General features: G+C 30.8%; 2 protein-coding genes and 2 long non-coding RNA genes across 4 annotated transcripts; 2 read left to right on the top strand and 2 right to left on the bottom strand.

Annotated features, from left to right (window-relative positions):
* Window positions 1-23,560: 23,560 nt before the first annotated feature.
* On the bottom strand, window positions 23,561-31,291 carry LOC126743077 (uncharacterized). The gene is made up of 3 exons (XR_007662776.1): window positions 31,170-31,291; window positions 25,414-25,510; window positions 23,561-23,687 (listed from the first exon to the last, which is right to left on the bottom strand). It is a non-coding gene; the product is annotated as an uncharacterized LOC126743077 (long non-coding RNA).
* A 48,036-nt stretch (window positions 31,292-79,327) lies between these two features.
* LOC126743238 (uncharacterized) lies at window positions 79,328-109,645 on the bottom strand. The gene is made up of 3 exons (XR_007662822.1): window positions 109,576-109,645; window positions 92,088-92,249; window positions 79,328-79,588 (listed from the first exon to the last, which is right to left on the bottom strand). It is a non-coding gene; the product is annotated as an uncharacterized LOC126743238 (long non-coding RNA).
* A 392-nt stretch (window positions 109,646-110,037) lies between these two features.
* LOC126742631 (uncharacterized) lies at window positions 110,038-110,888 on the top strand. The gene is made up of 3 exons (XM_050449362.1): window positions 110,038-110,096; window positions 110,176-110,287; window positions 110,458-110,888. The coding sequence occupies exons 1-3, from the start codon at window positions 110,068-110,070 to the stop codon at window positions 110,620-110,622; spliced, it is 306 nt and encodes a 101-aa protein (XP_050305319.1). The 5' UTR covers window positions 110,038-110,067; the 3' UTR covers window positions 110,623-110,888.
* Window positions 110,889-117,541: 6,653 nt separating this feature from the next.
* On the top strand, window positions 117,542-142,097 carry LOC126742849 (uncharacterized). The gene is made up of 6 exons (XM_050449656.1): window positions 117,542-118,054; window positions 118,648-118,804; window positions 118,840-119,028; window positions 121,509-121,704; window positions 123,858-124,074; window positions 141,963-142,097. Exons 1-6 carry the CDS (start codon window positions 117,542-117,544, stop codon window positions 142,095-142,097), a joined length of 1,407 nt encoding a protein of 468 aa, XP_050305613.1.
* The last annotated feature ends 2,082 nt before the right edge of the window (window positions 142,098-144,179 follow it).

The following is a 144,179-nucleotide window of genomic DNA, read 5'->3' as shown; positions in this document are numbered from 1 at the left end:
AAAATTATATAAAAAATCATATAAACTATAACAATTTTTCACTAAAGTAGTGACTTTTAGATCAACATGTTTAGTCATTGGGGAATGCCATTGATAAAGTTGTAAATATATAAAAAACCAATAAAAAATAATAATAATATAAAATATAAAAAACCAATAAAATATAATAAAATATTATGGATAACAGAACATTGGAAAACTAGTGACAAACTGAATTATTAGCTATAGAAGATTACATATTGGGTGATGCCTTTTATAGGGGACATGTGAACATGGGGAAAGTGCTGTGTATGTACATTACTCAGTGAAGTTTAACCAAAAAGAAATCTCAACCAAGTATCAGTCAAAAATGTTTTTGAATGCTCGTCTATAAAATTTGAAATTGATAATAAACAATTTAAAGTGCCTTAAATTTCCAGACCACCAATGGGTAATAAACACCAACATGGATAGACAAAAAATAAATCAACTTACACAGAGGTCTTTCAGTAAACTAAAGCAATTTTGGGACATCTAGAGAAAAACAATGTTGTGTTAGGCATATGGATTGACTTATCAAAAGGCCTATCATTGCATCGATAGGGAAATTCTCTTTCAAAAATTAGAACTATATGGGGTTACAGGCCATTTCATAAAATTGTTTCAGCCTTGTAATAATGCAGGGCTGATAAAATGTATGTCAATAAGCTCTATTATGTAACAAATCAGGAATCAGTGAAGATTTCATATTATACTGATGACACAAACTTATTAGTTGGGGAGCACAATATAAGTGAAATAACATAAAATGGAAGCACACAGATACAAGAACATGTTGTTTGGATTGTTTAATGTTAACGATCCTGCACATTGACTGACTCACTGAGAAAGAACCATATTGCATGTGTGTAAAACTCTTTAACAAATAGCATAAAAACTGTAACATATTAAAAGATAATAAAAAATAAAGTAAAAGACCTTTTCATTTATTTAGAGCCATAAACGATTGATGATTATTTTTCTGTAGAAAATGGCACATGATCAGTCATATGTATATTAGTGTATATTGTAACAATTCTTTTCTTCAGTTAAGTTTGTAGTTTTTAACTACAACTCACTATCTTATCCTTTGTGCAAGTTCATTTGTAAGTGTTTTGTAATACAATTTGGAAATACAGCTGATTATTATAAATTTGTTGATGAGGTTTTGCCATAAGCCGTGCAAAAAAAGACAAAAACTAAACTAATACAAATTATATAAAACTGAATAAGGAACATGATCTTAATATTCACACAGACGTTGACTGAGAGTTCAGAAACTCTAGTGGAGACAAATTACATTAGAAATTGCTAAAAGATAATTAATGTTTTGATATCAATAGTCTACTGAAATCCAATAGAATGCAATATTAGGGTTTACAAAATAATAATCCCTTCAAGCAGATTTTCAGAATATAGGCTGTTGTATATGTCAGGACTTATTTTCTTGTAGGACTGATGGTATAACTAACCATTTAAATGATAAAATTGGTATTTGAGGTTATTGGAAACTCCAGGAAGTTGTAAACTGACACCTACAATCTGGATCATTGCCTAATGAATCTGAATATCAACAAAAATTGCTATAGAGAAAGTGAATCGAACTAATAAATATGAAGAACTTTAAGAAGACCAATTAACCAACCTGGTGCATGTACAAAAACTTTAAGAAACTATGGTTATTCAACAATTTGGTAAAGATGTCCAGAAAAATAAACTTCTTCCAGACAAAGTTGGTTTTCAATGCAAACATTTATGTTAAAATAGTATATAGACAGACAGCAAAAATATAAGCATTGTTATAGAGGTTTCCAAGATCATCCATTATAGAGCATTAAAATTCAAGAATACAAAAATCCAACGAGTATGAGCACAACCAGAATCAGTTTTTTACTTTTTTTGTGTATAATTAAATCCATATTTCTTCAACAAAGACAACAGTATGTTTAAATGTTAAGTAAAATGTGACATATGCAATTAAAAATAATAGTGCAGGAATGCACATATACTCAATGGTTTCAAAAATACCCATGAACCTGACATTCAAGATTGTCAAGTTAAGAAGACTGAATCTGGCCATCGAAATTCTATATCAAGCAAAACAAGGACCAGAATAATGTTAGCAACGGTACTTGCCTATCCACGAGGACGCGCGCACTGAGTAGCAGTGCTTATGAATGATATTTTACTCAACACATGAAAAAATTTATGTGCATTACAAATACCATTAGATGAATATTCTTTCAGACAAAAACAATTTTTTTCGTTTTTTTCTTTCTTTAATTGTTTTCCTTAATAAATAGAAGGTAGAACACACCATTAATGCAGTTGCAATGCAAATCATGTGAGCAACCCAACAGATTCAAGGAACTTCTTCTGATAAAAGAACAAACTAATTTCGAAACGTTCGATATTTAGACGGACGACATATTGTGAAATATTGTGTAGGTGAAAATATAATTTTTTTTAGGGATTGTAACTCTGTATCTACCCTTATATATTGTATAAGTCCTTAGAGTAAGCCGACGTAATTTAAAAAAGCTAGAATTATGTTGTTCATAAAACAAGAAACTAAATGTAGATACATACTACATTTAGAGGGTAAAAAGTCACAATTAATGTGGGTAAAAATTGATTAACTCAATACCTACTCTTACATATTGCATGAGACGTTAGTTATCCGACGTATTTTGAAAACTAGAATGAATAACAAAAATCTAATAACAACAACAAATTTCGATACATTTGACATAGGTTAGAAAACCATTGCAAAATTTAGGATTTTTTCAGGTATGATAATTCACTATTTCCCTTACTGATACAAGTCGTTGCCTGCTTCTCCAAAGAAGGATAAGTTTAAAAGCGATTCAATTTCAGAACAATTTATACAATGCAGCTCTTAATTGTCCCCTCCCCTCTTATCTTTTGAATGTGTTTATATAAAAATTTGGCACACATCATTAGCAACCTCAATACTACTTTTTGGTCCCTAGATCATCTTACAAAACTTCGAGTAAAATTAAATAGCAAGGGAAATCATGCAATACATCATGAATGAGACTTAATGTCCTAGAAAATTAATTTCTTCTATCTATTGCAAAATAGCAGCCTTTCAAAATCTTATTTTTTTGAATTTTTATGTTCTTTACTACATCTATTCAGATGTAATTTGTTCAAAGGTGTGTTGTTGTTGTTTGTAGAGTTTGTCTTTTATGTCAACGTCAAAAAACAAAAAAAAAATTAAAAAAATGTCATCTGAACAGTGTGGTGTAGTAAAGAAAAAAAAAATGTGAAAAATAAGATTTTGAAAGATTGCCATTTTGCTATGGGTAAAAGTATTGACTTCTTATTCTAGGACCATAAAGCATATAGTGGGAGCTGTGATAATGAGAGGTTTAATTATATTTTATTAAAACAACTTGTGGCTCTTATGTCTAAAATAAGTCTATATTTTAATTTAGTACAAAGAATTCAAAATTGTTAAGCTAAACTATTACACATAAAACAATTATTAATAAACATATTTTTGCATTATTTGACATACTTCTGCATATGAACTGGCATGAACCCTGACTAAGCTATTGACTAATATATGTAACATAAAATATGTAGGTACCTACTATATGCTAAAATATAAAAAAACCTGATTCACTTAATTTTAAATTTAACTTAAAGCCTGTATTATTATTCTACAAAGCTTTCAAATGATGTATTACATGACCCGCCTTTCTATCTAGTTTTATTTTTCAAAATGAGCTAGGGATCAAAAAGGAGTATTTAGGTTGCTAATAATCTGTGCCAAATTTGAAATGTTTATATAAATGCATTCAAAAGATAAGAGGGGGGGGAGGGGCAATTAAGAGCCATACTGTATAATCATAAAGGAATATTCAACTTAAATCCATTTCTCAACATTTTTGGATGATCCTGTTTTATCCTGTTCTTATGGACAGCATAAAATAAATGGCTGCCAAATGCAAGATGCATATTCTAAAACTAATCTTACTAGGACACAGTAAACATTCAAATACTGCTAAGTTCGTAAAATGAAACCTAAAAATCGTATTGCTCTCTCTATCAATGACATGTATCCAATATGCTAAGAAAATGTAAGTTCAGAATCTCACATCCTCAACAAGACACTGATATTCAAGCTAAAAACTATTCAACTGGTAATTGAAAGTAAATAGATTTTTATGACTGAATTATATTACTTTACATTCACTGGTATCCAAAATTAATCTATTTTTATTGCACCACAGCAAAAGGCCATTAAGATTGTTTTGCAGCAACTTAGAATTCGAATGTGACTTTATAACCCTAAACAGTTTTCCATCATTTGCAAAAATCAGAAAGACAGATTCAATATCATTAATAAAATAACCAAAAAGGAATGAAAAAGAGATCCTGAGTCAATCCTTAAGGAAGTCACCAAACTAGCTCAATGTTGAAAGTTTCCTACCAAGCAAGTCAAGGTAAACCTTGCAAAAGGTTTTAAAGAAATCAGTATCAACTGAATCAATCTGATATCCAAAGCCTGTTCAGAACACAAAAGCTTGGTAATGGTGCATCAATTAAAAAATTAATATGCCTAAACAAAGAATGGAGCAACTCTAATAGCCACCCACCAGCCTTAAACAGTTCAAATCAAAGATCAAGGGAGATAAATTTCAACATTGATCTACAACCATCTTTGAAAAAGTTTTTTTTTTCCAAAAAATTATCTCTATTTAATGATAGATGAAAACTGCAAGAAAACCACAGAAATGCCACTGCAATGAACTGAAGTGGTAAATGATTTAAATTCAAATAGGAAATGTTTGGTTATATTTCAAGATCTTGCAAAGGCCTTTGATACCATGCCTCAATACATTTCTTAATATATTGGAAAGATATGGATTCAAGATATGACTTTCAAGACATTTTTGAGCTATTTATCAGGGAGGCTACAAATGGTTGCTGTGTTGACAAACAGGAAGCTAGGATTGTTATTTCACAAGGAATAGTTTTGAATTAAATATATACAATAAATTTGACACGCAATTTTTTGAATACTTTTAAGGCAAAAAGTTCAAAGAAAATTGTTTTCACAAGGGCTTTGGTTATGAGATACAGGGTGATAAACATAAAAAAAAGGTTTTTCTTGAATATCCTAAATATCTGTTATCCAATTTATTTTATTATATGTAATTTGGTGCTGTAATTTATACTAGTAAGATGTTAATATAGTCCTAGTTTAATTAAACTTTTGAAAAATGCTGTTCACTGATTTTTATGGATATTTAAAATTCATTTTATAAACCAGTGAAAAATACAGTTTTTCGTTTTTTTTTTCAATTCTTTTTTTAAATCTTACCTTAGATTTCAAGAAAAAATTAACTGCATATCTCTAGACCACACCATGGACGACACATTGAAAAAAGTGTCTTTTAGAAAATGGCAATTATAATTTTTTAATTAAAAATCATGAAACAGGAAACATAGATTTTTATAAACACAAAATCAAATTGCATTAGTTTATGTTTTATTTTAGTGCTTATTTATCGTTGTTATAATTATTAATAAAAAAATTATAAACAAAAATATTTAAAAAAAAAAGTTTTTTGTGTGATCTAGGGATGTGAAATTAAGCAAATTTAATTTTTTTCTAAAAAACCAAGCAAGGTACAAACCTGCAGAAGTCAGTTGCATGAATTTTGATAGTCAAACATATTGGTTTACATATCACTTGGGATGCCACTATAGTAAGATTTTAATACCATATACTGAACAGAAAATTACACAAGCAAATTACAGCAAAATTACATAAAAGTCATCTAAGAATGCGCTGAGATATTCATGAAGAATAATTTTTTTAAATTTAAGTTTGTAACCCTTTATCTCATAAACTAAGCTTTTGTGGATACTGTTTATTTAAATATTTTGCCTTAAAATTACTCAAACATTTACCTGTCAAATTGATTGTATACACAGTTAGTATCCTGCATATCATTACTCACTATTAAAGAAGGATGGTATATTAGTATCTTATGTAAAAGCAGCCATTGTGTCATTTAATTGCTGTAAAAAACTGACTTCAAACCTTTATATTATCATTAAACTTAGCTATTTCATTTACTAATGCAAATATGCCACAATATGGTTCTATTCTAGTAGACTATCACTGTATTAAAGAAACTTCATCTAGAAAATACCTTGGAAACACAACCAATAAGATAAGATATCAGAATGTTACTTATTGAGGAAATGTTTAAATACCAATACTTTAATAAAGATGTATAAAGCATTTATGGAACCAATTATAATATAGGATGTATTGGTGTGGGGAAAGACCTTATAACAGCCCGAACAAATTAAATATAAATAATTAAATATAATTTTTAAAATTATTTTACATTGTCCAACAGGAAACTCATAATAAGATTTACGAAATTATTTAATTTTATTAATTTTAATACGAATTACTTTCAGTAATTATAGTTGACATATAATGTTATAAATTCAGTAATTCAAGAAATAAGATCAAAGTTACTAACTGGTACAATATAAAAGTAATAGTAGGTTCTGCATTAAATACCTAAATAACTAACAATCTAATTCTATCTGAAAGAACAGATTTCCAATTATTCAAAGTCATACCAAACAGATCATTATCAAACCATAACTGAAGATCATTGAACCAGTTGCATGATCTATATGGCCTCTTTTTTGGCAAAGTTGGTGTCAAAGGCAAAGTCTTAAGATAAAATAGATGTCATCTTGTCTGGATGCAGGGAACAGCAAAACTGCAAGCTGATCTGAAGCATCAATTTGATTGTTGTATATTTTAAATAGAAACACTAAATTTAGAAAAGGATCAACTCTTGTATTTCTGTGATTCATGCTTTAAAAAATTACATAAGGATGGCTCAAAATTATCTGCATCCGAGAGTTGATGTGTGCTCTGCAGAAATGCCATACATTGTGCAGTTGCTTATCAAATTGAAAGGGATATCTGAGTTAATAAAAAAAGACCGAACGTTCGACGATCAACTTAAGGGAATCAACCCCATTCAGCCAAAACCTATGCAGTTATATTAGTAGGTACACTTTTAAAAACAGTAACAGACTCCAAGAACAAACTGTAATAATAGAAGCAAGAAATAAGGAAGACATCAACAAAATAGAGAAGTCATTACCAACATAAAACCCATCTGAACTAAATATAAATGTCAAAAAACCAGCAATATAATAGTTCAATGCCCAAGTTATGAGAGATTCTAAAAACTGTGAAAAGATGCTCAAAACAACTATCCAATGAATGTTCTGTTGAAAGCATTAAGAAGAGACCTACAAACTATAAGAATCTGATGAAATTCTAAATACCTACGAAAACAACATTTAGGTCAAAGTCAAAATATACTTTATTTGCTAAGTTTACAAACTTGTGCTAAAAGCTTCCTAATCCTAGAATTTATACTACTAGTATTTATTTGGTTATACAGGATACAGGACAAAAACAGAATACAGAATCGATTTTGATTGTACATAGAAGGATATTTTGTACAATCAAAGAAAAAACCAAAAAAGAAGAAAAGAAAAGGCGAGAACCAACATAAAACAAGAATAATAATTTAAAAAAATAAATAAATAAAATTATAAAAAATATATAAAACATTCAAAAAAATTACAAGCCATCAAAAAAATAAACAGCTCAAATTTGTTAATGATGAGACAGAATTTGCAAGGCAATGATAAACTTCTGCAAGAAGTATTACATAAATGTCAGAGCAAATATTAAAAAAAACTCCTTAATACCATGTACACCATATCAACTAGGTAATAGTTTGACTGCTATATTTCTGAAGCCTGTGTCTGACGCTGAGATCATTACTTATATATCTTCCTCAGATATCAATATCTTCCAGGAAAAGATGGTACATCATTAATTTAATACCTAAAAGTGATTTAGATTAATTTTAGGCTTTCAGTTATCATGCCAATACATAAATTGGGGCAGACAAAATTCAAAATTACTGCTTTATAAACTTGATAGTTAATATACCAGGGTCTTGAAAAAATACTAAAATAAAGGCTTGTTAAATTTGTCTGTAAAAGGACATTGTGTCAAAAAATCAATATGCTCTCTTGGAGGGCAGTACCACCAGTATGTGTTTAATGGATTTAGCCAAGGTGATCAACAAAGTGCCTCAAAAAAGATCTGGATAACTTGAGACATTACAGAATTAAAGGGATTCTGTGGCACATTCTTCATAGTTATTTGTTAGTCCGAACAAAGCTCCAAAATAAAGAATGTCATTAGAACCCAGAAAGCATAAATGTTGGCATACCACAAGGAACTATTCTTGGACCTATACTCTTTATAACATATAATAATGCCATGCTTAATATAAATTTTGAGGGCGAATTTACCACAGTAAAATAGCATGGTCACTTTAAACTATCCCTGAATCTCCAAGACTCAGTATGTCCCGAAAAAATAAATGGAATTGTATATGGGTTAATAACACAGATTCAATACAATCCCATGACCATGATCCATCAAATTGTATGTAGACACCCCATATCAATAGCATAAAAATTTGTAATTTAGTGCATACATTCTATATACTTAAAGGAATTCTACATACAAGTTTAGCAATTATGATTTATAAATCATTAATGGAATCTCTATCGGCAACTTTTATTCTAAAGAACAAACAAGTAAAGACAAAAAGTCACAAGCATCAGACAAGAAAAAATGTAAATAGAACTTTAAAAAAAATGTTTAAACCTTAAAATTTTGTGTATTTGGTGCCAAAGTTGTAAAAACTTTATTCACTACACCAAAAACTTTTAACAACTAGGACAGGTCATGCTGCCAAGGACATGGGTTGTTCCACCTAACCACAGATAGTCATACCACCTAAACCACTTAAGAAATAAAATTGATTATGGATAAAACATTAGGGAAATCTCTATTGGCAACTTGTATTCTAAAGCACAAACAAGTAAAGACAAAAAGTCCCAAGCATCAGACAAGGAAAAATGTAAATTGACACTGAATTTTTACAAAACAGCTTTAAAACCTTAAAATTTTGAGTATTTGTCGCCAAAGTTCTATGTATAATACAACTACCAATAAGAAACATTAATAGAATATAAAAAATTTAGTGTAATATGTTCGTAGTTAAGAATGTACAAATATTTGAATGAGCACTTCAATGATATTGAATGGGTAGAGATGGAAAATAATAACCAGTCAGACTCAATTTATTGTGAAAGCACAAATTCTGCTGACCGAGGGTATACATAATATTCATCGCAAAACTAACATTTGTAGAATTTGCATTTATATTAGCATTTAAATAGCTGAACTGTTTTGAAGCTGTTGATATGCACTGCATAATTAGGAAACCATAAGAAAGGTACATTTACTAGGCATCATTTTCTAGGGAGTGAAACAAAATTGTTCTGCGTCAAGTACTAGAAAATAGTTCTGTTGTTATATATCTTATAATGAAGTCTAGGGTCTTTAAAGATCTTATGATGGTATCTATATGAGCATTTAAGTAAGCTTTTTATCAACACAGATCCCCAGGTCACAAACAAGAGAGTCCCAAATTGGAAGTGTGGAATTATTTATTACATAAAAAAAGACCATCTCATAATTAACATAAAAAATCTTACAATTCTGAAAGTGAGAGTATGTTAGCTTCAATCCATTTGTAAACCTTATCAATATCTGCTTGCAGCTTTGTAGGCGTGATTATTCTTAATAACACTCCACAAATTGCAGTCTATCTGTAGTAAGTAGCATATAAATAATTCTAAGATCTGTATGAAAGCCCATTTTATAAGGTGTATTGAAAAGAATTCCATGGCCCAACCTATCAGAGGACTTAACAAAATCTGTGTAGATTACCTCAAACTCTACAAGAGATTATTTATACAGAAATGTCTTTATAATATATAATTTTTATAAAAATAAATAAATAACAAAGTAAAACCATTTAAAATACCATCTACATTTGGATTATTTAAAACTAACTTGAATTAAAACTTGCAAGTAAAGTAATTGATATTCTAATAAGATTGTAATATGAAATTCTAATAATAGTAGTCACTGAATGCTGATGCAAATTGTTTAATTAGATAAAAATTTAAATTTTTATTATTAATAAATCAGGTCAGGAGTTGCCATTTGAAACCGAGTTCGTAAACGCGTATTTGTTTTTGCTCCTGATGAAGACCAAAATATTTAGTGTTTTTGTGCACTGAGAATTGTAATTTTTGGTACAGTTGAGTGTTGTGTACTATTCTATAGAACTTTGAAAAAATTAAATCACTAAATCTAATATAACTGATTTAAAACGACATAAATATCTAAACAATAGCAGAGACAATAGGTAAAATTCCGAAATTCCATTCTATCGACGCCGGCAAGTGAGTTTTTTTTTTCTGTGTGTTTGTTTTTATTGTGAGGAATGTCACAGTGAAATAAATAAATACTCCGGTATGGCAGAAGCCGAGGATAACCTTATGGAGGAAAATTGCATAAAATGCAAACAGAAATGTTCAGAAGAATATTATAAATGTGATTCGTGTTTAAATCGAATCCATAAAAAATGCGTAAATATTACACCATCGGAAGTAAAATGCATGCCCCTCCAAAAAAGAGTTTTACTACTAATATGTGATGATTGTAGGGTATTTATTGCCAGAATGCCTTTTATGATTAAAACAACAGAGGAAATGAGAAAAGACATAGAAACAATAAAATCGCAAATAGAATCACCCAAAGCAGAATCATATGCAGCAATTTTACAACACAAGCCCATAGTTAAAAGCAGCAGTAGAGCAGGTTTACCTGCAATTGTTATGAAGCCCAAAAAAAAACCAAAGTTCGGAACAAAGCCGGAAGGACATTCAAACTTTAATAGACCCTTCAAAGTTAAGGGTTGGTATAAGAAACATTAAAGAGGCCAAACACGGAAATATTGTGGTAAAATGCGACACAGAGAATGACATTGAACGTTTTAAAAACGAGATGGAAGAAAAGCTCAAGGAACAATTTACTGTTGAGCTTCCAAAAAAAATTTCACCCAGGATAAATATTGTGGAATACACTGGTGGACAAGTACTGGACCAAGTGGAAGCCAAAATTCGGAAGCAAAATAAATGGATAGACGCAAACGACCATTTAAAAGTAACATACATCAGGCAGAACAACAATCAAGAAAAGGATAGTGTAATTTATGCGGAAATGCTCAGGGGGATTGTTGGACAAAATGATACATTATGGGAAAATATTCATGGATTGGCAGCGTCTGCCAGTATATGAAGATCTGACCGTTTCACGTTGCTACAGGTGCCAGGGTTTTCAGCATAAAAGCACCAAATGCACCACAAACGAAGTGTGTGGAAAATGTGCTGGAAACCATAGCACACGGGAATGTAACCAACAGTTAAAACTATGTATAAATTGTACGGTTGCTAACCAGAAATACAAGCTTAAACTCAAAACGGATCACTCAGCTCTCGACCAGGAATGCCTAACTTTGAAATATCAAATAGGAATTTTGAGAAGTAAAATTGACTATTCATAAATAAATGGTACTTAACAACCAAGATGCTATTTTAGAGGAACTAAGTATGGAAAGTGACATTCAAGGGGAAATGGTGGACGAAAAGAGGTTAGAATGTCTTAAAAATAAAAAATGTTTAATAAGTTTAATTCAGTTTAATATTAGAAGCCTATATAAGAATATTGACAACCTAATTACTTTTTTAGAAACTTATAAATTGCAAAATATAGATGTCATTGTACTAACTGAAACCTATCAAATCGCAACAGTAGACCATTGTAACATTCCGGGGTATGTTTTTTATAATGAAGCAAACTACAATAAAAATGATGGTGTGGTTATACTTGTCAAAGAACATTTCAATGTGGAGTTTTCTTTTACTCTATTGCCGAATTCTATGGCAACAGTAAGCCGAATAAATTTTGAAATAAATGGTTATTCTATTGGCCTAACAGCAACATATAAACCACCTATTCCTAATATCTATTCCTAAGTCTAATTTTATAAGTGATTTACACTGTTTTCTGGAAACAATAAAATTTTTGAACATAGAGATTTTTGTGGGAGACATTAATATAAATTTATTAGAAAAAGATGATAACCAAGTAGCAAGTAATCATGCTATGATGAATGCTCTTGGTTTTCAGTCATACATTAATTCAGTAACAAGAAATATTTCAAAAAGTTGCCTTGATCATTTGTTTATAAATCAAAAATTAAAGTCCAATATATATTATGTTTTGAATCTTATATTATAGAAGAGGACATCTCAGATCATAGCCCAATAATGCTTCATATAAGCCAAAAAGAACCAAAGGAAAATTTAACATCAACACAGAAAAAAAGAAGTAAAATTGATATCTCTAAATTTAAACAGCTTCTACAGAATTTTGCTTGGTCAATTGTATTAAATGAAAATAACTCTGAAATTGCTACAAACATTTTTTTAGAAAAATACCAACAGTTGTTAGCAGATGCAACAAAAACTTACATTCTAAAAAATCCAAAATACAAAAAAATTAAAGCATGGATTACTAATGGTATAATTACCTCAATCAGAACAAGGGATAAAATTAAGAAAAAATTATCAAAAAATTATTGTCCCATTCTAGAAAAAACATATAAAGACTACAGAAATAATTTAAACAAACTTATACATAAACAAAAAAATCAATATTACAAAAATCAAATAGAAATTAACAAAAATAACATGAAAAAACTTTACGAAATAATCAAAGATGCCACTTATGAAAATTGTAATAACAAAGACACTTTTCTAAATATAATGAATAAAAATAATGCAAATTTCAGTAGTCCACTTGAGGCATCTAATTATTGTAATGAGTACTACATTAATATAGGGGTTGACATGGAAAAAGCAATTCCACCACCACAATATGTTCAACAATTGGAGCCTCCAATAACAAACTCCGTTTACCTAATCCCAATAACAAAAAATGAACTAATAAAATACATCTCAGAACTAAAAACGAATAGCTCCCCTGGACATGATGGTATAAGGGCCGATCTTATAAAAAAGACCCATTTAGAAATTATAAACCCACTTTTACATATACTAAATTTAATTTTAGAAACAGGTGAAATACCCTCGCAATTTAAAATTACAATTGTAACTCCCATTCACAAAAAAGGTACCAAAACCTTAATAAATAATTATCGACCTGTCAGCCTCATTAGTAACTTTTCAAAAATTTGTGAAAAATGCATAAAACATAGAATAATAAACTTTTTTAAACTAAACAATGTTTTATCCACAAACCAATTTGGATTTGTTGAGGCATGTAGTACAGAAGATGCAATGCATAGGTTAATAACTGAGGTTGTAAATAATTTAAACTCAAATAAAAGGTGTTTAGCGGTATTTTTGGATCTTGCCAAGGCATTTGATACCGTCCCTCATAGGGATCTTCTCAATGTACTTGAAAGATATGGAATAAGGGGAAGAGCCCTTCAGCTCTTCTCTAGTTATCTGTCGAAGCGGTATCAGATGGTAAGGCTAAATAATGTGTTGAGTGAAAAACGAAAAATAAAAATTGGCATTCCTCAAGGAACGGTCCTAGGCCCGATATTATTTATAACATATTTAAACTCCCTTTTAAAATTACAGATTGATGGGTTAACAGTATCTTATGCTGATGACACGGCAATTGTTGTTTCGGGAGATTCTTGGGAAGGCATAAGGGACAAATCCATGAACATATTGGTAGAAATAAAAAACTGGCTAGAAACTTCTAAACTAACTTTGAATTTAACAAAAACTAATTACATAGCTTTTTCTTTGACTAGTGTAAATAGACCTGAGTATACCTCGATTTTATTTAATGATGATTGCATTAAGGAGACCTCATCTACAAAATATCTCGGTATTATAATCGACAAAAATTTAAAGTGGAAAACACATATTGATCATGTCTCCAACAAAGTCCGAAAACTTGTTCATAAATTTTACTTGCTAAGAGAATTTTTGAATAAAAAAACACTCACTATCATTTATAAAGCATTTGTAGAGTCAATTTTAAAATACGGAATACTGGTGTGGGAAGGACTTTATAATAACAGCTTATATAAGTTAAATATAATACAGAAGTACATTTTAAAAATAATTCTTAAGAAAAACCGTTTATATCCTTCTCATTTGCTTTTTAATAAAGATATTCTAGATATTAGATCGTTATATATACTTACAACATGTTCCTATATACACACTCAACCTAACTTAAAGATTTTGATAGATCATTCCTATGAAACAAGAGCTAGATATCACGAGCACATAAAAATTCCGACAAGTTTAAATAATCTTAATCTGAGGTATATAAACTACTTTGGCCCAAAACTTTATAACTTATTACCAAGAGAGGTAAAAATATGTTCTAGAATGAAAAGATTTAAATTACTAACAAAGAATGTAATCTTTGAAAATCACCATCAATTTGTAAGGATTTTTAACTAGTTTTGTGATTTTATGTCTATTTGGGTAGATTTAGGAGATCTATGATGTTAACATTACTAATCTTTTGATTGTATATGCAAATTGTTATAGTAGAATTGTTTTTGTTTTGGTTTTCACGGTGTAGAATAATATTACAAATAAATGTAACAAATTATTAGAAAACTTTACTACGCACATACAGATGTTTTTACATCTAGGTGTTGAGTAATAAGACTTGTATTAGATATAGCTATAGTTTAATTTTTGAAATAATTAAATATCATTCTATTGTAATAACTGATATATTGTGAAAATAAATATATTTTCTAGAAACAGTTTCTTCTAGGAAACAAAATAAAAAAAAATAAAATAAAAAAGGTCCAACAGTTCAAAGAAATTTAAGTCAATATATTATATCTCAAGAAATTTAAACATGCTACATAATTTAAAAGGCACTTACCCCCTATTGCACAATATGCACCCATCTAGTCATAGTGCTATGGTTGGAACCTTTGGTGTGACACTTTAATTACAAGACAGTTTTATCACTAACCAAAGATCTTTATTTTTACTCTTGATATGTGCTCGATAATGATATTAGCATCATCATGAGGCAATTAAAACTAAACTTATGAAAGACTTACAACAACTACTTACAGATGGCCTTATATACTAATGATGTAACTAATAGAGCGAAAAATGCAATGAAGCAACAAATGTTAACCACTAACTAAACTACATAATTAAGTCTAAGGGATTGGACCTTGGACTATCCCTGTTAAGAATGTGTCTTTCATTTTTGAATATTGCTAAACTTTCATGTGCATCTAAATTTCTATTGTTATTTATGGGTTTAAGTAATTTAAAGTTGTCTATCCCTATAAAGTGACCAGTATTTAAAATATGTTCAGCTAAACTTGACTTTTCAACCCTTCCATGTGAAAACATCCCTGTGAAAACATGAGTTACATGTTCTTTAAACCTGACATTAATTGATCTTCTGGTTTATCCTATTTACTTTTTATCCTAATCTTTGCAATTAATCTCATAGATCTCAGACTTTTCATAGTCTTTATTTTATCTTTTGGGTTTCCTAAAAGATTTCATAACTTGGCCGAACATCAATAGACAATTGTTAGATCTAAGTCTTGGAAAACACTATTCAAGCCTCTCATGAAAATAGGATCATATGGTGTTGCAATAAAAGTTTGCTTATTTTCCTCTTTTAGAAATGTGCTAGAGTTTTTTAGATTAACTTTAAACTTAGGTCGTCTAATCAGCTTGTCAATAATTTTATCGTCATAACCGTTGACCATAGCAATTGTTTTACTTTTTGCATTTTCTACATTAAATCTGTTATTACTTTGAGGAAGGATCTACCAAGAAATGCATGCTAGCCATATTATGAAAACAATGTTTAGAGTCACTATTTAAATATCTAGAATTTTTTGTTTTTTTTTTTCTATAAATATCAAGTATCGAAGAATAGAAGTTGGTTATTTGTTTCTTGTGCGAAGGTAAATCTAATAGATGGAAAACTGTTATTGAGTTGGTCTATGAAATTATCAATATTGGATTTACTTGTGTTGCACTTGGCAAACACATCATCAACATATCTTAACCAAACTCGTGGAAAGTATTGGAATGTATTTTATTCATTTAACTTAAAACAGTTCATGAAGAGCTCTGCTAGGAAGGGAGAAAGGCAATTACCCACCCATGGATGTACCTTCCAGTTGTTCATAATATGAGTTGTTATAGTGAAAAGTATTTTGTGACATGCAAAGTTTTGTTAATTTAATTATTTCGTGGATATTATTGAAACCATGACTTTCCAGAAGTTCAATCAGATATTCCAAAGTTTCTGGTATAGGAATGCTTGGGAACAAATACAAAATATGAAAGATATGAATTTCATTTTTATCTTTTTTTTATTTTAAAAATAATTTATTGACATTTGAAATGAACTATTGGCTGTTTTTGACTGAAAAACATTAATAAGGTAGTTTTAATGTCTCACATTACTTTACTAAAAACTTTGAAGTGTTGTAAGTTGGAGATCCTATAGTTGGAGCCAATTGATCTAATTTTATTGCCAGGATTTTTGGTAAACAATATAATTTTGAAATTGTTGGGTTTGAAAGTTGTAACTTGAATTTTTCTGAAGAAGAAACATTTAATTGCAATCATTTAATGCTGTTTTAACCTGTGATCATTTTTGATAGAGTTTTTAAAATATCTATTTACATGGGCCGTTTTTAAACGAGTTGATGATCTTATTGAAATGGATGATCATATAAAAAGATTTCTAAAAACCCTTTATCAAAAATGATCGCGCAGGTAAAGACAGCATTAAACGATAGTAAACACCTTGTTTCTTCTTCAGAAAAATGCAAGTTACAACTTTTGAATCCTACAATTCCAAAATTATATTGTTTACCAAAAAACCTATAAACCTGGCAATAAAATGAAACCAATTGACTGTACAACAGGATCTCCAATTTACCTTTCAAAATTTTTAGTAAATAAATTTGAGATATTAAAATTACCTTATGAATGTTTTTCAGTCAAAGACAGTCAACATTTTATTTCAAAAGTCAATAATTTAATTCTAAGTGAAACTGGAATTCTAGTTTCTTATACCAGAAACTTTGTAATAACTGTTTGAACTTCTGGAAAGTAATGGTTTCAATATTATCCAAGAAATAATTAAATTAGCAAAACTGCATGTCACAAAATATTTTTCAATATAACAACTCATACTATGAACAACTGGAATGGGTAATTGCCTCTCTCGCTTCCTAGCAAAACTCTTCACTCTGTTTTGAGTTAAATGGAAAAAATACATTCCAATACTTTCCATGAGTTTGGTTAAGATATGTTGATGACAAAAGCAACTGCAATATTGATAATTTTGTAGACCAACTTAATAACTGTTTTCCATCTTTTAAATTTACCTTCCAACAAGAAACAAATAACCAACTTCCATTATTAGATACTTTTGTCATATTTATAGAAAAGAAACAAATACTTTTAGATACATAATTAGTCTAACCATTGTTTTAAACATAACATGCATTTCTTGGTAGATCATTTTGGTCTAATTCTCTCTAAGTAAATAACAAATTTAATAAAGGAAAATCAACAATTAAAGCAATTCCTAGGGTCAATGATTATGACAATAAGATTATTAATAAACTGATTATAAGACATAGGTTTAAAGTTAATCTTAAAAACTCTACCACATTTCAAAAAGATGAAAATAAGCCAACTTTTGTTGCAATACTATATAATCATATCTTCACGAGAGGCTTTGATATGGTTTTTAAAGACTTAGGTCTAAAAATGATGTATCAAAGTTCAGCCAAGTTATAAAATCTTTTAGGAAACTAGATAAGATAAAATAAAGACCAAAGAAAAGTCTGGGATCTTAAGATTAATTGAGATCTTGAGATTAATTGCAACAATTGTGATTAAAACTCTATAGGATGGACACACCAGAAGATCAATTACTCTCAGAATTAAAGAACATGTAGCTCATGTCAAATATGGAAGAGTTGTAAACTCAAGTTTGGCTCAACATGTTTAAAACACTGGTCACTTTGTAGGGATAGACAACTTAAAATTACTTAACCCAGTTAATAACAGTAGAAAGTTAGATGCATATGAAAGTTTAGCAATATTTAAAAATCAGAAAAACATTCTTAGTAAGGATAAAGGTGCAATCCCTTATCCTCAATTACATATATAGTTTAGTTAAAGTTTGGCCATGCTTTATTGCATTTTCCACTCTATTAATAACATCATTAGTATACTGAGGACAAGCAAGTTGGAACAAATTTATTTTTAATGATGAATTCATGTATACAGGGTGAACCAAAAGTAAGCAATGACAATAAACTTCAATTTTTTAAAATGGCAACACCTATTTTTTATTACATTTTTGAATCCTGCATAGAATTTTAAGTATATTTTGTATACCATGTCTTCTACCTAAACTAACATTATTAATAAATTTGCAACTGTTCTGTTGCTAACAGTTGTTAATTGTATAGAAACAGTATGTATTACTTTATATAAATATCAGTAAGTGTCAAGTGCAGTTGCAAAGTTTAAAAGTATGGCGCGATTAACTCAAAAACAAGGAATTAAAACTTTGATGATGGTAGGATATGGCGACAAGACTCGAACACGGGCAAGGGTTTGCGATCGGGTCATCATTGTTCATTGAATTTTTATCTATGGGGTTATCTAAAATCTAAAGTTTATTTTGATAATGATGAAAGTTTAGAAGAATTAAAAAATAGAATTAGAGCCGAAATACAACAAATGCGGCCTTAAACAATAAGTAAAGTATTACAAGAATTTGAATATAATAATTTTTAATTTTTTTTGTTTTGTTTTTTTTTATAAACTGTTCCAAAAATGAATGGTTAGGTATAGGATATGGTATACAAAATATACTCACAATTTTATACAGAATTGAAAAATAAAATAAAAAATTGGTGTTTCTAGTTAAAAAAAAATGAGTTATAGTCGTAGCTCATTTTTGGTCCACCCTGTTTAGATGAATTCATCATCGAAAAAATCGCGTAAAAAAAAATTAACGTGTCTGAGCGTGTTTTTTTCTCTTCGAACACTGAATTTTAAATGAATTTGTTCCAACTTACGCGTCCTCACTGTATAAGGCCATCTGTAAGTAGTTTTAGTTTAGTTTGTCTCCCGAAGATGCTAACATCGTTAGCGAAACACGTGTCGAGAGTAAAAATAAAGAGCTCTGGTTAGTGGTAAAACTGTCTGGCAATTTATGAGCCCTTCTAGGTGGTAACCATTGTCTCTGAAACAAAATATTTATGACTTATTCTTCATGCCCACCTAATAAAAATATTTCATTGCTTATTAATTATGTGTAATATTTGTCGCATTGATACAAAGTAAAATGTTAATTCTCACTATTAACATTTTACATAATTTTAATCATTGTTCTGCCTTGCTTATATCCTGTATAAAGGTGTAGTCAATTCACTGCATGATTTAGAAGAGTAAAAAACAAATTTAACTTATTTATAGAATTAGACTTCTTAAGAGACATTACCACATTATCAAACACAAAACTTTTTTTACAGAGTATTTTAAATATTTTTTAGATTCTGCACTTACTTTACTATCAATGTGAGAAATAATATGTATGCAGCACGATTATTCTTAACAAAACAAAAAATATTCATGCCATTGGCAGACAATAGAAACTTATTGCCAATAATCATTGAAATGTCATTGACTAAAAAAATAGAGCAAAATTGCTCTCCTAGGAGGCACCATTTAGGCAGTGTAGTTAATGATATGAACCCATTGCACTCCATGAATTGCAGTCTATCGGTAGTAAGTAGGAGTTGAAAAACTCTACTAGATGTTTATAAAAGCCATTTTAAAAAGTTTTTTGAAAAGAATTCCAGAGGACTTATCAAAATCTGTGTAGATTGCCTCGAAGTTGTAAAAAAATTATTAATACAGGAATATTTTTAAAATACATAATTTTTATAAAAATAAATAAACAAATATAAATAGATTATCTAACTAAAGAGAGAACAAAATAAATCCATTTATAATACATACCATCTCTTTAATTAAATTAAAGAAAATTTAAATGTTTAAGTAGATAAACATTTAAATTTTCATCATTACTAAATTTGGTCCAATAAGTTCAAAAAAACTTAGGTAGATATATTATATTGCAAGAAATTTTAAAATGCTAAATAATTTAAAAGCCACTTACCCTATAACACAATATGAGTCCATCTAGCCATACTCCTATGGTTGAAACCTTTGGTGTGACACTCAAATTATAAGACCATTTTTTCCATTAACCAAAACTCTTTATTTTTACTCTCGACACGTGCTTCACTAACGATGTTAGCATCTTCGGGAGACAATTAGAACTAAACTTAAGCTACTTACAGATGGCCTTATATACTAATGATCTTACTAAAGGAGAGAAAAATACAATGAAGCATGACCGAATAAATCTTAAACACTAACTAAACTATATGTATAATTGACTATAAAGGATTGGACCTTTATCCCTGCTTGTTCCCTTTTTAACAATGTTTTTTAGATTTTTAAATATTGCTAAACTTTCGCGTGAATCTAATTTTCTATTGTTATTAGTTTATGTAAGTTATACTAGTTTGTAATTTTAAGTTCTCTATTCCTACAAAGTGACCAGTATTTAAAACATATTCAGCCAAACTTGACTTTTCAACTCTTCCATATTTCACATGGGCTACATGTCCTTTAAAACTGATATTAATTGATCTTCTGGTTTGTCCTAAGTACTTTTTACCACAAATGTGGCAATTAATCACATATATCCCAGACTTTTCATTAGTATTTATTTCATCTTTTGGATTTCCTAGAAGATTTTGTAACTTCACCGAACTTTGATAGATCTAAGTCTCTGAAAACCATATCAAAGCCTCTTGTCAAGATACAATCATATGGTATTGCAATGAAAGTTTGCTTATTTTTATGTTTTTGAAATGTGGTAGTTCTTAAGACTAACTTTAAACCTATGTCTTCAAAGCAGCTTATCAATAATCTTATCCTTATAACCATTGACCCTAGCAATTGCTTTTTCTTTATTAAATCTGTTATTACGTAGACAAAATGAAACCAAACAATGTACCAAGAACTGCATGCTAGCCATTTTATGTTGAAAACCATGGTTAAAGTTGTTAGTTATGTATCTAAAAGTATTTGTTTCTTTTCTATAAATATCAAATACTAATTGATTTTTGATTACAAGAATATCTAAGAATGGAAGTTGATTATTTGTTTTTTTATTCAAAGGTAAATTTCATGAATATAAACAGTTATTGAGTTGTTACAAAATTATAAATATTGCATTTGCTTTTGTTGAACACAGCAACCACATCATCAACATATCTTAACCAAACTTGTGGAAAGTATTGGAATGTATTTTTTGCATTTAAATCGAAGTGGTTCATGAAGAGCTCTGCTAGGAAGGGAGGGAGGCAATTACCCGGCTGTACCTTCCAGTTGTTCATAGCATGAGTTGTTATATTGAAAAATATATTGTGACATGCAAAGTTTTGTTAATTTAATTATTTCTTGAATACTATTGAAAGCACTACTTTGCAGAAGTTCAATCAGATATTCCAAAGAATCTGGTATAGGAATGCTTGGGAAGAAAGAAGATAAATAAAAAAAAACAAAAATTTCATTTTCACTTAGAATTAAATTATTAACTTTTGAAATAAACTGTTTCTGACTGAAAAACATTCATAAGGTAATTTTAATGTCTCAAATTGCTTTACTAAAAACTTTGCCATGTTGTGGGTTGGAGACCCTATAATGGAGACAATTGGTCTCATTTGATTGCCAGGTTTATGAATTCTTGGTAAACAATATAATTTTGGACTTGTTGGGTTTGAAAGTTGTAACTTGAATTTTTCTGAAGAGGAAACAAGGTTTTTGCAATCATTTAATACTGTCCTAACCTGCGAGATCATTTTTGATCAAGGGCTTTTAGAAATCTTTTTATATGATCATCCATTTCAATAAGATCAACTCGTTTAAAAATAGCCCATATAAATGGATTTCTAAAAAAAATGTAATTATTGACAGCATTAAATGAATACAAAAACCTTGATTCCTCTTCAGAAAAATTCAAGTTAAAACTTTAGAACCCATCAATTCCAAAATTTGAGACACTTAAAATTACCTTATGAAAAACAGCCAACAGTTTATTTCAAAAGTCAACAATTTAATTCTAAGTGGAAATAAAATTCTTGTTTCATTCAATGTATCTTCTTTGTTCTCAAGCATTCCTATAACAGAAACTTTGGAATATCTGATTGAATTTCTGAAAAGTAATGGTTTTGATAATATCCAAGAAATAATTAAATTAACAAAACTTTGCATTTCACAGTTTTTTTTTAAATATAACAACTCATACTATGACAACTGGAAGATACAGCCATGGGTAATTGCCTCTCTCCCTTCCTAGCAGAGCTCTTCATGAACTGTTTTAAGTTAAATGCATAAAAAACATTCCAATACTTTCCACAAGTTTGGTTAAGATATGTTGATGATGTGTTTGCCACAAGTAAATGCAATATTGATAATTTCATAGACCAACTCAAAAACTGTTTTCCATCTATTAAATTTACCTTTGCACAAGAAACAAATAACCAACTTCTATTCTTAGATACTCTTGTCATCAAAAATAACAATTAATTAGAATTTGATATTTATAGAACAGTTCAACTTACATTAATAAACACTTCTAGATACATAAATACTGACTCTAACCATTGTTTTCATAAAATAGGCTAGCATGCATTTCTTGGTGCATCTTTGGGTCTCATTTACTCTAAGTAAGAACAAATTTAACAAAGAAAAAGCAACAATTAAAACAATTGCTAGAGTCAATGGTTATGAGGATAAGATTATTAATAAGCTGTTTAGAAGACATAGGTTTAAATTTAATCTTAAAAACTCTACCACATTTCAAAAAGATAAAAATAAGCAAACTTTTATTGCAATACCATATGTTCCTAGTTATGAAATCTATAAGGAAACCGAAAAGATAAAGTAAAGACCAATGAAAAGTCTGGGATCTATGAGATTAACTGCAACAATTGTGATAAAAAGCACATAGAACAAACCAGAAGATCAATTGATATGAGATTTTAAGAACATGTAGCTCATGTGAAATATGGAAGAGTTGAGAAGTTTGGCTGAACATACTGGTCACTTTGTAAGCATAGACAACTTAAAATTACTTAAACCACTTAGTAAAAATAAAAAATTAGATGCATACAAAACTTTTTCCAATATTCAAAAATTTAAAAAAAAAAACATTTTTAACAGGAATAAAGGTCTAATCCCTCTTAGTCAATTATATACTTATTTAGTGTTTAAGATTTGTTCGACCATGCTTCATTGCATTTTCTGCTCTATTAATTACCTCATTTTATAGGGCCAGTTAGAAATTGTTTTAGTTTAGTTTTTAATTGTCTCTGGTAGACGTTAACATCGTTAGCGAAACACGTGTCGAGAATAAAAATAAAGAGTTTTGGTTGGTCTCATAATTTATGAGCCCATCTAGGTTAAAGTAGCCATTGTCTCTGAAACAAAATATATATGACTTATTCTTGATGCCCAAATAATAAAACTATTTCATTGCATATTAATTGTGTGTACAAAATGTAATATTTGTCACATTGGTTCCAAGTAAAATGTTAATTCTTACTATTATTATTTTACATAATTTTAATGATTGTTCTGCCTTGCTTCTATCTTTTATACAGGTGTAGTAAATTCAGTGTCATAGTAAATTCACTGCATGATTTAGAAAATTAAAAAACAAATTTAACTTAAGTTATAGAATTAGACTTATTGAGGAACATTACCCCATTATCAAACACAAAACTTTTTGTACAGAGTATTTTCCATATTTTTAGATTCTGCACTTACTTTAATATCAATGTGTGAAATAATATGTAAGTAATATATATATTTATAGAAGCTTTGTCAAGAGAGAAATAGTGTATAGAGAAATACACAAACTAGTTTAGTGTACATTTTGTATCTTGTGATCTGCAAAATATACTTTTTTTATTGATTTAACCATAACATATAATTTCTTTCTTTTCTACCCACATATTATATTTAATAATTTCATTAAATATTAGGTCTAAAAAGAATCCTTCTGACATTATTAAAAATAGTCAAATATCTGTGCAATATTTATTATATAGGTTCATTTCCTGAAATAAAGGTCTTTCAATTAAAAAAAATGAATATGGTGCATCTGGATTGAAAACTGGTACCACTCTATACAACCCAGATGGAACATGAAAGTTCACCTGTCCTAACACATGGGGACAATCAATCTCAGAGATAGACACCATTTTGCTTCAGAATTACAAACCTGATTCCATATTCCAACCAAGACCGTACAAAACTTAAATATAAGAATTTGAGAATATCACTTTGCTGGAAAACATTTGTGTATCCATATTAAAACTAACATGATGAAGTATGAGGTGAAGCCTCATAGCTTCACCTCATTTACAAACTCAAATCAAGATCTGTGTGCAGCTCCATAGCTACGAGGAGACTTAACAAAATTAAAAACCTTCATGTCATTGGCAAACAGTAGAAACTTACTGCCAAAACTCATGGAAATGTTATTAATAAAAATCAAAAGCAAAAATGGAGCGAAATTGCTCTCATGGGATGCACCCCTTAGGGAATTAAGTTAGATATCTGAACTTCACAAATTGCAGTGTATCTAATAAGTAGGATGAAAAGCTCTACTAGATATTCATGAAACCCCATTTTATAATAGGTTTTAGTTTTTTTGGAATGAATTCCATGCTCCAACCTGTCAAAGGCCTTAGCAAAATATGTGTAGATTACCGCAAGTTGTACAAGTAGTTATTTGCACAGGAATATTTTTATAATTTTTGTAGTTTTTACAAAAATAAATAAACAAATATAAATAGATTCTCTAATTAAAAAGAAAATCAAATTTATTTACAATAACATCTACATTAAAATGATAAGTTAAAAGTAAGTCTATTTAAAACCGGCTGTAAAGAAATTGATATTCTAATAAGGTGCTAATGTGCAATTCTAATAGTAGTCACTTAATGGTTGTAAATTATTATTTAAGATAAATTTAAATTTCAAAGATGCCTGTAATATCACATGAGATAAAAAGGATTATTAACTAGATAAACATTTAAATTTTCATGATTACCAAATTAAGTAAAACCAGCTCAAAAAACTATATATATAAAATTGCAAAAAAATTAAAAAATGCTAAATAATTTAAAAGAGACTCACCCTATTGTGCAATATGAGCCCTTCACTCTTCTACCATCAGGCACTGGCCTTGCCATAAGCTGAGCAAAATCCTCTAGTTAAAGTAACAATTATCTCTCTGAAATAAAATATTTAGGACTTATTTTTGATGCACTACTAATAAAACCGTTTTATTGTATATTAATTATATGTGAACAAAAAATTATATTTGTCTTATATTTCACATTGGTATAAACTAAAAAGTTAATTCTTACTATTATTATTTTGCAGAATTTTAACTTTCATTTAGACAATTAGATTAGGCCAATATTGTGAGAATGAATCCTAAATTTAAATGACAACAGCTTTAGAAAGCAGTGTTTATTACTTTATGTAGAAAAGAAATGTAGAATTCACCTTGACTCTGATGTAGGCAAATTTAGACTCCCTCACCAACTGATAGGTATCTTTGTCCCTGTGATATCCACTTCTAAATGCAACAATTCTAAATTTATTCTGAATTTTTTTGACCTGGTCAATGTAACATTTATCCAACAAGATAAGGACCATACAACTGACCCATGTTACAAAATTGCTCTAGCAAGAGAGCAATAAAGCACTCTGAAAGTGAACATTGACAAGTCATTTGATCCATTATCAAGACATTTGACCTTGAAACAAAGCACCTTAATTGCCTTATTTGTTACATCATTGATGCAACCGTCAAATGATAATGTTGAACTTATCCAAATTTTTAAGTCTCTAACTTCTGTTTGTTTATTTAATAAATAAAATTTATAGGTTTTTTAAATAACAATTAAAAGGTGAAAGATGATGACCCAAGCAAAAGCCTTAGACAAATACATATATTAAAATACAAAACCAAATTGGCTTCAGCAGATCTGCTCTTTATAAATTCAAATTGTTCCAGATTAAAATTCCAGCCTAATCTCTTACTAAAAAGACAAAGTAATTTTGATAGCTCTGACTTGCTGCATACAGTGCAGCATATCACTTCTATTTCCAGATTTAAAAATATGTTTTAAATCCCTTTTTTCCAGGGTGCAGGTAAACCTGTACTAAGAGAAGATGAATTACAGATTTATCACTGTCATGAAAATATGCATTGTAATAAAAATATTCTTTATGATTTAATTAATTAAAGAGGAAAAACATTGTCCCTGGTAACTTTATTCTCGCAAAATTGATTCAGTCAATCACAACTATTTCTTTGAAACAAATGTATAAATATCAAATATTCAAATAATGGAACCATATTCCAAGATTGACAAAACTAATTGATTAAAAAAAATCCAGACATTTTTTGGGCATTTTCTACTTTAAATAAAATGTGTTGAGAAAACGAAAGAGTTGAGTCAAAAATTACACCTAGATCCCTCTGCTCGGGTACTCTCTTATGATGCAAAGAGATCATACTCTATGATCTGTGTAATGCAGATATAAAATTGGAAGGACAACAAAAGGCAAAACACCTGCACAAAGAGCACTCAAAAGTGAACGAGAGTGTGACTGATGAATTTTTTGAAAGCAAATGTGGAGCTAAAACTAAGATTATAGATTATACATATTGAAAATGAAAGCAAATATTTAGAAGAAGAGTTTGTCAGAGGCTTGTTTGAAATTATCATATATAAAGTAGAGTATCAAGCTTAGTCCACAAACACATTTAAATCCTTAAATATAGTCACTCCCCATCAAATTAAAATATAAAAAAAATATTCATGTAGAGGAAACCTGAAACAAAAAGGGCTTGACACTAAGGTTTTAATAAAAACACTGTCAGCTTTTTTAAACTGTGTATAATGCAGCAATTTAAAATCTATTTCTATTCACTCTGTTGTATCATTAGGGTTAAAAAATTAACCAAAGAGGTAGTCATTTGTTGCAATAGACCTGTAAATAATATGTCAAACACATTGGAAATTGAGACAAAATAAAAAAGTAGAAACCTAGAACAAAATATGTTCAAGAGTCTAGTTCACTACAGCAGGAACAAGTTCCTTAAAACAAAATCCATTGTCCAATAAATATCAAATTCTTTTAATAAGCAGATGGCAATTATTGAAAAGAAAACAGGTTAAAGATGAAAAAGTCTATAAGAAGGGAAAAATGAAGGAGCTAGAAATCAAAATATTTAATGTTAAGCAGAAATAAAAGAAGAAAAAATCACAATAACTGTTTTACAGAAACAAAAAACCCTAGAAGTTAAATGTGCTTTATCTATATTAATGATGATTTAACACAAACCAGACACTTTTTTAAAAAATCATGCAGCTGAAGCATCTTATAATAATAATAATAATAATAATAATAAAGCCCCTTTATTTAGCAAATACAGTTTTATATTATGGCTTGCCTTTTTGGGGTTTAAGCAACAAGGGTTTATTAAACATAATTTTTGTGATTCAAAAAAAGGCAGTTAGATACCTATGTTCCGCTGGGTTAAGAGATTCTTGTAAACCTCTCTTTATATCTCAAAAAATCCTAACTCTTTTTTATCTTTTTATCTTAGAAACAGCTACTCTTATTCATAAATGTCCTAAACCTCCCTCTAACACTGGTCATATGACTCGCCAGGTTAACGATTTTCCCTTACCAATCCCTACATCCTCCCTCACGAAGAACTCACTTATATACCTCAGCAAAAAAATTTACAACCATGTTCCTCTATGTATCAGACAAATTTTAGAAGTTAAGAGATTCAAAAAGGAATTAAAATCACTTTTATTATCCAGGGCATATTATAGCCTTGACGATTTTTTTAATGATACCTTTTAACCTGTGCTCTGACATCATTTTAGTGTTTTAGTTTTGTTTCCTGTTAAATAATGTAATTTACTTCTTCTAAATTCTGTTTTATTGACAGCTTTACTTATTTTTTAATGAAATTTATCAAAAAGATGCTTTTTTTTTCTCAATCTGTTTTGTTATGATTAATTTTGGTAATGTGTGTAAATTTTATGGTAAAGTGTTTTAGAAGTTATGTTTGTTTGAAATTTAAAGTGAATTTGGAATTTTTTAGTTTTTAGGATGCTTGTACACAAGATTTTGTTGTCTTACGTAATATAGCACATTTTCTTTCTTTCTTTCTTCTTTCTATATAGTTTTGCCTTCAAAGGCGAAGATTAGCTAAAACCTACTCTTAAACTCTTAACCTTCTTAAATTACACAAAAAAAAACAAAATAAACAAACATAAATCAGTAGAAAATAAAACAATATTCATTTAACAGAAATAAGAAAATCTTTTGATTTACCTAAATGATTCCTGTAGAAACAGGTTCTTGAAATGTTTTTTAAAAACATACAGGCCATTGCTAAAATCAGGCCTAAAGACGTTCACAAATTTGACTGGGTTGTAAGTGAATGATCGTTCAAAGAGAGACATTGAGTGATGGGGCATAGTCAGAGTGTTTTGCCTAATAATTTGAGCATGTACATGATTTCGAGGTATAAGTTTCTCAAATAAATATATCGGAGCTTTGGACTTATAAAGGCGATATACTAAGGTGCAGTACAAAAACTTATATAGATAAGGTATTTTTAACCACCCCAAATCATACATGCTAATAAGGTCTTCATAAGCTTTACTCTTATGAAATTGCAAAATCTTTTTTTTTCAAACCCACATGAGGATCCAATCTGAATGTGTATTGAGGAGGGACTAAGAAATCTGTGGAACCACCTTCTTGTTTCATTTTTGGATTGGGTACTTATATGTACTTGCTTACAACTTTTAATAGGACTTTAAATGTATCATAAAATATACTCGCCCACAATTTCAGATTGCCCATACCACATAGTGAGCAAATAAAAGGTCATTTGTTAGAATCATATTTCAATGCTTACAATGGAGCTATGGAATATAAATGTTATCTGAATATGGTTATGTACTCAGATTTGTTACTATTCTCTGAACTTAAATAAGTTGGATTTTTGAAGGGATTAAGATAAATATTTGCAAGATAATAAAAGATATGATGTGGTTTTTGTTCTTGGTGGATATCAAATTTAATATTAATAATTTATTGAATTAATATATTTTATTTACAAAAACAAAGATTTTTTTCTAGAAGCCTGAATCAGCAGCTTGTCTGAGTAAATGGAAAGAAAGTATACCATATATTATAAATCATGGCATTACTGATTATATGTCTGTGCTAGTTGATATTTTTTTTTTTAAAGATTAACATTAAAATTAAGGTCAATATTATGACTAAAAAATAAATTACTAAAAACTTTTTTAACATGAAATGTAAAAAATCTTTTTTTTTTAAACCCGACATATATACAAATGTAAAGGGAAGAGGGCCTAAGAAATGTGTAGAACTTTTTGGATTGGGTACTTATATATACTTACATAAAATTTTTAATAGGACTTAATCATATGGAAATAGAAGTGTAATAGTTAAACCAGAAACTATAAAAGGTATCATGAAATCTAAAAAAATTACAGTTAAATGTTTTATTACTGAAAAAAACTTTGAAGACTTCATTAAAGAACAATTACTTCTGCATAAAAAAGATGCTGGAGTCTAATAATTATCAGACAGAATTTAAAAAAGATTTTTTAGAAAGATTTACTATACAATTCTTATTTACTAAACATATAATTGTTCTAGAGGTTTCAAGTATATATACTTAAGACCTGTCACACTGTGTTTTAAAACATACTAGTCAGGAAATAAACAATATATGGAAAATATTTTAGAAAAAAGAAAGACCTGATTTATCAAGAGCTTTCAACACTTTTTTTAAAAATTTTATTAGAAATATTTGAAAAATTATGGGAATGGGAACCTAATGAACATTTTAATAAAATTATTAAGGAAATACTAATTTAGTCAAACATACCAGGTGAAATAGTGTCATAGTAAAAGCCTTAATCTTTGAACATTTTAATAAAAAAATCTTTAGATAGATTGGTTATAAATAATTTAAATGATCTGATGTGAAAGAAGTTCATTTAATTAAATTGCTATTAAATATTTAGATGTTTCTATTGGCCAAAATTTAAGAAGATTCTAACATATATATTATTTCACAAAGAACTAAAAGCATGAAACAGTAAGTTTTACTTATTAAAAGAAATTCTTTCTAAAAAATTATTGGTTTTATCAAAACATGAAAATTTTTCTGCCTGATACTGACAAACACATAAATCAATTGATATTTGTGGGTGAAAATTTGAGATATGTATATCTGCGACATATAATACAAATATATATTATAGATAAATATCTATATATTATAGATAAATAGCCTTTATGATAATTTTTAATATACCTTGTATTCACTAGATGTTGCTAGATTGTTACAATTAGGCCAATAAAGATAGCCTCATGCTTTTTACAATTTCCAACATGTTTCTGATACAGTGGTGTCCATCATCAGGGGATAAAAAGTTGTTTGGTCAGTTTATCATTAATTATGAGAAACTATTCATGCACATCTTTAATAGTAAAATACAGAAATGTAGATGTCCACTATTAATAGGTGGTGTAGTCTAAGGACAAAACAGAATGTAACTAGTGCTACATATCAACTCAGAGTATTAAAAAAAATTGATTTATCCAAAATCAATATTTTAAGCATTATATCGCACAAAGAAGCTTGTGAATATTAATTTAAGTGAGCTTCTGTGGAAAATACTTGCATAAAATAAGTTGAAATTTTCGGCGTCACTAGAAACCCGGGGGAGGGGGAAGGGACGCCACGCCAAAAAAAAAGGCACAAGAATAACTAACATAAAATGCACATTAACGTAAAAATTTCTTACCTTTAACAATAAATATTGCAAAGAAAACACACATACGCACAAAAACGACCGAATCACTAAAAAAAATGCTTGGCGTCACTTCCAATGCTGGCCGGCCGGCCGGCCATGTTCACCGTACCAGCTACCGGTTACAAATGGCGACTTGCTAAAGTGGACCGGAAGCCGGAGTGGGGTAGGCGGAGGAATGGTTGCCTATGATTGGTCAAACGGCTTAAAGCAAGTAGCGATTGCTGTTTGTCATGTGGCATGGCTGTCAACGCAGATGGATGGTCCGAATGAGGGCTTAGGTACACACCCCAGTGAATATCGACGTACGTTTTTCCTTAATGACATAAGTGAAATAAATATTAGTCAACAGAAATAGATTTGGCTCCTTTAATTAGCCAGTGGTTTATTATCAGTACAATAATAATATTTTATTAAATTATACAAAGCTTACCATATTTATTAGAGATATATTTTTAGTTATAATATAATACAATCTATTTTTTACTATAAAGGAAACCCAGTAACTTGTTAACCGTCGAGATAATCTTGTAGAAGCTTTTTTTTTGTCAAACCAACATTATATTCTCGAATCTAGGAAACATATGCATATAACTAAATATATTGTACATATAAATTATATTGCTACATACAGGGTGTAAATAAATAGGTGCGAAAAAATTCTGGGATTGATTCTTAGGTAAATTTTAATTAAAAACCCGTATATGAACGTATGTCCTAAAAGGCGTAACTTTTGACATACAAGGGTGGTAAAGATTGAAGAAAAGTATATGTTTTTTTACAATACCTGTGAAGCCCCTGTAGATATTTTAGTAATTTTTGGTATCCATTTTCTATGCATCAAAAGGCATTTCCTGTAACTCACTACTTTTTTTTTGGATATTGATGACTTGAGAAATCGAATCATTAATTCATGTGCCGTAAATCCAATCCAATCCTCAAAAGTTAGGACTTTTAGGACATACGTTCATATAAAGTTTTTTTCTTAAAATTTACCCAAGAATCAGCCCCTGATTTTTTTTGCATCTATTTATACATATACACTCTGTATAATAATGCATTAAACCAACTGCATTAGGTTAAAGAAAAAGGTACTTCTTAATCTGAACATCACCACGTAAAAATATCTATAAATAGCGCAGTTTCCCATTACCTTTACGATATACGGTGTCTTTCTTCATTGCCCTTCCTCCATCTAATTTTTTTATCAAATATATTAAGCAAATTGAAACTTGGCATAAGAAAATACCTGTTAGGGTCCACCAGGTATTATAAAACGACCAAACATATTAAGCCTTCAATTTAAATCTAATTATTTAAATATTTTAACTCCTTATTTCAGAATAAGGCCGTATTAAACCGCTATTTTTTAGATAATGTAATTCCAAGAAAACTTTTATTATAAATTTATTAATTTTTTGGCAAAAACAAATATTATGCACTATTTACCTTGATTTAAGTTGAAACAAAGCATTTTAAAGAATTAAAGTTCTGAATAAAACAACTTGTATAACGGTTATTTATTATTATAATGTAAATAATACATGCAAAAACAAAGAAGAAATTAACATCTATACCAGACCTATACAGGGTGTTCGAAAAATAGACGGAGATTTATGAATGGGTGATTCCTTGTAAAAAAATATAAGAAAAGGTTTCTATAAACATGGGTCTGGAAATGCACAGTTTTCAAGATACAGGGTGATAATTTTTTTTTTAATATAATTTTTTTTATTAATTTAAAAAAAATATTTACTGGATTCTTTTGAAATTTGGCAGTATTACTTGTTGTATTAAGAGGCTAATTTAGCTCTAATTAAATTAAAATTACAATAAAGGTCCAGTGGCGTCCCGGGGGACATCTTAGCAAATATTATTCGCAAAATAATGTACGTCACTGCCTTTTTTTAACTTTAATATTTGTTATTTGATTAAGCATTTAAAAATACAACTTTTTCTCGTTTTGAATTTTTTTCGTATCTCACTTCGTTTTTGACAAAAAAAATAAATACCGTTTTATTGCATGCCACTGGACAAAATTGGTTTATTAATTTTTGGTAAAAAAATCACAGGTGCTTTGGAAAACATTTCTGTACACTTTCTCACTCGACGAATCATTTAACGACGCACTCGAGCTAAAATTCGAGGTCTATTTCTTACTTCTTCGCAAGCATTTACAATTTTATTTCTAAACTCTTCTATTGTTTGTATGGGACTAGCATAAACCAGACTTTTCCCCATAAATAAAAATCTATTGGATTTAAGTAATTGGAGCGAGGTGGCCATTGAATTGGTCCATCTCGTCTAACCCAATTTTCCCCAAATATTCAATCAACGGTTATTTTCTATTTTGTAATTGTATGGACGGGTAAAGCTCAAAAAGCACGTTCATAAAGTTGTAAATTATCAGGCAACGGGAAGGTACCACTGACTATAGGATTTAGACGTTGGTTATAGATTTTACGGTTGCGTCCGTTGTTGCTTCAACCGGATTAATATACTATACTATCTTATCGAAATTAATTTTTAAACGATTTTATATTATGATTGATTTTTATTTTTTTAACAAATGCTACAAAATTTAATACCGTATTTTTTTCTATATGCAAGGTGAGGCGTCGCCTCCCTTCAACACATTCTAGGTCGTCTTTATTGGCTCAGGCTAAACAGAGCACCTCGGTTATTTTCCTGGAGACATTTTGGATCGTTCCACTATTCCATGGATAATCATAGCCTCCGGTTTTCCAGAAGTACCCTGTCAAGGAGTCAAGTCACAATCCAACTGTGGAGCACGTCAAATAATAAAAGATATAGTATAATATAGTATAGTAAATTAATAATAAAATAATAGTAAATTAAAATATTAATAATATCGTAATATAAAATAGAGTTGCATCGATTGACTAGGATGAAATCATTACGGTTTCTGGTATAATAGTCATGAACATTCATAAAGCAATTAACCCTATCATAAATGTAGGTAGGTAACATTCTATTTTTAATCTTAAATATAAATATAAACGCATTAAGCATTATTTTTTGCTTTACAGAGAATAATTGCAAGATCTTTAACATGGTTATTACAGGTGTATATCTATTACATATCAGAATTGCGCGCATTTCTGTTTTGTAGTAATAATTGGGTATACTGAACAATAAAATCAAACAGTATTGTAAATCGGGTGCCGCTAAGCTATTATAAAGTAATAATTTCCTATACGTAAATTTTTTCCTATTCGAGATATAAAACCAACTTTCTGGGAAAATTTTCTCAATATATAATCACAACGAGAGCATAGAAATTCAACTGAGGATCTAATACTATTCCAAGATATTTCATATATTGCTCATAGTGTAATTTAACGCCATTTATATTAATATTAAAATGTTCCATATTCACCAAACTTAATCTATGTTTTTTGTCATACATACAGAATGTTGATTTTGAGACATTAATGCTAATACTATTTTTACACAGCCATAAATAAAAACACTCGACTCAAGTCATTATTGATATTTTGTTCGATATGTTAGGATCAAACACCGATTTCGGCCAATGGTCGAAAAATACGGTCAAAACGCGTTCTGGCCACTAACCTATTACCAAAGTCCGAAAAATCGCGTTCCGGCCTTTTATTATAGACCAGAATGCGTTTTGGATATTTTGAAATTGCCAGAACGCGTCGATCATATAAACAAACAGCCCAGAAAGCGATTTTGTAAGTGTCTCAACTTGACATTCGTAATCGATGTAGGTTTCATATTTCGTTCTGTGGCAACGCTTGGAGCGTCATTTTAGTTTAGTGTTTAATTCGAGCGCGTGTAAAAATTTCGCTAGAGCGAAAATGTGTGCTAGTGCCATGGAAGACCTTAAGTTACGTTTCAGTGATGATTTGCAACAATTAATTTGTGATAGCAATGATCGTAGCAATATTTTTACAAGAGAAAGATACTATGAAATACTTTCAGAGGTAAAGGAAGCAAAGGCTTGTAAAAGTAACGGTGACCCAATTTCTTCAAAACAAAGGCGACGATTGAAAAGGTACGATATTTTAAAAATTGGTGAAACTGAAAAGCTGATAGAGAAGAGGGCGGATGAGACTGCTGAGCTGCGTTATTTCTGCACGACTGATGAATTATTTGATATCATTCATTCTGCTCATGTAGGAGCAGGGCATAAGAGATTACGAGGTTTGTTTTTTGGAGTTTTTCCAACCGACATAAAATCTAATTATATTCTTTTATTTATTGTAGTGATGGACTCAGAATTAAAGAGGAAATATTGTAATATAACACGGCAAATAATTGAGGTTTATTTATTACTTTGCAAAGAGTGTCAATTAAAAAAGAAAGTGCAACGAAAAGGTTTAGTGGTTAAACCAATTTTAACAAATGAAATGAATTCGCGCTGTCAAGTAGACTTAATTGACATGCAAAGTGAACCAGACCAAGATTTTCGTTTCATTCTCAATTATCAGGATCATTTAACAAAATTCACCGTGCTAAGAGCACTAAAAACAAAGACAGCTGAAGAAGTGGCCTATCATTTATTAGATATTTTCTGTTTGTTCGGCGCCCCTATGATTTTACAAAGCGACAATGGCAGAGAATTTGCAAACCGCATCGTAGAAAATCTTGCTGAAATGTGGCCCGGATTGAAGTTGGTCCATGGAAAACCTCGTCATTCGCAAAGCCAAGGTCCGTAGAGAGATCGAATCAAGATGTAAGGGACATGTTGGTTACATGGTTGGCTGACCAAAACACAACGAAATGGTCTGAAGGACTGCGGTTTGTGCAAAGCAATAAAAATCGTTCTCTGCATACAGGAATAACTAAAAGTCCTTATGAAGCTATGTTCGGCACGCCTCAAAAGATCGGTCTTAAAGATTCGCCACTTCCTAAGGAACTGCTATCGAACATTAAAACAGAAGAGGAACTACAAAAGTTGTGCAATCTAGAAAATTCAGACGAACGAGAAGATGGACATTTGCGTCTAGTTGACGACGATAATTCGATAAACAGAAAAGAGAAAAATGTCTGTACAATATGCGAAAAAGAAATGTCAGATTCCCTTAGATGTTCAGTTTGTTGCTTATCTATTCATATCATCTGCGGAAAAGCCAAGGAAGGAAATGGAGGGGGTGAACAAAGCATTATATGTAATCGATGTTAACGAAATGAAAATATTAGTAATGTACGGGTCGAGGCTAAAGGTGGACTGGAAAAGCAGGCCGAGAAAATGATCGCTCTCTCGAATTCAAAGTTACCACCTATTGATGTAGGAAAAACCGTTATTATACGAGTACCTGATGTGGACAGAGGTAGACTTGCCCCGAGAAACGTGTTAGCTGTTGTACTTAGTATAAATGACTCTGGACTTTATCAGCTTGGTAGGTAATAAATAAATAAAATAAGCTGTTTAATATAATGTTTTATCAATTTTCAGGAACGAAAGGAATGGAACTTTGCAATCGCTGTATAGCCGTAATGAGTTTACCTTAGCCGACTCCGACTTTATTGATATTTCAACAGTCCCGTCAACGTCTGTATCTCTTTGAACTGCTTCTGGCTTAGCATCTGGATCGAAACAAGGCTTTATACAGTGCAATTGCAAACGATATTGCATCGACAGAAAATGTGCGTGTAGGGCCAAGAAAGTAGTGTGTAACAGTAAATGTCACCGCAACAGTTCATGTAAAAATAAGTAAGCCCTTAAGGTTCCAAAAGTTTTACGTATTTTAATTTTCTCTGTTTCTTTTAGAGTTGATTTTGTTACTTTTAACATTTGAATGTTATACTTACATAAACAATAAAAATATTTTTCCATATTACACTGGCCTTTGAACGATTTTTTTATGTGTTCGACGCGTTTTGGCAATGTGACAAAAGTCATATTGCTTTCAGGCTAACTGCGAAAAGTCAATACGCATTCTGGAAATTTTAAAAGATCCAAAACGCGTTCTGGTAATTTGAAAAGATTCAGAACGCATTCTGGTAATTTTAAAAGGACCAGAACGCGTTCTAGTCTACATTTCACGGCCGGAACGCGATTTTTCGGACTTTGGTAATAGGTTAGTGGCCAGAACGCGTTTTGGCCGTATTTTTCGACCATTGGCCGAAATCGGTGTTTGATCCTAACAGATATACCAACGACACATATGATTGTATTATCAGCAAATAATGTAATTTTACTATTTTTTACAACTTAGACTATATCATTTTTATATAGAAGCAACAACAATAACCCTAAAACAGTTCTCTGTGGTACCCCATATTTCACCAAGATGAATTCAGACACAGCTGACTCATACTTTACTTTTTGTGTCCTGCCTTGATCATTATATTCTTCTGCATGTATACATCGTATAAGGTGTAATAAGGATATTTTAATACTTAAGAACAATAGTTAAGTGCAGCTAATTGGCTGATATTTCCTTTATTTTATTTGTGCATATTGTTTTGTTTTTTCTTTATATTAGACATAAATAATGATATGCGATGCATAGTTCAGCATTTATCACTTTTTTATGGGCTATTTTATAAGGTATATATTTTGGTAGGCTTTGTGATAGTGGTGTGATACCTTACATTTATTATGAAAAGGGTTTCCTTGGGTAACATTTAATATTAGCTATGTTTGTAACAAGTGTGTAAAATGAGCCTTTTTAATGAATGCGAAATTTGTCAATTCCTAATGACAATTCCCATGAATGAAAAAGGGATTTTTACATAAGTGTAACATCAGCAAATTTTTTCTACTACCGAAGGAAATATAAAAAAAAATTAAAAATATGGCAAAAGTACCTAAAAGAACTACGTTACGCACTAGTGCGTAAAAAGTCTTGTTATTCACTAATGCGTACTTTTTACGTAACTCAACATTCATCTTAAAGTTGAATTACTTTTCAACCAATATGACGCTTATAAATGAGACTGATAACTGAAATAATGTTTTTGTATCTGGTTTTCGCGGCGAAAATCTTAGATATCAATTATTATCTCTACTATCAGGAATTTCGCCTTTAAGGTAAGCGTGCGCAAAGATTGCACACTACAAAATTTGTGCACGGCATGTGAAAAACGTCTCTTTCAGATTGACTTTGGCGTGTATTTTTTAAAGTTTTACGTAGCAGACTTTGTTAGATTTTCTGTCTTATTTGTTTTGAAGCTATCATATTATTTTTACTTATTTTACTTAGGTTTTATCTCGCAACGTACATTTTAATTCCGAAGGATAACTATCGAAACTATAGAGGATCAATACTTTTTGCAATGCTAGATTGCAAATTACATAATTTGCCAAAAACCAACTCTTGAGGTGTAATATGAAAAACACCAGAAAGGTAACCAAGAGATCCACGTTTCTGAATATTTAGTGGTCTGTATACGTAAGTACGCGTTTAAATGCGTGTGACAATTTTTAAGATATAACCTGTATAAGATGATCTGCCTTAGAATGTTACATATTTCATTGAAATTAAAAGTTCAGTACCTCGATCGGTTATTATGCAATTTGTAAACCTATATCTTCTAATTATTTATAATACTCGTTGCTAAACTACTAGATTAATTATTATTTAAAGGATAACGCCTAACAAACTTTAAGACTTCACATGGAAAAGTTCAAATTTGTTTATTACCTTCACTATCCTCCTCTAACGGACCTAGTACATCCAAATATACACTCTGAATTGATAAAGATGCCGTTGTTGTGACACATTGTTGGTTATATATTACTGATAGAATGTTTAAAACAAGGAAAAAGTTTTCTTTTATATTTGATTTTAATTTAATAAAGTGAATAATTGACATAAGTCACTTTTCTAAAACAATTTCTTACATTTTATGATTTAAATAGATTAATTTAAACAGAATATTTTATAGAAATAAAGAAATAGCATTAATTCAAAAACCTGTTTTAAATTTAAACAATAGTACAAACACAACGAATGTGTGTAAGTTCCAATTGAAGCAGTAATGAATCAGAAAATGCAGAAAATACCATTTTGGCCCTTTGCTGGTGAATGAAAATACGCCTATAGAAATTATTTATTTTGATTTGTCACTCTTCAAAGAACTTTTACCCAACTTTGATTTAAAAACCCTTTTAAATACATCCTGATTGGGAAAAAGTATTTTAAAATACTATGAAATCAACAAAATTAGACAAATGCCACATAAATCTACTAATGAAAATTATTCTTAAGCATATACATATGCAACTTTGTTGTTAAGAATAACGTATTTATTATTATTATTATTAATATTATTATTATTATTATTATTATTATTATTATTATTATTATTATTATTATTATTATTATTATTATTATTATTATTATTATTATCATTATTATTATTATTATTATTATTATTAAAATCTTTCTAGTACAAGTAATTGAAAAATTTAAGATACACAGAGGGTTCCTTTCAATAAAACTTCTTAAACAAAAGCTTTTCAAGAGGCTTAAGAAAACTGCAGAAATATTTTAAATAAAGCGATAATAGATGTACCTACAATTTATAGTAAAATACAATTTTCATAATGGGATAATTTTTTTAAATAAGATTGTAGTTAAATTACATTAACGTTTTATTTATAGTTCTATTATTGAGACTCCGTACACTCAGTTGGCAGCAAACATTTTTGGTTTGTTCAGGAATTTTGTTTTGGAGTATCGCCGGTGAATCTTAAGAAGCGAAGAAGCAAAACTACTAAGTAGCATGGGAAACAGTAGGTTTCTTTCTGGTGACGCAGTAAAAAGCAGCAACATATTCAGTGATACTAAAGAGAATGTTTGTTAATAATAAAAAAAAGAAAATTGAAATTTTCGAAACTAAAGGTAAGATACTGTACTGTGCTTATTACAAAATAACTTTGTTTAGTTGAATTAGATCCTTCACTGAAGGAAGATACGCTTTGGATAAAACACAGCTGTGAACTCTGGAAAAAGTTATTGAAAAATGGAATATAATTTATTGTCTTTTATTGAAAATAAATTTGTTCGGTACATTTCTATCAAATAAACGGGTTGCGATGTGAAATGCACTCATTGGTCGTGCTAGATTATAAAGGATAAATCTTTTTTTTTGAAGCAATCATAGATATTTGAATAAATTCATCCAATTCAAAATAGTTATATTTTTATTATACGTACTGGCACTTAAAATTTTGATACTCATTATAAAACCTATAGTATCGAAAAACCGATGAAAAAAACACATTCCATTGAGTTATATATAGTATAACGGACAAAAATTCGAAAAATATTTGCTAGGCTAAAAACCTCAAATAAATAACAGAAGACTGGATAGAAGTTTATTTTATATATAAATATATAAATTAATGTTAATCTATTATAATTATTATATATGTATTCTATAGCTAATTATCTTAAAATATTGCGAATCAGTTATTAAGACGTTACGTCGTCATTAATAGGCATTGTTTCATATTTTATAGTACAGTATCTACCATATCTTACAGAAATTTAGAATTTGAATCAGATTATTAATTATACAATGAAGTCATTATTAGTCATTAGGACGATTCACCTTAAAAAGGACCTGCTTAAGAATGGAGTAAGTAGTCATCTGCATCATTGCTTTATAATAAAAGTTTTACAATCTTGTCTTTATGTTTTCAATATTATTTCTTATGTGCACTTAATAATTGTGGGGTGGTTAAGCCTGTCACTGTCAAAATTATTAAAATCGACGTTATCCTTGATTTGATTAAAATTTTTACTTTATTGTCTAGTGTTAGTAAATATTGTTTATTCGGCAGTATTTGTCATATTTTTAATTTTTCAGAGAAAAGCTGTATTCGAGATATCAGCGGCTATATTGTTTTTACCCTTTATATATTTTATATCAAATTAAAATTCTTCTATAAGTATTCTAACTGTTGTAAGTCTACTAAAAGAGTTTACCATACCAAAAAAGTAATAACCGATGATCCGTATATATAATGAATTTTTCCCCATATAAAGAACATGAACAATGTTTAAACCAAAAATAAATTGCTAAAAGCTCCTTTTCTATTTTAGAATATATATACCCTAAATATAAATGCTCTTCCCTTAAGAAAACGTATTAATTAGAATTGAATTTTAAATTAACTTCCCTTAGTCGCCGAAAAACTTATTCAATTTTTACCTAAAAGAATAAGATCATCTAATAGATAACCAGCTTTTATAAATAGCTACTTTCATATGAAAGTAACTATTTCTAAATTAGCCTGCATTGATACAGAAATCCTATTGCCACCCTTATAAAATGAAAACATGCACTTTTAAAACTCTATCATTGCTGAATATCTAAAAAAATATTTTCCATAAACTCATTAAATAGTAAAAACTTATGACACACCTTATTATTTATTGTAACCGGCATATTTGCTGAGCCTAGCGAAGCTACTGAAGCTGAAATTCCATATACTTTAACTGTATCTAAGTAATCTGTATTTTGATGTTTTTTTACGTATTTTTGAAAAATAACGCTTAAAGTTACACCGGTATGTAATAAAAAATTTAAGTTATTTTCTCCATATTTACTTGTTATAAAAATTAGTTAGAATTTAATAATTTTTTCCTGCTTGTACTGGAATTTAATTTCTAGTAAAGTCATCATTTTGCATGAAATACCTGCGTTTTATTATGACTGCGCCATTATTAAGACACATAATTACGTCTTCAAGTATGACGAGCTCTTGAACTAAAAAATTTTGTTTCGCACTATTATTATTAAAATAAATATTTTTTGTAAAATTATTACTATTACTACTAAACTGAAAGGAATATATCCAATTTACGCAATAGTTCCCACGAATTCTCTTCAATACCTGAATTTGCTGGGTTTACTGAGTTTGTTAGTAAGTGCTCAATCATTAAATTACTCATTGATAGTATAATAAGATATTCACATTTAATGCTTCTCGGGTCATTGTTGAGGTGGAGGTTGCTGTTGGAGTAATGATAATATTTTCGAAATTGCTTAATCCTACATTTTAGTCAAACTAAATATAGGACCAATTATATTTTTCTTGGCAAAAGCAAGTCTATTTAATTAGATACAGAAGAAATAACCTATTGAAAATACAATATTTAAGGCAACTTAAAGAGCACCGAAGGGAAGAGAGAAATATTTTTTAATTTCCGAAACAATCAAACCAGATATATTCAGAGAACATTTTTTAAATAGTCTTTATTTAGACGGATCCTGGGTTAACAAAAGACACACCGTGAGCAAATATTAGCTTGAAATTTGTCATAATGATTAAGTCAATTTCTGAAATTTCGTTATTGTTATGGTTAGTATCATTCCAGACTAGTAGAAAAAATCTCTCATTCAGGTCAAGAAAGGAGAAAATAAAAAAGTAACTTAATAAGTTAAGAATGTGTTTAATTCCTTTGGAGCAACATGAATATTCTGATGATATAATTTTTTTAATGATTTATATTTTTTAGACTCATAATTGCCTCTTGAACATCTTATTCATTTTGTAGCAAAATTTTTAATAGCTTTAGGAAATTTACCGTGCGATCCTTGACCTTCCCCATTATTATTCTTTTTTCTAATATTTGAGGTTAGGAAAGAGATTTTAAGAAACTCATAATTTCATTTGATTTTTTAAATTTTTTTATAGGATTTTGGACATGGTGAAGAAACTAGCTTCCTGGCGCAGAAGGATTCAACTTAATTATATATAAATATAATTATATTTTGGTTGATTATTATTGCCCAAGGATTTTTCTTTTTAACCATACCAAATTTGTTAAAATCGGTTAAATGATTAGGAAGTTAAAGCAGGTTATTGCAAAACCAATTGAACACCGATCACTATCTTTATTTTTGAAATAACTGAATTTATTTGATGAAAATGATCTCATTAAAAATCTTTTTAGTTATTAAGAAAATATTTTCCAGCGATTCTTCAGGAACGATTAACTTAATAATTTTTTTTACCCCTAAGACATACGACGGACGGTTCTCGAGATATTACCGAGGTAATAATAACTTATTACATCGAACAGTCTTATTACATCATCTATATATTCTAATATATTGTTTAATGTGATGAAATAATTAAAAAATCAATATCTTATTTTTTTAAATCTATGGTTTTATTTCCTGCTTTTAACCACCTACTTTGGTTAAATATCTTGGTTGGTTATCTATAAATATTTTGGTTAAATATAGTTATAAAATAATAGGGTTATCCATCAACTTGAACTCAAAAAGGGTTTTTTTTTTTATTACTGTATGCAAATATGAGATAGTTTGGTAACATTTATTAAGGTAGGTATGCAAAAATTAATGTGAAACTAATTTCTAAAATTTTACAGTAAGTCATATTATTATTAAAATGTACATTTATTGTCCGTATATAAAAACAACATTTATTGTTAATTTTAATCATTGCACTGGTTCATTTTTCATAATTTTGCATGTTGCTTCTTTTTAATAAAGCAAAATAAAAAATATTTGTTTGTCACTTTTTTTAAGTAAATTTTATCTTTACCCTTTTTTATTCGATAAAACTCTTAAACTGACTGTGCGACACTGGCCAGCAGCTTATCATATTAATGAACCCTTAACCACAGATGTAAACCATTGTGCCGGATTTTACGACCTTATTGTATTTGAGGCGAGACAGAACATGTCGATTTATTTTGGTAAAACCAAGCTGTTTTATGATTTTGTTCCACATAGAAATAAAGAAAGACTCTATATTTATAGTACTTTTGAATAAATAATGAGGCACTTTACTCCTACGCAAAAAGAAATAGGATATAAGTGATTAAATAAGAAAAAGGATCTGCATTTTTATGTAGTAATAAAACTCCTTTACTAAGAATATCTTTGCATTATTTCTACTAAACCCGTTAAAGTAATAAATATTTAATTAGGATAAAGGTACCGGCTGGTATATAAATTATCCAATAAAACAGCGCATAATACTTCAAAAGTAATAACTTGATTGTTATCAGTTATAATTTTATGGAAAAATTTAATTTAAATATAAAATTAAAAAAATTAAATTTTAAGCAAATTTTATGAAATTTTGTTGAATCTGGAGGGGAGCTTAAAAAATTACATTTTTATAGCGGATTTTTTGGCAATTATACAGGTTGTTATGCTTACAATTAAGACTATATTCTTCGCTAAAAAGAAAGTACACTATAAAATCTAACTTTGATTGAGATTTCACTCTTTTTATGTATTAATCCACAAATCTGTAATGGACCTGTTGCAGTTTGATCGAATTCCATAAATTTTCCGAACATTTTCTACCAAATGTATAAGGCTATAAACACTAAAGACCATAAGCTCTTCACTGAGTACATTTTTAGATAAAGTTTCTTGGGAAGTTTTCCTTGAAAATCATAATTTAAAAAAATTTTTTGGGACACCTAGATATATTATGTGCATAGAGTCCAAAGGAAATTGTCTTATCAATTGAATCTTTATTTTTACCAAAGGTAAAAAAGATCTTACAACTAAATGATCTATCATATAACGTTTCTATCATATTACATAATCATGGTCAACAATAAAAGGAAATAATTGTTTCTGATTTGCAAAACTCATTTGATGATTTTTGTATTTTTTTACATCCTTACACTTTTCGCAACCATATATTTGTGTGCCCTAAAATACAATTCTTTTAAGCTCTCGCAAAGGCATAAAAAATAAAACATTTTATGTCTAATTTATAGTATTTTTCTATAAAATATAATCGGTACAATTTTAAATCTTTAATTTTGTCAATAAATTAACTCAAGAGGTTTTCTAAAGGAACGGGTGAAGCAGGTCCTGAAAGGCACCCAATTAAAATTGAGTTAAATAAGGTTCTATACACTTTTAGAAGGAAATTTAAATAGGGGTTATAGCTCTGACACAGCTAAATAAATAATGTTATTTTTAAAAGAGCATTCTTGAAGTTTCCAGTTAAGTAAATGATCCTTGTCATTGATTGAATTAGAACAATCTTAATATTTCTCTTTATTATTATGTGTTTTTTAATTAATATTAAAGGGATGTATCACTACCGATTTCTTGGCAAATAGTAACTGATGTATCTTGATTATACTAGTTCATTTGAAAATGAAGCTGTATTTATGCTTGGTAATTAAAATTTCTTATTTTAAGTATCAATCTCAGATTTTATTTTAATGATTTTTTGCATTTGATGTTTTGATAGAGTCTTAAAATTTTTGCGATTCAGTTTGCTTTTGGCTTACGCACCTAAAAGAAAATAAAAAAAAAGCGTAGTTGCAAGTTAAGAAAAATTTCTTTAGAAAAAATATCGTAGCTATCTCATAAAAATCATAATTAAATTAGTTATAGTTAAATGAAATTATTCAATTCATAATTGTATCCACTTGTTGTTCCACTAGTTCATTTTCTATATTGTATAACATGTAAATAATTATAATTATTAATTAACGCACATTTAGTGTTGGCCGCTTTGTAATACGTCTTCAGCGTATAGATGAAACGACTTATTAAAAACGAATGCTTATGAATGCTTCATGAAGCATACTTCATAATAGGATGCAGTAATTACGGCGTAATATATTTTATGTTTTAGCAATACATTTTAATATAATTTTAGTACTCTTAAAAATAGTAAAAAGTTCCTATAAGTATAGGGAGGAAAATGTATTTTAAGGGAGTTAGGGATACTGAAGGGTGAATTTAAAAAACGGTTTATAATTTTAAAAAGCTGTAGCCCCAGGGGTAGAAAAATAGTCCAATAAATATATCGTCAAGAATCCATGCCCAAACCTTAATTGAGAATCGAATTTTGTCTTTCCACAACAGCATGAGGGTTTGCATCAGGCTAGTGATACAGAAATTGAGTATGAAGAGTCGTCACCACAAAATGGCAACTTACGTTGTCCTGCGCTGCAATTCTTCTTACAGATATCCCCGGATCTTCTTCGACATGTGATAAAATGCACTCCATGCGACCCAGAAAATTTTTTTGCGTACTTGCAAAATAAATAAAGTGAGAAGACCCTATACCTTCAATGAATAAAATAGGTATGGATTTAATAAGTAATTTTGATATTTGGTCTATTTCATTTTTTAAAGATATAAAATATTTAAAAAAATCGCTCTCGGCGGTGCGCAACAAGAGTACCTCTTTTGTAGGAAAGAGTGTGTGGTATTTAAAAAATTAACCCACGTTGCGAAAAAAATTACATCAAAGTTATTTACGAAACGACTTCCAACCCTGGCAAAAATTACACTTTCCGATTTTCGAAATAATTTTTCAGTATTTTTTGACACCCTACATAAAGTTACATATACATTTATAGAAATTAGTTCAACCAATATAAAAACCATATTTACTTTAATATTAATTAAAATTTTTAAGTTTTTTTTTCAGCAATAAAATACATACTGACTTATTGTAGTATTATAAAATTGCTTATTGTAGGTTTTTAGGGCGTTATTAAATTACTAATAGTTTAACGTTTAGTGTGATATAGAGAGAAAGTGTCGCAAATTTAGAGCTTCAAATAAAACTTTTTTTTTAACTTTTTTTTTAAAGATTTTTAATCATTACGACTAGAAATTAATTACACGTTACAATTTACAATTAATTAAACAAATAAATGAATTAAATCATTAAATTAATAAATAAAGAAACTATAAAACTGGTATAAGTAGTAGTAGCAGTTATAGTCTTATTTTCTTTGTGATGTTGCCCTAATTACCTTTTCCCTTTTTAAAACAGCGGCGACTGCTGTTGAAATCCATCGAACTATGCACAAGTGATACTGTCATAATAACTGTCGGACTGTTCTTAGCGAGATAGCGGATTTTGTTTTATTCTGTAGTAAGAATTATTTCCTTACATGTTTTTCATTTTATAATTTATAAATTTTATATAGGTATTTTAATGTCATGTTTAAGATATACAGCAACTGATTATATTGGGTACTAAGGTTTTAGGTATCTATTCTACAATTTACTGTGCCATTAATATTAATGCATTCTATTTTAGAGATATTTCGCTTGAAAAAAATTACTTTCCTCCCCAATAGCTTTACAAAAATCAGAATTGTGATCCAATAAAAAATGATGTTGTGCCAAAGCCGTATGTTCTTCTATGTCTTTATATTATCTAGTTTGTCAAATATAACTCTTATTACAGTTACTATAGGGAATCTTGTAAAAATAGAATAGGATCGTTTAATTTAGTAAAAATAGAGCCTAATACTTTTATATTCTAAAATGCGAGTTAAACATTGGGTGCTTTTTCCAGGATATTATTTCTTACATTTTGGGAAAGCTCTGATGTACGGTTTACGTTCTGTGGAAGAAGAAACCCATTTATTTATATTAAAATTGGTATAAATTTTATTTACCAAAAAAATTAGGATAATTGCTTTGCTTCAGTAAATTTACAATTATTATTTTATCATCTTCCTGAAATTCCAAACTACTAATATGACGGTAGATAATCACACTTTCAGGTTTTATTATTAGAGAAAGTTAAAAGATGGTGAACATTTTTTTGCGGACAGGTTAAAATCGTATCATCTACGTATAACTCTTTAAATTCCAAACCAAATGGCAGAGATTTTAAGACAATGGCATAGAGTAATTAAAAGTACAAAAGGGTTCAATCCCATAGTAACAAGTAGGTACCATCTTTACCGTAAACTCGATTGCAGCATCACGGATGCGGTCTAACCGAACTAAAATAATTGACATTTGTCACAGTCGGTAAAATAGTCTACTGTAATACCGATCCGTCATAGAAATGAAAGGCGTGCTATTCAAAACTTTAGAATGGCGCGAAATTTAAAATTATTGACCCATTAAATCAATTTTTAACAGCGTAAAGGCTGTGAATCTCGATCACTCTAAAAAGTTATGAAATAGTGCAAGTGTATTAATTTAATTTTTGAAGAGGCTAAGAGTGATTAGGTATGTACTTTAAGTTTATTTTTTCCATTTTTTAATTGAATTTGTTAGTTTTTTAACATTAAATTCATCAAATTTGCTTTTAAACTGTTAAGTTAATGCATTAAGGCCCTTCAAAAAAATAAATTGTTAATAATGAACTTTTTCATTGATTTTTAAAGAATGTGAAAGAGATTTTACAGCCCAATATGCTATCAAAAAAAGATTTAGTGGGTCAATTATGTAAGACAATATGTTAGAGATTTAAGTATAATGTATTAAGGTCTATTTTGAGAATTAAATGCTCGATACTAACAATGTTAATTTCACTGTTATCAACAAATTAACAAGGGTAGGGGTAGAATTAAAGTCAATTATTGTAAAGTAAGTTTATAATTTATTATCTTAAAAGGGATTCTGATACAATTTGTTTTTGTGCTGCTTTAGCACAACACTGTCCATGGTATGTATTTTGCTTTTTCTACATTTTGAGGATATGATACAGAAATTACAATTTATCAAATTTATATATTAATTATTCATAGACATAAGAAGTATATTTCTCAAAAATATACCTAAAAATTTTACGTTTACTACCTACTTTTTTGTACAGAGGGTACCCAAAAATGTTAAGGGAGTGGTAATATATAAAAACTAACCGTGGAATTAAAATATTCTTTATGGAGAGTATGATATTAAAACTTAGTTGACACTGATGTATACCCTAAATTCTAGATGTATCACTCCTTTTTCTTAAATATTCAAGGAGAATCCCTGGATCTTACTCCCATCTTATCGAGATGAGGTACCTCCATGAGTAGTGACCTAGTAGAATGGAAGTTGTTTCACTTATTGGGCTTTTGGTACTTTCTAGCAGCAAAGCACTGATGATACCTTTCATCAGACCTAGTAAAAAGTGGCCTAGCATAATTATATTCATTCTGAACATTATATTGAGATTGCTGGATTATGACAGCAGGTAATAAAGTCAATGTATCTTCCCAAGGTACTTGTGCCTCAACCAGTACTGAAGCATTTTGAATAATACTTGGGCCAGCAATTAGGAGAGCACACTTTCTTAAACGAGTATGTATAGTACTAGTAAATGAAATATCATCAAAATGGTCTTGACATAAATAACACCTTGTTAAGGTTGGGCTTAAACCAAGTATTTTAAACCATTCGGACCTCCTAATAATGTCACTTTCAGGAAATTTCAAGAAAATTTTATTTTTGTATGAATCCTCAATAGGCCAATAGTATGTGTTAGAACAGGTAGGTGCCTTGCATTTAAAAATGAATTTTCCTGGGGATAACATTATTAGGGCAGTTTTAAAATGGTAAACAACAATTTTAGGTGACCTACAACATGAAAGCTATTTGATAAAAAAAATTGCACTTACCCCATCCTAGCGATCTGAAACACCACACTAAGATAACAAAAAAGCTTCTATATGATGAAATTATACTTTAGTAACTTTAAGCCACATTTTTAACTATTTTTTGTTGAGAAAAAACAAAACGACACACCCAATGGACGCCAAAATAAAAAGGAATAAGCAATGCATAGAGTAATTAAAAGTATATTTAATATTCATTTCTCTATGAAGCAATCGATGATGCGAAGGTGGGTGGCGGGAAGGGACGAAAGAAAATCGAATGATAATTATCACAGAAGTTGGCCCTCGATGCGGTCTAACCGAACTAAATTTTTTAGGTTAAGTTTTAGAACTTGATGATCAGGTTAGGCTGTCTTTTGAACACTCTTTTAATATTCACTTCTCTATGGAAAATGGTTATGAATTCATCCATCACAATATTGACAATTACTAAGCAAGCTGGATTTCTCATCGCTAAGCCATCAAGTTTATTACTCACATATGCATGTGCATATACAAATAAATAAAAATTCTTTGAGGAATCTCTCGGTACATTCTAAAATGGGGCTTTCTCAGCATTTAATATTTTATAAATATTTGTTAAACACCTATTTAAATATTATAATATTACGGTATATTACAGTTAGAACCTTACGTTAGTATTAAGTGCATAGTACATACTGTATAACGTTTTCAAAATAAAAAAAAAGTCTTTTCTTGTGGATCAAAACTTCATTTACCCAACCACTATTGTTAAAAGTATATGCTTTGAGATAATTTTTTTGCGTGTTTTGTTTTTTGTATTTATAAACAGGTCTTATAAATCTGGGTGCTACTATATTCTATTAGAAAGTTATTTGAAAATGTAAATTCGCAGAATTGGAAGCTATGCTAATTTCATCTATGCATATCAAATCAAATCAATTCAAATATGCTTTATTCTTGCTGTGGTACACCTGCTGTAATACATAGCTTTTCTGATCAGAGTCAGCAAGACGAACCCTTTGACATCTGTTAGATAAAAATGATTTTAACCACTTCAAAATCGGATCTGTAATGCCATATGCTTGGGAAAATATATATGGGAAAATGAACTTTATTATGGCTGCTAACATGCGAAGCTGTAACTAATAATATTAGGTCAGTTATATTTTACAAACAATTTAGCAAAAATCCTAAACCTTACATTTGTAGTACCAGTCAGATGTCCTTTCAATTAAGATTAAGTACAACACGAGTAAAAGCAGTAACTTCAAGTAAATAAAAATTAGCAAAATGGCTATGAAAATGTACATTTTTAAAGTTTTTTCTCAATATAAAATTATTATAGACGTAAGTTTACTAGATCTTCTAATTGTGCATTAGAAAGATATTTGACATCGCGCGCCGATTTAAAAAAAAATTAATATATTACGGTCTTAATATCGCAAATTGCTTAAATTATATAAATATATATGCTGACAATTTAAAACTTAAAATGGCCAAGAAATCACTGAAAGCAAACAAACAGTAAAGGGGTAAGTGAAAAAAGGTAGCTATTACATTATTTTGTTTTTATTATAGAATTTTTTATCAGCATGTATTTTGGATTCTCAGATATATCCCTTTGTTTCAAATAGTTACCCTTTATAGTAAGTACCTATATAAATAAATTAAATATAAATACATTAAATTCTAAAAATAAAATTAAGAAATAGGTTGTTAACAGACAAATTTAAAATAATAAGGGACAAACCTAACTAAGAAAACAATAATTAATATAGTCCTATGGTTAGAATCTTTGGTGTGACACTCAAATTACGATTCGTGGTAAAACTGTCTCGTAATTTGAACAACCAATATAAACAAATTTTTAGTAGTCTATTTCCAATTCAAAACATTTAATATAAAAATGTAGGTTTTGCTAAAAAGATTAGCTTTTTAGCTTTTTTCCAAAATTAGAATTTTTCTTTCTTGGAACTAGTTGAGAATTTAAGGTTTCCTTTAAAATTATTTGTTAAATTATGATTAGTTTTTAGTTTTTGACGAAAGGTTACAGTGGCCAATAAATAATCTATTAATTTTAACGGAATTTTTTTTACTGATATTTATTGTTTCTTTATTTTGTATTTCTTTGTATGATCAAATATAGGTCTTAATTTTACTTGTTTGTTTGTCTCGCTTGATCGATTATTGAGCTTGTTTCTTTTTTATTTTCTTTAGGGTAGAATAAGAATATGGTGTATTTTATATTCTTTTATTTACACACCGAGTTTAAAGCTGTAACAAAATTTTTAACAATTACTACAATATATTAAACTATTTGGGGATAGCTTACACCCCTTTATTCCCAGAAAAAACAAGCGACTCTAAAATATATGGTGTATTTTATATTCTTTTTTTTCTATTAACTAAACTATGGTTTTTAAATGATTTATTATTTTATGAAGATCTGCACTCTTTTTTCCATATATAATAATTATAGCTTTCGCTATACGTTTTTTCACTTACTGTCAGAAATTTAAAATCAGATTTAATATTTAAGTATGGAAGAAAATTATTGCGGGCAGAACTTATTTGTGCTACTGCAAATATTTAATTTTCTTGTCTAATTCCGTTGCTAACTTACATAACGTACAATCCATTTTCCATTACATAGGACCACAAGAAAGGGTAGATGCCTGTAAAGCGGCAATAAAATATTGGCGTTACATTTTTCGGTAAGGACCTAAATAGTTTTATTTGTCGAGCTTATTTAGCAGTGCAAAAGTGAGCCAACTATCATATTATTAGTAAGTAATTATTACATATATCAGGTATTTTAGTTACTACTAAAGGTACTCACGTAATAAATAATGAAAATTTTGATAACCAAGTAGTCACAAAGTATTCTAGTCTAGGTAGCAATAAATATAGAAGGGTACCTGAATTCTGCAATTCTTAATATAATTAGGTAGTTATCTTTTGGTATATAATAAATAACCTTAAAATAAAATATATTTTTTAGTATTTGTTGTCTTTTTGTAGTTAGAATGTTAATGCACTTATGCAGCATGTACACCTTTAAGTACTATTAGAAGTTTAGTTGCTAGGTATGCCAATATGACATAAATCAAGGAATTGATAATATAAAGACTTCTCAATGAAAGCAAAGTTAGATACCTTCTTCAGGTCACTTCACACTGTTAAAGAAGGAAAAAATTGCAATACACTATTTGCACCGAGCAAATATTACTCTGACAAACATGTTGAAAGTTCCCTACGGTGAGGTCATAGATTAATAATTACACATATTAATATCTATAAAGGATTTTAAGATTGTAGTTTATCGTAGTCTATCGCGAGAAAGGGGTAAATACGAGTAAAATATAGGATTACTGAAAAAAAAACTTTTAATAATGATGCCGTAAAAGCAGAGCTTCTAATAATAAGAGATAATAAGACAATATTTAAACGGCGTGTTGATAATTAAATGGTGAAAGAATATAATGTAATTATTATTCGGTCGAATTAATTTTGGCTCAAATAAAAGTATTTATTGCTAGACTAATTGCTATTACTAAGCTTCAAGCTCGTACTAGAGTGCATAAAAGTCCTGGAAAATATTTCTTCTTTTCTTCAATATTTGAGCGTGTGAGATAGTATTTTTTATTATTGAGATAGTATTTTTAGTAAGTGACGTAATACTCAACACAATAAGTAACTTATTAGTTTTTTTAATTAAATACACCTCATAATTAAGATAGGAAAGCAAAAATCCTTTTATCTTAGGACAAATATTTACGACTCTATAGCCTCTTAAAGTCAATAAAATCGTTTTTTAACTGTCTTGTTTAAAAACTACTTAATGAAATTGTACATGCATTACATTAATTCTCTTAGAATTTTACGAAAAAAAACTAAAATAATGTAAAGGGTGCTCCATTAAAACAAATACTTCTTTTTTATGTATCAGAACGCATTTATTTATTTCATTTATTTCTAAAGGTTGTTTACTCCAAAATGTTTTTCTACCTGATTTTTATTGAATTATTATTGTATTATTATTATATTAACCTGCATTATTATATATTATATTATATTATATAACCCTTGTATTATTATCAATTTACGCTGTAACTTGGATTATGAGTAGATTAGTATTTAAATTTAAGGAAAGATTTATTACAAAATAATAATTTATGTGCAATAATAATAATGTAGGATAAGACTATACACTGTTTTAAAAATGATTCTGCAGTAATATAATTTTTAGGAAAATATTTATTAGATAAAAAAAAACTGCAAAATGAAGTAACAAAAAGTGTTTCTCTCGCTTTTCATCCTTTTATATCTTTAAAAGGCCTCCATATTCTAACGAAACCTATTGGTTGGTATTTTTTTCAAGATCATAATTTAATAATATTCTTTTTAGGACACCTAGATATATTAAGTGCATGGGGTCTAAGGGGAATTTTGTTACTAATTTGATGTTTATTTCTAACAAAGGTAAAATAAATCTTATAAATAATAGATCTGTCGTATTAATGATAATAGTCAACAATAAAAGAAAATAATTGAATCGCGTTTGCAAAACTAATTCGATGATTTTGTATTCTCCTACAACCTTACCCTTTTCGCAACCATATTTATTTGCGTGCCTAAAATATTTTTTTTCAGGCTCTCGCAGAAGTACCACAAATAAAACATTTTAAAATGTTATATAAAATTTATAATTAAATATAAAGCTAAAATTGGATACAATTCAATATTGCTACTTTTAAATAAACGTAAAGCATCTATATTAATTGCAAAAGAGTTTTTGTCACACTTCGTTTAAAGTCTCCAGACAATTGCAGTAAAAGCTGATTAGGAATAGAATTCTTAAATAATTAATATCACAAATATGTAAATTCACAGTATTGGCAAATCGTGGAGTTTTTAATAAGGTTCTATAATCTTTCAAGAAGAAATTTTAATAAAGGTTAATAATGGTTTAGAGCTCTGACATAGCTCAATAAGTAATGGTATTTTTAAAAGAGGTTTCTCAAAGTTTACAGTTAAGTAAATGATCCTTGCCATTGATTAAATTAGGACAATCTGAATATTCCTCTTTAATATTGTGTTTTATTAATGTTTTAAATTATTATTATTATAGGGATTTATCGCTACCGGTTTCTTGACCTGATGCCACAGATGTAAATAGCTCCGCACGGAGCTATTTACATCTGTGCTGATGCATCTTGGTTAGTATTAAGCAGTACTATTTCATTTGAAAATGAAGCTGTCTTTAGGATTGCCTTCAATTTAAATTTCTCATTTTAATTATCAATTTCACTATTTAATGGAAATACATTTTGTTGTAATCCATGTAGGAATTATTTTTCTTCTTAATAATTTGTTGCATTTGACGTTTTGATTGAATCTAAAAATTCTTACGATTTATTCAGCTTTTGTTTTACGAACATAAAATAAAATAAAAAAATCGTTGCTTCGAACCTCATTATTTGAGGTATCAAGCTATATACATCTATACTTTGCGAGGAGACTTTTAAACAGGAGGTTATAAATTAATATTATTATCAAAAATATAACTACCGGCGCAAAGCTTACTGGTTAAGATCTTAACCTATTGATTCTCTGGAATTTCCTGAAATTGACAGGTTATTTAGCTAATAAACATGGCATAAGAAAATGTATTATTATGCGGGGCCGCCAAGAGGCGAAATAAGAGTCGCGAATATTTTCCCTATCGCGACCTGTAAGATAATATGCGCAACTTAAGCTTAAATGTAATGATTATTAATAATAACGAATATCTACATTTCTTAGTAACATAGATAGGGGAAAGATTAAACTTTAAAATAATCTTTAATAAAGGTAAAAAAAACAAAAACAAAATTAATAAACCGATTAAACAAAAACTTAATAAATATTATTCAGGTTTCTACAATAAAACTAAATATTCTTTTTCGAAATTATGCTTCTCGAATGATAAAATTTGCTCTATATTTGAGACTGTAATGTGGCTTACATTTTTTGACCCTAACTAAGGGATGAAGTCTTAGTTCGGTTTGGTAATGACCCAATAATAATTCAATAAAAACCAAATAGGAAAACATTTTGGAGGCACAACCTTAAAAAAAACAAATGAAATAGAGGCTTACCAAAGACATTTCTTATATAAAATTGGTATTATATTATACATAAAAAAGAAGGGTTTTTTTTATGGAGCACCCTTTACATTACTTTATTTTTAGTTTTTTTCGTAAAATTCTATGAGTAAGATGAGAATAGATAATGTGTGTTAAGAGTTATGTGTATTACAATTTTTTAAAGTAGACAGTTTAAAAACGATTTTTTTCGTTTTTAAACTGTCTACTTTAGAGGCTATAGAGCTGTAAATATTTGTCCTAGGATTAAATTATTTTTATGTTCACAGTGAATTGAAGATGTGGGTGTAATTATTTCAGAAAGTTACAAGCTGGTAATTTTTTTTTGCGAGCAGGCTAAAATCGTGTCACCCACGCATAACTTTTTAAATTCCAATTTAAATGGCAGATATTATAAGACATTGGTTATAAATTCATCCATTAAAATATTCGCTAGTACTGGACTAGCTGGATTTTCCATCGCTGAGCAATCAAGTTACGATACATTATAACATGGATCTTTATCAGCATTTAATATTTTATAAAAACTTTTTTGATTATTATTATAACATTAGCAGTTAGAATCTTAAATAGCAATAGTAAAAGTACATAGTACATACTGAATAACGTTTCCAAAATAAAAAAAAAATGAAGGCTTTTCTTATCGGTCAATACAATACAATACAATACAATACAATATATTACGGAAATTTTCACAAATACACAATCCAATTATAGACAATATACATAGTACTAACTATAAATATTTTATTAAAAATTAATGTGATTCTTATTTTTTATATTATCTCAATTAAATAATGAATCCAATAAAATGAAACGAAAAATTTTACTAGACCACAAATTAGGCTGTGTTTTAAATTTTTCATTTCCTACATTGATACAAAGACAAACATTTTTTATTTCCTTTGTAAATAAATAAATATATTATTCTACTATAAAGAGCAGAGGAGCGGAGGAGACACAAGTAGTAACTAGGAGGAAATTCAAAATTCAAACAAAATTGCAAAACAAGTGAATCGACTTTCAGGGGATTATAATTTTATGACAAATGGTAACTACGTAAACTGAGAATATAAAATAATAATTAACAAATGTACTTTAAATTACTTTATCAGTAACTTTTTAAAACTATTATAATTTCGTGGGATAAACTGTGTTATATAGTTCAATATTTAAATTTCCCTCAATTTTTATTTTTAAATTTTGCGGTAAAATCTTAAGAAGCTTCGGAAGCAAAAATTATATAATTCTTGGCAAATGAGATTTGTTAAAAAAATACGATTGTATTTCATAATTTTTTTTTAGAACGGGTGTTATAATGATGGTCAAGAAAGTCATAGTCAATGAAAATATGTTTTATTTTTTTTTGTAGAAATAAAGACTTGTACTTACAAATAATCCTCTTAGGTTGAAAACATTAAATTCAGAATAAAGAATAATTGTAGGATACTGGCTATTTTTATATAGAATTATCTTTAAGATTTCGTTTTGGCACACCTTTAAGATCTGTAATGCAGTTTCGCGAAGACCACCCCAAATTGGTAAACAGTATCTTAAAATAGACTTTACAAGGAAATTATAAACTAATTTTATTGTTTTTCTATTTAGAATGTTTCGAAGGTGGTAAAATTTGTAATATACTTTTTGAAATTTTTTCGCCGTTTTGAGAGCATGCTCATTCCGATGCGAAGATGTTGATCAATATATAAGCCTAAATATTTAATTTTATTCGTTTTCTGTATACTTGGACAGGTACAAGAAGTATTTTAATAAATTACAGGTTATGGCATGAATTTTACTATCAGATTGTTCGGGTTGATCGGCAGCCGTTAATGAAAATGCTATAAATTTAGTTTTTACAACGTTTATGCTTATTTCATTGCTACTTATCCATTTTTGTCCAAACGATATAAACGTATCCAAACGATAAGCAGTGTTATCGACAAAGCAAATAATTAAATCATTCTTCAGCAATTGTTCCAATTCATTAGTATAAACTAAAAATGAAACTGGTCCCAGGACTGTGCCTTGAGGTACTTCAGTGCGAATGACCGTCCCGCTACTTAATGTATCATTATATCGCACTTTTTATAAATGATTTTCCAAATATAATTTAAAAGATCTAACACACGGCCTCTCACCCCAATACGGTCCAGTTTCCTTTTCCAATAGCAAGGAGTGGAAGACCGTGTCGAATGCTTTAGCAAAATCCATATAGATTGTGATGCATTTTTTATTCTGCTGCATTTTAGATAGTATATCCTGGCACCAACAAAATACAGCATCCTCAGTGCTTTTGTTTTGCCTGAACTTAAACTGTTTACTATAAATAAGTGATTTGATAATTTAGTGATTCAAAAAAATCCACGAGGCGGGCTTTAACACATTTTTCCCATAATTTGGAAAAGTTACTTAGACGTGAGATTGGTCTATAGTTTGTCTGGAATAACTATAGCAGTTTTCCATTCTACAGGAATTTTTGGAGTACTAAAAGTTAAATTAATTACATGTACTAAAAAGGCTTTAACATACAGGTATGAATTGATTTTATTAATTTGGCGCTTATACCGTCTTCACCCGGAGAAGAGTCTGTTTTTAAAGAGTTTATATGTGATATAAGTTCTTTTTCATTGACTGGTTTTAGAAAAAATTATTTGTTTACAGCATAGTTACTTTTATTGTCCTCATTCGTGAATGTAATTTTGCTAGCTATTTTTTCCCCAATTTTTGCAAAAAAGTTGTTAAAAAGTGAAGATGTTTTTTCTTTATTTTTTATAATCGCACCTGTTTCGTCTTTTATTATTATTTCATTTTTATCATTAATTATGTTTATAGATTGATTAATAGCATATTTTTTATAGTTCTTGCCTGCTACGTTAATCTTATCTTTGAAGTAATTATATTTATTTTTCTAATTATTATTTTTGTAATACGTTTTTATATTTCTTGTACTGCGCCTCTCTTTCCACTAAAATTTTTTTTAATAGTTGCTGTTTTAGGCTATCTCTATGTTTAATGGATTTAATTAATCCTAAAGAAATCCAAGGTTTAATTCTAGTATATTTTTGTTTAGCAATAAAAGATTTGGTAGACAAATTTAAGTAATTTTCTAGGATAACCATAAATTCTTGATAAGCAGCCTGAGTATCGCTTTGACTTGTACAAGTTTCCCAAGTCTCTCGAGATAGGTGCCATTTTAATATTTTGTAATCTATTTTTTTTATAAATGTGACTTTGTTCCGGCTTAGTAATTTTATGGTTAAACTTCAATTCTGTAAATAAACATGTCATATAATGATCTGTTATATCGGTTTTATAGATACAACTCGAAGAATCTGAAGTAACTTTGGTAGATTTATTCAAGCTGGAATAAAAACAAACCTCTCGTTCATTGAATTTAAATATTCATTCATGTTTAAAGAAGAATCATCTAAGAGATTGATGTTTATATCGCCCATAAAAATATCTAAGTTATGGCTGCGCCAATTTTTTTTAGTCATTTAAGTCATTTAAAAATATATCCAAATTTGATCAAGGGGGTTATAAGCTAAAGCAACAAGTTATGCAGGCATCTACCTTGTTTATTTTAATACATATTTAAATACATTTAATTTTGGAGAAATTTATTATGTTTGCTATATGTGATAATTTATTTTTTATAAATACAATTACTCCGTCATTTTTGTGTGTTAAAGTGAGAATAACTGTAAATCAGTTTAAAATTATGTAGATCAAAGAGACTTATCTCATGTTCATCCAAAAGATATGACAATACCAATATATCAACATTTTCTGAGTTGATTCAATAAGCACATTTCACAAGTTCATCAACCTTTTTCCTTATACTTCGAACAATTATGTGGAATACCTTTAATTTATTATTGCTCCCAGCTAACTCTCGCACCTCCTCAGCTGTTTCTAAATACTGCGCATTAAACTGCTCCCATTCCTCGATAGCTACAAATAAGTTAAGCATTACTACAAATATTTAATTAAACTAAAAAAATAATACAAAATAATGTTTTATATAAGAACAGGCGTGTCTTGGCAAATTCTTCCATTACGTAAATTCTTGTACCTATAAGATTACTTCTATTCTTCAGGACACTCATTTTCCTATCGTAATTACCAAATTTGACTATTATAGGCCGAGATTTTTCTTTTTTCTCTCCAACTCTGTAGCATTTTACGATATCTATATTTTTCCCTAATAAATTCACCTCTTTGTTTATCCATTCCATAAACGCAAACGTTATTTATTTTCTGGTCTTGGCAAAAACTCTCCACCTGCGCTTCGAACTGCTTTATTTGAGTACGTTGGGTATTAAGAGTATGCTGCATTTCATCCATTGTCTCAACATTTGTCTTTTTCAAAATGCCATTGATAAATTTCTCGTCCAATAATAGTTCCTTTATTGTTTCCTTAATTAAAGTTTTCTGGTCTACACTCTTCGGTGGCGTCATAGTGGGTCAATATTAATATACACTGCGTTATTCCTAATCGACTAATATTAAACTCTTGCCGAAAGTCGCGTTTTTCGGATTTTCAGTTACAGCTAATACCGCATTATTTTCTGTTTCTTCATTGCAGGGCTTATTTCTTGACAATACTGGCTTCTTAAACGCATCATAGTGCTTAAGATCGTCCGAAAATTTTTGTACTTTTGTTGTTTTTTTTTTGTAATTTTTTTCCTGTCTGGATAGTTATTTAAAGACATACGACCAGCTTCATATCAACAACATTTCAACACATCAAACTTTTACTCACGTAAAAAAGAGTCTTCCATTTTGTAACAAAAAAAACTAGCAACAAGACGCAAAAACAGACTTCAAAAACACAATGTCAACTAAATTTATCAAATAATTAAAGCTATTTACTTCACTTAAGATAAAAAGATTAAAAAATAATGGATATAATAAAAAAAACTACTTTGACATTTAATTTTTATTTAATTTTAACTTTTTCTCAACGTCACTATTTCACAGCCTACTACATCAAAACTATCGGAATTTAATAAAAAATCATTTTTAACAATTTAAATATTGTAGAAACATATTGTGTCATACATCGTTGTAATCGTAAAAAAATATGCTATTTTATACAGGGTGTACTTTTTTTACGCGCCATATAAAAAAAATTAAGTTGATAATTGTTTCTTAAAGTGATGAAGTGAAGTTTGATAAAGTGATATTTGGTAGGAATAGTAATCAAATAACTTCCAGGGTTTAACTCGTGACGTTCTTCAATGGAGCAATCTTCTATCACAAGGATTTTTGTAGGGGTGGTTAGTAGTACTGTATGATTGGCTATGGCTTTCTTCAAGTGGATCGAGACAGTTGTACAGTTCTGAGGTTGGTTTCTTTGTATAATATCAACAATACAATCTTCATCAGCTCGTAGTTTGTTTTTGCAGTAGAAGGTATTTTCGACTTCTTCACATGGCGTTTCTTGATATTGGTAAAATTCATTTCTCTCGTTTAGGACAAGGTAAGGTTTAGGTGGTATAATAATTTTATTATCAATAGGGATTGGATAAACAAAATATGTTTTAAAAGAGTTATCCATTAAAATAGGAAAGTGTATTAAAAATATTATTTTATCATTTTTAAATACTAACTGAATTCCTAAAAATGAATAGTAACTATAATGATTTTTAAATTGAGCAACTTGATTAGTAGAATAGATCGACTTTGTTTGTAGGATTAAATAGTTTAGGTTTTGTAACGTTAAGAAAGTAGGATGAACTTTATTAAGGTTAGCAAATGTTATTGCATTCGTTATTTGATTTAACTAAATATTAAAGGTCAACAATGAATTAATAAGCAAATCTAAGGTATTAATATCGTTAAGCTCGACTGAGAAGCTATTAATTATGTCGCCAATAATTTTCAAGTTTGATTTAATTTGAGAAAGAGAATGATTAGTTTTAATCATTATATCTTTTGCCATTGTTATTTCTTCATTTATGGAATCTTGCAATATATTATTATTTTTATTAAGATGTTCAAGAATAGAGTTTATTTGTTCAGCATATAGTGTGCCAAATAACCATTTCGAAATTCTTCCTCCCAAGTTAAGTAATCCACGTTTGGATCTTAATTTTGGATAAAGTATTTGTAAAGTATTATTTACATAAAGCAGTAATGTTTCAGCTTGTTTTATTAAATTAATAGTGTGATTTCCAATATTATTCTTTCTTGTAATGAAACCAAGATGAGAGGTTAGATTGTCTCGAATTTCTAATAATTCCAAAAAATTCAAATAACTTACTTATGTATGTTTGCTAAGTATTATTCTACTAGGTTGTAAACTAAGTGGTAAAATTGGATTAGATAATTCTTGAATTGAACCATTAGTGATAAAGATTAAGAATAAAGGAGAGAGAATGAGAAGTATTCTCATCTGAAACAAATAAAGAAAAATAATTTTTATTTCTTGCGCCTCTTAATATTGTCTTTTGAATATTTTGAAGTATTTGTCTTTACTTTATTAGTAGTTTGTGCTATAGGGTCAATTCTTACATATCCATGCGCTAATTTGTCATGGGGTAATTCTTTGTAATAAATATTATCATCTACAGAAATGTTTATGGGTTCTGCACGTTTAGAATTAATTTTTTCTAATTTTTTATTTCTCTTTTCTTGTATCTTTTCATTGATTTCTTTATACTTGTCTTTAAGGTTGTCTTTATGGGTTTAAACATATTTTGAAACTATATTTTTTTCTTCCACATCGAAAGGATCTTTTGAATTGAAATGTCCTGATACGATTTCGAAGGATGTGTATTCAGTAGCAGAGTGTATGGTATTATTATAATGAATTTAAGAATATTTTATGAGATTGTTGAGAGATTCTTTCGGGTTTTGTTGAGTTTTGATTCTTATTTGTTCTAATAAAGTGCTATGAAATCGTTCAATGTAACTATTTGAATTGGGATTTTTAGGAGTAGTGTAATGAAGTTTAATTTTATGCAATTTACAGAAATCAGTAAAGTTGTTGTTATTAAATTCTATACCGTTATCACAAACTATAGTTTCTGGTAGTCCGTAATGAGATATAAATGTTAACAGCCCATCTATAAACATTAGCATCTATAAACATAGAACATTAACTGCATTTACTCCAGGGATGTTGTACACTTGTGCAAATTTGGAAAAAGAGTCAATTACAGTTAAAAATTTTTCTTTAGAAATAGACAGAGTACCTATATGGATTCTTTCAAAAGGTTTGGAACCTATTGGTACTGGTTGAAATATGAATTGATTCAGATTTCTTTCATATTTGGACTTTTGGCAGATATTACAATTGTTAATATAATTAGTTACATCTTTGACTAATGTTGGCCAGTAATAATTTCTTTTCAAAAAGTCTATAGTAGTTATAATCCCGCGATGTCCTATTTTATAGATGTGATAATAGTTTATTTTGTCTTGTTGTTCTAATCCCAGGACAACATCAGTTATTTTTGAGGAACATATCATGAGCTTAGAAGTAATTCTGCCTATTTTTGCTTGAATGTTTTTGAGGAAATATCTCTCGTCTTCTTTATTTGGAAAATGCATATAATATGTGACGTCATTTTTTAAGTTAGCAATAAATTCTTCTAAGTATTCTTCTAGAAAACGTTTCCTAATGTGAACAAAGTATCTGAAATTTTCAAATACTTTTTCTTTTATGAATCTTGGTACAGTTGAACTTTCTGACATTTTAATTATCATTTGTTGTTTGTGATAATTAAGAGGTTTGTCACAATAAGGGTAAGATAGTAAAGGTGGCTCATCAGCTGAATGTACAGTAGTCACATTATTTTCAAAAAAGTCTTGTATTGATATGTCAATATCACCAGGTTCGTTGTATAAAGAGTTTGGATTTGCTATTGGATTAGTATAATTTGAATTTATAGGTTCTGCTGTATTTCTGGATAAACTATCTGCTACACTATTATCTTTTCCTTTTATGTAGTCAATTTCATAGTCATATTCGGATAGTAATAGCCTCCATCTTACCAGTTTCGAATTAGGTTCTTTAAGGCTTTCTAACCATTTCAAAGGTCTATGGTCAGTTCTTATCTGAAAATGCCTTCCAAAGAGGTATGGACGAAAATATTTTACTGACCATATTATAGCTAATAATTCTTTCTCGGTTACTGAGTAATTGATTTTATTGGGATTAAGAGTTCTGCTGGCATAACATACAGGTTTTCCATTTTGACTAAGCACGCCTCCAATGGCATATTTGCTAGCATTTGTTGTTAATTTAAACATTTTACTTTTGAAAAATCAGGATGTATTAAAATTGGTTCATTGCAAAGGATTGCTTTACATGTCTCAAATGCTTGAATAAAGTCTTGAGTGTGTTCAACTTTCTTTCCTTTCTTCAAACATTGGTTTTGTTATTTTTTACAAATTAATTATAAATTTCCTATAAAAACCTACCATTCCTAGAAAACTTTTCACTTCCTTATGAGTTTTTGGCAGCGGTATTTTTAAAATAGCGTCAATTTTTTTTGGGTTAGGTTTGATTTCTTCAGGGGTGATTATATGTTTTAAAAATTCAGTTTCCTTTTTCAAGAATTCGCATTTGTCAAGTTGTACCTTCAGATTATATTCTTGTAGTTTTTTGAAGTTTCCTTTAGGTTTTTAATATGTTCGTCAAGAGTAGTTGAAAATATTATAATATCATCCATATATACCAAGCAAGTTCTATTAATGTATTGTTTAAGGATTTCGTTAATCATTCTCTGAAAAGTTGCGGGAGCATTCTTTAATCCAAAGGGCATTCTTAGAAACTCATAATGTCCTTGTTCAGTTGAGAATGCTGTCTTTTCTATGCTATCTTGATGGATCTTTATTTGATGAAAACTACTTGCCAGGTCCAAGGTTGAAAAGTATTGTTATTTGCTTAATTTGTCTAGTAATTCGTCAATGTTTGGAATAGGAAATCGATCATGAACTGTTTTAGCATTAAATTTCCGGTAATCAATTACTAACCTCCATTTAGGTGTCCCACTAGCATCTAGTTTTTTTGATACAATCCAGATAGGACTTGACCAGGGACTAGTACTGTTTCGGATTATTCCATCCTCTAACATTTTTCCTATCTGCTGATTTACTTCTTCTTTGTGAACTTGGGGAAGTCTATATGATTTGGTATATAGAGGTTCTTCATCGGTAGTAATGATTTTATGACACGTTTGAGTAGTGGATGACAAGGGTTTATTGGGATTTTGAAATATTGACTTGAATTTTGTACACAACGTAACAACTTTATGTTTCTCTTCTTCATTTAAATGTTCAAGTCTTAATAGGGATCCTATTTCGGTTTCATTTGGACAAAAATAGTTTTTTTCTATTTCTGTTTGATAAAGGTCCCAATTATTTATGGGAAATACTTCTATCGGTTCATTGAGACTTACGTATGTGTCATCTACATTATGTATTTCAACCATAGCATGACCATTTTTAACATATGTAACTAGTTCTGGTATAAAGCAATGTGAGTTTAATTTATTATAAGGTATGTAATATGTTCCATCTAAAGTGGCATTAGTTGGAAGTTTAATTTTTAAAATTTCATTTTCATTTAGGGTTATATTAAAACAGTTATAATCACTAGGAGTACATTGCAGTAAAGTAATTTTGTCTTTAAATAAAATATTTTGTTGTAAATTCCAGTTGAAACCCATATTTCGTAGATCACGAAAACTGATTAAACCATCGAAAAATGAATGGAAGTCAAAAAGGGTAAATATTATCTTTTGGCATGAATCAAATTCCTTGAAAGCTGGAATATGAGCTTCATATTTAGATTCTTGTTGGCCACAAGCTGTTTTAATAATGTTAGGTTTGATAACAATGAACTCAGAAAAAATAGTTTTTGCTAGATGAGGATTGAGAAGCGATATATGACTTCCAGAGTCAATAAGTAATTTAATTGGTTTTTCATAACCTAGAATTTTTATATAAGGTAATTTACGATCGTCTAAATTATTGGTCAAATAAAATTCGTTAAAGAGGTTTGTTCTGTAAAATTTTCATCATCTACAGGTTCTTGATCGGAATTGGGTAAATCATTAAGATCTGGGATTAAGTAGTCATCATGTTGTTCTACAGGATTTTCTTGAAGGAAGATATTTAGATCTTCAATTGGATTCTGGTCAATGTCTAATTCAGACGGTAATTCAGAATTATGAAGTTCTTCAAAACGGAATGTTGGTCTGGATTGAGGAACAAAATAATTATTGGATCTTGGTTGTTGATAAGTAACAGGCTTATTCTGCTGCGATTGTAGTTTCGTAGCTATTGTAGAAATACCAGACATTGGGGTTGGTTTTTTAGTTATAACTTTATTCGTGGGTTTCCAAACATTTGTTTGGGGTTTTGGCTTTCCAAAAACTTGTTGGTTAGTGAAAAATCTTTGATTGGGTATTGGTCCTGGGTTTATATTAATAGGTTGACTCGGAAAATTCTGAAAATTTTGTTGGTCATATCCAAAATTGGGATTTGGAAATCTTGATGTTTGAGGGTATGTTTCAAGGTTTAAAGGATTTTTTAACCTAACTGCCGTTTGTATGTTAAGTGGTAAGTATTTTAAATATGTTATTAAAATTAGTTTTTCAATATTACTTATTTGTGCAACTTTTGCATCATTTGACAATGTTGCATCATCATTTATGCTAGAAAAAATAAGACTACGAGTATGTTGACAACGTACGCCAAAGTTATGAGGATTTTCTTTAGAATAAGGTTTTAAGTTATGCAATTCATGCAGCAAACAAGTAAACGATCTTTGATCACTAAAGGATAACCTTAAAACTTCTTTCACCTTATTCCAAGTATCTAATTCTAAGCGACTACTAATTAAAGTTATAGCTTTGCCTTTTAATTTGCCTATTATTCCTCTAAAAATTATTTTTTTTACTGTTTCGCTTCCTGTTGCAAAAGTAGTTAAAGTTTCATCACAAGCAGCTAAAAAGTTATGAAGTTCGCAAGGATCACTATAGTTAGGAATTATGTCTTAAAATAATCTTATTTGCTGGTAATTCTCACTCATGTTGTTTTTCAAATGTATATTGGGAAGCTGATCTGAAATTTCGTCTAAATTAGGAGATGGAAAGTCAAAATGTGTATTTTGATAATCTAACGGAGATTCTTTAGATAAAGAATTATTAGAAGTACCACTAGAACTAGAATTATTACCGAGATTTTTTATTTGTTCTCGAAACTCATTATTTAATTTCTGAGCTTCTCTTAAATCATGAAACATTTATAAATCTGAACACATTTATAAAAATATAAATATCAACAAAAATATATTTTGCATAAATTCTTGGGAAAATAAAAACAAGGATAAATGGGATCTCCTAACAGAGAGAAATAAAATCCACACAATATAGGAAAAATAAAATCAAAAATTCTTACCATGTACTTAAAGTCTAAAACCAACCAAGGGATATCCGTTCCGTTGATGGTTTGCTGTCCACTAAGGCCCGTTGATGAGATTGGGAATATCAGTTCCACACACCACCAAAATTGATTTAGGAAGTTCCGTCAAGGATTTAAAAATCACCAGAGTCTGTAGGAACACTATCCGCGAAAAATGGCACTATGTTTCTTTTTCTTCTGTACAGGACTATCCTACCGACTGCGCCAATTATATTTAAGGTTCGAAACTAACTTGGACTTAGCCCCAAATAAATCTCTAATACTTGATTTTTAGAAGTTTTATTATAACTTAAAGAGACAATCAAGAACAGCAGGCGACTATCGAGAATCTAAGACACTACATGTTATAATCATGAATCTTATATACAAAAAATGCTTGATAAACTACAGGAATAATTAGTTCTTAACAGATTCATAAAAAGATGAAATACGGTGTTTTACATACTCGGAAATTAAATATGATAATTAACGATAAAAATGTTGAGTTAGCTAAAATGTAGTTTGATAAAACACGGTAGAGGTCTTATTCAGTTAAATGTCGTTAATTATCATTTACAAGATAAGAATCGGTATAAAAGATTATTTACGAAATTGATAATAGTTTCATTTAAACCCATCTTTATCAGTCAGTTACATTGCTTCCAGTGGCGTACCTGGGCATATTATGTACAGGATGTAACTTATCTCCGGAACTACTCAAAATTTTAAAACATTCTAAACGACGTATTGTTAGGCTCTAAAATGCGCAACTTTTCTCTAATTTAATCAACCTCGTATCTCCTATAGCTGCCGAGATCCCCATGATAGACATCCTTATCTTGGACACACTTTATAAACTTAAACTAGCAAATACAGCGAAAGATAACAAAAAGCAACGTTAACATAATAGTAAGCAAATATATATACAGAGTGGTCAATATTGTGGCCATAACTTATTCTAGTAGATGTTTTTTACGGAGAAATTCTAACAAAACCACCATTGTATCATAATTTGTATTTTCCTGAAGTTTTGACCTCTTTAGAAAACGGTTTCATCGATACAACATTCTTTTTGAATATATCTAGGCTTTTGCCCAGGGCCGAGCCGTGCCGGGGGTGCAAGGGGTGCCGCAACCGGGCGGCGCTCATTTGGGGCGGCAAAATATCCGAAAAATAAAATAAAAAAGCGCCAAGTAATGAAAAAAATTATGAATAACAAAAATTTATAAAATTTAAAACTTATAATTAAGGCGCCAACAGAATACAATGTTTACTGAAACCGAGCATTGTTCCCCGAATCGTTGCTATAATAATAATAATCTATATAGATAAATAAATAGGTACCAGGACCAGGTAATAAAAACAATAGCACCGCAATTATGGTGGGTTCAGCCAGGGCGGCGCCGGGTGCTGATGATGTTATAAGGGCGGCGTAATTAAAAGAGCCGCGTAAAGTACCATCAATAGTAATTCCTCAAAATTTATTTCTTGCGGAATATCAATACTCTTGGGTAATAAATAATAAATGTTTAGAAATTCCCACCCTTTTGTTTTTAATTTATTTTAATTTGCGAGTTTTAAAGCGACTTGTCGATTAGTGTTTATTTTTAAAACATTTTATATAAAAATTGTGTTTGTGTTGTTAACGGTAAGTTTAAAATATTTTAATAACATCTTCCAAATATTTAAAACTTCATGCCTTAAGCAATTTTTCATTGAAAAAAGTAATGTCTGATTTTTCTGCCAATTATAAAAAAAATATTTGTTGATTTAGATGGCTGATGGTCGAAAGAGGCTTTCTGGTTCCCAATACCGAAAAAGGAAGCTAGAAAAGGAGGAAAATGACAGGCGGTTAGCAGGTTCGTTAAAAAAGTTTTTTGCGTCATCAACGAACCCACAACCAGCACAACCTCAACCTTCAACAAGCGAAAGGCCGGATTTTCAATCTTTGACGTCAATTGAAGCTGATGCCGATGTAGAACAACCAAATGATGGAGATCAACAACCAACAGGAGATGAACTAAAACAAGATGATCGCGAATACGCCAGCAAATACGCAAACTGAGAACATTGAAGCTATTCAGGTAAATGAAGAAAGATTCAAAAATCCAGCATATTGGCCCGAAATATTAACGGATAATATTAGATTATTGATTTTAGGAATAGGACCTGTTCAAATTAAAAATATTAATTAACCCATTAATAATTTAAATAGATGTTTTAGCGCTGCTTACTTTAAAAAAAAAATTAACTAACAATGAAAAAGTTCCTAGAACCTGGCTTATTTACTCAAAATCTAAAGATTCAGTGTACTATTTTCCTTGTAAATTATTTAAAGTTTCTGATAATAGTTTTAATGAGGGGAATAGCTATAGTGACTGGCGACATTTATCTCGGACTTTAGAAAGACACGAAACCAATAAGGGGCATTTTGAAAGTGTTAGGAAATGGCCTTAATTAAAAAAATCAATAGAAAAAGGTTTAACTGAGGATGTGCAACGTCAGATAAATGAAATATTACACAAAGGTATAATTAGGTCATCAAGTAGTTACAAGTCCTATACGGGTTGTACTGAACAAAACAGGATGTTGCTGGAAAAACCAAGTGACGTATTGTTTGTGACCATGAAAATCTAAACTCTAAAACGATAGATGATCAATTATAACAACATCAATTATATTCTAGACCGATTAGTAGAGCTCAATAAAAATATTGAAATATCTTCAGTTCAGGATTGCAGAAGTATATTCAAAATTTAAAAATAGTTTTTGTTAAACTAACGGACCATTGATTTTAAAATTCAAGTAGATAAGTAAGAATTTTTATGTAAAAAAGTAGAGTATTTAAGCCATGCGGTTACGTAAGATGGAATCAATATTATTAACAAAAAAAACTGAATTCAAACTCCTATTTACCTGGGGAACGCAAAGATATTTTATTTCAAGCATACTTTTTTCTATTATATCGATACCTATTATTTATTAATTGACAAATATTCAAATATCATTTTTAGATTAATGAAAAATCATCTAGATAAAGTAGATAACGAACAGAACTTGTGTGTTGTTATCAAAAAATGTGGTGTAGTTCTCAGAAAAAATTTTACTAGAAATCAGTATGTAAGTCTACATTTGAATCTGTTTTAGTATTTTACAGTTTTTTTAATTTTTTTATTGTAATTAGTAGTTTAGGAATTTAATTTAACATTTATTTTAACAATTTCATTATTTTTAAAGTTATTTTTGTGATTAGACTGTTTTTAAAGCATGCCTTTATTATAGTGTTTTAATATGTTTAAATGCAACATGAAGAATTAAATTTAAAATTGTCAGTAATTAAAACTCAAGTTGCAAAAGAATCGAAACGAGTGCTATAGAAAAATGTTCCTAGCAGTAAAAAAGTTAAAATTAATGAAGTTGAAATTATTACAACTTGATTACAATGATTACAACAGTGGCAACTGCAGCCGATTTTTTAAATCTTGCTAATAAGTTAGTTCCGACCCAATTTGATGGTACATTTAAACATCTTCAATAATTTTTGGTTTACTTAGAACTACTGCAAGCAAATGCACAGGTCATGAAAATAATGCTTTAGCTTTTATTAAAACTCGTTTAAAGGGAAAAGCGCGAACTCTAATAACAATTGAACAAGCAATAAATCAAATTAAAAATAAGCTTAAAAGTAATATTAAGAGCGACAGTTCTCGTTTATGAACATATAGACTCTTAAACTGTAAAGAAAACCACAAATATGCAACTTCATATGCTGCTGAAGTCGAAGCATTAGCAGACAAATTGCAAAAATCTTTTATTTCAGAAGGCGTACCAGCACACGTTGCACAGAGTTATACCGTAGAAACCATGGTAAAATTTCTCACTCAAAATTCAACTAATGAGAAACACGCTTAATAATTTAAGCCGGTACTTTTTCAAGCGTTAATGATTGTCTTACTAAATTTATGAATTCAGATCCCAACTCAACCAATACCATAGTTCATTTTCAGCAATACAACCGTCGAAACTATCGCGGTCGTAATATTCATAATTATTATAACAATTATTACAGATAAAATTTTAATAATAATAACAGGCAAAATCAGATTCACGCCAATAATAAACGATCCTCAATAAAATAAGCTAGGGCAGATATTTCGGAAAACCAATTGAGCTCCCAACCGGTTCGATTAGGGGAAAAGTAAATTTAAATATATTTTATCTTGATCTTACACTTTTCATATGACTGGGTCAAAAAATTTGTTATTAGTAGATACAGGAGCCAACATTTTTATTTTTAAACGCACAAAAGTTAATTTTAATCAGATTATTGACACAGATAAGAGTAGTGAAATTAAAGGGGTAAAAAATGGATTAACTAAATCATTAGGTGATACAAAAACTACTATTTGGCTTAAAGATCAGGGTGTTCAACATAATTTTCATATAGCTGATTCAAATTTTCTCATTCCAGGAGATGGTTTTGCGTCGTGATTTTTTAGTTAAACATCAAGCTAAAATTGATTATTCAAACCGGACCTTAAGTTCACAGATTAATGATTTTACACATATTATTCCAATGTTTAGCACTCCTGAGAAAAAATACAATTTATATTCCCCCGAGGTGCGAAGTCATTAAGTAAATAGTTTAAAGCACATCTCACAGGACTTTGTAGTTTTAAATAGAGAGTTACACCCAGGTGTTTTATTAATACAACATTTTAATTAATACAACATTGGACCGCGTAAAAATAGATCTTTCTCAAGTAGAAGTAAAAAATCTCAACATTTATCAGATTGGTACAGAACATAAAAATCGCGAAGTTCAGCTATTACACAAAATAAATCAAAATAATATTCCACAATTTGCAAAGCAAGACATTTTAAGACTAAGTCAAGACTTCGCTGACATCTTTGCTTTAAAAACTAATAAATTACCTGTTAATAATTTTTATACACAACAGTTAAAACTAAATAACACGCAATGAGTATATATTAAAAATTATAGAATCCCTCATGTTTGTAACGGTTGATTTTTGCTTAAGCTATTTTATATATTAATCTAATTCTTTAAAAACAAAGTTTCTTAACTATTTAATCAAACAATTAAAAATTATCGAACTGTATACTACTATTTAATTCACAGCCATCCTGTATGAATAATATTCGTTTAAAAAGAATCCTAGTCTGGCATTCTTTGTACGCGTTCTTCGTGTACATACATTTTTTTTGGGTTTTTCGCTCACAGTAAACCCCAAGCATCGGTCAAAGTTCGAAAAACAAAATGTTATCACATAATGTGTTATGATTTATTAAAGTGTATTTAAATATTAATAAAAATTCACTATAATTTCACCTTGTCGGCCTATAAATAACTCTAATTATAATTATTTTATTCTCAATTTTTACTTTATCCTATAAATGCTCGATTTCATCAACACACTCGCGGTGTATAATTAAGTAATTTAAGGTCAATTTTAACTTATAGACCGATTATTTAGTAATTTAAGCCTTAGTCGAAATTAAAGTTTTTACAATTTTAGTTATTTTAATTCAGGCTTCTATATAAAACATTAAATTTATGTTAATGTAGTTAAATACAAAAATAACCTTGTAGTAACAGAAAAAATAAGAAAAACTTTGTCATTTGCTAACATTACAAAATGAGAAATAATTCCTAAGGGCTTAGTAATAGAGCAATAAATAATAAATGAACCAATAGGTGCCTAGTTTTAAGTAACAAATGAAGGCAGAATAATTAAACTTATTTACCTAATAAGATGTTGTTTATAGTTAATTTATATCAACTTCCTTAACTGTTCGGCTATTCATTATTTCTAGACATTTTCGCTAACTATTTGCTTACACATTTACCGATTTCATTTTTTTTTTGGTACCGTTGAATAGAGAATTTTACGCTCCTTACTATGATGTATCACACGATGGGGGTTCCTATTTGACATATTAAAGTGAGGTTAGCTGGAGGTGAGGAGGTAATTGACAGAACTTCAGTAAATGCATAATTAAACGTCCCCCTGTATATCTAATTTGACGTGTTTTTTTTTTTAAGAAAGTTATTAAGGGTGGATCGTTTTGAAATGAAAGCACTGTATACATCATTGTGTCATCAGCAAATAGCACTTCTTTTCACTTTTGACTTACATGTACCATATCATTAATATATAATAAAAACAGTAAAGGACCTAAAACTGCTCTTTGTGGCACACCAGATTTGATATACGTTTGATAATACTTTCAGCCACACTATTTTTATACCTAACACATAGAGTCCTATAGGACAAGTATGACTGAAACCACCTCAAAACATTATTTCTTATTGGTTGAATAGAAGTCCATATTTTGTAGGAGAATGTGTATATAAAGATTGCAAAATGGGGAAGTCTTTATCTCCAAGAAAAATGCATGTAGGTCACTTAGGTAAATGTATTATGCATTTCGGATGTGTAAACAGCCATCATCAGATACTAAAATAAAATACAGGTAATTCAAGACAGTTTTTAAAAAATGAGCTTATTCGCTATAACAATACAGATTTAGAACTTACCAGAACATTACAAAAAACATATACGTTCACCAAATAAAACAAAAATTACCCGTTATAAATAAAAACAACAATAAATAAAAGAATTAAAATTAAAAACAGTACAATAAGGACATCTACGATTCAAAATATAAAATTCAAACTTAAGACGATACAGATTTCTACATATTAAAAGAAGGTACTATAAGGAATTATTGTATATTAACGTTGCGTTAAAGAAAAGATTTTAAATTTTGATTAATACAAATGTTATAAGATAAAAGAGTTAAAAACAGTAAAGGTAAAAGTTATTTTCTAGGGCTAATTGAATCAAAAAAGAAAAAAAAAAGTAAACTGTCAAACTTAGTTTGCTCAATAATGCGTGTGTAGTCTGGGGAGTTTATGGCCCTATTTATTTCAAATGCTTCTAACAAGTCCAATTGTAACCCTTTCTCACAAACATGCAGAACCTCAGTGTTAGGTGCCAGATCAAAATTATGGTCAGACTCTAATATGTGATTCGCAAAAGGAGAATTGGTATTGTTAGTAAAAGTATTTTTATTTCGCGTGGTAAGTCTTAAATGTTCGTTGACTCTGACTTCAATTTTCCTTCTGCTTTGGCCGACATAACAGATATCACATAATGGGTGGGAACAAGTTCACTTGTAAACTCCAGATCGGTGTTTTATCTTTAGTGTTTACTAAATATTTTGCCGAGTTGTTTTTGGTTTTAAAACAAATATTAGGTTGAGTGACAAATTCATTGGACTTAAAACACTGTGCGACACTAGCAACTCTGCCAAAGTAAGTAATAGATCGGTAAGATCCGAGGGTTTACTGAGTAATGGTTTATTAAGTTTTTTGAAAAAATGTTTGTTATATAGCTTCTTAATAACATTTATAGAATATCCATTGTTTCGAGCGATTTGTAAAATTATATTATATTCTTTTTTGAAATTAATATCGTTTAGTGGAATATCTGTCAATCTATGAAAAAAAAACAATTAAAAGTGGCAAGTTTTTGGCTAAAGGGATGATTAGAGGTAAAGGGTATTACTGTATCTGTGGTTGTAGGTTTACGATATATTTGAAATTCAAAAGGCCTAAAAATGGCAAACTTGATTCTTTCGAACTCATAGGTAAACTGTATGTCGGGATCTACAACGGACTCGAGATAAACTTTTTCCTTACGATAGCCCCAGAAAAAGGAATCCAAGGGATTGAGGCCATGGATAAAGTAATATATTAATTAATATATAATCCTTTTAAACCAAGGACCACCTCTTCCAATCCACCTAATAATAAAAATATATCTATTTAATTAATTAAATTATTCGAGAATATCTCAAATTACCTATTAGAAAATGTTTCGTTTAAGAATCTTCTCACTTGTAATGTGTGCAGGTGCAGCTTCATGTTGGAACCATCAATTTGTTCTAACTGCTAAGTTAAGTTCATCAAGCAATGGCAATGGAAAATTTTCATTTAGGAATTAAACATAAAAAGCTAATGTTAGTCGGTTCGGCTGAAGATATAGTCCAATCACATTATTATTTAATAATCCAGCCCAAATGGTTATCGATCATCGTCGCTGATGAGATCTCCTGCGTATTAAGTGAGGATTTTCATTTATACATTCATGTAGGTTATGAGTATTAATGATACCAGTCTCAGTAAAGATAAATTCATCACTCTACATAACATTTTTTAATAAAGTGCGGATTATTATTTAGGTTCCGCAAAAAAATCCCCTTCATACAAAGCTTAACCATTTCTCCTTATTATTCTGTGAACTGTATAATTTTGGAAATGAAGTTGTAATTCTACAATTCGTAGACTTAGTTCTTGATTTTGCCTCCACAAAGTCAAAAATGTGTTCTTCTTGAGCGACGGTTAGTATAGATGCACGACCTGTCTAATTTTTTCGTTGATTTAAATCGCCTTTCTCCAGTAATATGTTCTAATAGTTTTAAATTACTCGTCTACTTTAATTATGTTCTCCTCATCTTATGGTTTTAATTAATCTGCATATGTTTCAGTCGCAGCAGTAGCGTTGTCATTACATGCACCTAACACTTTTAACATATCCACATATTCGCGATTACTGTAGTACCGTGCCATTTCTAACACACAAAAATTAAAGAAATTCTTTTTAATATGACAAAATGATAAATATATCGATATAGCAACGTAATACTTATGTTAAATAAAAAGGGGAACGATCTTAAAATAAAAAGCATTATTTACATTTTAAACCATAACTCTATAATGAAGAAGAATCGGATTTTGTTTTAATCTTACTTTTCAGCGTAATAGACCTCTGTATATAATATAAGAACTAAGTAAATTTAAATGTCAAAATGGTGTAGTGGGTGACATAATTTTTTATTGAAGATTATAAGACTATTTATCTTAGCATTCTAAAGTAAAGTACTATCTTTCAACAATAGACTATAGTTAGACCTAATTCGCTTAATATCTTGTAAATTTCAGCTACGGCTAATTTGGGAACCATTTTTTTAAATATGGAACTGAAACCTATTGTTTAATTAACTTTTCCTTATTATAGACTTGATTTATATGGTAGGCTAATTATGGATTTTTAGCGTTAATACTTATTAAAAAGATAGAGCTGTCCGCGTGACTACATCGAGTTTAACTCGGAAAATAGCTGAAGCTCAGTGCAGTTCAAGTTCTGAAAGCTTCTTGTGTGAAGCTAGTCATTCTAAAGCTAATCTAGGCATTTTCTTATGTAATTTAACTTTTAGTGCGTTACTCTGAAGGAACTGAGCTGCCACAACAAGAAGGAGCTTATATAGCTTTGACGAAAGCCACATGGTACCGCTAGGCATTGAAAATTAATTAACCAGTTGTAGAGGCTGTTGAAAAAGATTCCTCAGATAAGATGCATGTTCTATACTAACATGTATTAAGTGCATAATAATATATTTTTAGGATTGCTGAACGTTGACTGTTGGGGAATAAAGTTTATTTGATAAAGTTAATATCGTAATAAGATAGGATCTATTGTTTTTTTCTCATAAATTTTCTATAGAGGTCAAAAAGGTTTTGATTAATAACTAACAGGTCTATTTTTATAAATAATCAATTTTTCTCGGTTCTGGGTATAATTCATTATTTATCCAAAAAAGGAATATTGTAAAGCTTAGGTGATGATGACGTCGGTTACATGAATTGAGTTTCTAATCATTCCTAATTATATTAATTTTTTAAGTGTCACTTTTGTTATATTGTCGTCAGGTTGGGATAACGTCCTAGCCACAAATTACTCGGTGATTAGGATTTAGATTTGAATACATTTCATTTCTCTATAAAAGTATTTTAAAATAAACTATTAATAATAAAAATAAACTATTTGATAATATAAAATTTTAATATGTAGTAACTAGTCTGCTTCCGATTTTGCCAATTTTAAATTAACTTCTACCCTTGATTTATATCATGTTGTGTTGTGCTCTGTTTCTTTTTTCTTTCTTTTTATTAGTGAATACATAATGTAGGAAGTTACTAGCTTGTAATTTTAGTTGGATCTGATGATGCCTTATATAAGTGAAATACGTGAAATCCTTTGACTTTTATTTTATTAAATTTGATACCTGTGACATAGATTTTATTTCATTACTATTTAAACTATTAATAATAATTATTAGTGATCTGGGTTTGATCGGACAATCAAATACAAAAAATATAATAATTTGTGGGAAAAATTGGAAGCTTTTATTTATTCATGACCAGTTCTGTTAAGTTTCAGTTTAGGCTGTGGCGTTTATGAGTTATTAATTTCTTAGTTTAAGCCGCCCTAAGCCAGCGCCGTTTCCACCTCTACGATTAGTAATTGGAAAATTAATTTATTTCTTCACAAATATTTAGATTACATAGAAAAAACTAAATTTGAACTAACAAGACATTTTGCTGCACCATTTGGCAGCACCAACTCTACTCTGACTTAGCGATGTAGCATATTATATACGCCTTTAAAAGGGACCATTTACAACAGGTGTGTCAGGCTTCATTGAAATCTAAAAGAAAACAAGCCGAGTAACGTCAATGCCTCAAGTCTTTGACAGACTTAACAAACTAGGAAAATTCGTGCTACTAACCTGCACGTATAAGACCGCGAATTTAATGTGAAATGGTGGCGGATACAGGATAAAGTGTAAACATCGTAGCTCTTTGCAGAATTTCATCAACACCAAATTTAATCATGGAGTAAGCGGATGGAAAAAGGATCCCGATATTGAACTACATAAAGCTAAAGTCACTATTATTGAAAGGAGAAACTGTTTTGATTCAGCCTATAGTCCCTGTAAAGTATAATGTCAAGAATTTTTTCAGCAAATACGTTATCTACGCAGAAGAAATTTACTGTGTTGGTTCAAGTAGTAAACTTGGCAGTCATGAAAAAAGCGAATGGCATTCGTCATTGAAACAGACCTCTTCTTAAAAGTTTATAAAAGCTTTTTGAAAAAAAATGTTCCATGAACCAGAATATTAAATTGCGATTATTGTAAGTTTCGTTCCCTTAAATTAACTTCTTTGCAAATGGCAGGATTCTTGGGAACTTAGAAAGAGGAATAAAACACTATTAAAAAACACTATTTCATTCACATAACATGAATACTAGCTTTCAAACGAAACATACATTAAGATCTTTTGTTAGCAACTGTAAGGACAAAATCCCACTAGAACAAAATCTGGACTCTATCAGATGGGGTACTCGAGTGAGAATTGCAATGCATTTTACATTGCAAAATATTGTAGTAACACACCATCAGGTACCATGGTACTTTTAGAACTCCTCTATGCGGCAGTCAAAAAATATAAAACAAAAATAAACAAGGTAAAAAAACCACGGATTCTGTAGACCTATAAATCAATTTATTTTTTCGTCACATTTAATTATTACTTTTATTATTTGAGAGTTATTAATCAATTATGATTAAAAAGTAAATAAGTATAATGTATTAGTTACTTATTTAAATGAATTATATTTATTTAAAAGGTTGCTGTAGATATGACTTAGGCTCAAGGTGTCCGTTCTTAAATTTATACTATCTTTACATAACTAGACGTGAATCATTTCGCTAATATTTCTTTTAGTTGTTATCTTCTCGATCCAAAAATACTGACATTATTAAGTAAAAAAATCATGCCCAGTGTCAAAGTGATGGCAAGCTAAGGCTGTTTTATTACTTTTTGTTGCATGTTGAATACGACAATCGTTGGTGTGTTGTTTAATCCTTAAACTCAAATACTGTCTAGTTTGTCCGACATACGATTTCCCACAAAAGATAATAGATAACTCCCGATCGCTTATCTAATGGAATTTTATCCTTAAGCCTAGTAAACAATGTGTATGAGTATTAGTAAAATAGGACGACTTATTAAATAAGTTAAATAAAACTATACTTTTATCATAATATTTAAAGTTATCGTGACAAACACAAAACACAAATATATAAAACAAACTACTAAAATTTACTTGCTTCGAGACTTTCATCGAGAAATAATGTCATCATTGATGAGAAATATTTCTGACCTTGAAGCAGAAGATTTTTGGCGAGAGTCAGTACATAACTTTAACTTTAACGTAAACTTTGAAGGCATCGATATTTTGAAAGTTCTATAAAAAAAAATCGACAAAGTTTATGCAATTATTCGGCAGTATAATGATGTGTTTTAATTATTACAGAATGTCTAAAAAATCATTAAATACGAATTGTTAATTGTGTGAAAGCAAGATATTTAATGTAATAATTTAGGTGAACATTAATAAAAACGCGCGTTACAACCATCCCGTCGTTCGTCGTCCGTTGTACGCAGCAAGCTGCGTTTCTCTTCCGTCGATGCGGTGCTAACGCATCGTGTATCACCTCCTATTTAAACCTATGTGTTGTCGTACCAATGCATTACCGCAGCGTTCCTACTGTGATGCTGCCTTATCTCTTACATTCGGCCATCCTGTAAAAGCTTATCCTCAGGCTTTAAGAAGTGCTAAAAAAGAGCAAAACGTTAATCTTTTCGTGCGACAAAATCGTTTCAGTCTTGCCAACTGAAAAGTCTTTAAACGTTAGGTAAAAAAAAAATATATTTTTTATTAAATTTTATCCATTGATATTTTTGTAAAAATGTTAAGTTAATGTTAAGTTTGTAAAAATAGTTAGTGTTTAGTTATGGCATTAGCATAACTTGCACTAATTGTTGAAATACTCATATTAATCTCACTTCTCTAAGTAAATATATAATTAATATCTAAAATATGTCTGGTCGCTGTCGGAACGTCGGAACACCAAAATTTCTCATTCCCCTCCTAAAAATGAACGAGGAACCAGACGTGAGAAGAGTGGACAAGCACTTAAAAGGGAACCATTTTCGTGTATTCGTCGCTTTTTTGTGTATACTTTACTAGCAGAAATACCAGCCGGTAATGGGAGTGATGGGCAGCTCAAGTATATAAAAGAAAGGAATCAACAGCCTATGGTATGTTCATTTTTATTATCCTTTTTCTCTCATAAATTTATTGCTCTCACCCCCACATGTTGGTCCTTCAAGCCCGTTATCCCTTCTAAAAATACTGAGCTACTCATATACCAATACTCTCATATTTTTAAAATTAACTAAAAAATAATTTTTAAAATCTCGTACACATACATTTCCAGACATTCTTATAACCACCATATCAGTTCCCTTATAGTTTCACCTGCTCATCATCGATAATATTAGTTTATTTATATGCAATATTAACTCGACGCCGATTTGACCAAAAATAGGTTTTACGCTAATTATATATTTTGTGATGGAATTCTTATTTTTAAAATTTTTTATTATAATTAAAAATACAGAGTGACATGATGTACTTAGACTACAGGTTTAAAGAATGAGCTTAAAACTACGATTACATATATTTATAATATATAAAAGCTGATCTAGCAAAATAGAGGTGACTGATGAATAAGTGTATATACTGTACTGGGCGTTTTTAACTATATAAATCCTAACGGAGTAAAACATAACGGAGTAGCTGGTTTGCTTTAGGTCTTGAAGTTCTTCTCCAGAAGGGGTAGTTTCAATGGATATCATCTTCTTATTGCTTCGGAGTTTTAATAAGTATGGCATCTTGGATTTGTAGAATAGTAGTAGAATGATGATAATGATGCAAATTATATAGTTATATATAAATATAGTTATTATGAACATTATCATGAAATTTGTTGAATTGTCTGGGTAAACTTCATTTATTGGATTAAAGTGGCTAGCAAGATCCTTTAATCGGTATACTTCATTAAAGTCGATAGAACTTATGTTGATTTTTGGTTGGTGTTGTGGTAGAATGTTAGAATTTACTTTAAGTTCTGGAAGAATCAACGGTTTTCATGTTTTATTTTTATATCATTGGTAAATTTTCTTGATCCGATGGAAACTTCGCATTGGTGTGGAATTGTTATTGGTAGTTGGATTGTGTTGGTGTATATATTGATAAATATTTCTCTAAGCCACATTTTATAAAGATTTGGACTGCTTGTTCTGGAATGACCAGGATTTCATCTTAAGTAACTTGTTCTATTATAGGTTCTCTAAGATGCAGGCTAGTTATTTGACAAGATGTTGCAGGTAAATTTTCCAATTATTGCGTGGTGCAATCATCTTTCTTATAGAAAGTTTCTTGACAATAGTATGTTCGTTCAACTTCAGGGCAGCTATCCTTTTCATATTGGAAACGGCTTTTGATTTGTGCCACATAAGGGTATTTAGGAATAATAAGGTCAAAACCATATAATCCTATGGTTTTGAGGAGTAAGGTAAATATGATAGAAAGTATATTTTTCAGGTTTCAATAAAGGCATTTGTATTGAAAATATTATCCTATTCTTTGAAAATAAACCTTGAGTGCCAATAAACTGAAAATAAGAAGGAATATTTTTAAATTTTTGCATAGCACTGTCATCGTAAATGGTTTTTAAATAATTTAAAGTTTCATTTAGATCAGATACTGAAATAATAGAATTATGAAGTGAATTTAATTTGGCAAATAATATAGCTTCTTCTAAGTTGTCAAGAAATGTGATTAAATTTTAACTATCTAAATTAATTTGTGAAAGCAACCCTTCAAGCATTAGATATTCGTATGTATCACTTATTGAAGTGTTAATAAATTCCCAAACAGATTCAATTCCTTTTTAAAGTTGTTTTTGATTAAATTCAATTATAGAAATACTTTTATTAAAATGCTCAATAATATGTTTTGATAGTGAAATTTGTATACTTAAATCTTGAATAATATTTTTCTGATTTTGTTTTAAATTAGTTATAGCTTTATCAAATCTTTCACCATCTTCTGAATCTAAAGTTCCAAAAAGTCATTTTTGTGCTCGTCCTACAATATTTAAAAGACCTCTTTTAGCTCTTTGATGAGGCTTAAGATTATTTAGTTTATTTTTAATTATATTAATTAAATATTCTGTTCTAGAAAATAAACCTTCTGCTAGACCTTGATAAGATAATATATATTTGTTAGTTGTATTATTTATTAAAATCTTAGAGTTTAAAACGTTATATGAGTTAATTAGTTTTTCTACTTGTTTTTGTATGGTATCTATGTAAATCTACGTAATGTAAAAATATATGTTTGTTATATATGATCCTAACATTTCCTAATTTAGTCGGAAGTATAGGATTTTTAATACTTGTGAGTTGGGCATCTTCACTGCTGATTATAGGAAGTAGAATGGCCAACATCAGAGTTGTCTTCATTGGGATCATCATTTTCCTGTAAAGGAATATTTTCTTTAGTTTTAGGTCTCCTTGCAGATGCTTTATGGTATACTCCTTTTTTTGTTAATAATTTTATTGACACTTGATCATTTAATTCTGTTTTTTTCAAATTTGGGTAATGCTTTACTTTGAAATTTGGTTTTAATATAAGTCGGTGTATTGATTTCATATTCAGGGGGTTCATTCACGTTTTTCATTTTCTTTTGTCTATAATATTTTTTTTAATTTCTTGATTTGATTCAGATATTTTAGCATAGATCTTTTTGCAATTTTCCTTATGATTTTGTATATAGTCTGAGATTATTATATGATCATTAAGATCAAAAGGGTTAGTGTTATTTATATGTCCTTTAATTATTTCAAACGGAGTGAATTTTGTAACATTATGAATGGAATTATTATATCCTAATAAAGCTCGTTTTATTGATTGTTCTGAAGTAAATTTGTTTGTGTCTTTAAGGCAACGATATTGTTCTATTAATGTTGAATGAAAACGTTCCACTGGAGAATTAGAGTTACTGTTCTTTGCTGTTGTATAATGAAGTTCAATTTTGTAAAGTAAACAGAAATCTTCAAGGTCTTTATTTTTAAATTCAGTGCCTTTATCACATGTTATTTTTAAGGGTATTCCATGATGTGAAACAGAGCTTAATAAATTTTCTATTATTGTTGTTCCTGTAACACTAATCAAAGGATAAGCTTGTGCATATCGAGAAAAAGCATCAATTATAGTAAGAAAGCTTTGATTATCAATTTTAAAAGTATCTATATGAATTTGTTCAAATGGTTTTGATGTGGTTGGCGTTAAATTAAATTTTATTATGGGAGGATTTCTATCGTATTTATTTTTCTGACATACGTCACATGTATTAACGTATCTTTCTATATCAGATAACATATTGGGCCAAAAGAATCTATGACAAAGGGCTTTTTTCATTTCAGTTATGCCTCTAAGGCAAGTTTTAGTGGTATGGTATAATGTGAGTTTCATCTTTTGTTCATCCACTGTTTCAATATCTTGTAGCATTGTTGAACATTGTACAAACTTATATGCTGTATTGACAAAATAATTTTGTAAAATTACTGTGAAGAGTTTACTGAATTCCTCATCTCTAAAGAATAAAGCATAAAAATTTTTTGAATTAATATATTCTTTTAAGAATTTTATAATATTCTCTACTGGGTTTAATTTTGGGAATGTTACACAAAATCTAGTATTTTGGAAAACTTGTTCCAAGCGGCATTTTAAATTATTTGTATCTCCTACTGTAATAATTATTTGTCTTTTATTATGTATTAATTGCTCTTTCAGTAATCGGAAGATTAAAAATTGGGTTTTCTAATGAAGTATGAACGGTTTCAAGATCATCTGATTCTTGTATTTGTTGTTCAATATTTCTTTTTGGAATAATTAAAGAAAGAAAGAAAGAAAATGTGCTATATTACGTAAGAATAATCTTGTGTACAAGCATCCTACAAGCTAAAAAAACAAAACAAAAATACAATTTCAAAAATTGACAAAACAATGAACAAAATTAAACAACAGAAGACAAAACTTTTTGAACATACTTGAATTAAAGATAATACTAATAAAAATATACTAAATAAAACAATCAATTACTAAATAAAGGTAAACTTGTTGACAAAACTAGAGAAGAAAAAGGAAAAAAAAACTTTCCAACATGTCCAAGGTTAAAACCTATCATTAAAAAAGTCATCCAGGTAATAATATGCCTTAGCCAATAAAAGCGACTTTAATTCTCTTTTAAATTTCTTAACATCCGATATATGTCTAACACATAGAGGAACATGATTGTAAATTTTTTTACTTATGTAAATTAATGAGTTTTTGGTAAGGGAAGACGTTGGAATAGGTAGGGGAACATCATTTACACGACGAGTCAAATGGCCAGTGTCAGAGGGTAGTTTGGGAATTTTGTGAATGAGAGCAGCTGTTTCTAAGATAAAGAGTGAAAAAAAAGTTAGGATTTTTTTCAGAAATGAAGAGGGGTTTGCAAGAATCTCTTAACTTAGCAAAACACAGGTATCTAACTGCTTTTTTTTGAATAACAAAGACAATGTTAAGTAGCCCCTGATTGGTTAAACCCCAAAAAGGCAAGCCATACCGAATATGAGATTCAATAAGTGAAAAGTACACTGAACGTGCAACCACCCCTCCCAGCTCTTGTTTTGCCATTCTTACTGCAAAACATCCAGAAGATAATTTCCCAGCTAAATGTAAAATATGATCTTCAAATCGAAGGCGACCATCAATGGTAATTCCTAGGAACTTGCAGCACTCTTTATTCTGCAAGAGGGAATTTTCGTCAAACATCAGACCATGAACATCGCACTTAAACCCCATAATAGACGTCTTTCTTACATTAAACACGAGCCTGTTGGAAGCACACCACCCTGATAAAATCTAAAGGTCTTCAAGGATACAAGTCTTAATATAATCAGAATTTTTATGGCTCCATAGTATGGTGGTATCATCAGCAAACTGAACCACCTTGCCCTGTAGTTTCAATGAACTCAAGTCATCCACATACAGTAAAAATAACAGTGGTCCCAACACTGAACCCTGGGGAACGCCGCATTTTAGGGATCTAGAAGCAGACAAACGCCCAGACACTGTAACCTTCTGAGTACGGTTTGATAGATAGGACTTAAGTCATCGCAATGCTACGCCCCTAAAACCATATTTATCGAGCGTAGATAACAGTATTCCATGATCCACACAGTCAAATGCTTTGGATAGATCACAAAACACTGCCGCCGATGACTCTCCAGAATTCAAGGACACATAGACGCTCTCCAAAAAGCTAAAAACAGCATCATGAGTCCCTTTACCGGCTTGAAATCCAAACTGATTTGCAGACAAAATGCCATTATGATTGAAAAAGGACAAAATTCTGCTTTTTGCAAGTTTTTCAACTATCTTAGAGAGGGTAGACAAAATAGAAATGGGACGGAAATTACAAGGCTGATCCAAATCTCCACCTTTATGAAGAGAGATAACCACTGCCTCTTTTAAACATGAAGGAAAAATGCCAATATGTAAAGAATTATTTATGGCAGAAATTAAAGCATTTAAGGCTGAATCAGGCAAAAAGAGTAACAACCTCGAAGATATCCCATCAGCTCCAGATGATTTATGGTTTTTTAGGCGTTTGATTTCATTTTTTACTTCGATAAGTTCGACAGGATGAAATAAAAATGAATGCTCACTTGTTGAAGATAGTGCAGGGGATCAATGTTACTACGAATGCCCTTGAGCAAGATATTAGGTATATCACAATGATAGACGTTTAAAATGTCAGATCTTAACTCCGGTTCAGATACTTTTCTATGGCAATGTCTAAAATCATTAATAATCGACCAACACTCTCTTTGCCTATTTGATGACATATTTAAGCGATCCCTATAATAATTAGATTTTGCTGCTTTAATTGTCTTTCTGTACAGACTACGGTATTTCTGATGATATACAAGGATATTTTCATTTGTGGTATATTTGCACAATTTAGTCAAAAAACTGAGGTTTTTAGCCGAAATTCTAAGGCCTCTTGTAACCCATGGTTTTCATTTCTTAGTTTTAAGCCTCATTTTTGGAAAGCACTAATTGATCTTATCACACAGAACTTGAAAAAATAAAGTAAGTGGGACAGAAGCCGTTTTAAGTGCATTCCAATTTACCGAAGCTGCAGCAGCAGAAAAAGCATTGACATTTCTCCTGCTGAAAATTCTTCCCATATAATGAGATGAAGATGATACAGTATTATATGGCATTTTAGCAAGAATAGTTTCATGGTCTTCACTACTGTGCATAAAACGTCATCAAAATTTGTACAGAAATAGTCAATTGTAGTTGCAGATGAAGAAGTTCTCTCTAACAGAAGATTATCATACTTATCAATATTACAAAAAATCATTTCAATTGTTTGCCTAGCCAAGATCATGGTTCCTCCATGTATAGATTGTTGACGACAAAAATTTGATATAGGAACATAATCAGATATTAAAAAACATTCACTAGGCCTCAATTAGTGCTCAGTTAGAAGTACAATATCAGGAAAATTATATGTGTCCAGCAAAAGATGAAGCTCATCTATCTTGTTTCTTAGGGATTGTATATTAAGAATAAAGATACTTAAGCTTTTCGAAGAGCTAATTTCAATTTTACTAGTAGAATATGAACATGAATGAGATTCAACCTTCGTGGACATGTCTATAAAAAAGAAGAATTCAATTCATGATCAGTAATCAGTTTAGACTCATTAATTTGATGATTCAAAGACAATTTATTCGATGAAATATTAATTTTAAAATATTTGAAAATATGTGTATGTAATAATGATGCCAAGTCTAAACCAAAGTTACTGGCGTGATTAGACTCCAAAATCTCATACAGATTAATATTATTTGAATGAAAAGTACGATAAAGGGCCTTATTACTATTATAGATAACATTATGGTTTAAATAAGTACAAGGGCTTGTCATCACTAAAGTGTTTGTATCAACATGATTTTGAATTAAATTTTTTAAAACATCAGATGAAGAACAAATTCCATTTAACATTACTATTAAAAAATCTTCTTTCGTGAAGTCCTTAACTAAATTTGATGCTGTCCTAATCACCTCACTGCTTGAACTGCCCGGCTTTAGGAAACACTGGACCTTGTAGTAAGCTTCAAACTTTAAACGTAAATGTTTTAGGAACACTCTGCTACAATTTCCACCAACAAAGAGATGCCGAGATCGACTATCGTCAGGTGTATTTGGCCTAGTTGGTAGCTGTGTTGGAGAATTAATAACAACAGATTTAGATATCTGTAACTGTCCTTCAATGCACAAATATCGGAATAACAGGTATCTTTTTCAACCTCCAACACCTTTACGGAGTCTAACATCTTCTTATTTAAGTTAGTTAAGTCGTTTACGTCTTTTTGTAGCAAGTTTATTTCAGTCTTATAGGTTGAAGACTCATTTTTAATGTTTTTATCGTTACTATTAAATTTTTATTTAGGATATTTAGCTCGCTAATTTGTGAATTGAACTCAAGCCTTGCCCTTTCACTCACTTTTAGTAATGCCAACAATTCACCTTCTTTAATTTTTACGTTTTCCAATTCAACTTTAAGTTCTTCATTCTGTTTATGCAGATTTTCCAAGGATGAGGAAAACTTTTTTTCGGCCTCCGACACTTCATCTTCAAAAATCATGCTGTTTCTTCTCATTCTCTCTATATGTCTATCCTTCTCTTTCAATTCTGTCAACAAATCATAAATCTTTTGCTCATTAACCTTTCCTTCCTGATCTCTTTCATTAAAACCTTCTTGACATCTTTGTCAGCATAAAATCCTGTAGCCTCCCAATTTTTTGCGGCATCAGAATTTCTTTCCAGACAACTTGGGTGGAATATTGAAATACAAGAGCAATAATTTGGAAAATCCCTCTTCTGAGAACATTTGAAACTGCGGTTCATTTTAGATTATAAGGAAATATTATTAAATTAAAATAAATATTAATGGTAAAAACAGGAACTGCAAGTAAACAGTAACTTGAACTTAAACCCAACGCAGGAAACAAACGTACAAGAAAACACACAATTGCACGTACTACGGTTAATGTTCAATTATTTCAAGTTAAGGTCAATGGTAGCCAGATAATTTAAATTTAGTCAAAACAGGAACTGTTTATAAAACAAAAAAATTTACTGATGCAGGAACTTAATTAGTTTTTTAGGAAACACTTGTACCGCGAAAATATAGCACGTTAATGTAAACACGCAACACTAGATCAAAACAATTTAAATTAAATCAAAACGAATCAATACAAAACAAAACTGAGCACCGGCGCCTCCTACGACGTCTACTCTGTACGACTGCTAAACCGATGATTTATATCAGATATTATATTTATTTTTGGCTTTTGTTCATCGAAAAGTTCATTTATAGTTTGTTGATCTAAATCAGGAAGTTCTTCTGGATGTTGAAGTAATTCATTAATTATTTCATTTACATCACCATAATTATTTTCTGTTGAAGCAGTTTCTAATGTATTTGAATCTACTAGATTTCTTAAAAGAAAGTCAGCAGCAGTATTTGATTTTCCATTCTTATATTTTATAAAATAATCAAACTCTTTCAATTTAAGACGCGACCGTACTAAGCGACTATTTGGTTTTTTTATCGAAAATATCCATTGAAGAGGCTTATGATCAGTTATTACTGTGAACTTATTACCAAACAAAGAGGGTCTAAAGTATTTACATCCCCAAACTACTGCAAGCAATTCTTTTTCAATTGTTGAATAGTTGATTTCTGCGGGGTTTAAAGTTCGTGATGCATAACATACAGGTCTTACATACATGTTACATACATGTCCTTCTTGTGACAAAATAGCTCCAATAGCAATATTTGAGGCATCTGCTATGAGTTCAAATGGTTTTACAAAATTTGGGTAAGCTAGGACTGGTTCGGATGTTAAAATATTTTTACAAGTTTGAAAACAATTTAAAAATTCTTTAGTATGAATAACTCGTTCATTTTTCTTTAAAAAAATTGTCATTGGCTTGGTTAATTGAGCAAAATCCTTAATTAATTTCTATAATAACCTAAAATTCCTAAAAATAATTTTATTTGTTTTTGAGTTTTAGGAATTGGAAATTTTTTGATTGCATCGATTTTCTTAGAATTCGGTTTGATTCCTTCAGGTGTTACTACATGTCCTAAAAAGTCAACTTCTTTTCTTAAAAATTTACTTTTATCAAGTTGAATTTTTAGATGAGCATCTCTTAGTTTCTTAAATACAAGTTTTAAATTTTGGATGTGTTCTTGTAAGCTTGTACTAAATATAATTAAATCATCAATATAAATCATGCATATTTGACGTAAATCTTTTAAAATTTCATCCATTGCACGTTGAAATGTGGCGCGTGCATTCTTCAATCCAAATGGCATCCTTATGTATTCAAAATGACCGTTTTCTACTGTAAACGCTGTCTTGGGTATTGATTCTTTTGCCATTTCTATTTGGTGGAATCCGCTTGCAAGATCCAATGTCGTAAAATATTGAGATCTTCCTAATTCATCCAGAATATCATTTATATTGGGAATAGACCATCTATAGTCAATAGTTTGATCGTTGATTTTTCTATAATCAATGACTAGTCTCCATTTCTGTTGATTAGAAGCATCTAATTTTTTGGGTACTATCCATATTGGAGAGCTCCAAGAACTGGATGACAGACGTATAATTCCTTTTTCTAGCATTTCGGCAATTTGCTTCTGTACTTCCTGTTTATGAATATATGGATATCTATATGATTTGGTATGTACCAGGTATTTCATCTGTCGTTTTTATTTCATGTTTAACATGAGATGTAAATGTTAATTTATCTCCTGGCTTATAGAAAATATACGAAAATTCTTAACATAGTTTTAAAATTTGTTCCCGTTCTTCTGAGTTCATATGATCAGTTCAAATAAAATATTTTATGTTGTATTTTTTATTTTCTTTAATGATTTTAGAGTTTACGTTATCAATTACATTGTCTAAGAAGAACATTTCATATTAATTATTATTAAATGGTTCCACTGTTAAGAGTTCCGTAAACAAAACGTTTATTGTCTTATCTGTTGAGTTTTTAATTTCAACTAAGTCAAAGCCATTGTTAGAAACAGATAATATGTATGGAATAAAGAGCCCATTTATTTTTCTAGGTTTGATTAGAATTTCACCTTCAGAAATACTGACTGGTATTTTCTTTATAAGTTGTTCATGTGGGTTGACTGATAAGGAAAAACTGACGTCTTCTATTTGGCGACAATAAAATGGTATATTCATTGAATAGTTTATTAAAACTTGATTAATAAGGTCAATATTTAAATTTAATTTTAGTAAATCTGAGAGTCCAATAATACCGTCATAAGAATCGTGAAAATCAAATAAAATAAAATCTATTTCATTATGAATACCATATTCTTTAAACATTGGTATTGTAGCTTGGAATTGAGTTTCTTGGCTCCCTACGGCTGTATTAATAGTATTTTTACCATTATATATACAATGAGGAAAGAAAGTTTTAGCAATTGATGGTTTTAAAATTGATTTATTACTACCTGTATTAATAAGAAGTTTTATATTAAAATAATGAAATTATCATATGAAAGAGAATTGTTTGACGAAATATTTATTTCAGTCAGCTTGATTGGTTTTGAGAGGCTTCTTTTATAAAATTTTCTGGTTTAAAATTATCCATATTTATGTTTTGAAAATCTTCGTTATCCTGACTAATGACATGATCATTATCAGTATAATAATCATAATTATTATAACATTCTTCTTCCTGAAAGTTTTGGGAATACTCAGGTAAATTATCATTTTCGTCATAATCTTGATTATAAGCTTCTTCTATAATATAATGAGGTTTTTGTTGATTTCGATATTGTCTGAAATAATTTTTAAATTCATTTGGATTTCTAGAATTATACCATGAACTTTGAATTGTGGGGTTTCTAGATGTTGTCGACATAGGTATTGGGTTTGGTAATTGATGAATTGGAATTTGATTGGGTCTAAACACATTTTTTGGTTTACCAAAAACTTGTTTGTTAGTAGGTAATCTTTGAGGTGGTAAACTTTTAAGTCTAATATCAATAGGTTGACAAGGCCATTGTCGATTTGATGAGAATTGTTTATTTTGGAAATTTGGATTAAAATTATTATTGTTTGGATAATGATTTTGATTACTATAAAATGGTTGATTATTATTATAATATGATCTATCAACAATGAAATTTTTATTTTGATTAAAATGATTGTTAGTATTATTAATATTACTATTACCATATAATCTTTCAAAAATTTTCAAATTCGATTACATACGCCATTGCATCTTCTAAAGAGTCTGGTTTCTTTAGATGCATATTATTTCTAAGAGTTCCGGTACAACCAGCAATAAAAGTATTTAATGCTGTTTTATCATGAAGTTTAATTTGATAGGTCCTTTCTTGAACTGATATTGTAAAATCGTTACTAATTCTTTGAGCAACACTGCTTCTTAGAAGTTGTAAACGGTTACCAAAATTAATTAAATTTTCATTTTTGAAGGGTCTTGCTCTGGTTAATTCTGAGATTAAACAGTCAAAATCGCGTCTATCTGAGAAGTATTGTATTAAAGAGGTTTTTAAATCTTCTTAGGTTAATATTTCTGTTCTATTGCCTACTAAAATTTCAGCTCTACGAATTAATTTTTCTTGAAAATATTTAAAGATGTGTTTTATTAATTCATTGTCATTTAAAAGACGATAACTATTATAAACACTATCACATCTGGAAATAAATTTGTTAAGGGGATTAACATCATCATCATATGGTTTAATGTTATCTAATTTTAATTTAAATAAATGCCAGTTTACTTTGGGTTTTTCTAAGGCTACTTGGGTTGTCATTTTACAATTTTTAAATGACTTAATTAAATTTGATATATCGTTATCTGAATCTGACATAAATCTATTCAAATCTTAAAAACGTAATTTTGATCAATTCACTTGATTTAACTTAAAATGAATGCGACCAATTCGCAGCAAAAATAGTGATTTGTGCTATACAAATACTAATCAATTTACATTCAATATGTAAAAACTTCATAAATTATCCTTATTAAAACCTTAAACAGAGGGTGAAATAAGGGCAAAAAGGAAGTGGCACTTACCTTTCTCAATTCTTCTATTACTGTGCCCATACACCACGTCTAGACCACACGGTTCTTCTATTTGGACTGTGTCTGAAGGGGTTGAGACTCCACGTTGAAGGGTTTCTTGTCCATAGTGAAAAGCACGTATCAACGGAAACAATCCTACCGACTGCGCCAATTCTATATTTTGTGGTGGAATTCTTATTTTAAAAAAAAATTATTATAATTAAAAATACAGAGTGACATGATGTACTTAGACTACAGGTATAAAGAATGAGCTTAAAACTACGATCACATATATTTATAATATATAAAAGCTGATCTAGCAAAATAGAGGTGATTGATGAATAAGTGTATATACTGGGCGTTTTTAACTATATAACTCGCTGTATCCATATTTATTTTGTTTATGTATATTTTTTTTTACCGAGCATAGTTGTATGTTTGACTGCAGAAATAATTTCTTGGCGCATTCTCACGTAATTTTTTCTGGAATTCTTTAATATTTTACTCTTAAGAGTCCGAATCTTGTATGTAAATGGTTATTTAAATATTAAAATTATTATTATTATTATACACAGGAAACCACATTTACATTCATTCTTATACGCGTACACATATACATTTTCTATTTTCTTAAAAATGGCTGATCAAAAGAAGTTAAAACAATACATTGCTCAACGCGATATTAAAATAACAAAAATGATAGAGTTGCTTAAGTAGCGCAAGCAGCGCTAACAGATCCTTCTCAGCACTCCATTTTTAAGTGTAGGTATTAATTGATTGATGTTATATATGATAATTTTATGAAAATTCACAACAACATAATTGTATTAATTTCTAGACAGGAAAATTTTGAATTGGATAATCAAAAAGAAATTTAAGTGAATTTTGATAAATTTAATTTTGAAATTCAAGCTATATTTTCTACACATTTTGAAGAAAACAATGGTACTCAAACTCAATGAAAATATAATAACGCCAAACTTCCTAAAATTTCTGTACGTGTATTTGATGGAGATTTGAAAACATGGCAGATCTTTATCGATATGTACGACTCTTCGATTCACAATAATGACTCTATTACTAATATTGAAAAGTTTAATTATTTGGTTAGTTATTTAAAAGACGCTCCTCTTTCACTCGTTAAATGTACACCATTGACAAGCCAAAAATATACAGGGTGTCCCAAAATTAGTGGACGAAACGCGAACCATGTATTCTTTGGTCAAAAATAACCTCACTTTTTCCTATAAACATATATCGGCAAACGCCCCCCAAGGGAGACACGCCCCTTTTAAAGGGGGCACCTGAAGATAGTTTTTTCCACTTATTTTCGAAACGGGTATATATAAAAATTTTAAATTTTGGTATTCTCCCAATTTTGATATGCTGAATTTAGCTGTCATTTCATAATTTTCATTATTTAGTCAGGTGCGTATCATTTAGGGGGTGAACCTAAAAAAATACTTAAAAAAAAATTGTTTGCAAAGTTTTTGTTTTTGTTTCTTTAAATTTTAAAAATTTAAAGCTTTTTACGTAAAAAAGTACCTCTTGGTCAATAACGCTAGGAATTACCATTTTCGAGAAAAACGCATTTAAAAATAACGCTGCATAGTATCATTAATAACAATTTTTATTAAAACTCAATAGCACGCTTCAAAAGTAAATTGACAAATAAAATTGCAAACAGATAAAAATACTAATTTATTTGAGGCAAAAGTTTCCGTTTTCCTGAATGCATAACCTGGATCTTTTTTGAATGTTTTGGGTCGATCTAAGAATTTCAAATCGGTTTTCTCTTGGCCTGCAGCTGCGAGAATTCGCCTTCCCTTGAAGCCCTTCCGCCCTTGAAGCCCTTGAAGCCCTTCCGGAGTATCAATTTCGGTGGCATAAATAATATTGCACATATTACCCCAAAGAAAATAATCCAGAGAATTAAGGTCGGGCGATCGTGCAGGCCAGTTTATTGGACCACCTCGGCCTATCCATCTGCCTGTAAAATTATTGTCCAGCCAGTTTCTCACCTGTCGGCTGTAGTGAGCTGGTGCCCCATGGTGCTGAAAAATCATTTCCAGCCGAGTTTCTATGGGAACATCGTCCAGTAAATATCTGAGATTGTTTTGAAGAAAATTTAAATAATGACGATCAATTTATCTCCTATCAAATCCGCCCATACGTTAAAGGAAAATCTATGCTGAAAGTTAGTTCGTCGAACTACTCTCGGATTCTCGATGCTCCAAAAATGAGTATTACGGCTGTTAAAGCCCTTACTCCTAGAAAAAGTTGCCTCATCTGACCACAAAATTTTTTGAGGAAGATTTGGGTGATTTAAAATCCAATGACAAAAGTCTACTCGAGCTGGAAAATCTTCTTCTTCTAACTCCTGAACCTTTTTATAATGGAAAGGCTAGTATCCTAACATTTTAGTCATTCTTCCAATCTGAAATTATTTTTAAATATTTTAAATTTCATAGGAAATAAGCCTAAACCTTAGTAAGCCACTAAACATTCCAGTTAGTCGTCAAAAGGATTTGTTTTGAGGTGTTTGATGTTTGTGATAAGACTTATACAAGTAAATAAAGTAAATAATAATAATAATAGTAATTAGAGTATTTTGAAATGAATTTAATGATCTGACGATAATAATTAATAACAACACTATTTATACCAATCTCAATTTTCAGTTATAAGTACTTTAAATTTAATTTTTTGGATAACAAATTAGGTACTTAATTATTTATTTATCATATTTAATTTTACTTACATTTGACTTTGGGATATTGGTAATCTCTTCTAAGGTTCTCAATGATATTTAAGGGTTTTCTTCAATTAAATTCAGTACTTCCCCATAACCATCATTTGCAATTGGTCTTCCTTGCCCTCGAGCACGTTCGAAGGATCCATATTCAAGTAAATTTCTATGAATTCTAACAAAAACTTCCAATGTGGAAGCCTTCTTGCAGGAAACCTCCGCCGATACTCTCGTGCAGCGGCATGTGCGTTTCCATTGCAAAACCCATACATAAAATAAATATCTACTTTTTCACGGGTCGAAAAGTCTTCGATAGTTAAAAAGATATTAACAATTTGAATGCAAAATGACAACTAATCAATTACAACAAATGTTAATGTCATTATGCAGTGTGTCAATTTTTTCCAAAGCCTGCTACTAAGTTTTCATAAAAATTGGTAGTGCAAATAATACTATGCAGCGTTATTTTTAAATGCGTTTTTCTCAAAAATGGTAACTCGTAGAGTTATTGACCAAGAGGTACTTTTTTACGTAAAAAGCTTCAAATTTTTAAAATTTAAAGAAAAAAAAACAAAAACTTTGCACACAATTTTTTTTTAGGTATTTTTTTAGGCTCACCCCCTAAATGATACGCACCTGACTAAATAATGAATATTATGAAATGACAACTAAATTCAGCATATCAAAATTGGGAGAATACCAAAATTTAAAATTTTTATATTTACCCGTTTCGAAAATAAGTAGAAAAAACCATCTTCAGGTGCCCCCTTTAAAAGGGGCGTAGCTCCCTTGGGGGGCGTTTGCCGATATATGTTTATAGGAAAAAGTGAGGTTATTTTTGACCAAAAAATACAGGGTTCGCGTTTCGTCCACTAATTTTGGGACACCCTGTATAGTTGCCTATAACGCATTAAAAGCTTTGAAATTAAAAGCTAGGTATGATAATAAGCGTTTGATTGCTCATACTCACTGGCTCTCTCTCCAATCAACTGTTCGAATTTCTCAGCTAGATACCTCTGCTCCGTTACGATTATTAGTGGATACTTTATTGGAAAATATCTCAGTTTTGGAAAATTTAGATTACCCTGTCAAGTTCTGGGATTTTATTTTATTTAATATGTTAATGGATTGATTGGATCAAGCGACTGCTACTCGTTTTGAATTAGACTGTGGTTCAGAATAAGTCAAAGATGAAAACTTACATAAAAACTTTCAAATACTTGTCAGTTTTTTAAGTAATCAATGTTCAGCATTAGATACTGTTTTTTACTCTAATAGCTCTGTTAAAGGGTCGGAGTATGAGAAACCAAAGACGCATTTTAAACTCAATGATAAAAAACCAAATAATCACTCTCAGTATAAAGCAAAACCTACTTCTAGTTTTGTCGTTAACTCACAACTAAATTAGAAGAACAGTGTAACTAATAAGAAAATATCCTGTCAGTAATGTCTTGAGGATCATCTCATATATAATTGCCCAATTTGTAGTGCAAATAATCCCCAGGTGAGAGATTTTCTCTTATACAAGAAAGGAGATGGTGCACTAATTGTTTGGGTACGAAACACACGTCCTGGCACTGCAGTTCTCGTGCAGTGTGTCAAATTTGCTCTAAAAAACATCACACACTCTTACATATGGATACTCCTCCAGCCTCCAGACTTTAATAGTAACTCTGGATCTCAAATAAATGTTCCCCTCTCCTCAAGTAATACGTCAAATGATGATTGTAACTTAGCCACCATAGCCTCATTAGTCTCAAATATTTCTAACACAGTATTATTAGCCACTGCTATTATAGAAGTCCGCGACGCAATAGGTATATATAAACCTGTTCAAGCTCTCTAGATAGTGCCTCTCAAAGTAATTTTATAACATCAAAATTTAAAAAAAATTAGAACTATCAAGGTATTATTTTTCTCTGGATATAAACGGTATCGGTCAAACTCACTCACGGGCTACAGGTTGCGTCTCATGTACTTTTAAGCCAGTAGGAAAACTCACCTCCTCTTATACACTAGATTTTGATATTTTGCCCAAAATATGTAATAATCATTCTAGTGTCTCTCTCCTTCAAGATTATTATTACAATTTTTCTCATTTATCTCTCGCTGACTCAAAATATTATGAATCTCGACCCATAGACATGCTCTTAGGTGCTGATATTTTCGGATATTTATTAAGCGGAAATTCTCTCTCTATGTCACTCGATAAACCTGTAGCACTAGATACCTCTTTTGGATGGATTGTTATGGGTAAAGTTTCTACCTCCTCCTCTCAAAATAATGCTCCCTCTTATAATACTTATTTAACCTCTGTCAACATTCTCGAAGACAGTATAAAACAATTTTGGAAAATTGAAGAGGTTCTTGCAAGCTCTCAGTTATATTGAAATGATGTTTTGGTTGAGGAGCATTATGAAAGAACCACTTTTAGAAATGATAATAGTAGATATGTTGTTGAACTACCGATCCCGAGATATAGCTCTGAAAAAGGTCTTAAAACTAACTCTCTTTACAATGAGTATAATGAATGTTTAAAGAATATATATCCTATTGATATTTCGAAAAATATTGGATGCTTACGATCTTACTATATACCTCATCATTGTGTTCTCAAACCAAATAGCTCTACTAGCAAGTTAAGAGTTGTTTTTGATGCTAGCGTACCTGATTTAAATGGGCAAAGTTTAAATAAATGTCTTTATGCAGGACCCAAGCTTCAACAAAATATTGTTATTATTCTCTTAAATTTTAGATTCGCCTCTATTGTCTTTATTGTGGATATAAAGCAGATGTATATACATATTTTAGTATATTTTAGTAAACTCTAAGCACACGTTAATTGTACGGCGTTAATTGTAGTCCCTATTTAGCCACTAAAGCCATTTTTAAGGTAGGAAAATAATGTTGTAAAGACTATCCGAAAGCTTCCGAAGTATTGAAAAATTAAATTTTTGTTGACAATATTCTCTCAGGAGAAAACTTTTTGCAAGATGCATTAAAGTTGCAAAACGACCTCATATTAATGCCAGGCTATTCGATCCTCTTTCATTTAACTCAAGTGATGACTCTACTTTAAAAATTTTAGGACTCTCATGGAATTTCAACTTTGATGTTACATTACATTCTAAATTGCTCAAAGTGATATAGCTTGCACTAAGAGACACTTACTATCAGAACTTGCAAAAATATTTAATCCTCTGGGATTTTTGTCTCCAGTGACAATATCTCTTAAGATTTTAATTCAAAGGCTTTGGAGTAGCGGATGTGATTGTAATTCCCAGCCTCCTAAAAATATTATTGATACCTGGACTTAAATAAGAATGCAACTTAAAAATTTATCTCAATTAAAAATTCCTCGGCGAATAATTGAAAATGATTTAGTCTCATCTCAATTGCACGGATCTTGCGATTCTACTCAGGACGCATATTGTGCAGTAGTATACCTATGAAATATATATAAAGATGGCTCAATAAAAATCAATTTTTTGATTTCAAAATCAAAGATATGCCCTTTAAGAAGGATTTCTATTCCCCGCTTAGAGTTATGCGCGGCCGTATTCTTCTCAAAATTGGTAACTTATGTTTTGGGAATTTTCTCTAATAAAATTAAAATTAATGAGATTTTTACTTGGACAGATTCAACAATTGTTTTGTGTTGGATAAAAAATGAGCCACGAAAATGGATAACTTGGATAACTTGGATGGATAACTTGTCGCAAATAGAGTTGCTCATATCCAAGAATCAATGTTTTCCTCTAAATGGCATCATGTTATTTCAGAGGATAACCCTGCTGACCCAGGTTCCAGAGGTCTTTTTCCCTTGGATTTACTTACCAATAACTTATGGCGGGCGGGGCTCCCTTGGCTTACTTAACCTCATTCTAATTGGCCAACAGGCAATTTTGAACTTTTCGAACCCTCCGAAGAATGTCGCATTCAATGCTTATCGGCATTTGAGACTACTTCTTTCTTTGACCCAATAATTAATCGATTTTCTTCTCTGACAAAGATTCAAAAAACTGTTTGTTACTTAAACAGATTTATTGATAATTGTAAACTCATCTCTCAAATCGCAAAACGGAATGTTTTCAATTTTTGAATTGAAAGAATCCTTGCTCCTCTTCATAAAGTCTGTTCAACATGAATGTTTTTCAGTTGAAATACACGCTCTTAAATCTAATATAAAGTTTTATCAAAGGTATTTCGCAAACTCACCCCATTTCTCGATAAAAGAGATATTTTACGCATTGGTGGCCGTATTAAAAATAGCCAAATTGATTTTGATAAAAAACACCCAATTCTCTTTCTTTCCAATAATCGTTTAACGGATTTAATTATAGAATATACTCATAAAATTACGTTACACCCTGGCTTAAAAACTCTTCAATATATTCTCTCCCAAAAATATTGGATTATGGCTCCAAAACGTACCATTCGTCGAATCATTTATAGATGTCATAATTGTTTTCGCTCTAACCCTACACCAATTCAACCTCTCATATCTCACTTACCCCCTAGTCGTCTAACAGCAGTAAAGACCTTTGCTCATGTTGGTGTTGATTACGCCGGACCCTTTTCTATAACCTCAAGCCGTGTTAAAGGTACTAAGATTTTAAAAGCATATGTTTGTCTTTTTATATGTATGGCAACTAAGGCTCTGCATATAGAGCTTGCTTCAGATATGTCAAGTGCTGTATTTTTGGCGGCCTTGCGCTGTTTTATTGCTCGGAGAGGTAGGGTGAACCACATTTATAGTGATCAGGGAAGAAACTTTACCGGTGCATGGAAAGAAATTAGTTCTTTTATGCATCTTGCCTTACAAGAAGAAAAAATTTAATAGCATTTTAACCCACCCTATGCTCCAAAAGATCGCCTGTATGCAAAATAAAATGCGATACTTCTCAAAACAAACTAATATAATGACATAAAATAATTATCAAATTATATAAGGTACTTATTCGCCTGGCTAAACTCGTAAGACTCTAATCCACTCTTTTTAAACACAACAACCAAACGCCCAAATCTTAAAACTGAAACATCAACAATAACGATATCGTAACATAAACAAATATAATGGGTTACTGGATCTCGGGTCGGTCGGCAAAGCCGCTGTATTAAATAAATAATAATGGACCCAAGTGTTTCTTACATTCAACCATCCTGACAGACAAGCCTGTCCTCAGGCTTTTCAGACCTATCAGAGATCCGTTGATCCCTTCATAAAAAAAGATCCGTTGATCTCTGCGTAATACGTAAAGATCCATCGATCTTTTCGTCTAGGAGATCCGTTGATCTTTTGGTCTAAGAGGTCCGTTGATCTCTGCGTAATACGTAAAGACCCATCGATCTTTTCGTCTAAGAGATCCGTTGATCTTTGCGTAATACGTAAAGATCCGTTGATCTTTTCATCTAAGAGATCCGTTGATCTCTGCGTAACATGTAAAGATCCGTTGATCTTTTCGTCTAAGAGATCCGTTGATCTCTGCGTAATACGTAAAGACCCATCGATCTTTTCGTCTAAGAGATCCGTTGATCTACTTCATCGTCTTGAAAACTAAGCCATCGCTTAATGTTATCAGCAGCAACAACCGTTCGTGTTGTCTTTCGATGGTTTCGTAAATCTTCTACCTCGTATCTGTTGTTAATCAAAACCTTTCTAAATCGAAAAGGTCCTCTGAATTTAGGTAGTAGTTTTCGGCTTCCTCCAGTGGCTGGCTCACTCGTGTTTTTACCATTAGTGTTTTTACCAACTAGATCTCCAACTGAGTACTTGGCCTCTCGTCTTGACTTGTCATAACGTTCTTTCTGCTTTCTTTGGTCTTCGGAAATATGGTCACTTATCTTGTTACGAATTCTCCCAAATCCATTCTATGCAAGTCTTCTTGGATTTCGTTTAAAATATATGAATCAGCAATATGTCTTGGATTATATCCCATAAAAGCCTCCATAGGCATAACATTTATTGCCTTGTTGTGAGAAGTATTTATTGAACGTATTTTACGTAAAGTGAATTCTAACGAATGGGACGTTAGAATTTTTGCCAGCAGCTGTTGTAGCCAACGAGTTTAATATTGTTCTGTTATATCGTTCACACTGCCACGTTAGCACGTGGTGTCGCGACTGGATTTAACGTGTGCTTGAGACCGTATAGCTCGCAGAAGTCTTTAAATGTTTTTAATGTAAATGCCGATCCCTGATCACTAACGATGCGACTCGGAACTCCAAATATATAAATCATATTTAATAATACAATAACAACATACTTTCCTTTTTGACTTTTAACAGGTTCAATCAGACAAAATTTTGTAAAGGCGTCAACAATTACCAATATAAACTTTTTCTTTTTCCTACGGTTTCAAACGGTCCCACGTGATCAAATTGAATCGTGTGGAAAGGAATTGGTTGCTTTTCGATGGGATTCAATTTGCGCTGTTTTCTACTTGATGCATTGTTTTTACATAGCACAATTTAAACAAGCACCTACGTACTTTGTAACAAACCTTCGCATCTTAGGAAACCAATATTTTTTTTTGGAAACGTCTTTTCAGTACTTAGATGTCCTGCATCATAATAAAGATGACATACTTGCATTTTTTCCATCTTGGGAACCACCCAAGCTGTCCTACCATTATCTAATTTGCGGTATACTTTATCATTTTTAAGTTCGTATTCCTTGAAATATTGTTTGCTCTCGTTTGTAATATTCCCTGATACAAGTATCTTTCTAATTATTTTTAACTATTAATCTTGTAACTGAGCCCCAATAATTCATTCATCTTCAGTAATATCTATCGTAAATACTTCATAATCATAAACTGGATTCCTGCTTAATGGATCAACGTGCGTAATTCGTGAGCCTAGGCGATATTCTATACTAAATTAATATTCTTGTATTTCTAGCCACCAACGTTCAATTCTAGATAAAAGATTCTTCTTTGAAAGCGTCGTTCAGAAAGCATTACAATCAGTAACGTCCTTGAAATTATTCCCAATAGATATACTCGAAAATACCGTAAGGCCAATACCACTGCCATAGTTTACAGTTCATATGCATATTGTCTTTGATCATTTGTTGTCTGCTTGCAGAAATATGATATTACGTGTTGTTTTCCTTCTGAGTCAAACTGCAGTAATATCGCTACTACACCTATCGTACATGCGTCGGTGTGTAACTCGGTCCATAACTTTTGATCAAATATAGGATAATACGATAATAAATAAGGATTGGCTCGTTTGTTAATGTCCTTTTGATTTGTTCAAAAGCATTCTTTTGAGGACTTGCCCATATCCATCTGGCATGTTTTCTTGTCAAACTTGTAAGTGGTGACACAATAGCATATCCAGCTATAAATTTACTAAAATAACTGGATAATCCTATAAACTGCCTTAACTGTTTTATATTAGTGGGAGCCCGCATATCCAGAACTGCTTTTGACTTTTTCCTTACCAGGTTTCACTCCTTGAGCACTTATTTCTCGTCCTAAATATGATATTTTTGTCTTGAGAAAGGAATATTTACTTATCTTCAAAGTCAAATTATGTTCTCTAAATTTTGTTAAAACTTGATTTAACCTCTCTAGTCCTTGGTCAATGGTAACGGATGGTATAATAATGTCATTAATATATGGGAAAGCAACTGTATTTTTCAAGTTTCCTAATAGATTGTTTATAAGTTGTTGGAAAACAACTGGTGCGTTTGTTAAACCAAACGGCATTCGTAAAAATTCAAGTGTCCGTCGGGCGTAACAAAGGCAGTCCTTTCAATCGAATTTTCCTCCATGGGCACATGATAAAAAGTCTAAAGATGTAAAATATTTATTTCCACCTCCTAATCAATCAAATTGTTCATCAATCACTGGTAAAATACTTCTCTTCTTAATCGTTATTGAATTTAGTCGCTGATAATCTATGCAAGTACGATAATCTTCAGTTTTCTTTTTTACTAGAATTACTGGACCAGCATAAGGTGAATTTGATTGTCTTATAATATTATTTTCCAGTAGTTCTACTATCATTTCTCGTAATATAACCTTTCCTTTTTCTGGTAGACGGTATGGATGATAAACAATGGGAGCATCGGTTATTGCTTTTATTTCCATGCTCACTGCCTGGGTTTTACCCAAACATTTTAAAGAAAAAGATATACAATCAATGAAGTCATTTAATATTTTGAAGCACCTTAATTTATCTGAATCATCAATCGGTCCAAAAGAAAGATCGTTTACACTCAGCGAAGAATTACATAAACAATCAACAACATTCACAACTTCTTTTAGTACCAGCAAGGTTCTAAAAGTAACAGAGTTATTTTCCTTTATCATCAAAACTATATAATTACTGCATCGACAACACAAGAAACTTTTATCGTAATACGTACATTTTATTTGAAAATAAAGTGTTCATTGTAAATCCTCGAAGTCCGTTCTCTCTAGTAAAAATATTGTTTAGATTAAATTTCTTGACGACAGATTTCTTTATAAAAGTTTTAGCGCTACCCGAGTCAACCAGGCAACGTGATTTATAACCATTCACAAATGCCTTCTTAATAAAAATGTGTTCCACTCGTTTAGGTAGACTTTGAACCAGATTTTGTACAATATTAACATTTGATTATTTTATTATTACAATTCTGGGAAATATAACCTAGTTTCTTACACTTAAAACATTCTAACTGTTTCTTCCTACAATCCTTTGCTGTGTCCACTCATACCACAGTTATAACAAGAGTATTGTATTTTGTTTTAAAAAGGTTGAAAAACATTACAGTTTTGCGACTCCGTCGGGATGGACACGTCGTTTTTCGTCTGCTCATAATACCACTGCCGTGCGTGTCCCTTAAGTCTGCTTGCTATAATTCTTATAACGTACTCGTCACTGCACTTACATCGTTTACCTAAAGTGTTCACTTTAGTCACCCACGTTTCGATACTAATATCGTCCCTTGAGGAATCAAATACCGGAATCGCTTGTTCGTCACTTATAAACAAAGCGGCGGCGTCTGTGGTGGATGACGTCGAAGGCTTATTTCTAAGTTCGTGAATTTGTTTTTTAAGCACTTTTAATTGTTTTTTTAACGTATCACTGTCCGTACTACTCGACGACGACGAATCACGGATGCATTTTCTGCAAGACCCACAATCGCGACTACGTCTTCGCCCTTTTTATGAGTTTTTCTTATTTTGTCAGGAGGTCGATTAATTACTAGTTTAAATTCTTATCTCACTTCTGACCTGTAAGCAAAATAAAACGCGCTACTTCTCAAAACAAACTAATATAATGACATAAAATAATTATCAAATTATATAAGGTATGTAAGAAAACACCGAGTTTTAATTAAATTATGATTTAATAAAACGAAAAATCTTAAGATAAAACAGAACAAATTTCTCTTTTGTAAGACCCTGTTTATTTTCTAAAGAATTGAAATACTGTTTTTAGTCATTAAGATGAAATTTATCGGTCTGACCGAAAAGGGGTCAGGATATTTACAAAACTAAAGCTAGCTCAGCGGTACCGTAAGTAACCAAATACGGTTTACACTTAGCGTTTCCCCTCGGGAATTATTTTTATGGGTTTCGATAAAAGAGTGAGATAAATATTTGGTTTATAAAATTCATTTGAGTTTTGGTCGCTAAAGAGTGAAGTTATTTAATAAAAACAATAAAGGGTGTTGCGACGTGAAGTAAGCTGTGTTGGTTTGGTGTAGTGTTTTACTACAAGAAAGGGTGAGTGTATCACAGAGTATGCTTATTTCTATCTTAATGATTACACCGATATTTTACCTTTTTAATTAAAACTGTGATTAATGAGATATTTTATTGGCCGATTGTTGTTTATCTTGCTTGTGTTGTTGTGACGATTGTTAATTGTATCTTTTTAAGATACTAAGCTGGTCTGGGACCATTGCACAGCTCGTTGTATTTAACAAGGCTTTGTATCTGGAAAAGACCCTCGCGTTTTGGTGTCCATTGCACCCCTCAGTACAAAGTATGTTATCGTCAGGTGGTCTAGATCGGAGATTGCTGTCTCAATCTCATGTTTTATGATAATGTTTTTGGTAGTATTTTGGCTACGGTTTGTGAGTAATGTAGTGCTCACGTTTTAGCATATTGAACGGTTGTATATCATTCAATATCAGTACGTTGTCGTTACTGGGACATTTAACAATCGGATAAATGTAATAAATTGGTGAATAATGAATTTTGGTATAATAAAGTAAAGTGGTTAAATGTTGGTGAACATGAATTAAATGGTTATCATAAAAGTAAAATCACTGAGCAAGTTTAAAACATATTAATTCATATTATTCATATTTATGAATTTTACTTCATATTTTTTTATTAATTAATTCTACGGGAATAAGTGTGCTCAGGTTACTTTTATTATTTTAGGTCTACACGTCACCATCTCTACTTTGGAGTCGCCCAAGCGCCCAGTTGTTTTACAAAGTGTTTATTCTATTTTTATGATTTATTTTGATTATTTTGGACTATTTTGAATCTATTTAACGTATTAAAAAATTATAAAATTATTTAAATGACGCTCACAGGTTTTAATTATTATACTTTAGAAATAATGCGTCGCAGACGCTGTCTGAAATTCAAATGTCCCCTTTTCTTTTTAATAGCAAAACTTTTATTTAAAACTTAAAACTAACACAAACACTCCGCATCCATAAATCGTCATCATAAAGTGTCCCAAGTGTTTCTTACATGTCAGACGTTGTTTTTATTTCCATTGACATTGTTTTCGTTTTACCCAAATACTTATAAGAAAATGATACGCGGTCTGCAAACTCATTTAATATCCCTATACTCTATTTCAGAAGTGTATAGAGCAATAAACTGGGGAATTCCGTTCTGTTTGGCTACATTTCGTGGTAGTTCATAGGCGCAGGTACTTATAATATTTATGAATTTAATTTTCACGGATTAAATGCCTTTATTTTGAAAGAGATTAAATACTAAATAAATACTTTTAATCCTTTTGTATAGGTACCTATCTTTTAACGCTTTGTAACATGCAAAAATGGGGTCAGGTAATATATACAGACTATAAATACTTTTAAATCATATTTTAAACGTTAGTAGTCACTGCTACGCTGTAGTGTAATCACAATATTATTATCCCAATATTTAAAAAATGGAGGTATTCAGTCCAACGAAAAGATTTACTAAAAATTCTTCACTATCGCTGAGTGAAAAAGTTATTATTTTAAATGTACATGATTGCATAAAACACGATTACCCTAGTTTTACTGTGCAAGAAATTGTTGAAAAATGTTCTCGAATGAGTGGAATTGGAAAGTCCACCATTTTCAAATTGTTGCGGGAAAGAAAAGTAGCAGGTCAAGTGGAATCTCCCAAGCAAAAGCCAGGACGACCTACAAAAGTCCTTGATGAAAATGCTAAATGTATAATTCGAAGAAAAGTTCACTCTTTTTATTTTAAAAAGGAAATACCCACCCTAGACAAAATTTTAATGGAGCTTGGCCGAGATGACAGTATTCCGTTGATAAGTAGAAAACTTTTATGGAAAACTTTAAAAAATATGGATTTTGCCTGGGAAAAGCATAACCGCAAAGCACTTTTACTGGAGAGCGACGAAATTGTTTGTTGGAGACGACAATACTTGAGAAGTATCAAGCAGTACCGCAGGGAGCAAAAGAAATTTTTTTATCTTGATGAGACGTGGATTAACGAAGGTTTTATAGTCCAAGAAATGTGGCAAGACAAAAATATAACCAGTGCTCGCCAAGCTTTCATAGAAGGCCTGTCTACGGGTATTAAAGTACCTGCGAGAAAAGGAAAAAGACTTATAATCACACATATTGGAAGCGAAGAGGGATTTTTAAAAGAAGGTCTGCTAACCTTTGAGTCGACTCGCACAGAAGATTACCATGAAGACATGAACTCAGACGTTTTCGAGGACTATTTTGGTGAAATGATAAAATTTCTTCCGGCTAATTCGGTGGTGGTTATGGATAACGCAAGCTATCATTCACGGCGAATAGAGAAGACGCCAACTTCAAGTTGGAGAAAGCAAGAAATTATCGATTGGCTGACTGCAAAAGGTATTGCGTTTGAAGCAAATTTGATAAAAAAAGAACTGCTGGCAATAGCAAACTTACACAAAACTCGTTTCATGAAATACGCCGTGGAAGATATAGCCGAAAAATATAATATAACTGTACTGCGCTTACCGCCATATCATTGCGAACTAAATCCTATAGAACTGATATGGGCGCAGGTAAAAGGATTTGTAGCAAGACAAAACACGACTTTTAAAATGAAAGATGTTAAGCTACTGTTTGATCAAGCCATTACGGAAGCGACACCAGAGAATTTGCGAAAAGCAGTCCAGCATGTAATTAAGCAAGAGGACAAAATGTGGGATCTTGACAACCTCATCGATCAGACAGTCGATCCTTTAATTATAATATCAAGAGGTGATGACAGTTCGTCAGATGACGAAGAAGACTACAATATATTATAATTTAAAATTGTTATACACTGTTCAAAAAGTGCCAGATCCAAAAGTGACATTTTCAACTGTTTTACTCTACATATTATGTTCAATAAATTTGTGAAAAAAGTATTATATTCCATTTAAACAAAAGTAACTTTCTAAAATAAAATAGCATTTAAATACATTAATTATAAGGTAAAAAACAAGTCCCAGTTGCACGCCTTTGGCGAACCGTTTTCAATGTTTATCAGTGGGTAACAATGGGCAAAACTCATAAATTGACCCAAAACCGGGTGGCACTACCTGCAATCAACGAAAAGAAAGAATTTTACATTGAAACTAATACCCAACTAAGGTAGTGGCATAAAATATTGGTGGATCACCAGGTACCACTTTTGCATACCTAATGAGGTTTTATTGCTCTACACACTTCTGAAATAGAGTATAAACATTTTAATTGATCCTTTTATTCAGTCGGCCCAAAAGAAAGGTTATCTATAGTAAGTACATTATTGTCAAAAATATCAATTATATTTATAGGTGTATAGTTTAAAACTGATGAGTTTCTAAAAGTAACAATATTATCTTACTTAATCATTAAAATGCGCGGCTATTCAATAAAATCTCGCCCGAGTAATAATTCTTGATATAAATATTCATCACCCATAATTATGGCGTCAACGACACCTGATACTTCTGTTATTCTTATGATTATCCGAGTGTTTTGAGCCGATAAAATAATACTGTCTGTAAAGGCACGAAGGGTATTGTCTTGACCTGGCCTAGCAGTTAAATCATAATTTAATAACATAAGGGTATTGAAATGATTATTAAGGCAAAATTACCAGTATCAATAAGGCAACTAGATTAATGACCATTTATGTAAGCCGTTTTTATAAACATGGGGGGTCCAATTTTACTTAATAATTTTTTGGTTAATTTTGTATTAAATTAACATTTGGTAGATTCATAGGACATTCATCATGCAAATGCCCTAATTTTTTACAAATGGAATATTCTAAACGAGGCTTTTGGCATTCCCTTGCAAAATGCCCATTTATACCATAATTATTATAATAAGAATTTGCCTGAACTCAATAAATATGTCGTAATACTTTGTATAAAAGAGTTTTAAGGAAACATTTTATAATTTTTTTCTTCTTTATGCAATAATAATGGCATGTTACCAAGCGTATTTAAATAAGCAAATGGTATTTGCTTAATTAAATATGCTTGGTACCCAAGCAAAATTGAAGATGAAGTCCTTGTGTGTATGAAATTTAAATTCAGATGGCTGTTGTATTGTTTTTTTTTTTGGTTTTGGCTGAGTCTGTCCAATGTATTCATATTTCTTGTTTTGATCCTGGTAAACTTCCTATTGTCTTTTCTGTTATTTAGATTTAATGTTTTTAAAAATATTTCATCAGGGATTATAAGACGTAGTTCAGCTTTTAACGTTTCTAACGTTCTTCTTCCCAAGTTTGGTTTACCAATTAGCAAGAAGGAAATACCAATCCCATCTATTATTAAGGACTTAGATTACGCAATATTAAATCAAAGCTTAGATGAAAAGGGAAAAAACGTGCTTAGGGCAAGGACAACTATAATATATAATTATAATATTATCGCAAATTTTTATAATAACCCGATATCATTTTCCGTAGCCGAAAATAAAATATAAAAAAAAGTAAAATTCAGTATAGAATTCCCTTTTCCCACATAAGAATCATTTATTAATAGGTAAGTCGCACAAGGAAAATGTGACCGTAATTATGTACAAGGAAGATTATCAAACAAAAATGGCCGAAATGTTGTCGGATGTGTCTACGTACAGAGGGTTGACCTATGATCCAACCAACAGGCTCCAAACTAAAGCAAGTTCTTTCTTTACATCTCTTAGGGGCCGTGATTATATTAGTGAGTTCAGAGAAAAACAATCGAAAAAATCATAATTCAGTATCTCCTAAAATGTATGGCTTAAGAAAAACACATAAAAATGACTTTAGTCTAAGACCGGTTGTAAGTTGTATAGGTTCCCCTTATAATAATTAGTGAAATTCTTAGACTTTCAACTACAATGTTAGGAGCTCCTAGGAGTTTGTGGAGTCGCTTAAAGTTATAGTGATATAGATAAGTGTGGAAAGATCATGTCTTACTATCTCTTAATGTAAAATCGTTGTTTACTAATATCCCAAAATCCCTAGTTATAGATGTAGTAAATAAGCAAGGGCGGCACATTTTATCTTATACTCTTGTGGATCATAATAAAATACAATTTACCTTTGAGATGGAGGAGAATGACTCCGTCTCTTTTCTCGACATTATGGTACGGATGGCACGATAAGCACCTACTGGTGCTTTAAACCAACCAGATTACCACATTTGTCCTAATGTTTATTTGTCCTACCGATCCGAATAGTAAAAAGCAGTGTTGTCAGTAGTTTCGTATTTTCATTATGGCTTGTTTACACGAGCTTTGCGCTAATCATTAGTACTCGCTACTCGCACTAAATGATTAGTAAATAGAATCAGTTTTTATTGACTCACTCTTGAAATTTTGCTAGTACTTAGTGCTAATTCGGTTTGTTTACACGTGATGGTATTAGTGGGATTATCGAATACTATGGATTAGCACTAAGCTTGTGTAAACAAGCCATTATTGAGAGGACTTCACAGGAGTCGGGTCTTGGGATGGGTACCTACTCCTACTATCGTCGTAGGTGTGTAGGGTTAGTTTTCAGTTTAGTTCGATTTACACCTTCTAATATAAAAATGGACGCTTTTTTGGAAGAGGCTAGAAGGTAGGAAAACAGTTTGTTTTTAGTATATTATTTCTTAAATTAAAGGCATATTATTTTTATTAAATTTTAATAATTTTAGAGTTACTGGGTTCACCGAATGGACCGAAATAGAGGGCAACTGGGTAATCCAGTTGCGGTTGGACGACCTAGCCGAGGAAGGGAAGGTGCTTGTTAGAAGAAAGAAATTAGTCGTAAGCAGATTTAAAAAGATATTTATTTTTACATTATTTTTTAATTACCTGATGTAGTTTATTATGAAATATTTGTTTCTTGTACAGAGTGATTTTAAACCCACCTACTTAATATTTTATTTTTTTTTAGCCTGATACTTTAATATAACTGTATATTTTATGTGTTATAGACTACAGGAAAAATAAGTGCAAGTGAAGGAAGCCTCTCCGCTTCCTATAGGGCCAGGCACTTGAAAACTTGGAAGTGTTCGCTCCCTGATAATGTGGCAGCCATCAGAGAAATAAAAAAAAAATGGAATGATGGCGGCTACTTGACCATCACAATTATTGTTTAATACTTAGATTTAGGATTTTTATTTTTATATAAAAAACTACATTTAAAAAAAAACTATATTCTAAATCAATACCATAAAAATATATTTTTAACAAAACTACCTACATTATAAAAAAGTAACAAGGTACATTAATATTTAACATTATATGACGATGTCTTGGACTCTGAAAATAATAAATTTACTTATTAAATAAACGCTTGTATGGTAACCATGTATACTTACCCTTGGATTTATAGTCAACTTCTTTTGTTACTTCTCTCTTCACTTCCTTTCCCTTAGCCGCTGTAAAAACAAAAATGAATGTATAATATGTAGAAGAAAAATATATAAGTAGGTACTATTAATTTATTGTTTACGGTCTTTGAAGAAACATCTTATTTGAAATAGGTAGGTAAAAGTACTTATATTTATTTCCTAAAAATGCTGACAACTTAAATTAAATTAGATAATTTCATAATTTTAAGGGCATCTGAGAACCGTTTCCACCAAGAAAATTTTGGGTAAGTGGTGCTTAAAAATTGCAACTTTACATTATAAACATCCCTTAACTTTTAAGTAAATTTGTGCTTGGTGAAAACGGCTATTAGGTATAAGCACAAAAAAACGAGCAATTTTTTTTGACATCGAAACATCGAAAAAAATCACCTTGCATTAAATATAGGGTGTTCGTAAAATGGACAAAATGGTATTAGTACGAAAAAAAATTAACTTTAAAATGATTATTTTCAATGTACGTACTAAATATTTTTATAAATCACTTCATTAAAACAAATTTTAACCAATAAATTATAGGTATTTAAATAGGTTGTGTTACTTATGTATGGGCGATCCTCGCTCCGACCGTCGCCAGGCGCCATGATGATTATGAAATGCGACGTTGACAAATATAATACCGATCTATCCTTGGTTCAATGGAAATGGATTCTGGGATCCCCATGATCCCAGAAATTCCGATGAATGCCGAGTCGCTCCGATTAGGACGTTTGGGTTTTAGGAATTTTGCGCTGGATTTTGGAGCCATCTCAAACCAACTAGTAGTGGAAGAATTATAATTTTTTACTCTAGCCATCTTATGGATAATCAGCTGGGAACTGTAATGGGACTACTCCATAGATCGTTTAATTTAAGTCATGAATCATTTTATAATGAAAATATTGACAATATTAAATTACTACTTAGAAAAAACAATTATTCCACCACTTTTATAAACACTTGTATATCCAAATTGTATAAAAAATACAAAGATAGATGATAAACAAACTCATAAGGAAAATGTCCTGTCTTTTAAGTTTTCCTTTATTAAAGATTTATGGTACTTATTTAACTTTATACCTTATATGCGACAAGAAAGAATATTTTTTCTTTTCGTTTACTGACATCCAACTACTGTCAAACTAATAGTAATATTTTTTAATAGTAGAAATGTGTTGATTGTTACACTAAACCCCCACTCAATTAAGATTTTCTAGCCCCATAAGACTAAAAGAAATATTTATCAAAGCAAATAACCTCGTAACTTTTCAAGAATTACTTTGTTCAGAGGCCTCGTTAAAAAATCTGCTATTTGATCACTGCTTCTAATATACCTTAATTCTGAAAAACCATCTTTTATTTAGTCTTTGACAAAATGATACTTAATATCGAAGCGTTTAATTATTTTCAAGATGCTCATGAGAATTACAGGACCTAATGGCAGACTGATTATCCTCAGAGAAAATAGTTCTTGGTCCCTTAATAAATTTCAATTCAATAACTCAATATCTAAGCCATCAAACTTCACTGGTATATGCACTTAAATGAAGTTGTTAAATGAGGGTTAAATCAACCCTCTTACGTGAAGTTAACAACTTATCAGTAGCACAATTTTGGTATATCCATAATAAACTAATGCCTAAACATAAATTTGGCCTCGTGCCTAACATTGCGTACATTATACAACCTATAATCTGTCTGCATTTATTTTCAATTTCATTACTTTTCGACCTATTACATTCTAATCTTTCATAATCAAAGTCCTTCATGGGGTTCATTATCGTTTTAGATTCCAACATACCAAATTTGTTTAAAACATTTTCCAAATACTCCCTTTGATCCAAAACAATTGTTTTATTATTCAAATCCTGTACAACAGAAATACCAAGAAAAAAACTAAGCCAACCTAGGTTTTTAATCTTAAAATTTACTTTTAAATTGGTCTTTCAATTTTTTTCGGATGACCCACTTATTAAGATATCACCCAAAAAAATATTGACATAAATTTTCACATTATCAAAATTTTTTACATACAAAAAGTTATCATATTGGTTTCTAGAAAACTCTTAATATTTTATGAAATCTTCAAACTTCTAATACCAATATAATGGCGCCTTTTTAACCCATAAATTGCTTTATTTAATTTGAAAATCGGATTTTCCATATTACACCCTTTAGGCAAATACATATACAAATCTTTTTTTAGATCTTCGTGCAAAAAAGCATTACAGACAGCGTCCAATTGGTATACAATCCAATTTTCTTGAAGACTTGGTTCATCCTTACCCAAACTGAAAAAGCTTGAGTCATAATTATCATCCAGCTTTTTGGGCACTTTTAAAACCCTAGAATGTCTTAATCTTTGATCTCTGCTTTTCACTATAACTGGGTTCATTTCTATGTCTTGGATTTACCTCTGCGTCCATATTGTTTTCATAGTCGAAATCAGGTTGTGGCTCCTCAGGTTCATCCGGTGGTTGCATATCTTGTAGTTCCTCCACCAAAAGCTCAATCTTTTATTCCTCAAAGTCCTATGGTTAATTATCTAGACTTAGGGACACAATATTTTCTTCTACATTTTCTACTACTTCAAAAATAATTTCTCTCTCAATAGCCACTATATTGTTTTCCCTGTAATAAACCCTGAACAGCCAACAAATATTCCACATTTACTTTTTATGTCTAATTTTCTCCGCTTTTCCTAAGGTATATAAGCCCACACTTTACTGCTAAAAATACCTTTGACCATATTTAACTCAAAAGTTCTCCTAAAAAGGTTTTTCCTTCTACTGACCTCATACCAATTTTATTTAATAAAAACACAGTAGTATTATCTACCTCGGCCCAAAAATTTTAGATAACAGACCCTACTGTGGCCCTAAATTCCCTTTCTACCCTACTATTCTATTGAGGAATATAAAGGACCGTCAACTCATGTTTTATACCTTTCTTTTTAAACAATTTTTTTGTCGAAGTTAGAAACTCCCTACCACTATCCCTTCTGATAATTTTAACCCTTTTATCAGTCTCATTTTCAAAATATACAAGAGAATCCTTCAAGATTTCATACACATAAGATTTATTAAAAAAAAAATTAATCTCTAGCTACTATAGTCATCCTTCAATAAGAACATGTACTGAGAATTGCTTAATGAAGGCTCTTCCATTGGCCCCCATAAATCTATGTGTATTAAATCTTCTGGCCCAGTAGCTTTTTTATTTACCCTAAAAGGTTCTCTACAAAATTTTGCTTGCATACAAGAACTGCAAAAATGGTCAGATAATTTGATTTCAATACCATTAAAACTTAAAATGTTACTAACATAGCGAAAAATTCGATGCTTCAATGCTTTATGCCACCATTTAATATTCCTCTGATTTTTAACAAAATAACAATAACAAACTAACTTTGGACATTACTCTGTGTTCAGAAAAAACAGCAAGCTTAAATACCATTTTAAAACGTTTATCTAACCTTATGGCCACCCCTACAGTAAAATTGTTTTTAGTGACAAATTTACCATCTTTGGCATCATAAATTCAAACTAAACATAAACCTTTATATAGAACCTTTCCTTGCAAAAACAAATTAATCTTAAGATTAGGTACATAAAAAACATCACACAATGTTACTCAGTGAAAATTATTACCATCATAAGCATTGAAACAAATTTTGCCTTGACCTTCTGCTTGAAGAGTTGTCCCAACCTATAAACCATTCGACATCTACTTCAGTTTCTACCATCCTGGATACTGTAATGAGGGCGAAGTTCCCATTTCCTCCTGACTCGTTCATGAGCGCTTTTTTGTCCCTGTCATCCTTCTTTTTTTCAACAAAACAGTCCTTGAGTAGCTGCATTCCACATTTCTGCATTCCCGCTTAAAGTGGCCAGATTTTCCACAAGAAAAAAATTTTTTTAAGTTTTTTTCACCATTTGATACTTGACACTGCTTTGGGTTTGACATAGATCTAACATATTGATATGAGAGGAGCGCAACAGATTCCTCTTTTTGTTTTTGAAGCCTTTCTTCTTAAATCAATAAGCAAGCAGTTAAATTGTTCAAGATTTGGTTTTCCGGGGCAACACTTTTCTAGGCAGACCTAAAATGGCGAAGCTTCTCAGGCAGAGACATATTAATTTTAGTCATAACTATTTTCTCTGCTATGTCCTCTCCCATCTGTATCAGTTTGGTCCTGATATTAGTAATTTTAGTTACAAAGCCATTTATACTGTTATTTTCAAACTTTGCATTATAAAATTGTTCGTAGAAGATGTGAACTAATCTCTGATTTTCTTTCGAAAATACTCTCCAATTTTTCCCACATTTCTTTTGCGGTTTGACACTGCATGATATGACAAAGTACATCATCCTCCATTCTGGTGACTAGTGATTCTTAGGCGAGTGCATTCTTTACTCCCCACTTAATAATCTTGTCGTTGTCCTCGGTAGGCCTCTCGTTAGTGCTAATAGTAATTTCGTACAGACCCTTTGCCATCAATACTTTTCTCTGGAACCGCTAAACATTCCAGTTTGTACCATTAACCTTCATGATAGTGGTCGCCTCCATTTTCTTTATTCTTCTATTCTTCAGTTTTTACTATATTTTATTATTCAATAAAAATAACTCTTTAGATTACTACCACAATTCAGAATGTGTCTAGATCTATAACCTGTAGTTGTGGAAATTTGTGGTAGTAATAAAACTTATAAATAGTGAAAAAGCCTTATTAATATACACTTTTTCACGCAACTTTATCCCTTGCTACAAGAAAGAATAATTTTTCTCTTCGCTTACTGACATCTGACTTCTGTTTAACGAATAAAAAATGTTCTATAATAGTAGCGATGTGTTGATTGTTACACTACAATTGGCACTAAAGATAGTGCTTCGTTAAAATAAGCACCTCGAATGATTTTAGTATGTTCCAGTTAAACAAGGTGAAGTTTCCTCAATATTTCAAGAAATAAGGAGATAAGAAATTGTAGAAGCATCCCAGAGTCCTTGGACATATCTAGTTGTACTAGCAAAGAAAAAGCACAGTTCTACGAGCTTTTGTGTTCAATATTGTCAAACGAAGATAATTTATTAAAAAACATTTTAAATTTTATTTTATTAATATAAAAATCACTTAAAAATATTCGTTCGGTATACCAGGTCATTTACCCACAAATTGTGTAAGTAACAATTTCCTGATTGCATGATGAAATAACCAAGTCATTTCCATCGTAAAAAGATTGCAAAAGTACTTTGTCGACAGAACGATGGTTTGGAAAAAACCGGAAATTCTGCTGACAAAGAAAATTAACACTAGGGTACGACGAACGAAATTTGGGGGGAGTTACGACCGGGTCTCGGGCAAGAGGAGGTAACCGAAAGCAGTGCGGAAAAGCTTTGTGAAATGTTTGCTCCAAGAATAATAATAATGTAAGTACAACATTTTATCATATCGAAGAAGATCACAATTATTGTCACTTTATTAAGTTACGTAACATTACTTTCACTTTAATTATAGAATATATTTTGTTTCAATGCTAAAGCGTACCTTAAGGTCCCAGTTACATACAATGTATGTTACCGTCACACGGCCTTGTCCTAGACCGGGCCAACCCCCGGTGTGACATATGGTGGAGGCGCCGTCCCTTTTTCCTTTTTTTAGCGAGACATGTTAGTTTTTTTTTTTTACTATACAGTTTAGACATAAAGTGGAGGCACAGTTTATTTTCTTTTCTATACAGTATGATTAAAAATTTAATTAAGATCTTTTATTTTTATTTTTGATTTGCGACATAAAGAGGAAATGACAGAATTAATAATTTTAAAAAATAATTTAGAGATATAAAATTTAATACAATAATATACAATAATTGCGGTCTTCGACATTAAGGTCTATTTTATTTTATTTTTTTTGACATACTTCAGTAGATATATCAAATATATGTGAATATAGGTGATACTTTAAATTTAAGTTTTTTTTTAATTCAGCGAATTTTATTATTCCACTTATTATTTATTTTATTTATTTATTTTTTTTTAAATAATAATAATGGGTTGCCATATTAGTAAAGAAACCGTGCAATCCAAAATTAATCGAACAGAGCAATATATCATAAAATTAAAAATATACAAATAAATGTGGTTATACTGTAAACGCTAATGAACGAAGACGGGATTGTAACCCGCAGTAAAATAAGAATAAAAGTCGAAAAACCAGGTCCCTTAGATTTTTCAAATATTTCCGAATTTAACCCCAAGCACCAAAGCTCGAGTGCTAATGTATTTGCTCCGGCAGTGTCATTAAAAAGGACACCACCAAATTCAGCGAAAGTTTGTGGTAGCCAATTTACATTTGATTTGCCATTACACAAAACAGGTAACACAAAAAGCAGTTCTCCACTAAACCAAACACCGAGATCCTCGACACCCAGACCTACACCTACAAAATCAAACGATATTTTAAATTTAAAATAATCAAACAAAATAACACATTTTCAAGAGCCAAACCCAGATTTTGACTCACAAGAAGATACACTAGTCCAAGACACATCAACACTAAACACGACTTCAGAAGAAGTTCAATCCACGAACACAACTTTAATTCCTGTAGAAAATAGCCAAATTCAAGTAACAGCACACACAAATACACCGAAACACCCTAACACTAAAATGGCAAATACAGCTCTAGCTGAGACAAAAAATCCAGTTACTCCGAAATTCATAACCCCACCCTTTTTCGATCCAAGCTTAGACTTGCCAATAATATTTTTATCAAAATACGAAAAAACCGCTTTAAATAATGGTTGGAATGACGCATACAAAATATCATATTTAGGTAATTTCTTAGAATCACCGGCAAATTTTTGGTATAGGGACTATTCAAGTAACGAAAGAAATAAACCCAAAACCTGGGAAGAAATTAAAGAGGACTTTATAAGGGAGTACAGTGGGGACCAACCACTAAGAAAAATAAAGTTCAGACTAAATACAAGAAAACAAGCGGAAAACGAAGACATTAAAAAATATTATTATGATATAGTTTCGTTATGCCATGAAGTTGATCCAAAAATGACATTCGAAACCTTCAGGGATTATTTTGAAAAAGGCCTGCACCCATCGTACTATGAAACGTACTACCTAATGAGTTCAAACGAGTTAGACCACCAACAGCTCAAAACACTAGTCCTAAAACTAAGTGAAATAAGAGAAAGAGCTTTGGTTAACCAAATGACATCACAAACGTCATTATTAAGCATAAGTGGAGAAAGGTCAGGAAGTACCAATAGTAAACCACTAGAAGGAACAAGCTACGAAAACAAAAATCAAGGGTGCTCTAGGCAAACGGGAAGGCCAAACTACTATACAAACCAACACTATAATTGGAATAGCACGCGGTATAATGAAAACCAAAACATAGCAATTAGACCTTATTATAATGGAAACCAGAATACAGGAAATAAGTTTTATTACAATGAAAACCAAAACGTAGGGAATAGGCCCTATTACAGAGGAAACCAAACTTCATCATATAGAGGGTCAAGAGGGCCAAGAGGCAACACTAGACAATATAGGGGGAATCATAAACAAAATTTTAATGCAAGAAATACAAGGTACAGGGAAAGAGACAACAGCCTGCCAAGGTCACCATATAGATCAAGACAAGGCAACGGTCTCCCAAATACAAGAAGCAGAGATGGCAGACCACGGTGTACTACATGCAATCGCATTGGGCACTACTCATGCGAAAACGAAAACAGGAATGTCAGATTTTCAAGGGAGTCGTCCCCAAACGAAGCCGGACGACTCCACTAGAAAGGGCCGAAGGAGTCGTCCTATACTCAGGGGCCAAAGCGCACCAAATTTTAAGTGTTAACGGTTTAATTAATAAGGTAAACAAAATAGATATAATTTTAGATACAGGATCGAGTCAATGTGTAGTAAACAGTACCTTAGCAAGGGAAATTGAGCCCTTAGATTTCGAAAAAAATTTAATTGCAGCAGGCGGAGAAAAATCAGGACGCTAGGTACTTCAAGAGTCGATATTAGGATAGGAGAGCTGGCTGGACACGTAATGGTATTCGTGGTAGACAACCTCTCAAAGCCTTTAATACTGGGCACTGATTTCCTATCAAAAACACAAGCTAACATAGACTACGGTAGGGAAACAGTCACCCTAAGAAAGGGAAACATCGAGACGACAGTTAAATTCCAACATGCGAGATGTCAGGCAGGAACGGGAGCGACGATAGAACTCGAATTGCCACTGTGTTCATTAACGAAAAAATTAGCAACAACCAGCTATAAAATAAGCGCAAAAGAAGACTACACCTTAAGACCAAATATCGAGACTCAAGTACAATTAACAACAAACTATAACCACAACAAGCAATGGTTCAACCTGAATTGCAAAAAGGCAGTAAACACTAAAAACGCAGCATATCGCAAATGGCGTCAAAATCCTTCTGCCGAAAATTGGAGGAACTTTTTAACCTCCAGAAATAGCTGCAAGCGAATTATTGATGAATGCAAAGAGAGTCATAACAACAGGATCAAAAACAAATTGCTAAACTGCCCAAATGGAACAAGATCTTTCTGGTCGGTATCGAAAGCCGTTAGTCAAGGATTTGCAAAGTCGGCCTTGCCACCCCTAACAGCAGATGATGGTTCTATCGCGGTAACAGCAAGGGAAAAAGCCAACTTACTGGGTAAACTCTTCGCGTCCAATTCTACTCTGCACTCGCAAGGCAAAACACCGCCATATTTGCCAAGGGTGAATTCATCGATGGGAGAAATTTCGTTTCCCCAACGAATTATAAATAAAATTCTTAAAAGCGTAGACTCCAACAAAGCTTCTGGACCCGATGGAATTCCAGCCCTAGTACTAAAACGTTGTGCAGACGAATTGACTCCTCCCTTATGTAGATTGTTCACGGCATCGTATAAACAGGGCTCATTTCCAACAAGCTGGAAAACTGCTCAAGTGCAAGCTGTACCCAAAAAGGGTAAAAAGACGATGCCGTCCAATTACCGCCCGATTGCACTAGTTCCAGTAATATCGAAGATTATGGAGAAAGCAGTCAACCAACAACTGTTAAGATATCTGGAATCATCTGGACTAATAAGCGATCATCAATACGGCTTTCGAAAGCTTAGATCCACCGGCGATCTTCTGGCTTACATCACACACTTGTGGACGGAGGCCATGGAGAAGCACGGCGAGTCCCGCTCAGTCGCTCTTGACATTTCCAAGGCATTTGACAGAGTGTGGCATGAGGGACTACTAACCAAGCTCTCCTCAATCGGCATACAAAACTCATTATTAAATTGGATCAAAAGTTTTCTTGAACAACGAACAATCCAAGTAGCCGTCGATGGACACCTCTCCGACAAATTTAACATTAACGCTGGAGTCCCTCAAGGATGCATTCTATCCCCCACCCTTTTCTTGATATATATTAACGATTTGCTAGGAACCACTGTTAATCCAATCTACAGCTTTGCGGACGATAGCACACTTATTTCCACATTTAAGTCCGCCAAACCAACGACAGCCGCAACTTCTCAGAATCTTAGGCAGCAACAAGTAGCTTCAATCAACAACGATATTAGAGCAATCTTGGAGTGGGGCGGTAACAATCTGGTCAATTTTAACGCTAAAAAAACGCAGGCTGCAGTATTTACGATGAAGACTAATAACGTTGATGGCCCGGAGCTGGTTATGGCAGGGAAAATATTGCCAATGAATTCATCTTTACATCTTCTAGGAGTCGAAGTCACCAACAGTGTGTCCTGGCATGACCACGTTGCCGAGATCGCTAGGGCAGCTTCCAAAAAACTCGGAGTGCTTTTCAAAACGAAAAAACTGTATACACCAGAACAGCTGCTGACTCTTTATAAGGCTCAAATACGCCCTTCCCTCGAGTATTGCTCGCATGTCTGGAGCTCTGCACCCAAGCATAGCTTAAAGCTGCTAGATTCTATACAGAAGAGAGCTATTCGTCTTATCGACAAACCAGAACTGACAAAGAGTCTGAATAGTCTGGAGCACAGGAGAAAGGTGGCTGATCTCTGTTTATTCTACCGTTATTATCACGGTAAGTGCTCCTCTGAGCTGGCAGGCCTGATTCCACCCAGGGCTGTTCCGGCAAGAAGGACGCGTCTAGCAGTTGCGGCTCATCTACATCGAGTCCACCTGCCTACCCCAAGGACGTCGCTGTATCGGGACTCATTCATCTGGAGAACATCCTCTTTGTGGAACGGGCTTCCACCTCACATATTTCCCGACGCATACAACCTGCAGCAATTCAAGATAAATGCCCACAAATATCTTCGCGCAAGCACCACTCCAAGAGTGACATAGGACTTTCCTCTTGTGCTTGTGTATACCATAAAAAAAAAAAAAAAAAAAAAACACCCCGGAAGAAATATTGGGTATGGATTTTACACAAAATGACGCATTTTTAATCCCAAGGGGGATGATTTGTATTTCAACACCGCATTTTGTCGAAAACAGCTTGGTAATGAATGTCGTAACAAGGCAAGCCCACCCAATAAAAATACTTAAAGGTATGACACTGGGGTATATAAAAAAAACCCTGTATGTACAAGCTGGTAGACTCCTCAATGCTCTACATAGAGAAAGACGAAAGGGAAGAAGAGCAAGTGACATTGGCCGACCACAAAATCAGCCATATCCGAGACACCCATATAAAAGCACAGCTTATGGAACTCCTCGAAGAATTTGAGGACGTATTTTCTAAATCTCCAAAGTATATGGGACAAACGGACTTGGTAGAACACGACATAGACATAGGGGATTCACAGCCGATAAAGTAAAAGGCATATAGGGTCTCCCAAAAAGAGAGAGAGATTATAGACCAACAAATTAAAGAAATGGCAAAACATAACGTGATTCGCCCTAGTCAGTCAGCATGGTCAAGCCCTGTAGTTCTCGTAAAGAAAAAATCCGGAGAAACAAGATTTTGTGTAGACTACAGAAAACTAAATGAATGCACCCAAAAAGTTAATTGGCCAATACCAAATATAGACGACATCATGACTTACTTAGGAAAAGCCAAACATTTTACTACCTTGACATGTTCTCAGGATTCTGGCAGGTCAAAATCACAGAAAAAGCAAAACAATATACAGCATTTCAGGCACAAGGCCACGGTCTTTGGGAATTTAATTACATGAGTTTTGGACTATGTAACGCACCGGCCACGTTCCAAAAACTAGCAGACAAAGTATTCGAGGACCTAAAATGGAAAGAAATACTAGTATATATAGATGACGTCATAATATTTTCTGAAACCCTAGAAGAACACCTTAAAAAACTAAGAAAAGTATTTATGCGACTTAGGCAGGCCGGACTTACGCTAAAACCCAGCAAATGTGAGTACCTAAAAGAAAAGATTAATATTCTAGGATACACGGTTTCTAGCGAGGGCATTCAACCAGACGAAAATAAAGTAGTAACAATAAAAAAGTTCCCAACCCCTAAGACAGTAAAAGATGTACAGAGCTTTTTGGAACTCTGCAACTACTACCGAAAATTTATTAACAATTTTTCAAGTATAGCCCACCCACTAGACAAAGTGACACGAAAAGACATTGGGTTTATTTGAAACGAAGAGCAACAAGAAGCATTTGAAACCCTAAAAGGAAAGCTTGTAACAACACCCGTTTTAGCCCATTTCAATCCAGAAAAATCTAGCGAGCTCAGAGTAGACGCCTGTGGAAATGGCATTGGAGCCATCTTACTCCAAGAGGACGACGAACAAAAATTACACCCCATAGCATACGCCAGCAGAAGTCTCTCAAAGGCTGAAAAGAATTACACCATCACAGAACTAGAAGGACTAGCAGCTATATGGGCATTGACATATTTGAGGCATTTAATATATGGAAAGCCCGTTAAAATAATCACCGATCATCACGCACTCTGTTGGTTGAAGTCATTAAAGGACCCAACAGGTAGGCTGGCGAGATGGTCGATAAAACTGTCGGCATTCGAATATACTATCATCCACAAGAGCGGGGTATTCCATAAGGACGCTGATTGCTTAAGCAGGTACCCAGTACTACAACCAACAACCGATATAATAGGCGACATAGACGAGACCCCCACATTTTTATTACAATCCGACGACATTGGCAAACTACAAAGAGAGGATAAGCAACTTAATACACTAATAAAGGCATTATTACACCCAGACAGCGTGTCAATTGGAGAAAGGAGACGAGCCAAGAATTATAGGTTAGAAGAGCAGGTTCTTTATAAGGTAAATTTAAGCTCAGACGGCAGGACAAAACTCCTAGTAGTACCAAAATCCCTAATTGGAGAAATAATGTACTCTAATCACTCAGAGCCCTTAAGCGGACACCTCGGTACGGCCAAGACACTGCATAAAATTAAACAAAGATTTTATTGGGAAGGACTACAGAAAGATGTAGAAAAATTTATTAAGGGGTGTCGTGACTGTCAAGCAAGGAAAGGACAACAAAATAAAAAAACCAATTGGCCTGTTGCATCCTATACTCGTAGGAACACCTTTTGAGAAAGTGGGTATAGACCTACTAGGACCTTTTAGAAAAAGCAGCAACGGAAAAACAATGATCATAGTAGCAACAGACTATGCTACACGCTGGGCAGAAACCGAGGCCCTCCCTAGCGGAAAAGCAGGGCCCGTAGCCAGATTTATACTAGAAAAAATAATAACACGACACGGTGCACCAAAGCATTTTTTAAGCGACAGGGGTAAAGTTTTCCAGTCAGAAATAGTACGAGAACTTTTAAAAAGAATGGGCACAGCTAGTCAGTTCACGACTGCTTACCACCCTTCGACTAACGGTCTAACAGAACGGCTCAATAAAACTCTAGCGGATATGATTGCCATGTATACCAATACCAACCAAACAAATTGGGACCAGTATTTACCCCATGTGACATTTGCTTACAATACATCGAAATAAACACTACAAGGTTTTCACCTTTTATGCTGGTATACGGCAGAGAACCCATCTTACCGATCGAAGCAACCCTAATGCCGCCTCCCAACCCCCAGGACAGTAGTGAAATAAGAGATAAAGCACTACTATTAAGGAATTTGGCAGTGCAGAATATCCAGAGGAGGCAGGGTATCGATAAACTACGCTACGACACCAAACATAGACATATAGAATACGCCGTAGGAGACCAGGTGAAAGTATTCACCCCTATAAGAAAAGTGGGGAGAAGCGAAAAACTACTTTTAAAATGGTTCGGTCCATACTATATAACTAAGAAGACTTCAGACGTAGATTACGAAATTCAAAAGGGTTCAAATAAAAACGCGAAAAGAGATATAGTTCATGTCAGTAGAATACTCCCTTATAACGACCCCTGGACCCCAGACGCGACCCCAAATGTACAATAATCGCCATAAAAATCGAAAAATTCTGTAATGTAAATACGTGACATATATAAATTTATATATATAGTACCTCTTATAGATTCTTTTTTTTACGGTACATGTTCTATATTACAAAATATATACGAACATTTTTTTTTCTTTTCTTAATGGATTCTGTAAACAGGAGATACAACTCAACTTATTTATTACATTATTTTTAGCATCTAAGATAAATATCATGCTAATCATAAATATCATGACCGCATTACAATATGCAAAATAATCAAAAATAACATATTACTACAAATTAAAGAACCTAAGACTATAGTCGGTTAATTAGTAACTTAAGGTGTACAAAGCGAAACCCTACACACTTCCTGACGACATACCTTATTTTTAATTCGTAGCAATATATAGTTATAAAAGCAAAAAACGCTAAATGTTTATTATAATAAGTATAAGGAGTATATATAATGGATATATAGATATAAATAGATAAAAAGTTTATTTTCATGTAATACGATAAGCTCATATCTTGGAAAATATTATTTCATTATATGCATGAATATTATAGTATTGTTACATACGGTTAGATTAGGTTTGATGTGAGTGGGACACCTGGTCTATATTGACTCACTCCTAAGTTTATTACATATAACTAATATATAGGTTAATTCATAGACAAAGGGAATAACATTCATATTTTAAATGAAATAAATAAATAAAGAAATTAAATACGTATGTATATAAACGTAAATATATACTAAGTGTAATAAACTCAAAGTAATCAATAGTTATATTAAATTAACTTTAAATAAGTAGATAAATATTGATAAGTTTAGATACGTAAAGAAACAAATATACATAGAGTACAAAATGTAATGTAACGCAAAATACCTTACAAGTTAATTTGAGATAATACGGACGACATAGGCTATAATAAATTACTTTATAAATCCCTTAGAATGGTAGGATATATAAAGAACACTATTTAAAAAAAAAATATTTTAATGCTATAATTAGGTTAATCACTATGGTGCTAAATCAGGCGCAGAACATGAAGGAAGAACAAGATTACAGAGTTGAGGTAAGCGCGGGAGCTTATTGGAAACCACTCCCGCGACAAGAATCTATGAAGCTACAGTACCATTGACATATGAAACGGAATGGACCGAGGATACCGATGACCACACGATGGATGTAGGAAATCTGAAATGCAGCCAATTGCAAACGAACGAATGCTTCGTAATAAATAGTATAAATGGACTAAATAAAGCATTCTTCAAAGAATTAACTTTACTTAACGAACACTGGGGCATAGCACCACTAAGAAACAACGAACCATCTAAGAGAGAGAAAAGGTCTGTAGACTTTATAGGCTCAGGATTATCATGGTGTTGCGGAGTGGCAACATTGCAAAAACTAAATATGGTCGAAAACTCAGATGACGAGATCAGGAAAAGGCTAGACACAATGTCACAAGGACTGTCCGATACCGTAAAACAAATGAGCGAAAACTCCAAACACTTTCAAGACTATGAGAAATTAGTCGCAGCAACGTTCTTGGATACGGAGCTAAGGATAAAGAGCATAGAGAGGTTCACTAAACAACTGGAAAATAAGGTGGCAAACACGACAAACGAACAGGAATTACTAATAATGACAAACCTCTATAACGGATATCTAAACCTAAAAAGGATGGTATTACTAGTAAGGACTCTCAGGAGACAAGCTATCGTAAATTCATGTAGACACCATAAAATACCGGCGGAAATTGTCAACCCGCAAGTCCTAAAAAAGGATCTGGAGGATTTTGAGTCAAAAATTGCAAATTCAGAACAAGGACTGGCCATCCCTACATCTGAACTAGCAGCATACTTCGAAATGCCCATATGTGACTGTTCCTTTACAAAATCAAGTATATATGTTCACATAAAAATTCCAATAATTAAGAAAAACAGAAATTGGCAACTACTAGAGTTAATAACCACACCCTTTGCTTGGTATAACCAGACCTGTATTATACGCCTCCAACCGCTATACATTGCAGTGTCCAAAAACGGAAATAACGAGGGCGACTTAAGACAGATATCGGGGACAGGCCTACATGAATGTAAGCCATACCAAAATAAATTATGCTATTTACCCAGATTCTCAGCAGACATCCTACAAGGGCCTGAATGTGCGAAAATCCTATATCAAGGGGCAACAGTAAAAGAAGTAAGCCAATACTGCCCAATGGACTGCCACTCAGCAACATCGATGACAATATCCGAAATTAAAGACGAAACTTATGTCATTACCCACCCGAAACAGGACATGACCATCTCTTGTGATAAAAGTAAGCCTCAGAAATTAGACACGACATTAGCACGTCAAGGCTCTATCAAAATTTTCCTCCCATGCAAATGCCACCAGGAACGCAGAAGGCAATGCAGTTATTATACCTGAAAATTTCCCTTGTCCAGAAAACATCACTACCAATGCAATAGTAACCCACATAATACCTGCAACCTGGTCAAATCTAAATTCCTATATCCTCAATCCCAACATTATTAGTACCCCACCACTCTACAAAAACATTTCCGAATGCCTAAATACAAATTGGACACTAGAGATACCCCATCTTAACCTCACATCCAGCGGTAACACCTTAAAAAATATTCTAAAATCAGTAGAGAAAAACTATCCAAATGTAATCACTTATATATATGTGTGGTATGGTGATACACATAGCTTTCACGGGGACTCATTTTTTCTAATTTGGAATATAACTATTTCAATCTTGGTAGCGTACATCCTAATTAAACAAAATAGAATAGCAATAGTAGCGGCAGTTCCATAAATACGTGGAGAAATAGACTGTCATGAAAAAAGCCCCTCAACAAGTGTTAATCACGAGGCTCTCTATATAATAATTTACACTTCATGTTTACTTTTCCTTCTATTCTTATTTACTTATATTTTATATATAACGCTCAGATACTTCAAAAACAAACCAAAAAATTCAACTACAACCCAAAATCCCATGTCCATTAGAAGTGCAAAAACATTTGACGAAACAATATTATACCCAATCCCCGACCCAGACAATGACCCCGAACCGAGCGTCGAACCAAACGCCATGTCAAGGTTCAGGCTAGATATAAAAAATAGTGCTAGCCTTTTATCACTGGTAAAAAAGTAGATGCTAGAATTAAATAACTCGAAAGTAAATATGTATGTTTTGGGGCAAAATGTTCTTTAATTATTGCACAGATGGTATCCTCTAAAGGGTCGTTTGGTAAAAATATATAGGTTCTTACTTTATCAAAAATATTTTCTTTCTCTATTTTGAGTTGATTGTTATTGCTGTATCGAAAAACTAATTGATTTTTATATACATTTAATGGTTTTTTGACGCAAGGTGCTCCTAGAATAGGGTTTTGTGAGCTAGAATGTATAGTTTCTAAGTCGTCTTTGTCTTCGTCTATTTCTTTTTGTTGTTCTTGTTTAAAGTGAGTTGGTTCGGTTGGTAGTGTAGTTTGAAAAGCTGGTCTTAAAAGGATATCAGATATTATATTAATTTTAGGTTTTGAGTTTGCATCTAAGTTATTCAATATTTCGTCCAATTCGGAATTTGAAATTTGCGGTAGTTCGTCCGAGTCATAGTTAGGGAAGATTGATTCTTCGTCGTCTTGATCATTTTGGTCCACTGCATTTATTTGTACTCTGGATAGGGCATCGGCATTTGTGTTGCTTTGACCTTTTTTATAAACTATTTCGTAATCGAACTCTTGCAACTTAAGCCTCCACCGGACTAATTTTGAATTTGGTTCCTTGATTGAAAAGAGCCATTGGAGTGGTTTATGATCAGTAATCACTTTAAATTTTGTCCCGAAAAGATATGGGCGGAAGTATTGGGTAGCCCATACTATAGCTAGTAATTCTTTTTCTATAGTACTATAATTAGTTTCTGCAGGATTCAGGGGTCGAGATGCGTAAGCGATAGGGAGGTCGTTTCCTATGGGCCCTTGAGATAAAATTGCACCAATTGCATATTTCGATGTCGATCGGTTGTCAAATTAAATGGTTTGGAAAAGTCGGGGTGTTGGAGTATTGGATCTTTAGTAATAATTTTCTTGCAAGTTTCGAAACAATTTACGAATTCTGGACTATGTACAACTGTTTTATTCTTTTTTAGGCAATTAGTCATAGGTTTGGTTAAGTGAGCAAAGTTTTTAATGAATTTCCTATAATAACCTACTAGCCCAAGGAAAGATTTAATTTCTTTAGGGTTTTTCGGGATAGGGAATTTTTTTTTGGCCTCTATTTTCTTTGGATTTGGCTTAATGCCGTCTGTAGTTACGACATGTCCTAAAAATTCTACAGTTTTTGCGAGAAATTCGCATTTATCCAATTGAATTTTTAGATTGTGTTCTTGCAATCTTTTGAACACTTTTGTTAAATTTGAAATATGTTCCTGAAGGGAAGTGGAAAATATGATTATGTCGTCCATGTATACAAGGCATATTACTCCTATAAGGTCTTTTAAGACTTCGTCCATTACCCTTTGGAATGTTGCGGGCGCATTTTTGAGCCCAAATGGCATTCGGATAAACTCATAATGTCCGTTTTCGACATTAAACGCGGTTTTTTGGATAGAATTTGGATAAACCTCGATTTGGTGAAAACCGGACGCTAAGTCTATTGTCGTAAAATATTGGCTTCTACCTAATTTGTCGAGTATGTCCGAAATGTTGGGTATAGGATATCCGTCACTTATAGTTTTGTCATTTAGTTTTCTATAGTCCGTAACTATGCGCCATTTTTGTTTACCTGAGGCATCCATTTTTTTTGGGACTATCCAAACAGGGGCGGACCAGGGGCTGGATGAGGGTCTGATGATCCCATCCTCTAACATTTTTGAAATTTGTTTCTTTACTTCAGCTTTATGAATGTAAGGGTATCTATAGGTCTTTGTGTGGATTGGTATTTCATCCGTAGTTTTTATTTCATGTTTAACATGGTTGGTAAATGTAAGTTTATCGTATGAATTACGTGGTCGATAAGACGAAAACTCTTTTTAAAAAATAATTTTATTAAGTAGTTTAACAATCAACTTTACAGAAAGAAATATCTCTAATCTTAATTTACATCTATTTATAATAGTGAATAAACAATAGAAAAATACTAATGCTAGCTAAGCTAAATAAATGCATAGTAAGTAGAATGGGGATACATAACTCCTCCACCCTTAGAGAAAAGCATACCCTTTAGGGTGTGATTTTATAAAACCTAAAGGATACAAATACAATATAAAATTAACAATATTTATACAATTATTTCATTTTCATTAATTTTAGGTTTCTGTTTATTCTTTTGTAAAAATACAAATAATGATTTTCCTATAAAGAAAATACATATCAAAATAATGATTAAATACAGTAAAATGGTCCAAAAGCTAATTGATTCAAAATTAACAGGGTCTTTAATGTCTTTTAAATATCTTTTTTGTTCTTAAATTGCTGTAGAAAGCTTCTTTGTTTCTTCAAGATTTATTGTATTTAAATCCAATGTAGGGAGGTTGGATATTTTTCCTTTATCGTGAAAGTGAGAGCTTAAATTTAGCTTTGGACGTGATATATCGTCATAATTGAGTTGACTTGGCTTATAAGTTTTTAGGATGAATGACTTAATTTGGATAATGCATTTATTAGTGGCTTCTATTAAGTAAGAACCATAAAGTAATACATTGTCTTTGGAATTTGGGCATGATACTGGAACGATTAATTTATCTGGAACAGTTATTAACCATTTTCCATCTATAATTCTGGTTACTTGAACATCTTGAAGTTCTATGCAGAAAGGGCGACATGTTGTCGCATTTTGTTGATATTTAATTAGCTGAACAGCACAAGGAGGATCTTTGCTAATATAGGCAGCATGCGTGTCTTTACATAAATACTCATAGGGTTGTAACTCTGTACACAATTTATCCATATAAGAATACTTTCTATCACTAAGCGCAAGGAATGGTTTTTGGGGTAAGTTTAGGAAAAATTGATTTTGGCGATCAGGAATAGGTAAAGGATACAATAATGATAAACATCTGATTCGACCAATGGTAATTCTAATATAAAGGTAATAATTGCGCCTTTTGAATAAGATTTAATTTCAATGATTTTTTCAAAATTTAAAATATTTTCAATATTAACTGGTATTGGCAAACTATCAATTGTTAATTGATTTTTAAATTCATTTATTTCTTTTATTAATTCAATTAGATTAATGATTGAATTATGTAGTGTGTTCAGTTTAGCGAAAGATATAGCTACTTCTGTTTTTTCAATTATATCATAAATTATTTGATATATCATTGATATTTGATTAATTATTAAATGTAATCCAAGATATTGATTACTGTTTGTTTGGTTAAGTGGTACTTCTTTAATTGTCCTTTCTAATTGTAAAATACGATTTTTTAATATATATTGATTTGCAAAAACATTTGATATGACGTTTTGAAATTCATTTATTGATTTTTCTAATAAGGTTGCTTGATTAATTGAAGCTTCTTTTAATTTGTTTTGATTTTCTTTTAATTGATTTATTAAATTATCATATTTTTCTGCATCATTTTGATCAAGATTTCCAGTGATTACTTTGATTAAAGAGCCAAGAGGGTTGAAAATACCTCGTTTTTGTTTTTCAATATGTATATTTGGGTTAATTTATCTAATACTATTTTCAATTCGTTTTTCATAAGCAAATAATGGTAACAATGTATTTTCATATTCTCTCATATACATGAAATCAGTATTTAAAGCATTAATTAAAATGTTTGCATGATTTTTTAAAGTATTAAATTGTTTTATAATAGGGGTTAAATCTTGAATTTGAATTAAGGACCAATAATTAGTAATTAATTTTGTTGTACCTAATTTGTATGGTAGTAGTCCAGGATTATCATTTAAATCATGGAATTTTACTCCGCTTGCATTGATGTAGATGATTCCGATCCATCTGCAACAAGGGGCATTATTTTAACTTCATTTATGTGAATAACTTCTTTTCTATTATTATTTGGATTTTGAATTTCAATTTCATTATTTTCTAATATTTGTGTTAATAAAAATGGACCTTTAAATCTTGGTTTAAGTTTACCAAGTCTTTTTTCTTGTTTTTTATATACTTGACATCCTACCTGTGGATTTTCAGATTTTCGGTTTTTGTTATGTTTTTCTATTAATTTTTCTTTTAGATTAATTGTGTCATTTTTTATTTTTTGATATAATGTATTAGTTTTAATTCGATGTGAGTTTATATATTCTGAATAAATATGTGCGGGCATTAATTTCATAGGATCTTGCGTATCTGTATGTCCTAGAATTAATTCAAATGGTGTAAAATTTGTACTAGAATGTATGGTACTATTATAAGCAATAACTGCATATGGCATTAAAGATACAATGTCTTCGTTTTTGTCTTTTTCTTTCAAAATTCTAATATGTTCGATTAGAGTTGAATTTAATCTTTCCACTGGGCTGTTTGATTCATGGTGTTGTTGTTGTTGTAAAATGTATTTTAATATTATGTGATTCTAATAATTCTTTTACAGTTTGATTTTTAAATTCAGATCCATTATCTGAAATAATTGTCTTAGGGATACCACAGAATGAAAAATATTGTAATAAAGTTTGAACTACTGAAATAGCTGTTCCAAAATAGGGTAAGGCTTGACCATACTTTGAAAATTTATCAATTAAAACAAGGAATTTTTCATTTCCTATTAAAAGGGTATCTATATGAATGATTTCAAATGGTTTTGAAGGAGTTTCAGTAATTAGTAATGGAACATTTGGTGGTCTTCTATTATATTTGGATCTTTGACAAATTTCACAATTGTCAATATATTTTACAATATTATTTTTCATTGATTTCCAATAGTAGCTTAATTTTATTCGAGTTAGAGTTTCTTGAATTCCACGATGATTGGTTTTGCCTTCATGCAGTGGCGAAGCGTACGAGTAGACAAGGTAGACACTGTCTACCCAAAATTATCCAGTTATTTGTCATTAATTTATTACGTAATTATTTCATGTAATTGTTGAATTACAATTAAAAAAAAATTAACACAGAACGTAGTCGTTCCTTACTATTATTATATAATATCTAAACGGCTATAATATCTATCTATCTATAATATCTGAGGCGCGCCCCGCCTGACGCACCAATTAAAATAAAAATGCAGGGCTGACACACAATTATTGTATGCGATCCCCAGAAAGACACATTGATATTTGTCTTCTGAAATTTAGAGCAATTAATCGAACCATATACGCATCAAGCAGGTGGCAGAGGTCCGGCCGCATCAGCATTCTGCCTATTACGTATGCAAAATTTACTCGCGGGAAAGACATTCGAGCTTTTGTCTATCGAAGTCGACCAGCTATTTTATTATGCTGTTGAGGGTTATTGTTTATGGACACGCTTGATCTGGTCGGCCGCAATACATCTTACAGGTTTTTTTAGTGGTTATTTATGAACGACTGTTCGATATTGGCAATTGTATTTTAGTTGTGTTTTTATTTGTCTTTAATTAATTTTAAAATAATGGATATTATGGATTTATAAGTTATAGTTATACCTATGTTGTGTTTTCTGTAAGCAGTATTTATTTTTATTTATCTATCTTTTTATGCTAGGAGTAATTATTTTTTTCTTTTTTATATCACTACATAATTTTTCTCTTTGAGTTAATATTTCATGTGCTTTCATTCTCTATTTCATTAAAATGAATAATATTGAATACAATTTTTTTTCTAATTAACGATTTTTATTGTTTGTCTACCCGAAAAAAAAGTTCACGCTTCGCCACTGCCTTCATGAGAAAATTGAATAATTTGATTTCTTTCATTAGGTTTAACGTTATTTATTAGTTTGTTACATTCAACTAATTTTAATTCATTAAAATGGTTACTTAAAACTTGTTGGAAAAGTGGACGTAAGTCTTGTGATAAAAAGTGTATATAGTTAGTTTTATTTGACATATAGTCTCTAATAAAATTGAAAATAGCATGTTCATTAGCAGGAATTGTTGCATAAATAATTTTTTTATCATCAACATTTTCAGATTCGCATTTTACGTATGCATCATATGGGGATTTTTTTACAATAAACTGATTATTTTTATTATTAATTATCTCGTCTAATAGAGGAATTTCTTTTAAAGTTTCATTGACATTTGTACTATGTATAGTATTAGAAGTATAATCGTTATCAGGAGGTCTTAATTGGATATTTTGAAGTATTTTAATTTTTGGACTTCTCCTTGAAGTTGAAGGGAGTTCTTCTAATTCTTTTAAGGTTTTAGAAATATCTTCATCATTTAGTTCATTTGGATTAAAGTTTTCTGTACCAAGATTTTGCAAGAATTCGTCGATATCATCTGAAATTTCTCCAGGATTATTGTAAAGAGATTGTGTTTCTAAAGCATTAATTTGAATTCGAGATAATGCATCAGCGTTTGTATTTTGCTTACCGTTTTTATAAATAATTTCATATTCATATTCTTCTAATTTTAATCTCCATCTCATAAGTTTAGAGTTGGGTTCTTTTAAATTAAATAACCATACTAGAGGTCTATGATCAGTATAGATAGTAAATTTCTTTCCATAAAGATAAGGTCGAAAATATTTACAAGCCCATATAATGGCTAATAATTCTTTCTCTATGGTTGAATACTTTTGTTCAGTTTCGTTTAGAGTTCTTGATGCATATGCTACAGGATGATCATTTGGGGGTATATCTTGAGATAATACTGCGCCAATAGCATAATTTGATGCGTCAGTAGTTAATACAAATGATTTAGTAAAATCTGGATATTTTAAGATTGGTGCATTAATTAATAAATTTTTTAAGTGATTAAAGGATTGTAGAAAAGAAGGTGTATGTTTTACTTGAGCGTTTTTCTTTAAACATAATGTTAAGGGTTTAGAGATTTTAGCAAAGTCTTTAATGAATCTGCGGTAATAACCGGCTAGTCCTAAGAATGATTTAATTTCTTTTTGCGTTTTGGGGATTGGAAAGTTTTTTTACAACTTTGATTTTGTCTTCATTAAGTTTAACACCATCTTGAGTAATTAAATGTCCTAAATAATTGACTTCAGTACGTAAAAATTCTGATTTATCAAGTTGTATTTTAAAATTTGATTGTCTAAATCGTTCAAAAATTAATTTTAACCTTTCAATATGTTCCTGTAACGAAGTACTATATATTATAACATCATCTAAATATACACAACAGATTTCGTTTTGTAAACCTCTTAAAACATTGTTCATAACGCGTTGAAATGTTGCTGGTGAATTTTTTTAATCCAAAAGGCATTCTTTTGAATTCAAAATGTCCAGTGTCAGTTGAATATGCAGTTTTATGAATATCATTAGGATTCATTTCAATTTGATGAAATCCATTTGCGAGATCTAACGTAGTGAAATATTGTGCTTTACCTAACTTATCAAGAATATCAGAAATGTTAGGAAGTGGAAATTTATCATCAATGGTTTTTAAATTTAATTTCCGATAATCAATAACTATTCTCCATTTCTTTTTACCACTTGCATCTAATTTTTTTGGTACTATCCATATTGGACTAGAATAGGGTGAATTTGAGTGTTGAATTATGTTATTGTTTAACATTTTATTAATTTGTGTTTTAACTTCTGTTTTATGAATTTCTGGATATCTATAACTTTTAGTAAAAATTGGTGAATCATCAGTAAGGTTTATTTTATGTTTAACTTGATTAGTAAATGTTAAAGGTATGTCTTCTGAATAGAAAATATCTCTATATTCATAACAGAGTTTACGAATGGCATTATATTCTTCTTGATTACAATGATTTAATCTTAAATTTTTTAAATTAGCTTTTAATTTATTATCAATTTCAGGATTAATTGTTAAGTAGGTTTCCATTTTTTCAATAAAATTGTTTTCTGTTTCTTTAATAATATCAACGTTAAAAGGTTTTGAAACTTCTAATTGAATAGGAAATTCTTGTGTATTGGTTATAATTGTTGTTGTATAATAATTTTCTACTGTAACAAGAGCTTCTGGCATTTCTGCTCCATTGAAATTTTTATAACTTAATATGCCTATGCCATCTTTTTGATTCACTGGTAATTTAACCTTTTGCGACATTCGAGGTTGTAAGATAATGAATTTTGTTGTATCTGCAAGGACGCGTTTAGGGTTATCTGCTTTGTTTGCTGTATCGAATTTTAAAGGCAAGGTTACAGTGGGTGTTTCTAAGGTTGAATTTTTAAAATTAATTATGGCATTTATATCCATAAAGAAATTTATACCTAGTAAACCATCGAATTTTTCTGAAAAATTGAATAAATAAAATTTATGATTTTTGTTAATATTAAAACATGGGAAAATTGGAATATCAACCACTTCATGATGAATTGAAGTTCCATGTGCAGTTTTAACTGTAAAATATTCATTAAAAATATTATTTGGATAAACATTATAAGCAATTGAGGGTTTGATAAAACTTTTACCACTGCCAGTATCTATTAAAAAAGTTGCGTTTAATTCTGGTATATTTAGTATTGGTAAATTAGTAGCTATGTGAGTATTAAGAAATACTATATCTGTTCTTTGGAGTTCAGGACCAACGAAAAATTTTCATGTTCATCATTATCTTGCTCATTTATTATATTATTCTCATTTAAATTTTCTTGTGAATGTTTTTCAAAGAAATATTGATTATAATCAAAATTAGGGTCATAATTCTTGAATGGGTCATAAATTTCTTGATCATTATTTTGTGAGAATTCTTCCTCATTTAATTCGACATTATGATTGAAAATTTGATTTGATCTTTGGATAGATCGTATTCTAGAATTTGAAGAGGATGTATCCATTGGTTCAGGGATATCATTTCTGTTATTATTATTAAATGTTCTAAAATTATTATTTTGATGTTGATACATTGTGTTAGGTATAAATCTATTTTGTTGTTGTTGATATTGCATAGAGTTTGGCTGTCTAAAGTTATTATTTTGATTATTAAATCTTTGATAATTATTATAATTATTCATGTTTCTAGCTAAACGATTAAAAGAATCATTATAGCTTAAAGGTAAAATAACTGGTTTATTAATTTTATTTTGAGAGTTTGAAGAATTATTATTATTTTTATATTGATTATTATTAATATTTAAATTATTTGCTCTATTTTTAAATTGTAAAAAGTTTTCTTCTTCTTTAACGAATGAAAGTGCTTGTTCTAATGAGTCTGGGTTTTTTAATCTAACTATTAATTGCATATGATAATTAAGATTATTTATAAAAGTTTTTAGACATAAATCATCATATTGAGTAATTTTAAGTAATTTTATTTCTGCTGTTGTATTAGAGCTATTAATTTTAGTAAACAATAAAGAACTAGCATCTTGTAATTTTTGTCCAAAAGAAGCTGGATTTTCATTTCTATCCATTTTCATATTAACTATATCTTGAACTAAACAATCTTCTGATCTTTGATCTGAAAAGGTAACTATGAGAACATCTTTAATTTTTTGCCAAGAATCTAATTCTGTTCGAGGAGCTACTAATTCAGCTGCTCTGCCTATTAGTTTTCCTATTATTGTGTCAAAAAGGCAAATGTTAATAGGGTGATTAGGTTCTGTACGATTTTGATGATTAGTAAGAAAATGTTCACATGAAGAAATAAATCTATTTAAAGTTTTTGAATTTCCATCATAGCTTGGAATATTATCAGCTTGATAACGTATCAATTGATAATTTGGTTGTGCCATTTTAAAAGGTTTTAATTTTAAACTATCAAAAAGTTCTACTAAGCTATCTAAATAAGTATCTTCCAGTTTTTTGGAGTTAAATATTAAATAGAAATAAATATATAAAATTCAAATCAGATATTATATCAATAAATAAGGATATTTGGAAAAATAAAGGATTACTTACAATGAAAGTAACAGTGCTTTTAACATGGATTCTTAATTATGGAATTTGGCGATTTTTGTCCTCCTTCCGTGCCAATAGGGCTCTGGACGATTCTGTTCACGGTCCCCTGGTCAGTTCTTAAGCTATGGACTCTAGGCGATGTAGTCCCGTTGTCCGTACTAATAGGGCTCTGGACGATGCTTGTTCTCGGTCCCCTAGTCGTGAGTTAATTCTTAGTTGACTCGTCTTATGGACACCTCGTTGATTCGATAGGCTTGTTTTTCATTGTTAAAACAAACGATCGGACGACTTTTTCGGCATACTTTTGTATTCTCCTACTTTCGACACGAACTTTTTTAGCCTATCCTACCGACTGCGCCAATTACGTGGTCGATAAGACGAAAACTCTTTTTAAAAAATAATTTTATTAAGTAGTTTAACAATCAACTTTACAGAAAGAACTAACTCTAATCTTAATTTACATCTATTTATAATAGTGAATAAACAATAGAAAAATACTAATGCTAGCTAAGCTAAATAAATGCATAGTAAGTAGAATGGGGATACATAACTTATGGTTTGTATGAGATATCTGGGAATTCTGAAATAAGTTTCTTTAATTCGTATTTTTCTTCTTTATTGAGGTGTTGTGATCTTATTAAAGAGAAATTATCATTATTTTTAATTTCTGAAGAAATAATATTCAATTCGACAGCATTTTCTGTTTTATGGTGTTTTGTTTCTGTTAATGGTGTATCTAAAAGTTGTTCCATATTAAAAATGTCGAAGTCATTTGATTTAAAGTTTTGGGTCTTTTGTCTAATTGAGTCAGGGTAAAAGTGTACTATAATACTTTCGTCTGTCAGGTTTTTCATTTCTAAATGAACGCTTTGATTTTTTACTTTTAGTAAACAAGGTGGAATTTCAATGGTTCCATTGTTTAAGTGGGGCATAAAAATTTCCTCATTTTCCTGTAAGTCTGTATTAATTTTTTTTAAAACTGTTGAATTAGGTGGAATTTCTATTTTTTGGAGGTTGAAATCATTTCTATAGAAAATTGGAATTTTACAAGAATTGTTTACTAGGCAACGATTATTGAGATCTATATTTAATTTAAGTTTTCTCAAATCGCTTAAACCTAATATACCGTCAAAGTATTCATGAAAATTATACAAAATGAATTCTAAATGTTCGTTTAAATTAAATTCTTTTAGTAAGGGAATACAAGCTTTATTTTTTGTTTTTGTGTTACCAGTACAGGTGACCAAGGTGTGGTTTGAATTAAAAATTTTATGTGGGAAATTTTGTTCAGCTACAATGGGTCTTAGCAGTGATGTGTGACATCCTGTATCTATTAATAATTTTAGGGGAGGGTTTTTTAATTCTATATATGGAAGTGAGTTGACTTGAAAACTATTTAAACTATATGCGGGTTTTCCGAGGCTGTTTCCCAAAAATTTTGATGTTCGTTTAACGCCTGGTTTTCCGAACAATGATAAAATTCGGGATCGTAGTCTGTGTTGTTACTGTAGGCGTAGTCATGGTCTGGGTACATGTTATAACTGTCTTCGTAGTTGCAATTATAATAGGTGTCAAAATTGTTGTGGGGTTGAATCTGATTTATTTGGTTTTGTTGAGGTCTGGGGCTTTTTTCGTTTGTAAGTTCATTATCTATATTAGTTACTTCTGTAAAAACGAGGAGATTTCTATGGGGATTTTCAACAAAGGGGTTTCTCTGTTGGTTTTCGAAATGGTTTCTTCTGGAGTTTCGTGTTTATGAAGAAGGAATTCTACTTGTTGTTAACATTGGAACCGGTTTTTCTGTGGGTTTGTGAGAGTTTTCGGGTGAAAACACATTTTTTGGTTCGCCAAACACTTGTCTATTTGTTGGGAAGTGGGTATTTACTGGTCTGGGTTGTATTGGGACAGGTTGGCTTGGAAATTGAGGTGTCGAAGAAAAAGTTTGGGAAAAAGAATTTTGAGGGAAGTTTTGTCTAATTGGGATAAAATTTGGCTGAGTAGAAAAAATATTTTGGTAGTTCGAAATATGTTGTGGATTAGAGTGGTGTCCTTGGTTTGGGTTAGACCTATTGTGAAAATTATCAAACCTAGGCCTTAGAGAATGTTGAGGGGGTATCGGCCTATTATAACTTGATCTAGAAAAAATTTGTTGTTGAATAAGGCTATGATTGAATACGAGCTTATTTGCGTCTTCCAAGGAAGAGGGATTATGGATCATTAAAATGGTTCTAAGTTCGCTAGGGACATTAGCAAGGAGTACAGTTATAGCTGTGGCTTCAGCTTGTTCTTGTAGTGCCTGTTTTGTTCCTACCGATAATGATACGTCTGCTTGGGTCTTAATACAGATTTTGGAAAGTATTAATTTAAGTCTGTCTATAAATTCTAGAGGGGATTCATTCTTATTTCTACATAAAAAGTTTAATTATTGTAATAATACATGTCTATCAGTTTTATCGCCGAATTTGAGTCTTAAAGCGTTTTTTATGTCGCTCCAAGATTTTAAATCTGGTCGACATAAAAGAAAATCGCCAGCTTCGTCTATAATTTTGCATGTAATTGAAGCAAGTACAAACTCCTTAAGACTTTCGTCATTTGTATTTGCTCCGTATCTATTAAAAAAAGTATCTACGCTGTTAATAAAATATTCTAAATGCTCTCGTCGACCTGTGAATGGTCTGATTGTGTGAGCAATTTCTTTTGCGGCGGTGAGAGACATTGTTATTGTAGTATTTTCTACTAAATTTAAATTAGAGAGCCTATCAACTAATGAATCGATATTCATAAAGGTTTTACTTTTCCACTAAATTTTACTGCGATATCGAAAATAAAATTTTGGAAAAATAAAGGTTAAAAAGAAAAAATAATAACAATATACACACAATTTTACAAAATAAAAATTAAAAAAAAATGGAAGGGAATGTATCACTTACAGTTTGCTGTCCGGGTGATTCTTCCTGCCTTGTCAATCGTGGAAATTTTGCCGAGGTTGAATCTCGGATTAACAGTTTAAACTGAAAACTGCTCTGGTTTCAGGAACGTTGATTTTCCAAACGCAATGCACTTTTCCAAGATCCTACCGACAACCGCGCCAATTAAATAACTCGAAAGTAAATAATTGTAAAAAAAACTATTTATTTAACAATCGAGTACAAAATACGACTTATACTAAAGTGACTACGTACAGTACGAATATCAATTAGCAAGTGACAGTAAAGGGTCTTAGGTTCTACTTAAATATTAATTATAATATAAATATGTAAACAAGTAAGCACATTATGTCCTTAGCATATCTTATCTAAGGGTCTAAGGGTTGATGATTGACGATGTGGCTTGTGAGTCACATAACTCTAGCATAGAACGCATCGAAATAGAATAATTACTTATTATTTTACGCAAGCTTGCATATAGTTAGTATATACTGGGGCCCCTCTGAAGATGATACATTTCACCATGTTATTTAAGCCTTAATTGCAGTCATGACAATCTAAACAATTTAAGGATAAATATCATAATAATTTGCAAATCACATCAGAAAACGTATAAATAATTTTGATTTACGCGCGTATATACATATTCGAAATGAAATTTATTGAAATAATAATATATTGAAATGAGATGATAATGGGGAAATATTATAAATATATCGCCGGTAGGCGAGGGACAGCGAGCCTAAGGCACATAAATATTTAATTCTGCTAAAAAGAAAACATATTATTAAAAATAATGTAAAAGAAAGGGTCTAATTAATAATCTATAAAAGTTAAAAAGACATACATAAATAAAAGTTATTTAGAAGAGAAGGGATAAACAATTAATAAATAAAAAATATATTTTTTTTGGGTTTTCTATAAATAAAACACTTTGTTATCTAAACTCGAAATACAAGAAACTTCAAAAGATCTGAGACAAAGGAAAATTAATAAAATTTGATTATGAGTCAAATTATCCTAAAATATATAATACAAAAATTGCGAGGAAGTCAACAATTTCTCAAGATATAATATAAAGAGTTAACATGAAATCAAAATGATTAATAATAAAACCATTAAGCACCATATAATAGCACATACTTACACTTTGTTCTTTCTTTACATGTAAACATACCATGAGATGCCACACGTACAAATTCGACCTGAACAGAAAATAAGGGTACGCTCCTACCAGAACCACAGAAAGTAGCCGATGGAACCAGAACGAGAGCCAAACAGGAACACCTCACATCCGCGCACTGCCTTGTTGTCAGTCCTGACCATCCCAACCGCAGACAGGGTGATGCCAGAGCCATGGCCATCCCAGGACAAGCTAAGTTACCACTGCGCCAATGGTCAAAGTCCAGACTTGCCCGAACTCACGACGCTACCAGCAGCGGGTTGAAGTGTTCAACCTATGATCCTACGAATCATGGATTCAGCTGAAGATACGGCAGGGGCCATCCGTAAAACACAGTAAGCTTATGGGATAGCTCACTGGAAATGGTCAAGAAGGGACAAAACAAAAACCAAAAGTTTTGTCACGCCACAGCAGCTGCAATGCAGGAGTCTCTGCCTACAGGTTCCAGGAAACCGACGGCGTTGAAGGACTGGTACAAAACAAGGGAGAAGTCAGGCATACAAGAGGGTGTCATGTGATGTCGCAAGGGTTGCCAACGGACGAATGGAGGCGTCAAACCCGTAGGCGTTCCAGACGAGGAGTCAGACATACATGGGTGAAGGTGTCCTAGGACGACACATGGAGGCGTCAAACCTGTAGGCGTTCCAGACGAGGGGCAGGCGACAACGCTATGAACGTCGCCGCGTCGCCACCTTATGGACCGGACCCGGATGCTGAAGACATTTTGTGTTCAGAGACTACGTAGTGAAGTTATATTTATATTTTGTGGTAAAAGACTTAAAAAATGTGGACATCAAAAGCGATAGTTACTTTAATTGTAGTTAAAATTTAATGAATAATTAGGGTTCAGCTCTAATTAATTATATGTTATTTAGGTACATTGTTGTTCTGATCTTACTAATTGTAAAAATTTTTTTTTTTCTTCTGGGTCTTTTTTGATCATGATTTCGATTGTTAACAATAAAGCTGGAGACCAGCTTTTCTATGCCCGGGGGATATGTCAAACGAAGATAATTTATTAAAAAACATTTTAAATTTTATTTTGTTAATATAAAAATCACTTAAAAATATTCGTTCGGTATACCAGGTCATTTACCCACAAATTGTGTAAGTAACAATTTCCTGATTGCATGATGAAATAACCAAGTCATTTCCATCGTAAAAAGATTGCAAAAGTACTTTGTCGACAGAACGATGGTTTGGAAAAACCCGGAAATTCTGCTGACAAAGAAAATTAACACCAGGGTACGACGAACGAAATTTGGGGGAGTTACGACCGGGTCTCGGGCAAGAAGAGGTAACCGAAAGCAGTGCGGAAAAGCTTTGTGAAATGTTTGCTCCAAGAATAATAATAATGTAAGTACAACATTTTATCATATCGAAGAAGATCACAATTATTGTCACTTTATTAAGTTACGTAACATTACTTTCACTTTAACTATAGAATTCGCTACATATTCCCATGTATTTAAATTATTAATCCTGTTATGTCGATCTTAGTTTATCTCTTGTCAAATTAGCTCTTTTATTTGGGTAACTCCACTTAAATCGTTATAATTATATTTTGCTGTCAATATAAGGTATTTAGTAAATTATATATTTTGTTTCAATGCTAAAGCGTACCTTAAGGTCCCAGTTACATACAATGTATGTAACCGTCACACGGCCTTGTCCTAAACCGGGCCAACCCCCGGTGTGACAATATCAAATTAGACCCATGCATAATAAATCCTGATTAATTAATTTTCATTTAGAATACTTTAGTTTTTTAAGGTGGTAGAAAAGCGGTCTTACTTTTTAAACAAGATGTTTATTTGATGATTCCTTTGAAGAATGCAATAATTGTTAATGCCAAGATAACTTTTAAAATTTGGTTTTTGAAGATTTATGTCTTTAAGATAAATTAATTTTCATTATTTGAACGTGGGATAGTTCTATCCACGTTGAACTAAATGCTATGCATTTTATTTTTTTGAGATTTATAGTTTAACGATATTTCATCAAATTTCTTTTTTATTAAACTTGATCTAGCGAACTTATTTCAGCCAACTCCTCCACCCCTTGTAATGAATCCCTCCCATACAGGCAAACTGCATCATCTGCAAATGATGAATCGGAAAATCATTAACATACTCGTATAATAAGAGAGTACCGTGTTCTGCGGAACCGACACCGTTAAGTATCTCTACCGGATCTCTTTGTGACTTTTCAATGCTTACTACTTACTTTCTATTCAAAAGGTACTTTTAAATAGGTTTTTGGTACTTCCTCCAGTCCTCGAGAGAAGCGAATAGAATTTTGTAGTCTATGGTGGCAAGGGCCTTGTACAAATGCAAGAAATTTTAATTATAGCCGTTTTATTGTTTAATTTTCGGTAAATATTAACTGTTTCCTTTTATTATTTTATTCATTTTGTAAGTTTAAACATAAGCTTGGTTAAGCACGATAAACACGATATAATTATGGCTTTATAATAACAGATTTATTAAATCCCTGAGTGGTTGTCGGATTTTTATTTTATTTTAATATAGTAGTGCCGCAAGATATTTATTTGAACAGCAATTTGAGACCTGAGCTCCATTTTCTTTTACAAAATGAAGCCTATCGATTGGGTACCCAAAATAAAAAGCATGAGCACGTAACTTTTGAGCATTTTTTGAAAAAGTCAAACAAATTTAAGAGTCGTTTACTAAAGTTACGTGGAGCATTTTTTCCTGTTATTCTCCTCATTATGCTGTAAAAAAAGTTTCTACCATTTTAATGCTAAATCACATATTTTCGCGAAAAATTGAGGTAAAAGAAAAAGACGAGTTTTTGACTGCGTCGC

The sequence above is a fragment of the Anthonomus grandis genome, chromosome 12, assembly GCF_022605725.1.
Source record: "Anthonomus grandis grandis chromosome 12, icAntGran1.3, whole genome shotgun sequence".
In the NCBI taxonomy this organism is placed as follows: domain Eukaryota; kingdom Metazoa; phylum Arthropoda; class Insecta; order Coleoptera; family Curculionidae; genus Anthonomus; species Anthonomus grandis.
The sequence above is the reverse complement of the archived record's forward strand: the minus strand, read 5'-3'. Positions and strand labels throughout refer to the sequence as shown.

Excerpts from the sequence above, each read along its gene's own strand:
- LOC126742631 (XM_050449362.1), top strand. The coding sequence starts at position 110,068 with ATGGACGCTTTTTTGGAAGAGGCTAGAAG. Across the intron at positions 110,097-110,175 it reads TTTTTGGAAGAGGCTAGAAG|AGTTACTGGGTTCACCGAAT; the intron begins GTAGGAAAACAG and ends TAATAATTTTAG. Across the intron at positions 110,288-110,457 it reads TTAGAAGAAAGAAATTAGTC|ACTACAGGAAAAATAAGTGC; the intron begins GTAAGCAGATTT and ends TATGTGTTATAG.
- LOC126742849 (XM_050449656.1), top strand. The coding sequence starts at position 117,542 with ATGGCAAATACAGCTCTAGCTGAGACAAAAAATCCAGTTACTCCGAAA. Across the intron at positions 118,805-118,839 it reads AGATACAGGATCGAGTCAAT|CCCTTAGATTTCGAAAAAAA; the intron begins GTGTAGTAAACA and ends AGGGAAATTGAG. Across the intron at positions 124,075-141,962 it reads AATACGCCGTAGGAGACCAG|GACGACACATGGAGGCGTCA; the intron begins GTGAAAGTATTC and ends AAGGTGTCCTAG.